Source organism: Capricornis sumatraensis, chromosome 21, assembly GCF_032405125.1.
Source record: "Capricornis sumatraensis isolate serow.1 chromosome 21, serow.2, whole genome shotgun sequence".
NCBI lineage: Eukaryota > Metazoa > Chordata > Mammalia > Artiodactyla > Bovidae > Capricornis > Capricornis sumatraensis.
Genome location: NC_091089.1, coordinates 9,789,137 through 9,933,315, shown reverse-complemented (window position 1 = coordinate 9,933,315; position 144,179 = coordinate 9,789,137). Strand labels below are relative to the sequence as shown.

Below are 144,179 nucleotides of genomic sequence, written 5' to 3'. Positions count from 1 at the left end.
AAAATCTATGGATAAGAAGACCAGAGAACTCTCCAAGTTATGTACGTGTCACGATTCTCTACTGTCTGTGCGTGTCCTGCTGAGACTGTCTGTAACCTTGGTTGTGTGATCGCTGTCGTGTCAGCCTGAGCAAACTGCAGTTACGGAGACAAAGAGCAAGTGTTAACAACTGGATGTTTCCTCAATGTATTGCATGGAATGTGGAGGAAACCTTAATTCCTCTGGAATGGGTGGCTGTGTGTGTGTGTGTGTGTGTGTGTGAGTTGCTCAGTCATGTCCAACTTTTTGCGACCCCTGTAGCCCTCCAGGCTTCTCTGTCCATGGAATTTCCAAGGAAGAATACTGGAGTGGGTTGCCATGTCATTCCCCAGGGGGACAGGTGGCTACTTAGATCTAAAAGGATCTAAGAAATCAGGCCAATGTGGAGGCACGTGGACAGCGAGAAGAATGGTACGAATGAGCCAAGGGTTTACAAGCAGAGCAGGGTCTTCCCAGTAGAGGCAATAACTGGTCAGAGTGGGTGGTGACATGACGTCTTGGGGAAAGTACAGAGAGAGAGCTGAAGAATGTTTAAAGTAATACTAAACCAAAAATAACACCAACCAAACCATAAACCATATGTTTCTAAAGGGTCCTTAAAAGATCAGAAGACAGATCTTAGGGTGGGTTCAAATTCTCAGAAATGAGAACCAGCTCATAGCTGAGCAGAAATAAAAGTGAAACATAAGCACTTGCCACAGTGTTTCCAATTTAGTGATCATCCTATAGCTAACAATAAATAATAGCATCTGTCTTCCATAGAGTACCAACAGGTATGCTAAATAGGGACAAAGTAATAAAAAATTTAGCCATCCTAAAATGCTAGAAGAAGAATATTATGGGCCCACAAGGCGCACACACACATATTGAATTCAGATGTATGAAATGTCTTGCCTAACGATCAAGCAGAGGGAAGGAAATCAGTGGCTGTTGCCCGAGAACTTGGGATATATGATTCTCTGAGTACAGAATAGAAACAGACCAGTAGTTGTTTTCTTTTCAGTTTAATAACTGTATTAACTTGATCTGTGCTCTTATCAGCTCTAAGCAGAGAGGAAACAGAGCTTTAACTTCACTGGGCTGTAGAACAATAACCCATAATTCAGATGTTTCCGGAAGTGAGGTTGGTGATTACTGTCTGGCATCCAAACGTAAATTGAGGTTGAGCATCACTGTATGGTCAGCAATACCTTACTTGTGGGAGCCAGTGGACGTTCAAGTTGGAGGCGGGAGGACCTCCACTCAGTGCAAGGTGACCGGACCCAAGTAACGGCATCAGCAGATACGGGCAGCCCCGCCTGTGACCTTGGAGACTGAGCCGCTCAGGGCGGGGGTGGGGGGTGGGGTTTGCACAGGAGCATGGCCCACCCAGCTCCAAGCAATGCTGGAGCCCAAACAGGGCATTAAGTAATCAATATGAAGATGTTTACGCTGCTTGGTGTCTATGTCAGAAGCTTTCTCTATCTCTTTTATACTTTAATAAAACTATATTACACAAAAGCTCTGAGCAATCAAGCTTCGTCACTGGCCCCAGATTGAATTCTTCTCCTCTGGAGGCAAGAATCCCAGTATCTTCCGTGGTTCAGCAACAAACTTTCATCTTGGGGGCTCGTCTGGGATTCTTCAGGACAAGGTTAGGATGCTTGGAGCTCTAGTTCTTTGTTCTCCTAACAAACATGTTTTCTGCTGTACTTGACTAACTCTCCAGTGTGCTTGTGTGTATGACACACCCTGTGTGAAGCAAGTGAGGAGCCCTACTCTGCAGTTCCATGGTGACCTCATATGGCTTATGGCAGAAACCCTGTCAGGGATTTATACTGACCTGCCATTAGACTTCCCTGGTGGCTCAGATGGTAAAGCATCTGCCTACAATGCAGGAGACATGGGTTCAACCCCTGGGTCAGGAAGATCTCTTGGAAAAGGAAATGGCAACCCACTCCAGTATTCTTGCCTGGAAAATTCCATGGATGGAGGAACCTGGTAGTCTACAGTCCATGGGGTTGCAAAGAGTTGAACACAACCAAGTGATTTCACTTTCACTTGCACTGCTTGGTATCAATCTCTTCCTGTCTCTAAGTACCTTCTCCAGACTCTAATATATGCCCATGATATGTGTGTGTGTGCTGCACAAGTTGTGTGTTTCTCCTGCCCTGGAGGATAGTGGGGTCGAATCCACATATTTTCAAGTCCATCAAGAGCAAACCTCTTTCTTATCCATTCCTCTTCTTTGAGATTAAAATATGTTTCGGTCTTTCCACTGTTCTTGCTTGGAAAATCCCATGGACAGAGGAGCCTGGTTGGCTAAAGTCCATGAGGTCACAAAGAGTCAGACACGACTGAAGCAATGTGGAGGAGCTGGAAGGCTTTGAGCAAATACTGAAAATGTATTTGCTCCATTCATGACGAAGATTGGAAGCTGGAAGGAGCATAACAAAGGGTTATGAGCTTTCACCGAGTGCCTGAGGCTGGGAACGGATAACGAACGGTTATATGCCTGGCCTCGAGGCGTTCGAAGGCTTCCTTCTGACCACCTGTTTCTGAGAGCAAGGACTGTTGTTTCATGATAAGGCTCCCTTTAGAGTTTTGCCAAAGCTACTTTATGGCTTGGGTGGTGGGAACTGTATTTTATGCTTAAATGCTTTGATGTTTATCTGAAATGGCTACGTGCAAGTCTGTCTTATGCTCTATTCCCTGAAAACTATAAAACTACACAATTTGATAATAAACTTTGTCAGACCACTAGAGGCCCCTGAGTGTCCTTTTCAGAGTGCGGTTCTCCGAGCCTTACGAAGCAACTTAGCATCATGCATTCAGGTCATTTGTGGGTTGTGTCTAGAATTTCATTTGGGTTTTTCTATACCAGTTTATGGAAATACCCAAACTTTCTGGCCAACCCAATAATACTCTTTTCATTTCAGATGTAACCTAACAGCGACATGAGCTGAACTAGTTTTAAGATGCCCCACAAAGTTAGCATTAACTATAAATCAGTGCCATCTTCAGCTCTAGCAGTCTGAGGCAGGCACAGTTAGCTGCCTCATCCACTGGACTCTAGGAGCTCACTGATCTTATTTGGGTCATGTCAGCCAGCAGTCGATGTGTGTATGTGTTTGTCTCTGCCCTGAGGGCTAGGAGCTGCTTAACCAGGGGCTCTGTGTTTCATACCATGGTGTCAAGGCCTGGAACATAGTGTTCAATGTGTGCTGACTTAATACAAGTCTACGGCAAGCGAAATGCACAGCAGACTCGTACATAGTATTGTTATTGAGATTTTAGACAATGATGCTCAAACTCTAGGTATGCTTTCATAATGATGAAATCCGAGAGGTTCTTTCTAAATTACAATAGGTTAAAGGCATCTTTTAAGCTTTTCAGTTTAAAAATGTTTGCCATTAGACCCCCTTTTAAGAAACATACAATTTCCATTTTTCTTGTTCTACCAATTTATTTCTCAGTTTGTTTCTGCATCAAATAATGCTTTTCTCCTGTGTTACTCATACGTAACTGGAATAAGAGAGAGGGCAGTCTTAAGCTGAAGTCTGCCAAACAGACTTGCAAACCATATGAATATGTATTATCAGGTTTCATTCTGTGCATTTGTGACATGAACTTTTAAAAACCCATCACACATCTATAGCTTGGAATGTAAACTGAAGGAATCGATTCTACAAAATCAATGAAATAAAAAGCTCCAAGTGACTACTTTTACAGTTGACAGTTTGAAAGAAGAAAAATTTCCACTGTCCGTGCACACATCAAATCTCACTCGAAAGCCCTGGGCAGCCCATGTGGAAAAGAGGAAGGGGAACATACTCACCAAGGTTTGTGTCACGGACCTCATAGCCACCAGAATCAGTATCCTTTTAACAAAGGAGGCTGGGAAAACTGGATATCTATAGGCAATCTATGCTCCCTCCGTAGCAGCTTCATTGAGTTTCTATCATGAATGGACACTGGATTTTGCTGAAAGTTTCTTCAGTGTCTGTTAAGGTGATCATGTGATTTTCTTTATCCTTTACTTTGTTACTATGTTGTAGCATGTTGATTAACTTAAAACTAAATCATCACTGCATCCCTGGGGAAAAAATCTCCCTTGATCATGATGTATGATCCTTTTGATGTATTGCTGGATTTGATTGGCTAATATTTTGTCAAGGATTTTCACATTGATGTTCATCTGGGATATTACCTGCAATTTTCTTCTTTGGTAGGGTCTTTGTCCTGTTTTGGTTTCAAGGTTATGATGGCCTTATAGAATGACTGTGGAAATGTTCCCCCCTTTTCAATTTATAGAATAGTTTGAGAAGGCTAGGTATTAACTCTTCTTTAAGTGTTTGGTAGAGTTCCCCTATGAAACCATCTGATCCTGTTCTTTCATTTATGGAAACTGTTTTGAATAATGATTCAATTTCATTTCTAGTAATTGGTCTGTTTAGATTTCCTATTCCTTCCTGAGTCAGCCTTGGAAAATTATATGCTTCTAGGAATTTAGTTATTTCTTTTAGGTCATTCAATTTATTGGCATATAACTGTTCATAGTATTCTCTTAGGATTGTATTTCTATGATATTGGTTGTAACTTCTCTTTCTAGTTTTATTTATTTGGGCCCCTCTCTTTTTCTTGATGAGTTTGGGTTAAGGTTTATCAATTTTATCTTTGGAGAAGATAATTTCATTGATCTTTTCTATTATTGGTGGTGGTTTCTCATCCTACTTTATTTCCTTTCTTCTGCTAACTTTGGGCTCTGTTTGCTCTTCTTTTTCTAATTCCCTTAGGTGGAAATTTACGTGGACTATTTGGGATTTTTCTTATTTCTTGAGTAGGCTTGTATTGTTACTAACCATCCTCTTAGAATTGCTTTTGTTGTGTCATATAGATTTAAGAAAGTTACATTTCTATTTTCATCTGTCTCAAGGTATTTTTAGTTTTCTTTTTGATGATCATAGGATTTCTAGTAGCATGTTGGTTAGTCTCCACATGTTTTTGTTTTATTCCAGTTTTCCTCCTGTAATTAATTTCTAGTTTCATACCTTGAGTCAGAAAATGAAACAATATAATTTCAATTTTCTCAAATTTATTAAGGCTTCTTTAGTGGCCTAGCAGGTGACTTGGAGAAAGTTCCATGTGCACTTCAAAAGACTGTCTATTGTGTTGGGGGATGGAATGTTCTGTAACTGTAAATTCCAAGTGGCCTAACATGTCATTTAAGGCCACTCTCCTTACTGATTTTCTGTCTAATCTATCCACATTCATTAATGCAAGTGGCGTAATAATGTCCTCTACTATTAATGCAATACTACCAATCTCTCCCTTTATGTCTGTTAATAAGTGCTTTATACATTTAGAAGCTGTTAGGTACACATATATTTATGAACATTTTATATCTTCTTGGATTAACTCCTTTTTCATTATGTAATGCGTTTCTTTGTCTTTTGTCATAGACTTTGTTTTATATGAGCATTGCTACCCCGCTTCCTTTTTGTATCCATTTGTATGGAATGTTTCTCTCCATCCTTTCACATTCCTCTGTGTGTGTCTCCAGCTCTAAAGCAAGTCTCTTGTGTTGTTATGTTTAGTAGCTAAGTTGTGTCCAACTCTTTAGCGACCCTATGGACTGTATGCAGCCTGACAGACTCCTCTATCCATGGGATTTCCCAGGCAAGAATACTGGAGTGAGTTGCCATTTACTTCTCCAGGGATCTTTCCAAGAGATGGAATCTGCATCTCCTGCTTGGCAAGTGGATTCTCTACCATTTAACCACCAGGGAAGCCCAATTCTCTTGTAGGCAGCTTATTAACAGGTCTTGCTTGTTTGCTTTTATTCATTCACTCTATGTCTTTTAATTGTGGCATTTAGTCCATTTATTTTTAAAATGATTATTATTAGGTACGTACTTATTGCCATTTTGTCACTTATTTTCTGGTTGTTTCGTAGTTCTTTTAGTCTCTTCTTTGTGGTTCAATGATTTTATTTAGTGTTTTGTTTGGGTCCCTTTCTCATTTTTTGAGTGTTATCTATTGTAGATTTTGGTTTGTGGTTACCATGAGGTTCATATATATTGATATGTTATTGATATATATTATAAATGGATACATAATATTGATTATATTTTTATTTTAAACTGATAGTGATTTAAGATCCAGCACCTTCTAAAAGCCTTTGACTGTGTGGATCACAATAAACTGAAAAATTATGAGAGAGATGGGAATACCAGACCACCTGACCTGCCTCTTGAGAAACCTGTATGCAGGTCAGGAAGCAACAGTTAGAACTGGACACGGAACAGACTGGTTCCAAATAGGAAAAGGAGTACGTCAAGGCTGTATATTGTCACCCTGCTTATTTAACTTATATGCAGAGTACATCATGAGAAACGCTGGGCTGGAAGAAGCACAAGCTGGAATCAGGATTGCCGGGAGAAATATCAGTAACCTCAGATATGCTGATGACACCACCCTTATGGCAGAAAGTGAAGAGGAACTAAAAAGCCTCTTGATGAAAGTGAGAGAGGAGAGTGAAAAAGTTGGCTTAAAACAAAGCCAAAAGCTGGTTCTTTGAAAGGATAAATAAAATTGACAAACCATTACCCAGACTCATCAAGAAACAAAGAGAGAAAAATCAAATCAATAAAATTAGAAATGAAAATGGAGAGATCACAACAGACAACACAGAAATACAAAGGATCATAAGAGACTACTATCAGTAATTATATGCCAATAAAATGGACAACGTGGAAGAAATGGACAAATTCTTAGAAAAGTACAACTTTCCAAAACTGAACCAGGAAGAAATAGAAAATCTTAACAGACCCATCACAAGCACGGAAATTGAAACTGTAATCAGAAATCTTCCAGCAAACAAAAGCCCAGGTCCAGATGGCTTCACAGCTGAATTCTACCAAAACTTTAGAGAAGAGCTAACATCTATCCTACTCAAACTCCTCCAGAAAATTGCAGAGGAAGGTAAACTTCCAAACTCATTCTATGAGGCCACCATCACCCTAATCCCAAAACCTGACAAAGATGCTACAAAAAAAGAAAACTACAGGCCAATATCACTGATGAACATAGATGCAAAAATCCTCAACAAAATTCTAGCAATCAGAATCCAACAACACATTAAAAAGATCATACACCATGACCAAGTGGGCTTTATCCCAGGGATGCAAGGATTCTTCAATATCTGCAAATCAATCAATGTAATTCACCACATTAACAAACTGAAAAATAAAAGCCATATGATTATCTCAATAGATGCAGAGAAAGCCCTTGACAAAATTCAACATCCATTTATGATAAAAACTCTCCAGAAAGCAGGAATAGAAGGAACATACCTCAACATAATAAAAGCTATATATGACAAACCCACAGCAAACATCCTCAATGGTGAAAAATTGAAAGCATTTCCCCTAAAGTCAGGAACAAGACAAGATTGCCCACTTTCACCGCTACTATTCAACATAGTTCTGGAAGTTTTGGCCACAGCAATCAGAGCAGAAAAAGAAATAAAAGGAATGCAAATTGGAAAAGAAGAAGTAAAACTCTCACTGTTTGCAGATGACATGATTCTCTACATAGAAAACCCTAAAGACTCCACCAGAAAATTATTAGAGCTAATCAATGAATATAGTAAAGTTATAGGATATAAAATCAACATACAGAAATCCCTTGCATTCCTATATGCTAATAATGAGAAAGTAGAAAAACAAATTAAGGAGACAATTCCATTCACCATTGTAACAAAAAGAATAAAATACTTAGGAATATATCTACCTAAACAAACTAAAGACCTATATATAGAAAACTATAAAACACTGATGAAAGAAATCAAAGAGGACACTAATAGATGGAGAAATATACCATGTTCATGGATCAGAAGAATCAATGTAGTGAAAATGAGTATACTACCCAAACCAATCTACAAATTCAATGCAATCCCTATCAAGCTACCAGCCATATTTTTCACAGAACTAGAACAAATAATTTCAAGATTTGTATGGAAATACAAAAAACCTCGCATAGCCAAAGCAATCCTGAGAAAGAAGAATGGAACTGGAGGAATCAACTTGCCTGACTTCAGGCTCTACTACAAAGCCACAGTCATCAAGACAGTATGGTACTGGCACAAAGACAGAAATATAGATTAATGGAACAAAATAGAAAGCCCAGAGATAAATCCACACACATATGGACACCTTGTCTTTGACAAAGGAGGCAAGAATATACAATGCAATAAAGACAATCTCTTTAACAAGTGGTCATGCTGGGAAAACTGGTCAACCACTTGTAAAAGAATGAAACTAGAACACTTTCTAACACCACACACAAAAATACACTCAAAATGGATTAAAGATCTAAATGTAAGACCAGAAACTATAAAGCTCCTAGAGGAGAACATAGGCAAAACACTCTCCGACATAAATCACAGCAGGATCCTCCATGATCCACCCCCCAGAATACTGGAAATAAAAGCAAAAATAAACAAATGGGATCTAATTAAAATTAAAAGCTTCTGCACAACAAAGGAAAATATATGCAAGGTGAAAAGACAGCCTTCTGAATGGGAGAAAACAATAGCAAATGAAGCAACTGACAACTAATCTCAAAAATATACAAGCAACTTATGCAGCTCAATTCCAGAGAAATAAATGACCCAATCAAAAAATGGGCCAAAGAACTAAATAGACATTTCTCCAAAGCAGACATACGGATGGCTAACAAACACATGAAAAGATGCTCAACATCACTCATTATTAGAGAAATGCAAATCAAAACTACAATGAGGTACCACTTCACACCAGTCAGAATGGCTGCGATCCAAAAGTCTACAAGCAATAAATGCTGGAGAGGGTGTGGAGAAAAGGGAACCCTCTTACACTGTTGGTGGGAATGCAAACTAGTACAGCCACTATGGAAAACAGTGTGGAGATTCCTTAAAAAATTGCAAATAGAACTGCCTTATGACCCAGCAATCCCACTGCTGGGAATACATACCGAGGAAACCAGAATTGAAAGAGACACATGTATCCCAATGTTCATCGCAGCACTGTTTATAATAGCCAGGACATGGAAACAACCTAGATGTCCATCAGCAGATAAATGGATAAGAAAGCTGTGGTACATGTACACAATGGAGTATTACTCAGCCATTAAAAAGAATACATTTGAATCAGTTCTAATGAGATGGATGAAACTGGAGCCGATTATACAGAGTGAAGTAAGCCAGAAAGGAAAAACACCAATACAGTATACTAACACATATATATGGAATTTAGAAAGATGGCAATGATGACCCTGTATGCAAGAAAGCAAAAGAGACACAGATGTGTAGAGTGGACTTTTGGACTCAGAGGGAGAGGGAGAGGGTGGGATGATTTGGGAGAATGGCATTGAAACGTATACTATCATGTAAGAAACAAATCGCCAGTCTATGTCCGATGCAGGATATAGGATGCTTGGGGCTGGTGCACAGGGATGACCCAGAGAGATGTTATGGGGAGGGAGGTGGGAGGGGGGTTCATGTTTGGGAATGCATGTACACCCGTGGTGGATTCATGTCAATGTATGGCAAAACCAATACAGTATTGTAAAGTAAAATAAAGTAAAAATAAAAAAATTTTTTTTAATTTAAAAAAATAAAATAAATTAAAAAATGAAAAAAAATTAAAAATAAATTAAAAGAAAAAAAAGTTGGCTTAAAGCTCAACATTCAGAAAACGAAGATCATGGCATCTGGTCTCATCACTTCATGGGAAATAGATGGGGAAACACTGGAAACAGTGTCAAATTTTATCTTTTTGGGCTCCAAAATCACTGCAGATGGTGATTGCAGCCATGAAATTAAAAGACGCTTACTCCTTGGAAGAAAAGTTATGACCAACCTAGACAGCATATTGAAAAGCACAGACATTACTTTGCCAACAAAGGTCCATCTAGGCAAGGCTATGGTTTTTCCAGTGGTCATGTATGGATGCGACAGTTGGACTGTGAAGAAAGCTGAATGCCGAAGAATTGATGCTTTTGAACTGTGGTGTTGAAGAAGACTCTTGAGAGTCCCTTGGACTGCAAGGAGATCCAACCAGTCTATTCTGAAGGAGATCAGCCCTGGGATTTCTTTGGAAGGAATGATGCAAAAGCTGAAACTCCAGTACTTTGGCCACCTCTTGCGAAGAGTTGACTCATTGGAAAAGACTTTGATGTTGGGAGGGATTGGGGGCAGGAGGAGAAGGGGATGACAGAGAATGAGATGGCTGGATGGCATCACCGACTCGATGGACGTGAGTTTGAGTGAACTCCGGGAGTTGGTGATGGACAGGGAGGCCTGGCGTGCCGCGATTCATGGGGTCGCAAAGAGTCGGACATGACTGAGCAACTGAACTGACTGACCTTCTAAAAACTGCATTTTTTACTCCCCTCTCCAAAGTTTTGTTTTTGATGACATTGTGTATTCTCTATTTATTGTAATTATAGTTGATTTTACAATTTTTTGTTCTTTATTCTTCTTTTGGTCATGCTGCATACCATGTGGAATCTTAGTTCTCATGTAAACATGTTACCTGTGTTCCCTGCAGTGGAAGTGCAGAGTCTCAGCCACTTGACCACCAGGGATGTCCCTCCTGTATTTTTTTTTTTTTTTTACTTTACAATACTGTATTGGTTTTGCCATACATCAGCATGAATCTGCCATGGGTGTACACGTGTTCCCGATCCTGAACTCCCCTCCCACCTCCCTCTCCATACCATCTCCCTGGGTCATCCCAGTGCACCAGCTCCAAGCATAGTTTTTAAGTGTTTGATCCTCTGCCTTTACTAGATATTTGCCATTACCATTGAGGTTTTCTTCACTCATATATTTTATTATTTCTTCTTATGACCTTTTTTTTTTTCCTTTATTTTAATTTACAATACTGTATTGGTTTTACTTAAATAATACTCTAACATATTTTTGTAAGGCTGATATAGTGGTGATAAATTCTTTTAGCTTTGGCTTGTCTGGGAAACTATATCTCTTTCAATTTTGAATGATAATCTTGCTGAGTAGCGTCTCCTTATTGTAGATTTTTTTTTCCTTTCAGAATTTTAAATGTATCATGCCACTCCCTTCTGGTTTGCAGCTTTTGCTAGACCTCAATACCTGTTTCCTTCTTCAGTTAGGAAAGTTTTCAGCCATTATTTCATCAAAAATATTATCTGCTCCTTTCTCTCCCTCTTATCCTTATTGGATCCCTAAATGTAAATGTTAGTATGCTTGAGGTTATCCCAAGAGGTCCCAAAAAGATTGGTGTTTTGTTTTGTTTTTGCTGTTTTGACTGGGTGATTTCCACTATTCTGTCACCCAGTTGCTTATGCATTTTTGTCACCTAATCTGCCATTAATTTCATCTCAGTTCAGTTCAGTTACTCAGTAGTGTCCAACTCTTTGGGTCTCGAAGGACTGCAGCACTCCAGGCTCCCCTGCCCATCACCAACTGCCAGAGCTTTCTCAAACTCAAGTCAAGTTGCCATCATGATGATGAAACTCATCATCGAGTCAGTGATGCCATCCAACCATCTCATGCTCTGTCATCTCCTTCTCCTCCTACCTTCAATCCTTCCCAGCATCAGGGTCTTTTCAAATGATTCAGTTCTTCGCATCAGGTGGCCAAAGTATTGGAGTTTCAGCTTCAGCCTCAGTCCTTCCAATGAACATTCAGGACTGATTTCCTTTAGGATGGACTGGTTGGATCTCCTTGCAGCCCAAGGGACTCTCAAGAGTCTTCAACACCACAGTTCAAAAGCATCAATTCTTCGGTGCTTAGCTTTCTTTATAGCCCAACTCTCATATCCATACATGACTACCAGAAAAACCATACCTTTGACTAGACGGGCCTTTGTTGGCAATTCCGTCCAGTGTATTTTAAATTTCAATTATTGTAGTCTTCAGTTTTAATTTTTCTTAAATTTTCTAATTCTTGATGAAGTTTTCACTGTATTCCTCTATTCTTTCTCCATGTTCAGTAAGCAATGCTTTGAACTCTTTTTCAGGTCAATCAATTATCTCCATCTCATTAGGGCTTTTTTCCTGGGGTTTTATTTAGGCCAAGGCCTTTTCCAGGATGTGCTGGGGTTGTCACTTTCGTGACAGAGGGTTGGAGTGGGGTGTGGTGGCCACAGTCAGTATCAGGTATGAGCCATGGCTTCTAGGGGTGCTAAAGGTCTATGAAGGTGGGGGGCAGGGCTGAAGCTCGAGGAGTTGGGGCCACAGTCCAGTGTGAGCTGCATCTTCTCTCCTAGGGTACGCTGGCAGCTAGAGCCCCATGTGGGCTGGGGGGTATGCTATGGTGGTCTCAGTACACTGGTCCAGAGCACCAGCCACTTTTCAGACTGATGCCTCTGTGCTAGAACCAGTAGCAAGCAAATCTGGGTGCACACTGTAAGAGTAGAGTCTTGGTTTCCTACAGCCCTCTGGTAAGCCCATCTGGTTTCTAAAACCAGCCAAGGAGGCTCCACTTCCTGGTGCTGGACCCCTGGGCTAAGGTGTCCAATGTGGGGCTGAAACCCCTGCTCCTTAGGGAGGCTCCACAAGTTTGTAACTTTGCCCTCCTCTTCTGGGTCACCCACGGGGCTATGGGTCCTAACCAGATGGCTTCTCTTCCCCCGTCTGTGTTTTTTCTTTATAGCCTTCATTGTAGAACAGCCATTCTGCTAGTCTTCAGGTTGTTCTCAGAAAGAGTTGTTCTACATGCAGCTGTGTGTTCATGGGAGCAGGTGAGCTCAAGGTCTACTCTGCTGACTTGATCCTGCTTCCCCAAATGCCAAATTGTTTTTGTTGTGTGGTTGTACTTACTTATACTTCCCCTAACAATGTATAAAAAACTCCTGTGGATTTATATCCTTGCCAATATTCATTTGTCAGAGTTCTTTACTTTTGGTCAGTCTGAGTGTGGTCTTAATTTCTACTTCTCTAAATGAAAATGATATTGAAGATCTTTTCATATGTGTATTGGGCATATGAACTTTTCTTTGAAATGCCTGCTCATGATTTGTGCCTACTTTTCCACTGGACTGTTTGGGTTCTACTCACTGATTTGTAGAAGTTACTTATGTATCATTGATATTAGTCCACTGTCAATAGCATTTGTTGTTGTTTAATCACTAAGTATATCCAACTCTTTTGTGGTCCCATTGTCTGTGGCCCACCAAGCTCCTCTGTCCATGGGATTTCCCAGTCAAGAATACTGGAGTGGGTTGCCATTTCCTTCTCCAGTCAGTAGCATATGGTGAAAATATTTCCTTCTAGTTTATAAACATTTTCAATTTCTTTTTGGTGCTTTTTAATTAATAAAGCTAATTTTTATTTATTAAAATTTAACAATCTTCTTATATTCAATGCTTTCTAAAAACTAGTAGGAAAAAATTCTTTCCTAGCCCCAGGTCTAAAGGGTGTTCATGTTTTGTCTTTGACATATCAGTCCTTAATTATTTGTAGTTTTTACATATGTTACGAAGAAGGAATCCAACTTCATCTTTTCCCATATGGATAACACTTTATCTTCTCCTGTTAATCAAACTGTCCCTCCTTTCTCCATTATCTGTCATGCCACTTTGGACATATACCAAAATTCCATAAATATGTTTTGCTTATCTTTGCACCATGTCAAACAGTTTTAATTACCGTTATTTCATATGAAATTCTGCTGCTTGGTAATAAGGTAAATTCCCTCCTCTTGCTATTGATCTTTAAAAATGTACTGGCTATCTCATTATTCTTTCTTGTAGACTTCAGAATAAACTCATCAAATTCTACCAGGAATACTCTGTTGAAATTCTGGGTGCAATTAAACCTATCCATCAATTTGAGAGGGCTTCCCTGGTAGCTCAGAAGGTAATGGATCTCCCTGCAATGTGGGAGGACCTGAGTTCAATCCCTGCATCAGGAGGAAGATCCCCTGGAGAAGGGAATGACTATCATTCCAGTATTCTTGCCTGGAGAATACGACACACAGAGCAACCTGGCAGGCTACAATCCATGGGGCCCCAAAGAGCCGGACACAACTAAGTGACTAATGCTTTCACTTTCATCAGTTTGAGAAGAACTTATATTTAATGATATGAAGCAGGCATCATTTTGGTGGTCAGGAATCCAAGGATTGGTACTCAGAGGAAGCAAAGCACTGACAGTCACTGACAGTTTTTCAGCTACTGTGACATCTGGGGCCTTGGGTGGGACGATGGAAAGGCTGAAGGGGGAATGCAGCGGCTAGGTGCAGGACTCGTGTGAAGGTTCCTTATTCACATGACTAATTGGCTGTTGAAGCCAGCCATCTGCAGGAAACTCAGTTGCTATCATTCAGAACACCCATTTGTGGGAATAATTGCAAGGGAATATCACTCCTCGATAACCACAAGGTATTGGCTCTAAGACCCACACAAATACCAAAATCTGCTGATACACATATCTCTAAGATGGGGCAGTATTTCCATATAACCTATGGACATCCCCCCTCACTTTAAACCATCTCTAGATTGCGCAGGACACCTAATGCAAAGTGAAAGTGAAGGCTCTCAGTCATGTCCGACTCTTTGCGACCCCATGGACTGTAGCCCACCAGGCTCCTCCGTCCATGGTATTTTCCAGGCAAGATTACTGGAGTGGGCTGCCATTTCCTTCTCCAGGAGATCTTCCCAACCCAGGGATCGAACCTGGGTCTCCCCCATGCAGACGGGTGCTTTACCATCTGAGCCACCAAGGAAGTCTGTAAGTACAATGTAAATCGTTGCTGCTGCTGCTGCTGCTAAGTCACTTCAGTCGTGTCCAGCTGTGTGTGACCCCAGAGATGGCAGCCCACCAGGCTCCCCTGTCCCTGGGATTCTCCAGGCAAGAACACTGGAGTGGGTTGCCATTTCCTTCTCGTGTGACAAATCCAGGTCTGCTTTGGGGATTTTCTGGAATTTTTTCCCTAGTATTTTTACTCTGCAGTTGGTTGAATCCAAGAGTGCAGAACTGTGGATATGGCAGGCCAACTGTATATCTGCTGTTCCTCCATTTAGAATGATGGCGCTCTATGTTTTTTAAACATACTCCTTATTGTTTAACGTATTGCCTTCTACTTCTGATTCACTAAGAGAGTCTGCCATTAAGTAGAATATTATCAAGTACTTTTTCTACACCTTATCAGTGAAGAGAAGCATATAGATGTCTTTATATATATATATATATGTATAGTCTACTTGTGCTAGTAATATTGTTTAGGATTTTTGTCTCTATTCATAAGTGGGCCTATACTTTTCCATTCTCATATTTTCCTGGTTTGGTTTAGGTATCTGTTATACTGGCTTCATAGAATGACGCATTCTTCCCTCTTTGGGCATTCTCCCCTCTTTTCCTATCACTCTTGCAAACAGCTTGACTAAAATTGGGATTGCCCTTGGAATGTTTGTTAAAATTTGCCTGAGACCATTAGTCTTGTGTTTTCTTTATGGGACAATTATAATCACTACTTCAATTTCTTTATTAGCTACAAGACTATTGAAGTCTATCCTTTTTTAGGTCAATTCTAGTAAATGATATCTTTCCAAGAATTTGTCAGTTTACGCTTTTAAATTTGCTCGTACAGAATTGCTGATATTTTGTAGTAACTCTTCGTGCTACTTTATCTGTGTTATGTCCCCCTTTATATTCATTACACCATTTGTTCCTTTTGCTTTTTCAGTTGATCATTTATGGCAGAAATTCGTCTACTATTTTCTTCAAAGAACCAGTTTTTGCTTTGTCTTCTGTTTTGTAATATCTTTGATTCTATCTCACTACCTTCTGCTCATTTCTTTATTATCTCTTCAACTTAATTTAGGTTTATTCTGTCATTAGTTTTCTAATTCTTAAGACAGGCACACGGCTTATCATTTTGAGGCTGCCTTCTTCTAGACAGATCTAAAGCAAGAATTTTCTAAAGGATTAAAAAATGTGAGAGACTTTCACTTTTGCTGCATCCCATTGTTCTTTCCGTGTAGAGTTTTCATTATCATTCAGTAACTTTCCATTGTGGTTTTCTTTCATTGTCAGTTACGTAGAAGTTTTTAATTTCCAAGTATACATTCTTATTGTTTTATTAAAATTTAACTCAATTACAAAGTGGTAAGAGCTCATGCAATATGAACTTATTCTCTGAAATTTATTGAGGGCTTTGTTGCCTGATACTTGAATAACTAAATGCTTTACATGGATTGAGGGGAAAATGTGTCTAATTCTTGGCTGCAGAAATCTGTAAATATCCACTAGATCAAGTTTATCAATTGTATTATTCAGATCTTCTGTATCTTTTTTGAGTTACTGCCTACTAAAATTTATCAGAAATCAATAGCATGGATATACAGCTATTCTTGCAATAACAGATTCATCATTTCATCCTTATTGTTCTGTCACTTTGGGATTCAAATATTTTGAGGTTATTTTGTTAGATATATGTATGTTAAAATTGCCACATCTTCTTAAAGCATAGAATCTTTTATCATTATAGTGACCTTTTTCATATCTATATGTTTTATCTTAAGGTCAATTTCACTTCACATTAATATCAGTTTTATTTTTGCTACATTTGCTTTTTTATCCTTACTTCAACCTTATAGATAGCATATACTTAGATTTCATCATACAATCTTTCAAGTTTGTCTTTCACTTGAGTTTAACCCATTTACTTTTACTGATATATTGATATAAGGTTCTGTCATCTTATTCCTTCAATTTGTCACTGCTTTTGTTTTTCATCCTCACTAAAAACAAAAATTGATACCTGCATTCCTCTCATAATAGCAATACAGCATTCTTTTACTTGCTTTGTTCTTCTCCTCACTAATGTCCATGCTGTTGATATTATCTAAATATAATTTCCCTTCTTTCAGGTGTCTTATTGTATGTATAATATACATACAATAACATGCACATTTTTAAGACTTTTTTTTACATATGCATGTTAACACAACCTGAATCAAGGGATAATATGCTGTAGATCAGACACAGAGCCAGGATGATTGCTTTGTGTCTTTTAAATTAACACAAGACAAAAGATTATTGTTACTATAAACTCCTGCCACCAGAGGTTGGGTTTACCTGTCATTTGATTTCATGTAAGTGGAATCATCCAGTACATTCTCTGTCAGGCTTTTTTTGCCCAATTTAATGTTTTGACATTTATTGATGATGTTTTGGTTATTGGTATTGTTATTTTTTATTGCTGGGCAGTATTTTGTTCCATATAGTACAATAGTTTTTAACTTATTCTTATTGATGGGCATTTAGGTTGTTTCCAGTTTGGGGTTATTATCCTTTCTATTGGGTTGTTTAGGGGCTTTTTGTCTTTGACATTCTTAGATTTTCAGAATGAGTGTATAATATATATATTTTTTTTCTTCCGTCTTCTTCAGTTTTCTATGGGCTGTTTAAGTACAAACTTTATTGTCTCTTTTTAGTATTAGGAAAGTTATGTCCACATTTCAAGGACTTATTTTCAAATTTTTTTTTCCATTTTTGAGACTTCTGCCATCCAGATGTGAGCACTTCTTTTAGCCTCCACATCTCCTAGTGTTTATATTTTTCCTATTTCCAAGTCACTGTTGTTTTCTTCTTTCTCAAAAATTTCCTCAGTCATGTTTTCTGATTAATTCATCCTCAGTTGGATCCATGTTACCACTTATCCTACCCATTGTCATCTTTCAAATTTTCATATCCATTGTACATATTTTTGTACCTTTTTCATGTTTCCTCATGTAGGTCTTTTATTTTTAATTTCTTATCTCTTTCAATGTATTTATTTGGCTAATTTAAAATTCCTGGCTCATCTGTTTTGACATTGCTGCCGCTTTCAAAAATTCTAAAGTGGTCGTAGTTCTCAAATGTCTTGTTATTCAGTATTTGGTAAGTGAGCTAATTTTCCCAAAGGAATAGCAGGAGACTACTCACAGTGAAAGGCCAGGCCTTGGTCTGTAGAGGCCCAGTCGGCTCAAGGGCTGGAGAATGGAGTCTCTGGGGCACCCATCATTCAGTCATCCCCAAACCAAAACCCACTGCTGGTCAGTGAGAAGCAGCATGAGGGAGGAACACTCCCATGACTGCATGTCCAGGCCTGGGGATCTGAAGTGTCAGGGCACAGGAGGGCCTGATGGGCATCAGAGAGACCAACTCCCTGGCAGCACAGGGGCTCTGTGTTGCAGCTTCGAGTTTGCTTGGAAGCACCCCCAGCCTAGAGATCTGAACAGAAAGGCAGGTACTGCTTCGCTCAAGGTGATGGCTGGTGGAGGCGAGCACAGGCTGTCTTCTGCCCCTGAGTCAAGACACCACCACCTGCTGCACACAGTGGTTCCAACAGCTGCCCCGTGACACCAGGGTTCGCTCACCTCGCTCCCTCTCCAACTGGAAATGAACTGGGGAAGGTGGACCTGCAGTCCTGAGAGCTCAGCACTGTGGTGAATACCAGCCCCCATCTCCTTAACAACTTCAAATCTTTAATTCAGAGTAAATGTCATATGCATTGGATCTGTCAGTTTTCAGTTAGTCTCTGCATACTTAAAACTTCCCCATTTGGGTAAAAATGTGCAGGCACTGTAGTATTATCCTCACCTTGCAGACAGACCTGTATATTTTCAGCTGGGGATAGAAAATATACATGAAAAACATAAAGTGAAGCAATCCCAGACTTCATTCCCTATTGCAGTGGTATCAACCAAAAAAGCATTTCCCCCCATTTTAAGTCAAACTATTAAAAGTTTCCTTTCAGCCATTACCACTGCCCCCTCCTTCCTTTCTGTGCAAAGCAGTGTCACGTTTATTTTAGTCAAAGGTTCTCACAGTGCCTGCCTGCTGCTGCCAAAATGTGGGCACGAAGAAGCAAACTGAAAGGAAGCCAACAGGTTATCTGTTGGTTTGTGCCTTGTACACAGCATGGGCGATGCAAACTGGCTTCTTCTGTTCTTTCCACACTGCTGGAGCTACAGCTTATATAACTTTCAGAACTGAAGGTTCCGTTTGCAAAAAGTTGGTACCTACATCCTGCCTCCCAGAAAGAATAGCCTAAATAAGATTCCTAACAAGTAATGGGCCTTAACAGTTTAGATCAGAATCTCTGTTCCATGTTGGTGCTGGTTATATTTTCAAATCAGATCTAAAATATTGGGGTTTTATTGTTTCTCTACGAAACTAAAAAAAAAAAAATTCTACAGATTTTAAAGTGTTTTTAAGCAGTACTTTTTGCTTTCATTCTTTAAACACCTAACAAAAATCCACTCTCATAAAAGCTTAAAATAATGCCTATTTTGACAAAGTGAACAGAATTTGAGCCTAACTTTCATGATGAAATTCAACAGCTTTTACTAATAAAGTATTTTCCATATCCATCCATCCATTCAATTCAAGTAAATCAATATAAACTGAACACTTGCTTTGTGAGGCATTGTCGGAGGCAGAGTCTCAAGCTGTCAGAAGTCATGTTTTGAAGCAGATGGTGGGGAAAATGACTTTATGCAAATGAGTATAATACAAAGGGAAAAGGGCTAAGTGATATAAAAGTTAAAAAAAAAAATTCGACTAAAATCGATGCGGAAACTCAAAGAGTAAAGACGTTCTTGCCAGTCGGGGAATCTGCCACAGCTTCATGGGAGAGATGACCTTTGATCTTGGCCTTTGAAAGCAGGCAGAAGTGGAAACGAAAGGTGGGTGGAGGCACGCTGGTGGAGGAAAGTTGAAGAATTAAACCAAGTGGCAGGAAGAGAAAGGGCACGGAGGAGCAAGCCAGAGAACATGAAGAGGATAAAAGGGGAGTTGACAAGGCTGCTGAAAGGGGAACAGACAGCCGGGGGAGGTCTTTCCTTCCCGATGTCCACAGGATAACTTGCTGGAGGAAAAATGTACCAAAGAATGGGCACTTGAGACTGGAGATACTGGCACCCAAGGACTGCCTTCCAGTGGGAGGAGGGGGGTGAGGGGGGCTTCCTAGGTGTGGGAACAAAAAAAACAAAAAGAACAAGAAAATAAAACTCTTCTCTTACTGAAGCCATTATCATTTTGGGCTTTCTACTCTGCATAAAGCAATCATGGCTTTTCCTAACACATAGAAGAGGTAAGCTTTTACAAGAGGTACCATATCCATAAACTGATTCTCTGCAACTCAAGCTTTACAAATATCATCAGAAAATGATTAAAAATAGTTTTCCACTTTATAATCTGTTTCTTTCCAGAGTAAGCCAAGGGAAGAATGTTCACAGAGGATCTGAGGAAATCATATTTCCAGAATGTGCCCAGAATGCAGGCAATCTGCTACCAGATCACCGAGCACTGCTGCCTACATGAACGAATGGAATGAGACGCAGACGCTCCTCCAAAGGCACAGTCACGGGCAAGCCACATCGCAAGCCACAGGAAAGTGACATTGTTGGAAATGGAGAAATGCATAGAAGAATTTTCCTTGCAGTCTGCATTCACATACATAAATTTCTCTTGGATTAAAGAGAAATTTATGGAACATCACCATATGGAGCACTTTAAAAGAGCAAATTTCTTTTCTCAGGCAGACCTCCCAAAGGCAGGAGTGAATGAAACACAAAAATGGACGTTGTTGAGAACATCTGAAACGGGATCACGCTGAGCCCTTTGCATCTCACTACCAAGCCTCAGGACCCAGGTCTTGGCTTGGTCTTCCATATATTCTGAGCCTCAGTCTACCTACTCAGCTCAGCAAACCCATTTCACTTGGAACCAGGTGACTTGTTACTTGAGTTTTAAAAGGAACATCTTGGGATGAATAACTTCTGACTTAAGAATAAACTGAAACTAAGTCTCCTAACTCCCCAAAACAATGGTCTTCTGTCGTCCATTTCCCTAACTGCTTGGATCATGAGGTCAACAACAAGTGGCCAGAGGAAAAATCAGCTCCCAAACTGATGGGTTCTTTAGGCTAAGATTTTCTTTTGGCTGCTAAGGTTATAATTTCTTGTGTTTTTCATTTTCACAATTCAAATGGAGAAAGAGCAATATTTCACCAACTGACATTCAATCAAGACAACCTGATGGGCCAAAGAACAAGAAGCCTCAAGTCACCCAGGTGTATAAAGTGCCTCTACGCAATGCTTTACAAGACTTAGTTCTCCCTGATGACCTGCTCAGTGTCTGACATTAGTGACCACAGGACTGTGGACATGAGCCTCCACCAGAAACGGATGATCTTTGGGGAATGTAGTTCTGAGTAAAACTCACTTTCCAGCATCTGGAAAGGGACAGAAGTATTCAAGGACACAAAAATGTTAATGTTTTAATGAAAGATAGTAGAGATCATAATAATCAATCACTGATAATGTCCAAGAGACAATCACGTACGTACAGGGAGGACCAGGCGCTCAGTCTTCTCCCTCACTTTACAAGGCGGGTGTCCGTATCCCCAAGGACAGCAGAAGCAGCAGGCTGTCCCTGGTCCCACAGCCATGTGGGGTGAGGCCAGGCTGGCCCCGGGTCCCTACACTCGAGAGCCCTAGGCCCTGAACCACTGCGCCATGCTCTCTCGTTTGCTGAAAGAACTGTGGATAGACCTCACATGACAAGAGCAACTGTTATTCTTATCCATCAATCTGCCAGATATGAGAAACATGAGGGGTCAGGCAGATCTCAAGAGGCAGGAGCAGACAGGTGCGGCCACCAAGACTGACAATGGAAAATTACTACGGATAATGAGTGCATTCAGCACTCCAAAGGGAAACTGGTGACCTGCAGTTAAACCCGCAAATTCCATCTTTCATTCCCCTATTTACAGAATACCAAAGAAAAGAACATCCAGTTATTCACTTCTGAAAGCAATTTTTGGAAGAGTGTGGAAGGGCTTCAACTAGGTCAGCTAAATATTCTACGTGTTTCCTCTGTTTTCAAAACCGGGGGCCACCTTCTCCCCCAGAGGGCTCAAGGTCTAGAACACAGACACCTCAGGATCAGTGTCGGCCTGTTGTGGCTAACATGGCACAGTCTTTGAGCTCATTCTTAGCAGTTACACATACTAACCCCCCTCCAACAAAATGGCCAGGAAATGGGAACTCTGGAGACAGGGAGGCATGAGCTAGTACCCCACCCCCCAACCCTGTCGTGCACTGGACCGCTGCCTAAATGAGGGATGTGTGATGGGAGGGACATCTGGCTCGCAGGCAAGAGACCCAAACTCAAGCCCTGACTTCCTCACTAAGTGACTGAGTGATGTTAAGGAATCTGTAAAGCTGAGGTATTAATCAGTGGTTCTCAAGCTGTGATTAGGATCAAGATCATCTGGCCAGTTTGCTAACCGTTCCAGACACAGGCCTAAGACTATGGTTCAGGTGGCCCAGGCATCTGCATTTCAAGGCATCCTGGGGGATTCTGATGCTGCTGGGTCCTCAAGGTAGAGCCACGGTGGCTGCTGAAACAGCAGGCCAGTGACCTCAGGGACCGTCTGCTCAACAGCTTCCCCACTGGTTGGCTGGACACAAGCTGAAGAGACAAGGACAGGCGGGCAAGCCACCAAGGCCCTGATACACCACATGCCCCCGAGGTTCACACCTTGGATGCGTTCTCCTAAAGCCAGGACCTCCCTCCCACTTTCCAGGGTGGCGGCCCTTCGGTAACGTCCCTGCGGGGTCATACATCCCCCCATGGCACTGTACTACCCTGAACTGCTAAGAGAATACAATCAATTACAGTTCTCTTAGCTTCCAAGGACATGAGGCAAAGCAAACCCTGAGATGCGACTCAACCAACCAATGAACCATAAAGGAAGTGATGACTTCCCTGAAGAAACCCAACTTTTGTAGAAAAAATGGAAGTTATCTATAAGATCCAAACACAAAGACAGGGATATCAATGAGGGGGGAAAAGAAGCAGGGGGAATAGAGCACAGTGGTTGGAACCCCCAGGCTAGTCAACAGTTATCCTGGACTCCAACCTCGCCTGCACTCTTTGTCAGCCACAGATGAGCCACCAAGCCGACTCCATTCACTCACCTCCAACCTAGCAACAATGGCAGTATTTTAGAGGAAGACAGATTAAATAATAAACATTCTGAGAATAGTGCCTGACACACTGAAAGAAGTTCTTTAAATGAAGTTACAAAGAAATCCATTTTATCATTCATCAGTGAAGACTTAAAAGGTAATACCCCCCAAATGACATAAATATAAGAAACCAAGCAAAAGGAAGAAATAATTCCTAAAGTTTCTGCTCTTAGAATTTTTCAGAATACTGCCATGTCCATTGCTTCAAATTAATTTGGGCTGCCTGGAAACTTCTGAACTTCCGAGATCTACTTCTCAGATCTCTAATCAATAATTTTCAGACACTAAAAATTAATCTGCTTCTATCTCAGTATTTAATATATATTTTGTCCCCATGCTTCCAGCTTAAACAATACATGGTTTATTTTATTAATGATAGCAATTTGCTAACAGCACTTAGTAAAAAAAAAAAAAATGCTTTTTTTCTTGTTAATCACAATTTATTTAGAAAACAGTTTCCTAAATAATGAGTGTGTATGTACATGTGATGAAGAAGGAAATGGCAACCCACTTCAGTATTCTTGCCTGGAGAATTCCCATGAACAGGAGCCTGGCAGGCTATATAGTCCATGGGGTCACAAGAGTCAGACACGACTTAGTGGCTAAATCATCATCATCAAATCACGTACATGTGAGGTATATGTGTGTATACAAACAGAGATGTGTATATACATACATACATCTATGTATTTCTGCTTTTATTTTTCTTTTCTCAGACAAAATTTTCTCTTAATTTCAAAAATGTCGGGAAAACTGCTGAAAGTGATTACATCTGAAGTTCTCTTTTTTTTCCCCTGCATGTAGCTTGCAGGATCTTAGTTCCCCAATCAGGGACTGAACCCAGGCCACAGCAGTTGGATGTGCCAAGTCCTAACGGGTGGACCACCAGGGAACTCCTGACCTTAAGTTCTGAGTTTAGAACTACATGCTGGCTACGAGTTATGTCCAGAGACCTCAACAGAGTTGGTCCTATTAAATTCTTCACATTCTTTTTCTTCATGATGTTCTGAGCTGAGACAGAATTTGAATCCACGTGTAAATGACCATACATTCCACTTCTTCCTTTTTTTTTTTTTTTTACTACACAGCATTTCAGAAGTTGAAAGGTGAAAATAATAAGATATAACACATTTATAAATCATATGGAAAGGAGTTAATATTACTAAAAATTGCAAAAATAAGCTACTCACCAAACTAAACACATTTACTACAAATATCCATTCACTGATGTGTATGTTTTGAAAAATAAGAATTTGTATTGACAAGAGCCAAATTTTACATACAACGTTTTTTTAAAAAAAACATCAGAACACAATATCTTCTTTCCATTCCTAAAATTTATACTCATGAGACTGATAAAAGCCTACAAGCAGAAATCGTTAGTCAATTTTCAGTTACTAAAAATATTTTATTAAATTATTGATAAATAAGATTTTTACAAAACACATTGCATAGAAAAAGGTAAAACTGCTTGTGTTCCCAGGACTCTCTACATCTTTTGTTGCGGAGGCTTAGCATGTCTTCGGGAATGGGTCTACATACAACTTGCTTCAAGGTTGGCTCACCTGTGCAGCGGCCGCCTACTTCGGAGCAGAGCACCTCAGGGCGTTCATGAAGAGTTAAGCTGCTGCACAAGATTTTCAAGACATTTCAAATAATAGGCACTTAGAGAGGTTTCTTCTGAGTCTGAGAAAGCTGAGACAGAAAGATCAGAGCACAGAAGAGTAAGTTTATTTAACGTCAGCATTGCACTGAGCAGCAGACACACACACTAACCTATGTGAACAGAACTGTGTATAGCTTCCAGTTCTATTTCAATTCTCGATGTGCTAGCACTGTAAGGATATTTTTAAATTTAATATTTAAAATACATTTTAAATATTAAGACACTGTAAAATTTCTCTTTAGTTAATGGTTTAGCCAAAGAATAGAAACAAAAAATAACACAGCCCCATAATGGACACTTAACGACCTATAAGCCCGAATGAATGTCTTGCTTTTTTATGTACCATCCCTAATACATAACTCAGTTATTCACTACTGACAGAAACCCATGGTCACAGCTAGGAAAAAAACCCCAAATCCCACAACTGAACCACTTACCAAAAAAAAAAAATCACACTTTATAAAAACACAAATTAATAACCAATAGACACAGAGTAGTACAGGAAAGACACAGTTCAGTGTCTTAACAGAAAAAAGGTTTAGAGAATAAAGCTTGTTGAAAACTGGTGTCACTTAAAATGAAAAATGCCCTTTGAGAGGAAAACCCTGCCTCATACCATGATCACATCACAGGGCTGAGTGGGTGCAGGGATAATGGGATCTATTCTTAGACGACTGTAATTCAGCTTCCTGACGTTGGGTCAAAGTTTTCTGTTCAAGGTCAATTTTAATTGGGCCCAATTCTTATCACCCGAGAACACACCGTAGCAGTGGTAGCCATTGGCAGAAACAGATTTGGTACAAGAAAAAAAATGACCGAGAGAAAGACCACTGACATGTCTTAAGAAACTACTACGTCTCAAATATTCTCACCTATTACAGCATTTTATTACTGAAAAAAAATATTTACAGTGAAAAGCATAGATCAAATACTGGTCCACTTTACAATGCCTTCACAAAGAAGTTTGCTTCCTCACGATACTTTCACAAAAAAGCTCCTCAGACGTCAGTGTAAAAATCATTGTAGGAAACTGCCATTCTGCTGTGAACTGTCCAAATATTTCATTAATCAGGGAAGTCTGTATAGATTTCAACTATAATCTCTTTAATAATAAAACTTACTTTTCTTTGCTAAGGAATATGCTTCTTCCACTCTTCTTTTTATTGATGGATTTTTCAAAGTTGTTTTTGCCTAGAGATAATACAGAGCCATCCATCAATCACGTTTAGTCCCATGTGCTTAAGAATCAGGACGGCAGAGCACTAACTCTGTGCTTGTGGATTACAGTATTCAACAAGACACTGCAGAAGAGAAGGAAGCAGCCAGAGAAGCCGGTCCGTCCCGCTGTGCCCCCCACTCCCCTCCCCGTGTAACCAGGTTCTTCCTCTGCTGTCCCATGCTCACTCCCCCCGCCTCCATGTAACTAGGTTCTTCCCCCCGCCTCCATGTAACCAGGTTCTACCTCCGCTGTCCCGTGCTCTTCCTTTCCTCCCCTTCCCCCCCTCCCCCAATCTCAATTTGCTGCTTTCAACTATGCAATCTTAGTTTCAGCGTTTCATTATTCCCTCAAACCTCAGATTTCAGATCAACAATATGGAATATGAGCAGTTGGTCAGTTGCTCACGTATTTACTGAGGGACTCCAAAACGCCAGAGCGTGTGCTGGGCCCTGGGGGTCAGGGGTGCCGGGGACAAGAGTGGCCTCTGTCCCCCTGTGCGCTGACCCAGCCAGCAGGGAGGGCAGCCCACTGACCAGGGCCGGCTGGCTGCCTGAGCACCACTCAGGGACCCACCTGCTGGTCACCACCTAGCCGCCAGGGACACGCAGCTATCTCTCTGAGGAGTGAGATGTCTGCCATCCAGAGAGCTGAGGCCAGAGAACCTGCCTGCCATTCTCACAGGGCTGGCCCTGTGAGAAGTGAGCTGACTTCAAAGCTCAGCGATGACATGTCTGGGAGAAAAGTGAATCCCACAATTGGATAAAAATTCACTGTCTGGCTGGATGTCAAGATGAATTTCTCCCGGACACATCTTTTAGGAAAAATGATTCATAGTAACACTGCAGGAATATGGCAAATCTAGTTCTATTAACAAGGGAGAATTCACCCAAGAGAGACACTTGGGACTGAGGCGCCTCCTATGGAAATGATAACATGAGAGATTCCAACCAATGGTTTACTAATGGTTTGAATGCACAAAGGCAACACTGTCTTTGACTTTTTTTTTTCCTTGCTGACACTCCTCTGACATCCCGAGAAGCTTGGCGTTCGCCCCCCAGGGACAATGATTTTAACAACTGACCTTCTGGTAATTGTGAATGAGAGCCCACAGTGCGGCTGCTCCAATCCTCTGGGCATTTTGATTCTCACTTTCCAGACAAGCAGCGAGCACACTAATCACTTTCTCTAATAATAAACACACACACAAAAAGAAAGGGTCAGGTCCAGACAGTAGTATTCAAATCTCAGACTAGTCAAAGATACCCACTTTTCACCCATCCAATACATACAAAGTTGGCAAAAACAATCTTTTACATCATGTGATATGTGGGAGGACAACCCTAAAACAATTTTTAGAACAGGTGCAGAACCATAGAAGCCGTGGATGCTTATCTTTTTCGTCCCTAATTCAACAAAGCCACACTCCTTTAAAGACAACGACAGGGCAGAAATAAGCAATTACACAATGAGTTTACTAATGAACTCTTTGATCATAGCTGACATTTTCACATGCAGGAAAACAGAACTTACTCTTACGATAAATTATAAAGACATTATAGGAACATATCAATAGCAAGGGCTGCTATAAAGAAAAAAAATCAAGAAATACCATAGTAGCTAAGCCTTTTAAGAAAGGACTAAACATTTCAAAGGTATTTTTGTGTGTAGGTATGTGAGGTTATTTAAAGATATAACAACATATAAGATACACCCTCTTTGAGCAAAGCTAGCCAGAATATGGAATCAAGACTTACAGATTATCTGCAGCAGCCTCCAGCTTTTAAAGTAGAGACATCTAGCCCCAAGGAGACTGTCCAAGTGTTTCAGAGCAATACATGAACCCATTTTATTACTTAACTCTATCAAATTATTTTCCCTCTTAAGAGAGTGATTTTTAAGACATAATACATTCTTAGGGTTGAAACACTTGTTATTGGGAACTCTCTCCCTGTGCATGACTGAGGGCAGAGTCTGTGTAGAATCTGCTCACTGGCGAATATCCACAGTGCAAGTCTACTGTAGGGGCATAATAAACTCTAGCTGGATGAAAGATACCATAATGAAAGCAAACAAGAATGCTGTTTAAGTGATCCTATCTAGAATTTTTAAAGAAATTTTAAGAAATTTAAAATCCTCTATAGGAAAAAGTAAATAAAAAGCTGCTCCATAAAGTGAACTCTGTGCAGTAAAGGGACAGACAGAGAGGAAAGGAGGTGTGGGCGCTGCAACCTTCCCGCCACCCACCACTCCTGCTTGACCACCTGCTCTGCGCTCTCTGCTTCTCCTGCACCATAACCTACAGGAGCCAGCCTACGTAAATAGCTATCTGCGAAATTCATCATGCGAGGTCATTTCAGACGATGAAATTCATCATGGGAGGTGATGCGTGGCAGACTCTTAGGGAACAGCATCAAATGAGAGGGCGAGTTCTGTGTTCTCCATCTGAGTACCAGCCAGGGACATTTTCACACTTTGCAGCAAGCCCTCAGAACATATAACCCATGGTCTATGTAAGCTGATACAACTCCTCTGTCCAGTTACTATCTCTTACATTTTTAAAAGAAAGTACATATACAGGACAATTCATGTAGTGACCCCTCTGATAATGCAAGTAGATCAATTTTTAAAAAAAATTTTACTGTGAAATACAACATGTACACACACAAAAAGCATATAAAACATTTTTAAGTTTAACCAAGAAGTATGATGTGAGCTCTCAAAGAAACATATAGATAATCTCTTATTTTTACTTATCTGCTTGGAATTATCTGAGTCTCCTGAATCTGTGGATTAGTGTCTGATGAAAACAGTTCTTGAAATGTTTAGTGATCGCTGCCTCAAACACTTTCTCTCACTTCCCCTTTTCTGTGAGGACTTCAATGCACGTGCAATCAGACTGCTCCAGTATGTCCACTCTGTCACTTAGCCTTTTTTTTTTCCCCTTAACCCTTTATTCTTCTCTGTGCTACATTCAGGAAATTGCTTCCTGATCTATCTTTGAATGCTTAAATTTTCTCCTCCACTATACCCAACTTGCTGCCAGACATGTATACTGAATTTTAAATTTTGGCTCCTGTCCATCAGAACTTCCCACAAAGATGGAAATATTTATATGCCTGCAGTCTAATAACATAGCCAATAGCCACCTGCAGCTAAGTGTGATAAACAAATTGAGTATCTTAATTAATTTGCACTTAAACACCTGTAAGGGACTGACATTATCGTACTCAACAGTGAAGTTCTGTTTGGTTCTTTTTTCACATCTTTCAATTTTTCAGTTTCTCATTCCCTGCAAATACTTTCAAGCTTGTTGTTTACTTATCTAAATGCAGCATCACTAAAGTTGTCTGCAAGTCTGTGTTTCACAATTCAGGCAGGTAAGCTGGTATTTTGCCCCTGCTGTTGCTGTTGCTCTTTCATGCTGCCATTTCCCTGACATGCCTGGTCATCTTTAACTGTGAATTGGCTGATGCTTTTGAAAAACTGTTTGTGGAGGTTCCCTGAGGCCTAGGATGAACCTGTCCTCTGCCCGTTAGAGGGCAGTTCAACTGAGGAGCAGCTCCCACCAAGGTCATGGGCCACTTGTCTGTGTGTCTCTGGGCTGAAAAGCTGTGAGGGGCGGTCTGTGTGGCACCTGTTTTTCTTTATCATTGCCTGGATGAGGCTCAGGGCACCAATTTAATTCTGATTCACCTTCTTCTTTTGTGGCTCAGCTGGTAAAGAATCTGCCTGCAATGAAGGAGACGTGGGTTCGATCTCTGGGTTAGCAAGATTCTCCTGGAAAAGGGAAAGGCTATCCACTTCCATATTCTGGCCTGAAGAATTCCATGGGCTGTATAGTCCATGAGGTCAAAAAAAGTCAGACTCGACTGAATGACTTTCACTTTTACCTTTTTCTAAGAGGTTAGTTCTTTGAGATTCCAGCTTAGTATCTGCAGGATGGCCCATAGGACTTGAGACAGTCTGTCCTCGAGGACCCTTCCCATTTGGCACTCATGGCCCAAAGCCCGAGCACACCGGCTGGCCAACGTCCTTGGAGCGGAAGAGACTTCTCCAGACTTCTTACCATCCTGGGCACAGACTGCCAATCAAAATTGGCCTGGAAGTTTCCCACTATCTTCAGTTATTTGATTTTTTTAAGGTGAATTTTAATATATTTTACCTGGCACGTTTTTGTTTTGCTCAGAGACCTGGTCCGACATGACCGGAAACAAGACACCCTCTGGATCTGTTCACACAGCAGTCAAGCCCCACTGCCCACTCCACTCCAGACCACCTAAACCTAAACTGGATGTTGGCTGCTGCTGATCAGAGTCACGTGGCCTTGCCGGGAAGATCTTTCAGCCGCATGACTCAGCCAAGCTCCTTCCTTCCTCTGGATCCCCAGGTGGAAATGGAGGCCGCGCCTGGGACACATCCACGGAGAAACTGCACAGTCACTGCCTCCCAGCCACCTTGGAGGCCCCTCATCTCACATCTGTGGGGCTAGGGAGCCCCCTTCTTCAAGCTCATGGAGGAGAGAGAACACTGCTGATGCAAGGAAATGCTTAAAAATAAATCCTGAGTGATCCAGAAATGGAAGATGCAGGCTTCTCTCCTTCAGCTCTTCCTGACCCTCTCAATAATAAAAATACAAAGAAGAAACGTCTTTGGTCCCCAAAGAAGAAACTTATCCTGAGAAAGGTGATGCTAACAGGCGACCATGGAACGGGGACAGGCACCTCCCAGAGGCTCTCGTGTCCCATGAGGCAGGGTCCTATTGTCACCCTCATTTCAGCAATGTGAGGACAGAGGGGGACACAGTGAAGGAGGGCAGAAACCTGGAAACAAAGCCACCAACACTCCCATCGATCCCTCTCCGGGAAAGGAGATGACAGTTAATTCAGGTAAGTTAAAGGCTGGCTGAGCTTCTAAAATCTTTCGCTGAATTTCTAACAATTCAACAATTATCATCAGAAAAATAGAATCATGACCATACACAATAATGTAATCAGTTTTCCATTTGGGAAATTCCATGTTTTGTAGAAAAACACTTCTAAGAAAAGATTAAGTGGAAGACATGAAAAGAAAAGAGAATTAATACATCTGGAGCACCTACCACATTCCATAGACAGGGCTGGCAGTTTATGTGTTAAAACTGATTTCTACCAAAGTCAGGAAAGGAGGGGTTCTTTTGCAGATGAAGAAACTGGACCCAGAGAACCAGCACCCAAGGCCCCAGCGTCCAGCATTGGATACATGGGGTCTAGAGTCCACCTCTCCTTTTTTTTCTCATGATAACACGTCCCCTTATAAAACCTGAAATTCACACACTCCTCACAGAACAGCACATGGCTGCAGAAACAGAGCGCTCCATTTCTCCTGTTTCAGAATTTCTGATTCCTCACCAACCCTCGCCTCCATCTGTCCCGAGGGCAGAGAGTGAGGTCGCTGTGGGGCTCCTGTCACCATGTGCTCGCGGGTCCTCAACTCCGCGGCCTGCTCACTCTCTCCATCTCACGTGCCCCCCGGGAGCCCGCTCGTGACGGGCACGATCATAGCTGCCCCGGGTACACACAGCAAAAGAAGCAGAAACCTCCTGACCCGTGAGACCTTCTGCTCTAGTGCGGACAGAGGAGGAATGCATGGATGTACACTGAACACGCAGCGTATCAGCTGGTGGTGACTCTCCAGAGGAAAATGAAACGGGGAAAGGAGGCAGAGAGAGAGAGGGTGGGGGAGGCAGGAGACGGGCGCGGGGAGCACCAACCACGCAGACAGGCCGTCTGGAAAGGCTCCAAGGGCGGGGCCGTGCCTGCCCAAAGGCGCAAGAGTCAGAGGACCAGGAGGAGGGACAGGGGGAAGGAGGGGCCCAAACTCTCCCAGGAGCTGCCTCCTGAGCCCAGTGTGGCACTCGTGCGGTGATCCGTGAACGCCAGGCGGGAGTCACGCCCGATCCGTTCCCACAGCCTCCGCCTCCAGCAGAGTCTTAAACATGGCTGGTGCTGAATGACCACCAGGCGGACTGTTTATAAAACTACTCTGTTTTAACCTGAACATAACGCTGTGTGGATAAGCACGTGTATCAGTGGATTCATCTGGTGTAAAAGGAGAAGACTCACCGTTAGCCAGGATCTTGGGCTTGTTGGCAGGACTGAAGCAGATGTTATGGAAAATAAGAAGGGGGATGGAGAGGCTGCTCTTGTGCTTGAATCTGCTCATCTCTGTGAGCAGGTCTAGACAGCCGTCCAGCCGCAGAATCACCTGCTGCCCGTCTTCTTCGAAGGACATGTTCAGCAGCAGCTTCAGCCAGAGCACGCTCAGGTTACTCAGATGTTTGTTTCCCCCTTTCGGCAAGGTCAGAGACAGAAAGTTCTGCAGGAAGTTACTCTGTGGATAAATGGAGACAACGTTACTTTACTTTCTCCCTGAGTCTTTTAGAATTACTTCCGAGTCCCACAGAGATCAATTAACCAGCATTCTGCTCCTGTTTTCCTTTAAATTAAAGAAACTTTAATTTCTCCTTCCTCCCAATACCTTCCCAATACTCTATCGACACTGTTTCCAAGTAGAAGTGAAAAAGTAAAGGAGAACAAAATAGTGCTCAAATTTTAATTCCTACTAATCAATCCCTGACGATGGATAAAGCAACTAGTCAACTCAGTTATTTAGGATTGATCATTCAGTTTGGGGACTGTTTCAGGCATCTTGGGTTTTTCTCTTCCTGTCTGCCTTCTGGCAATTTTGCTACTTATTGAGAGCTATCCTACAGGGAGGAGAAAGAAACAAAATCCCAGTCAGTCTTGGACACCAGTTAATAACTGTGGTATTACTAAGGATATTTGAATCTTTACAGCTACAAGTGTTTTGTTTTTTGTTTTTATCTGTGGGTATATCTTATACCTACTTTACCCAACCGCTTATCATCACTGAAGATTTCTCATGGCTACGTGTCATTCTTGTAAACTTAGAGCAAAGAAAGCTCCAGTACTTAAATGTAAGAGTCATTTCAACCTCCAAATAAAACCCCTTCCAAAAACCACACCAAACCCTGGACTATGTGAAAGAGAGTGGCTTACTGCCTAGAATAATCTATATGCAACAGGAAATAAAGCATAAAGGTATCATCAAGAAGCAGCCTGGGCTAGCATGGGAACCAGTCAAACGAGCATTCTGATCAGGGTACAGAAATAGGAACATTAACTTTCACAACTCTCCAGGATACCCATGTCTCTTCCTGTTTAACAATCTACTCGGGCTTATTTCTTGGGTTCCTCTAAACCTACATCAAGATTTTGGCTTGAATCTATAAAATAAATTTAGCACTTTTATGTAAAAGGACTCTGAGTGCGAGAACAAAACGAGCTATAGGAGCCTTAGCCACCCCACCCAAAATAGTCAAACTACACCCTGTTCTGTCCTGTAGCCATCACTCACGTCTGCTCCCCTCTCACCCAAACAAGGGCTGGTTAGATTCACCCCTTGCCTTTCCCATTCAGCCAGGTTCTGCCGTGACCTTGGAGACCTGGAGCTGACAACGGTGATAAAATACAGAGCAGAGTCTTAAATCGTAAATAGGCTCTGGGCATTCCCTCTTTCTGCTGGGCCTAAAGACTTGCAAAGAACGTGCCAGCCAATGCAGGAGACACTAGAGATGCAGGTTCAATCCCTAGGTCAGGAAGATTCTCTGGAGTTGGAAATGGCAACCCACGCTAGTATTCTTGCCTAGAGAATCCCATGGACAGAGGAGCCTGGAGCTACAGTCCACGGAGTGGCAAAGAGTTAGACACGACTGAGAGACTGGGCATGCACACACACACAAAGACCTTTTCAAACTTCCCACACTGGTTAGGATGCAAAGAAATATGCCCTGGTAGACAGATATTTTAGAATCTTAACTGTATAACAGCATTCATGACATTTTCTGGTAACTAAACAAGAGTTAGGGGAGGTGTAACTCCAAGTGTCTAGGGCTCGTCATGACAGAGCAGCAGAGGGAAAACAACCTGACTGGCCTCTACCTGGAGGGGAGCCTGATCGCACTGATATCAGAATATGCTGAAGTTCAGCAGCCAGATCAGAGATTGGGAGTTGAAATACTTTAGAAAGCATTTTGTTTAACCTAAACATTTTTTGAGTGAAGAAACTGAAGCTTTTTAAAGGGAATAAGCACCAGTCAGTCACACGTCAGATCCGAGAGTAGCGCTTATGTCCCACCTGGAAATTCCTACTTTGCTTCCTACCAACATGTTCTCTGTAAGGAAGTGGCAGAAAGCACTGTCCCCCCACCCCCAGGCTGTGCTTTCACACATGTGGAAGGATGGCAACCACAAAAATTCAGTCCAGGATAGTCATACACACATACACACAGACCAGCTATCCAGCCACATGCTAGTAAATAAACAGCTGAGGCTGAAGCAGTAGGTCCTCAATTTGCGTGGAGTGAACGTTCCCACCATGGCTGATTTCAAGATACCATGATGATGCCAGCTGGACTGCAAAATTCTTGAAAATGATCAACAAGACTCATGAACCAATGCTGAGTTAGCACAACATATCACTGAGAAAAGATCTTTCTTTAGTAAGACTTTTTATTTAGAGACTGTACTCAAAGTGTATTTTTTTGGGGGGGAGGGATTGCAGTGATGATACAATAGAGGAAAAGGGGACTCAATTCTTATGAAAGCTGTCAACTTTTTCAGTTTATCTTGGCCTTCATGTAAATGATACAGAAATACTCAAATGCCTGTGGACTATTAAGTAACAATAACCAGTTCATAATCAGATTTTAAGGGATCTTCCAAACTAGGGATTCTGTTTATATATCACTAAATACAGTCTAACTGAACATGTGTAGTAGATTTTGTTTAAACCAGCAAGCCTCCTTTAAAGTGCCCTAAGTTAAAACCAGTGATAAGAATTCAAGTTTTGGCACAAGGGTCCCAGAGAACTGAAAAATCACCTGTGACATAAAGAAGTTAGGTCTAACTTGGGGGAAAAGGGCTGCAATTTCAAAAATCATTTGACAATGTCAATTGACTTGTAATTGTTACTTCTCAATTTGGTCTGTTTAAAGACCAATATATTACTTTTGGGCTTCCCTTGTGGCTCAGACAGTAACGAATCCGCCTAAAATGCGGGAGACCCAGGTCCGATCCCTGGGTTGGGAAGATCCCCTGGAGGAGGGCATGGCAACCCACTCCAGTATTCCTGCCTAGAGAATCCCCATTGACAGAGGAGCCTGGTGGGCCACAATCCAAGGGATCACAAAGAGTCAAGACACGACAGACCGACTAAGCATAGCACATACTACTCTTATGATCTCAGACAGATGAAAGACAGCTGTCTTTCTGAAACTATCATTTTTGAGAGAGAGAAAATACAATCCAAAAGCTAAGAAGATAAATTAAAAGGAAACAATATAGTCATATTCTAGTTTCCATCACTTTTCCTGTGTCAATAGGCTGTAAACAAAGTGAACCCTTCTAATCTCTTTACAATCCTTTAAAATAAAATGCTTGAAATCATAATAAGTTTCCCTAAAAACCGAATTCTAGACTTTTCACACATGTCCTGGGTTGGAAAGGTATTTTACAAAGTCTCTTTTTTATGAAAGGAAGGCGAGTGTAATACTCACTTTCTGAATTACCCCTTTACAGTCGTGAGATAAGGCCAGGTTTGAAAGAATCATGAACACTGTCTGCTGAACAGCCGTGTTCTCTGGAGGCACCTGGGAGGCCATCTTCAGGATACACAGCATCAGGGAGCTGCCGGGGGCCCCTCGGTGTGCGGCTTGAACAGGATGCTGTCCGTAACTTGACCAACAGAGGGAACTGCAACCTTCAAAAACAGCAGCCGTCACAAGGTGGCTCAGCTTCACGCTTTGGTTCAACCACCTGAGTGGTGAGCTCGTCCGTCTGTGGAACGACTCGGTCATTAACCCGTCAGCTGCAAGCACCCCGAAGGCCGGTGCTGGTGACCTAATGGACCGAGGGGCTGGCGATCTCAATAAAGTACTGAAAGCACTATGACTCCTGTCTCCATTTTACAGAAGGGAAAAATCGAGGAACACAATAAACTGGGGCCGCGGGGAAGCACAAATGCCACCAGGATGGGCGGCTGCAGAGTGGAGGCCGAGGTCAGACTCTGAGGAGTAAGCCACCCTCAGCACAGCAGTGATGAGATGGGCTGCGTATGGTCCCCAGTTCTGGTCCCTTCTGTCTTTTAATATTTGGAAAAGCCAACTGCTGAGCTGCTGAATTTGCTAGAAAAAGCAGGCGAACCCCAGACTTGCTGGCTTAAACCTCACTCTGTGCCCCTGAGTTTACATGAGAAATGCATACTGCCTGCAGGGCCCCACTTTCTTTCACTCAGAGAGTGTTTTTCAGTTTCTCCTCCCTTCCCAAGTCGTCGCCTGCCTGCCTTTCTCACTCTCAGCTGTCGGCCACTAACAACAGGGCCTATGGGAGGCGCTCAACAAAACGCCTGACAGAGGCAGGAGAGAAAGAGGCACCCCAGTGACATCAACTGTCACCAAGCCACCCGACCCCAGGACCACCTGTCATCATACCAGCCTCCTGTTCTAGAATCTATAAAAGCTTAACCTTTACCTGGTTTTTAAGGTCTTCTATCACACTTTTCCCTCTCCCAATTCTCCTATTAAATCCAGTGTTCTCCTGTGGTATCATCAGGACAGTTTCTCCCTCTACGCCCTGAGCTGTCTGATGACTCTTCTGTCTCATCAAACCATTCACTCTTATAAATCCCTACAGGAAAGCATACCTCTAACCAACACACCCTCAAAATAAGTGGAAGAAACACTTCAAAAAGTATATTCATTTTTGCACTTTAACAACACTAGTACTTTAGTACATTACTGAAAGGCAGCATCGGGCTCAGTTTACCATTTGGGAAATTTGCGGTGTAGACACAAAGCAGCTGCAGTGCAACCTGCATCAGTGAGTCATCCATCAAGAGCCAAGGCCAGAGAGCATGCAGGACGGGGACCAGGTGAGCGTCCAGAGCCGCCTCCTGTGGCGGGAAAAGAGGCAAGGCGGCATTAGTCTGAATAATGAAAATATAAACGAAAATCACAGCCAAAACATCTTCAACACAGGAGACAAAAACAGAATTCATTTTGTTCTGATTGGAGAACAGAATCCTGTGGACAGGTTCAGAACCCTGAAACCAGGACCACCCTGACCATGAGACCCAGTCTCAGGAACTCCCTCCAACACTGGGTGACCAGGATATGCAACTTAGGTAAGAAATGAAGAAAAACAGCTTCTGAACACGTACATTAAGCAAGACAGTGGTACCTTACAGCACTGAATGAGCCCTTGCAAATGCTGTGATACAGTTAAGAAATGGGATTCTCTGCTCAAGGAAACATGCTGATCAACTCTGAGTCCTCCCTACCTGCTCTTCTCCTGTGTGCATATGCACACCTAATGTGTGTGGCCAGATAGGTCAGAAGATCACTGCTTTTATTTATTTATTTATTTATGTTTACTTTATTTTACTTTACAATACTGTATTGGTTTTGCCATACATTGACATGAATCCACCACGGGTGTACATGCATTCCCAAACATGAACCCACCTCCTACCTCCCTCCCCATAACATCCCTCTGGGTCATCCCCGTGCACCAGCCCCAAGCATGCTGTATCCTGCATCGGACATAGACTGGCGATTCGATTCTTACATGATAGTATACATGTTTCAATGACATTCTCCCAAATCATCCCACCCTCTCCCTCTCCCTCTGAGTCCAAAAGTCCGCTATACACATCTGTGTCTTTTTTGCTGTCTTACATACAGGGTCATCATTGCCAAGATCACTGCTTTTAAATGAGTTGAATATGGCAAAATCCAGTCAAAATATTATGCTATCTCAATAATTCTTAAGGAATTCAGTTTTCATTATGAAGATCACTGGGACAGTATTATGGATAAAATATAACTATTGGCAGCAAATGCAGCAATTTCTTCATGAACAGACTGACGAGGCAGTTTGTAGGCCCACACATGCACACACACGTGGGTGTTTGTTCAATGCCCTCACAACGTCACAAAGAGAGAGGCGAATTGTTCCCAATGCTGTTCCCCTTGCTCCCCACTTTCCACGAGCCTGGAGGGCAGCCCCACGACCACAGAGGACAACCACGTTTGCTGTTTCGTGGAGAAGACAGAGCCAGGCAGGGATGAGCTCCTCCTCGACTCCACATGGCTCATCTGGGTCTCCTCCCATCCCTCCTTCCTGCCTGGCAGGGAGGACCCCAAGTCCCTCTTCTGGCAGCACTGATCCATCCGTGTCCTGGACAGAGCCCACTGCCTCCTCAGGGCTCTGAGTCCATCTAGGAGGTCGTTTCTTCCTCTGCTTAATAACTAGTCCTCGATTTGCTTACTTCTGTCTATACTTAAGCACTACCTGTTAGAAGAAGTCAACATATAGGCTAGCTTCCTTACAACTACATATTCTCAATTATAAATGATGCTTTTCATAAGCGAGCTTCTTGCTGTCATTTCCCAACCATTATTTCATCTTCAATTTCTTTTCTGAACCGATGATGCTGGTAAAATTGTTCCTACCTTTGTAGCTGTGAAACCCTCGGGCACTGTGGCATCTATTAAAGGCTCTTTTTTCTTCATTTCCATGCAGCCCTTCTATCCTTTATTACCTCCAAACTCTCCAGCATTCCCTACACAGTCTCATTTTTAAATAGTTGAATTTTCCGAGGATATGACCTAGGCTTTCACTACGTACTCTACTGGGAAATTTCAACAACAGTCACGGCTACAAACACCTCTATCCAGCGCTAACTCCTAAGACCCCCCAGTCTGTGCTGCTCCTCAGAGCCCCAGGCCCACGTGAACCACTGACTGCCAGCCGTTCTCCACCCCAATGTCCCACAGATGGGCAGACCCCAGTGAGCATCACTCACAGCAACATTCTGCTCTGTGACTCAAGCCTACATTACACTTGAGCCTGGAAGTTGCTCCACATCTCTTCATCCCTCGGATCCTCAAGTCTGCCCCTCCCTCCCCATTCTCCTCATCACCTCCTGCCTGACCAGCATCGTCCCCCACCTCTAACCCTCAGTCCATCGACCTCACCAGCCCTGGGCTCGTCCCAGTGTGAAAGCTCCTCATTGTCACACATTTACGGACATCAGGGTGGCGTGGGCATGGAGGACTTGCTGAGTCACCACAAGAGTGACCAACACTTAGTACTGGGAGTGTGTGACACCCCTCAGGTAAGTTGGAACAGGAAAAGAAATTAAGGCTGTCTGTCCCACAGAACTATGTTTATCCTCAAGAGTCATCTGAATATTCTTCTTTGGATTTATTCGTTATTAAGCAACTTGGAAATGCACACATGCTTTGACCTGTTGAGAGATTACACTTTCATAGCTGGCTAACATGTTACAAATGTGAGCACTACATTTACACCCAGTGCCCAGGCCAGCATCTCGTGAATCTACAGGCAGATGCTACCTGGGAAGTGTGCCAGAGTACTGCCTGAGTGAGGTGTCATAGATGAACACTAACTGCATCCAGTTGCAAGGACACCAGCAAATTGAGTGACATTACTAATGAAACATATCAATACTTAATTCCCATGAAATTGTTTTGAAATGTAAATTGTTAGGCATGTGTCTTGAGTAAATTATTTTATATAGTTTAAGGAATATGTGCTCCAAATGTTCATTTTCTAAGATATACTTTTTCCAATTTTATCACAAGTAAAATAATGAAAAAGGTAATACTGTATAGCACATGGAACTCTGCTCAATGTGATACGGCAGCCTGGATGGGAGGGGAGTTTGGGGGAGAATTGGATACATGTATACGTATGGCTGAGTCCCTTCGCTGTTCATCTGAAATTATCACAACACTGTTAATCAGCTATGCCCAAATATAAAATAAAAAGTTTAAAAAGAGGTAGGAAATTTTTTTTTTTAAAGAAAGCTTCCTTAAGTTCTCTCTGACTTACTCATTTTCCACAGTGATTCTGTGTGGAGGTTAGTGCTTCAGAAGTGTCCCATCACTGACAAAGCAAATCAAAGTGTTCCAGACACTGTGTTCTGCGTAAGAGCCCCGATGGCTGTGTGAAATGACAGCACCAATGCTCACAGACAGAGCAGAACATCTCAAGGGTCCCGACAGAGGGGCTGCATCAGGGGCCCTGCGAGCGGCAGAGCTGGAACTGAAGAACCTGCCTGACATCAACACAGCGATACGTTCTCTCCTCTGCAGCAGGAGACATCCTCATCTTCTTCCCTGCGCATGCAGACACCTCCCCATGGAGAGGTGTCTGACAACTGCCTAGGCAGAAAAAAAATCCTGCCTAAAAGACACACACAGCCATTCACACCATCTTAGTTAAAATTAAATTAAAAAAAAAAAAAAAAAGAAATGGCTAACAGTAGGAAAAAAGAGACTCAAGTTTGCTTTAGCTGCCTCAAGTCAAAGTTTCAGGGATAAAGTTAAAATGCTGATATGAACAAGAAATGTCATCCGGGCTGATGAACAACGGTAAGATTAGGTGCGTTATTTTCTGAAATCAACACTGAGCTTATGAACCAATCAACCGTGCATCTAAGGAAGCTTCAAAGAGCTTTCCAGTTTCCCTTATTATCTCATATGAAATTTAAATTGTTTCATAACAGCGCTGCTTTCAAAACTGAGAAGGAGCTCTACTTACTTTACATTCTTCATTCTGATAAAGACAGTTTCTTAGGAGCTGCATGGCAATGCTTAATTCTTTAATAAAACCATCCTCCTGTTTAAACAAAAAGCAGTTGAAAGATGTGAACAACGATGGCATATTCCACTTTTGCATACAATAGTTCCTTCTCCCTTGGATCATGTGACACCACAGCTATGCTCTTTCTGTGGCCCGACCACCATGGTTTGGAGGGGACTAACAGGCTAACGATCTCTGAAAGATGACCACGTCTCGAGAAGCACACTCACCACAAAAAAGCTATTTCTGTTCTATCAGCCCCAGAGGGACTGAGATACATGATAACCTCCATATTTCATCTCAATAAAGTAAAGCACATACTGGCTGGTTTTCAATCATATCAGGTGTTGGCTGATTTTCTCAATGATGAGGAAAAGGGCCTTTGCATGAAAGGAAAAAGGAAAAGAGGCAAGAAAAGAAACTGACAAACATATAAGCACCTAGACCAATAAAATGATTAAATAAGGCTTTTTCTTGGTTTCTTACTAGATGCAGTAGAAACAAGTCATTACACAGACCGCTGTAATAATGGTCTTAGATATGTAGATATGTTTATAAATACACACACATCTTCATTTCCTCAATAAGCTTCTGTGGCAGATATTTTTAACCATATTTATTATTATTAACCACTGCTCTTATATAAAAACTGTTATTTTCAACAGTTGAGATATGAAAATAATCTAAAGGACTATTGACAGATGATGGATTAAAAAAATGTGGTGTATATATACAATGGAATATTAGTCAGCCACAAAAAAATCTTGCAATCTGCAACAAAAGGGATGAATTTTGAAGGTATTACGCTAAGTTAAATAAGTCAGACAGAGAAAGACAAGTGCTACATGATTATACTCATATGTGGAATATTTAAAAAAACAAACAAAAAAACAAAATAAATGAACAAACCAAACCAGACCCAAAAAAAAAAACACCACACAGACTCAGAGACCAGCAGAGTGGTGACCAGGAAGGAAGGGGTGAGGGGAGGGCAAAGGAAATAGAGGGAGTCAGCTGTTTGGTGATGGATGGAAACTCAAGTTTTAGTGACGAGCAGGTATAGTATACACAGAAACAGATACCATGTAGTACAGGTAAAACTGATATAATGTTATAAACAAGTTATTGTGATATAAAATAGTTTTCTTAAAAACCTATGTTACATCAAGTTGACAGTGAACATGCAGCCTGTCATGAGTCCAGCAGACTCAGTGCTAAAAAGAGACACTGAGAGTCACCAAAGGATATGAACTGATACTAGGAATACCAGTTCTGCAACTGCACAGACACGGGGCAAACAGTGGCTTTACCCGTTACTGGTTCTATGATTACTGTCATGAGTGAACAGTGGATAATAAACATGAAGTGTTCAGAACAGTGCCTGCCATATAGAAAACACTTCGTAAGTTATTCTATTTCTAGTGAACCTATGATATTCTTTCTGTAGAATAAAAATGTATTTTACATATCCCAAAAGGCTTAAAACAACAACATATCATATAAATCTCACTTAAAGATCTTCAAGTGAGAAATAAGGACACACACACACACACACACAAATAAATCCCAACGCAAACCTGCTAATGTAGAAATCCCATTAATTTATGTGGCTGTACCTTTCCTCTAAAACACTGACTTCAACCAAACATGGGTGTCATTAATGAGCACAAGGACTCGAGAAATGGTCACCCCTGCCTCCCAGAGTTTGAAAACTCAGTGACCTTTTTCTTCAGCGCTGCCCTCCCCGGCTTCAGAGAGCCCAGGTTCAGCTGTGCATGAATGTGCCTCATCTGCTCCACGCAGCTGTCTACGAGATGAGCTGCAAGACAATGTCCAAGATAGCCAGAAAGATACTTTATTTCCAAATAAGTTAAAACTATATACAACAACCAAAGTTCTCAAAAAATGATATTTTCTGTTTCTGACCAATTCTATTTTCACATTTTCAGTGAGACATTAATGAACCAGAGGATAAAAACACAAGAGAACTACAATGCTAAAACCCACTTGTTTTTAACTTATTACTCCTCTTCACACATCTCATCTATGCTGGAGGCATGCAGAGTTTCAGTAGCAAAGTTACAACTGAAATTAGTGGTCTTGATATTCTCTTTCATCTCAAACACCTGTGTTCCCTGAATCTGGATGAGAAATTACAACACTCCAGAGGGAAATTGATATGAAAATATAGGATCATCTAATGCAGTTGTTATTCCTATCGAAACTACATGTTTTCTTTGTATGTGCAATATGTGCGTGTAGTTAACATGTGATTATTATGAAACTGAGTGACATGTTACGTTAAAAAACTTCTCTAAGATTTAATAGATTCTCTAGAGAAAGACTCATTACACAAACAGTAATCCACATGTGTAATCTTCTTACTTTAAAAGAAATGCGTGTCTGGACTTCCTCCCCATTTAGGCCACCACGGAGGGCGGAGGGGCGCTCCCTGTGCCGTGCAGCCGTCCTCCCTAACTGTCTGTCTGTACACAGTGGTGTACGTGTGTCAGTCCGGTCTCCCAGTTCTTCCCACCCTCCGCCCTCCCTTGGTATCCACACGTTTGTTCTCTACATCAGTGTCCCTATTTCTGCTTTGCAAATAAAACTATGGAATGCGTCACAGAAAATTTTTTTAAAAAGCAAAGCGTGTTTACTATGTTTCTGTATGGGGGGAAAAAAACTATTCTTGTTAGTGACACTAAGATTTTAAGTTCTTTACACCTAAAATAAGCAGGCAGTAAAATATACAAGTTAAAAACAGCTGAGGCGTCAGGTGGCTCACCCTTCAGCGCGTGTCTCTGTGCTCTTCTGCTGACGGCCAGAAGTGACATCAGTGCGTTCGCAGCGACCCTCTTCAGGACATCTTTGGAGGTTTTTCCTTCATAGCACTGCAAAGAATGCAAATCAAACTGCCTTCGAGAAAAACTTAAGCTGGAGCAAAACACTTGTGAATGAAAAGATGCGTCCTACTTAAGAGCTATCGTTAGTTTTCAACTACTTCCTGAAATCCACTAGAATGCGATAAATCATTAAGATTTGAGAATGTTCTGTGTGGATGAGACTGAATAAGAAATTTATAATATAGAGAAGACCGAAAATCATTCTCAAAGACTCACCTCTAAAGAAAAAAGCTATGTTGAATATTAACATACAGCAAGTTTAAGCACTTTATCAAATTCACAGGGGAATATATATACATATACGTAATTTATTTAAAAGGCCCCTTAGAAAACAGAAGAATTGAAGAACAATTATCAAATTCCTTTCTTCTATTATTTAAATGGTCGTAACAAGCATTGTTTTTTAATCCAAATGATTAAATAAAATTCTTACAAGATCAAAACTGAAAGTCAATTATTTAAAAACTAAACCAAATTTTAAAAAATCAAGAAACCACTAACCTGAAGAATTACTTCAGTAAGTCGTTCTAGAGAGTTCTGACTTTCCTGGGTTTTGTCAAGAAGTGAAGCCACTGTTGGATTGTGGCATAAGCTTGTTTTATCCTTATCCTGGAGATGCCTTTTTGCTTCTTCAGTCAAGAGAATAGAAAGGAACTGCAGGCTGGCGGTATACAGAGTGGGGCTTGTGGTAGACAAACGCGCACACCTGCAGAATGTGTCTGAAAGACAGTTTCATGTGTAAATGACTGGAAACATCTTCAAAATTAAAGAAGTCAGTCAAATTTATTTGAGTAACAAAGTTTATAGGTTTTTTAATCCTAATGAAGTTTATTAGCACAACAATAACTGCAGTGTTTAAAGATAAATTGAATAGTACCAAGACAACCTACTGATCAAGAAATTTATTTCATTTTCATTTTGTTCTTTTCATATAGGTTCCTGTTTATAAGAATGTGTGAGTGTGTGTAAACAATGGATTATCTTAATTTTATAAGCAAAAACACCCTGAGCCCAGCAAGACCATCTCCTTACCGATCACCGCTGCCCAGGACCGGGCCAGACCCATGGTAACAGATGGGAAAGAGGCAGGGCCAGCTCGCCTCAGCAGTGCAGCCAGAAGGTGGAACAGGTGAGTCCACGTCTGATAAAAAGCTGACGTTAACTCTACATCTGTAAAAAACATCAATCAAAATGTTTCAACTTATTAACACAAAGAAGAAAAAGAGCCTTTTGAAAACTAAACCTCACCAAGACACTTCATTACACTTAACGTAAAAATCACCTCTTGCTCCCTGGGGTGGATCTCATCCTATTCTCTATAGAGAACACATGGTGTAACCTCGCTAGCTCATCCGGACATCACTGCCACTTGTCAAACTTGCACGTTAAGGAACTACTGCTCCCCCAGCACTGGGTGTCGCAGTGCTGATGAGACTCTGCAGACTGCCTTTGCTGGGCATTGTAAACCACTTCACCTACCAGACCCAAAACCTGCAAAGCCATAAGTGCAAAGGACTAAACTAGAATGAGCTAATGGTCAAAGAGAATTACCAAACGAATGACTACTTCATTATAAACTCTTTCCTATATTTTAATTTTGATTAAAATACGATAGTTGCTTCAGTTTTCCCCACTGCTGCTGCTGCTGCTAAGTCACTTCAGTCATGTCCGACTCTGTGTGACCCCATAGGTGGCAGCCCACCAGGCTCCCCCGTCTCTGGGATTCTCCAGGCAAGAACACTGGAGTGGGTTGCCATTTCTTTCTCCAAAGCATGAAAGTGAAAAGTGAAAGTGAAGTCGCTCAGTCGTATCCGACTCTTATCGACCCCATGGACTGCAGCCTACCAGGCTCCTCCGTCCATGGGATTTTCCAGGCAAGAGTACTGGAGTGGGTTGCCATTGCCTTCTCCGAGTTTTCCCCACTACTAAGCTCTATATTCAACGTTTCAATAGAGCATATTTTTTAAGAATTTTTTGGAAATTTCTGATATTATATTCTGGACTTGCTTATACTTGTTATTTAGCCATAGCTTATAAGAATAATTAACACCTAACACTCACTGTACTTTCTAACATTACATAAAGAACTTTACCCTCATTTAAAATGACAGAACAGGGTAACGGTCCTTCACTATACTGCGTACTTGCCTCAAACGGTCTCCTGGAGCCACTTAAAATATCCAACCTGTAAGACACTTTATGGAAAGTCTTCCAAAAACACCAGCAAAGAACAACCCAAAATGTGACCTTGATCTGAATACTTGGTGCAAAGTTAAGATTTTTTCCTCAGTATTATTTACTTTCCTTCTAAACTTAAAAAAAAAAAAAAAAATTAAATAAAAATAAACCTTACTGTGGAGGGAGGTGGGAGAGGGGTTCAGGATGGGGAACACATGTACACCCATGGTTGAGTCATGTCAGTGTATAGCAAAAACCACTACAATATTGTAAAGTAATTAGCCTCCAATTAAAATAAATTAATTTAAAAATAAATATGTACAGCTTACCTAATATATCTTTGGTGCATAGGGTGAGAACTTGGATGATGTTTGGGATAAGAGGTTTCAGAAGCTCATCCTGAATCACAAGGTCAGGATCCACCAATAAACATGACTGCAGAAGCCGGGATAAGGAGGACAGGTATTCTAGGAGAAAGGACACCTGCCCGACAGAGGAGAAAAACAAAGCACATCATACGAAAAGCCAATCTCGGTGATGAAGTGTCACTTCTTTATAATACAAGTTAATAAAAAAGTCATAAAATATCCATCTTAATTTTGAAAGACCTAAAATGAACGCACAGCAGACAAAGCACGTCACTAACGGTCATTAACAGTGTCAACTATAATTATACCAAACAAAACATCGTTTTCACAGCCAAATTCTGAATTCTATTTAGAGAGTTTAGAAAGTCTTTATGGTTTTCAAGTAGCTAAACTGTGGAGTCAAAACTCGGGAAGAAGCAAAAGAAGCAGTCCAAAGCTCTACAATTCTGTAAAGAAAGATTATAACATATTCTTCAAGGTGTACAATTGAGGCGTAGGAGAAGTCAGCCTAACAGCCTAGTGATTGCTACAAATAAAATGAAAACATGTCCACTGTTTGCCCTCAACTATCCTTCAGCATAAAAATACTATTCTTAAGTTTTAAAAGAACAATTAAATCCTCCCTAAAATTACCAATAAAACCACCTTTGGAATGTTGCTTGTTACTAATACTGTAAGAAGTTTTCATGGGCAAAAATACTGAAAAAAAAAACAAAACAATTCTCTGGATATGTAATAATAAAGAACAAACTGTGATGACTTATCTCTCCACCATGCCCAAGCAATGCAACAATCCACAGAAATGAACTTCACAGATACATTCTGGTGCCTCTCTTTTTGTACATGTGTGCACACACACACACACACACACACTCAGTTTTTCCTTCCAGATTACTGTAAGAGTCAGGGACTGCCAGGCATTTGTTGAGACGTAAGTACCTACAGGGCTTCCCTCGTGACTCAGCAGTAAAGAATCCACCTGCCAATGCAGGGGACACAGGTTTGCTCCCTGGGTCAGGAAGATCCCCTGGAGGAGGAAATGGCAACCCACTCCAGTATTCTTGCCTGGAGAATCCCATGGACAGAGAAGCCTGGCAGGTGATAGTCCACAGCATTGCAATAGATGCAGATACAACTTAGCAACTAAACAACAACATAAAGTGCCTCTCTGGTGAATGGCGTCAGACTACTTCCAAAGAGTTCTTCTGAACTACTTCTCTGGATGCAAGGTACTCCCTTTCTCTAATCTGTGGACACATTTTACATAAAAGTACAGGTGGCTCTACTTTTTTCCTATCAGGTGAAATGCAAGCAGTTTGTGAAATTTAATTTCCTTATCGCTGTGAAGTACTTCCTGACCCCTTGCTAGGCCACACCACTGCAGTTACAGTGAGTCTGCCCTCTGCGTGTGTGGTGTGACCGAGAACAGACAACCCATGGGAGGGGAGAGCCTGCAGGAAGCCTGAGCGAGAACGCCTGAGCTGTCAGATTCTCCTGTGAACTACAATATTGAAGATGCAGTCAGCTACCGGTAGGATAGCTCATAAAGTAACTTTTTTTCTTACGTTTGAAACTCTTTCTTAAAAAAAAAAAGCCCACCCAAGCAACCCCCAGCACCAGCACCTCATGTCTCTGTCCCCCGCAGAGCTCCGCCGCACGCTCTGCCTCGCCACCACAGCCTGTCTCCTCAGCTCTGCTCACATCTCACCTTGCTGAGGCTTGTCCTGAGGTCTCACCCATCCTCACTGATTCTCCATATTCATCACCACCTGATAAAACCTGTAACTGTTGTTTACTGTTTAGTGTCTCCTGTTCCGAGGACCCAGACTCTGGGGCACGGGCGTGCTGCTCTGTTCAGAGGCATCACTGGTGCCTACAGCACGATATAGTGGGGCGTATGCTCCAGAGTTTCCTGGAATGAATGAACCATCTTACTAAGGACAAACAGGCAAGAAGCAGTCAGTCTACACAGGCCACACAGTACAAGAGTAAGACTGTGGATTCCAGAAGCAGCCTGCACGGGCTGGGATCCTGGCCCTGTCTCTCACTGTGGGAGCCATCCTGGGCAAGCTCTCCATCTCTGGGCTTGTCGCTTCCTTTATAAAACAGGCCCTAATGGCACTTCCACCTTCACGGAGCCCTGGATGCTCTGGCCTCATCTCTACCTCGCAGACTCTGCTCCAGCCACTCCGTGCAGTTTCTTGGATAGGGCAACTCTCAGGGGCCCCATGAGGCCCCATGGACTGGCTTCCTCACTCACTTCAGGCCACACGTCACTGTCTGAAAGGCCCTCTCTGAGCACTGGACACAGAAAAGCCCTGCCCTGCCAACTCTGACGCTACTTCTTGCTCCTCCTTTAGCTTCTCTTCTTAGACGTCTATCTAAGACACCATCAGGCATATACGTATTTGATCACCGTCTACACTCCCAACTTGAGGGGAAGATTCCTATTTTATTCATTCAGGGAAGATCCTGCTACTCAGTAGGCCCCCAATAAAGATTTGCTGGATGGACAGGCAGAAAAATGGAGGCGATGGCCAATAAGCAAACAAGCACACTCACAAGTGGAAACGCCGCACTGGGCCAGTGTTTGGAAGATGATGTACAGTGTTACCCAGCCTGTAGGACACGGTCTGCCTTAAGCAGAAAGCTCGAAGAAGACATCACAGAGCAAGAGATACTGGTCTGGTCTACCTTTATTATCTCTCACCCAAATAAATCTTTTGGCCCTTTTTAAAAATCTGATCTTAAGGTACCATTTCTATTAGCAACAACTTCACTAAATATCTGTGAAGGAACAAATATAAATTTATCCTTATTAAACTGAGCTTTGAAAATACACAGAATTTACTTACTAAGTATTTCTACAACTTTAATTTAGGTAGAAATAACAGAGATATCCTAAAATCACAGAGGGGGAAGGTGGGCTATGCAATGAACATTCCCTTTGTCTAAAACAGTACTCAAAGGTATCCAGATCCTTGATGAAACATGTCTAGCTGGTTAATGATGGAACCAGGCATAGAATCTAGGACTTCAAACCTCTCACTGCTCTTTACTACCATTCAGAGATGTCTCCGGTTTAAATATTAAGTAACCTATTTCAAATAACCTCATCAAACCATGTATACCCTAAGAGACTTTCACTCCTCTCCTGTGGTATGTCCTCCATAATTTCTGTTTTTGGCACCAAAGGCTACAGAAACGCACACACAGACGAGGTGAGAGGGAGACGTGGGCGCTCACCTGAGCTTGAGTGTGTTCAGCAGGAAGAGACGTGGGCAGCAGGGCCCGGAGCTCCTGGACGCTTGTCTCTAAGAGGGTGGCATCTGCGATGCTGTGAAGGAAGAGAAGAAGCACCCTTCAGACTATCGGGATGCTTGTTACTGAAGATGAACAAATCAGAATTTACAGTTTGGATATGACCATGAACAGAACTCAAGAAAAGGGGTTTTTATGAAATGAAGGAAATAAATGTTCATAAAAAGTTTCCCTAAAATATTTCAGAACATGGGAAAAGATATCATCAGCTAAATGTCAGAAACCAAGAATTCTAAGGAAAATATATAATGAAACCTATTACAAGCAGAATATAATAAAGTTCTTTCAGAAGGAAAAGACAAACAAGAGAAAGACCTTGGTGCTTATGTCCCTATTTAAAACAGGAAAAACACTTTCGAGTAAGTAAGTTCTGATTTAGAAAGTAAAAACCAAAAAAAAAGAAAAAAAAAAAACAGCAAAAAAATTTAAGTCAGAAATAACATGGATGGAAATATAAGCCTTTCCTGTAAGATTCTTTAATACCTCCGTGCCCTCAACGTCACGACAGACTCTTAACAGACTCTGCTGAAGCAAAAATATTCCTAACACTCCATTTTGACCATTTTTGAGACAGGAAACATTCAAGAAGGAAAGACAATCACCTAGCAGTTTTGTTTTCCAACTCTAGTAGGACAAGAAATGTAAACAGACCAAAGTCTCATCTTGCTGACTACTATAAAGGGTAAAGAAACGGACACCATTGAGTAAGTGAAGCACAGCAGACTTCTTTCTCTTGAAGACTGCTCTTATCCCAAAAAGAAAAAGAAAGCATTGTGCTTTGGCTAAGACAAGGAAAACAATTCAGAGAGTGGATGTTCAAAGGGCAGAAACAGAGAGAGAGAAATGCAAATGAGCATATGGGGAACAGGAGGTGAGTATATGTGTCTGGAATAAGCAGGATGTCAGGAGGGAAGGAACACTTTACTCAAGAGAATATCATAGACAACACCTCTTTTTAATCCTAACAGTCATCCCATTAACTAGTGTTATTAATGACGCATCAGAGATTAAAGTGCCTTTCCCAAGGCCGCAACGCTAGTGAGAGAATGAACCATAATCAGGACCTAAGCTGGACTGAATCCAATCTCCTTGGCCTTTTAATGATACCATACAGCCAATCACAAAATCAGAAAAAGTCCGTTCAGATGCCAATTAATATTAGATACATCAAAGAACCAAATCATGATTTCCTTAACTTTTATCAGACTACTTTCTATTAAAACTTTCAGCCTCCCATAACTAAACAATTCCAAATGGATTTTAAAAATGACTTTTCAACCCAATGACGTTATTCTGATATGACGACTAGGGAGATGAAACCCAGAACTCCTTCACTTCCATTCTGAACAATCAAAGAGGCTTGTATCATATTTCTTTAGTGTGGCAGAGGACAAATTTCTGAGTTTTAAAATATCAGGATGGGGTACAGGAAGTTTAACAGTTAGTGAAACAAAGCAATGCAAATGCTTTAACAGACTGAAAATTAAAAACTGTCCAGACAAACCTGGCAAAAGCGAAAACCTCGGTCTCCCTGCTTCCCTGGGAGTGTTTCTCTCTTACCTACAGAGAAGCTCAATGAGACGGGTTCGTCGGAAAGCGCTGGCAGTGTCGCCTGGAGTGGCCACCAAGAGGCTGTCTAGGAGGCTGCACATCGCGGAGAGGAGGGGCGGGGTGACAAACACACACTGCCTGGGCAGAGGAGCAGAGAGGGGTGAATCAGGAGGAAGCCGTGGAGACGCAGCTTCAGGCTGACCTATTATTGAGATAGGTGTGAAAATTATCACCATTTTGTTTAGCTTGTGGTTACATACAAAATTCACAAGTTCTGATAATCAGATGAAAGTTCCTAAAAGTGCTAAAGAGAGACAGCTGGGGAATTCCCCTAACTGCTCGGCACACCTCAACCGTGAGGCCAGCGAGTCAGACATTCAGCTCCTCCAGAGAGAGAGAGAGAGAGAGAGAGAGTGAGTGAGTGTGTGTGTGTGTGTGTGTGTGTGTGTGTGTACATGTACATGCATGTATCTGAGGGATATCTTGGGTGCCAATGTACCGCCCAAGACGAGAAGGGCAGGGCATGGTTTTGTGTCTCATGCACTCAGACACTGGGTAACAAACAGATGCACCACACAAGGGTTCAATCTCTGGGTCAGGAATATCCCTTGGAGAAGGAAATGGCAACCCACTCCAGTACTCTTGCCTGGGAAATTCCATGGGCAGAGGAGCCTGGTGGGCTATAGTTCATAGGGTCTCAAAAGAGTCAGACACAACATAACAACTAAACAACCACCACCACTCTACACTAATTAACACCCCCAGTGGAATCTTGGGCAATGCCCCACAAGGAAACAAATCTTTCTGCAGTGCAGCAGACACATAATCAAAACAAGCAGGACAAACATATAAGCAAGTACAACTTCCAACTAGAACTGGTCAGATTTTGTACTCAAATGTATTCAGGCACAGCTAAGGCTTACTGCCACCTGAGTTCTGAGAAAATTTTTCACTTTCAGAAATTCTGGATTTTAGAACTGAAGATACAAGAGTACAGAACTTTCCTAGAAGACTCGGCAAGGGACTGTTAACAAGACAGTTTAATCTGCCTCAAGCCTCCCTCATGACCTTTACTTCTTATTGCTATTTTAAGGAAACATTCTATTTTGAATAAACCAGACTTACACAAAAGTACAAAAAAAATTCCGGAGATACCCTCACCCTGACCCCTAAATAAGATTCCATTTATATGAAACATCCCAAACTGGCAAATCTATAAAGAGGGAAAGCAGGCTAGTGATTGCAGCAGGCTGGGGAGCGCAGGGGAATCAGGAGTGACTGCTAGCAGGAACGAGGCTTGTTCTGGATGATAAAAGTGTTCTACAACTGACTGCGGCAATGTTTGCACAACTGTGTGAATATATTTAAACCCAAGGAATTGTACACTTACAACGAGTGAACTGTATGAATGTGAATTATATCTCAATAAAGCTGTTTAAAAAACAGTAACGCAACATACTCTTAGAAATAAATGTTTGTGAGATTCGTTATCAAATTTCATTTCATGCTCTGTGTTCTAAGCTACTTAAAACAACCTGAGTTTGCTTCTTTTGTTCTTAAGAGGATCAAATAAGTACTTTCTAAAATTAAACATTTTTATATGTTAACATGAATTACTAAAAACCAAACTGGGACACTGTTCAGGCAGTTCTGGAACAAACACTGTAATGAAAATTCAGAGTAAAGTCTTACTTAGACAAATATTTCTTAAGTTTTAGAAAGCATTTTCCCTGCAGATGCTCATATTTAAGTGTTTAAAATTACATTCTTTTTAGGTAGTATATTCATTACAGATTAGGGATTTAAAGCTACTGAATAAAGGCCTATCTACTGCCTTAGAAGAAACAAAAGCTAGCTATAATCTATACAAATATATAAAGTGTGAAGCAAACAGAGCTGGCAACAATCCCTAAAACAAAGAATAAAATTTACACATTGTCATTAATAAAAATAAATCCTAGGCTACTCATCATGACCTTCTTATAAAATAAGGACTCGAAATATTTTGTGTGCTTTAAACCGAAAGCATAGGCTCTGAAAAACCCTTATGATCCCACTTCTCATCACTTTCAAGTGGATTCATTTTTCAAGTGGCAAACTGAGGTATGTTCCCAAAAGAAGGGGAAAAAATGAAGCTAATTAACATCTATCAGTTCCTTGATTCAAATACCACATATCCATTATTATCTAATAAGGAACCATATGGCAATCAGACTACTTGATGGCCAAATTCCCATTTATTAGTTAAGAGTATTTGTTTGTTAATTTCTGATGTACTTATTCCATTATGTTCTGTGACATTTCATTTTGTTCTTATCTGGACGGCTTGTTCTGTGACTTAATTTGGTTCTTTTATCTAGACATTTACATTCAAAATTTCTGTCTGGACCAACTTGTCAATCTTCTTCCTGAAAGTAGAATGCCCTCCTAAAAGGATACCTTGGGCCACCAGCTGGTCGTGTATGACTTCAGGGTGAGGCACCATGGAGAGCATGAGAGACAGAAATTCAGCACTGCCCGACGAAGCTGCCACCTAGGGATCAGCAAAGACAATTACTTTATATTTGGAGCACTCACTGGTTAACATCACCAACTGGGAAATGAAACACCAGCAACATACACACAAGATATCCTCACACAAAATGGTTTATCACAAAAGCACACTAGTTAGTATAACTGAAAAACACTCCATGTCTTGAGAGTCATAACAGATTTTGGAATGGCATTTTCTGCTTCTTAGACCTGTTACAGTTTATGTAAATCAGTTAACTTAAAGGAGCAAAGTTTTGGTATGAACCTCATCGAAGATTTTAAGGTCCTGAGAAAGCCCATTGCCCAGGCTTCCCCAGTGGCGCAGCAGTAAAGAATCTGCCTGCAATACAGGAGTTGCAGGAGACATGGGTTCAACCCTGGGTCAAGGATTCCTGGAATAGGCATGGCAACCCACTCCAGTACTCTTGCCTGGATAATCCCATGGACAGAGGAGCCTGGTGGGCTATAGTATACGGGGTTGCAAAGAGTTGGACACACAACTGAAGTCACTGAACATCCACGTAAAGCCCATTCCAACTTAACTCTCAAATGTTGAGAGGCTAAGATGCATACTACTTTAACTATAAATTGTTGTGTCTTTAAGGTATTTTGTACTTCTTAATTCATAATAAGAGTCTTTTTAGTTTCAAATGGCACACACAAATTTTAATAGTGCATATAAAAGAATTAGAAGTATGAAAAGATTTTTCTCTATCTCTTCCCCATCACAAATGAACTGTTTTTAAAAATTAAGAACTATATTGACACTGTACTTCAGAAAACATTTTACAGAGTGTTAGATAGAAATTTTCTACAGAATTTCTATCATGCTTTTTGGAAACACTAAACAGGATAGAAATTCTGTAGAAAACAAACAGAATTTCACATGTAGATTTACAGATTATAAAAATTATAAAGCTGAAAAAGCCCAAACTGTCAAGTACCTTCTGTGTAAAAATTACTGAGTTCTCCCATCAGTTTCTTTTCTCTGAGACAGCATAAACTTCCCATACCTGGGTCAGCTCCAGGTCCATGCATGCACGCAAATAAGTTGTCAACAGAACTTACGAATCGACCTACCACGAACCCAGACACCGTACAGCTCACAGTATCTGCACACTGATTCCGTATGTGTCCTAATCCTTAAAGTAGGGCACCTTAGACTTGATTTGACAGGATGAAAGCAAAACCCAAGCTGATTTTCATTTGAAGTTTCTGATAGCAAAAAAACATAAGAATTTGAAGAAAATGGCACATGAAATTAATAGTTTTTAAAATCCCTCTTTCAACTTCTGACCTCAATCACCTCTCACCACTTGAAGTATGATGTTACAGCAGCAGCAACTAAGTGACAGAAAGCTGCAGCCAAAAGCTGTAAGCTGAGTGGATAAAGTCATCTACAGATGGAGGCTAGATAAACCTCAGTCTAGATAAATCATTCATAAATAAGCATGTATTAAATGTCTTATTTTATATAACATTAGATCCACACAGGAGGAGGGGAAAACCTAAAGACATTTTAAAATTATATCTGCCTATAACTGGCTATAAGAGATGTGTTTAAAAAAAAAAAAGAAAAGAAATGTCCCTGTCAGTGGACATCCAGATAACTTTCAGTCTGTGAAGAAACAATCACACACTGAGACTGACATCGCAACCACACAGGAGCCATCAAACAAGCCTGGCTCCAGCTCCCTCGGCTATAGGGGAAAAAATTAAGAGGACGAGGAGTTGAAATCCTCCATCTTTTCACTGAACATCGCTTCAACTGACAAACACTCAAGCAGTCCTCTCTACTGATGAAAATGAAGATTACACTCACTGCAGGAAAAGCCAGCCTCTGAGGACCCACTAAATACCTGGCTCATTAGAAGAACGCAACAAACATCAGGCCTTAATAAACACTGGGCCCTTCCTCAGTATCAGCCAAGGAAGGGACAAACAAAGTTTGAAAAATATGATTTTAAAAAGTATCTAATGGTTGCATTCTAACTTACTCCACCCCATATGATTGATAAAACATAATAACTTCTTTCTAGACCAATATACTGTGTTTTAAAAACTGACTGGGGTGATTTGTATTTCTACTAAACAATCTAAATTTTTAAAATGTGCTGTATCAGCATGAAAGTATTAGTTGTTGAATCATGTCTGACTCTCCGCAACCCCATGGACTATAACCAGCCAGGCTCTTCGGTCCATGGAATGCCCCAGGCAAGAAGACTCTAGTGGGCTGCCATTCCCTTCTCCAGGGCATCTTCCCAACCCAGGGACCGAACCCAGGTCTTGTGCAATGCAGGCATATTCTTTACCATCTGAGTCACCAAAGATTACTATTTTAATAGATAAAAGTAAAAATGTATTAAGCTGACTTGCTCTATACTGTCCTCAAATCTTGCTTGCTTGAAAATAATCTCCAAAGGACATTCATTTGATCATATTTAATAATACACATCAATATGTGAATGTGTTATTTGTCATCCTGGTCTATAAAATAACTTTTAACTACCATCGAACAAATGTCAATTCATATTTCTCTAATATCAATTATGTTTCATGACATCACTCTGCTGGAGTATCTTTACATCTTTATAGCTATTACAGATTCTCTCTTCAAAACCATAAACCCAGACTCAGGTCTCCTGGTTAATCCCATCTGGTCACACCAGTAATCAAACTTAAGCCTTTCTCCCACACTCTAAACAACTCTATGCATTTTCTGAATATCTAATGCTTCCACCACCTCAAAGCTTGGTATTCTGTTATTTTCTAATTATGCTTTATGTCTCAACTAGACTTTCAAATCTCATATGTGGGCATTGAATTCCAAGACATATTTGAGTATCGTTTTCAGTTCAGTTCAGTTCAGTCGCTCAGTCGTGTCTGACTCTTTGCAACCCCATGAATCACAGCACCCTAGGCCTCCCTGTCCATCACCAACTCCCGGAGTTCACTCAGACTCACATCCATCGAGTCAGTGATGCCATCCAAACATCTCATCTTCTGTCGTTCCCTTCCCCTCCTGCCCCCAATTCCTCCCAGCATCAGAGTCTTTTCCAATGAGTCAACTCTTCGCATGAGGTGGCCAAAGAACTGGAGTTTCAGCCTTAGCATCACTCCCTCCAAAGAAATCCCAGGGCTGATCTCCTTCGGAATGGACTGGTTGGATCTCCTTGCAGTCCAAGGGACTCTCAGGAGTCTTCTCCAACACCACAGTTCAAAAGCATCAATTCTTTGGTGCTCAGCCTTCTTCACAGTCCAACTCTCACATCCATACATGACCACAGAAAAAACCATAGCCTTGACTAGACGGACCTTAGTCGGCAAAGTAAAGTCTCTGCTTTTGAATATGCTATCTAGGATGGTCGTAACTTTTCTTCCAAGGAGTAAGCATCTTTTAATTTCATGGCTACAATCACCATCTGAGTATCTTTTCAGCTCCTTGTAAATGTGTACATAATATAAAAAAGAAGGTTTTGATCCTTTAAAGCCCACTTCAATTGCCACTTCTCACACAAAATCACTCCCATTTCATTATTCCTTTTCACCTAAGCTCACTGCACCCTCACTGTCACATCTATTTTGGCACTAGTCACATTTGCTTTGTGGTGAAGGGGCATGACATTATGGCCAGCTTCTCTGGATTCAAATAATGCTTAACCAGTCAGCAATGCTGGAACCCTGCCCAAGACACTTACTCATTCCATGCATTCATCCCTTCATTTGTAAAATACCAACAGTAAAAATGATTTTCAGTTTTTTAAAGGGTATGAGGACCCATGAGTAAAATTTCTCCATAAATGTTTAAATAAAACCAGTGCTCCTTAAATTAGTGCTCCAGAAAGTTTGAAAGAATCACATATTTCACAAAGAAAAGCTCAAAAGGAAATGACCCACATGTCCTTTACTTTGAAAATTGATAAAACAGACATAATTCTGCTCAAGATCACAGAAAAGACCAAACTTTGGTGTTAAAGCTGTTGATACACACCGGTATGTCTAAGGAATAAACACTCATCTAGTTCGAATATCTCTGAGAAGTAGAAATGTGATTCCAAGAGGAAAGACAACTGATGCCTGACCTCCCAACTGCCACCCCTGCCCTGGGGAAGGGGACAGTGAGTTGAGGAAGCCATCTCTAAAAAGGCTTTATTTATAGGGCAATACCCCCCAAGGTAACAATGACAGTCCTTACTCTATCTGTAATTCACAAAGCATACAAGCTGCAGTCGCCTACATCAATATGCATCAGATAACGCCACTCAGGCACCTTGTGTGGCACCAATACCAGACAATGGTGCGGCCATAGTGCACTGAATGGCATGGCCCACAGCAAAAGACAATGCCCTCCTTGGAAAGACACAGTGGAAAAACAAACTGATCAACAAGCTGTATCTTTTCTCAATTCTGGAAGACATACAAAACTATGATTTAAATAACCAGAGAAGCTTATTAGCAAGATTTACAGCCATTTCACTGATACCTCAACATTTTCTTATACCTGAGGAAGCATTAGTTGGTCTGGGTACGGAATGCTTAGGTTTAAAGTAACACTAACATAATGAATAAAAACTCTCCACATCTGTCTCCTGCTGGAAAAAAAAAAAAAGATATAGTACCCCTCATATGATAAGGAAAACAAGACAATTCGTAGAACTGGAGTAATGAGACTACTTTTTGTGAATAAAAGTCAGCAATTTGGTGAGTAAGTTACCAACACTAAAACTCTTCCATTTGGAAACCATGAAAGAAAGAAAGAGCTGACTGTAAAAATTCTAACACGTAGTATTAGTCTTTTGAGAAGTAAGTTTTACATAGGACTATACACAAGAATTCTTAACAACAGATTTCACTGGTATATACTTCTCAAAGTCTATGTGATATCCTCACATAAACAAGTTAAAGACTTGCATTAATAGTTCAGTTCAGCTGCTCAGTCATGTCCGATTCTTTGTGACCCCATGGACTGCAGCATGCCAGGCTTCCCTGTCCTGGATTAATAGAGGTGTTTCTAATTTAATTATTATAAAAAGTGATATATTTACAAAGTGTTTCTCAGAAAAACTAGTATCTTAATCTATAAGATTTACATATTATTATAAAATAGAGAAATATAAATGCTTGATTTGCTTTTGGGTTTTTTAAGTCTCCTTGTATAGAAAAAATACAATTTGGTTATCTACCAAGCAGCTAAGATAACTCAAAGTTACTTAGAGTAATTACTATTTACTACATACCTTCTATAAACAAAGAACTGAAGTATGTACAGATTGCAAAGTTAGCCTATAGCCCTTAAAACAAAAAGGGTAAACCTAAGAATTACTATTTTTAAGCACATAATTAACACTGTCCTTCTATGAACTATTTAAATAGCCAATTACTGCAGTTCCCTTTAGCACTGAGTCATATCATTATTTCTCTTACTGAAACCAAGATACTATTTCTAGCTTGCAAAAGAGAGCATCATTCCTACTAGAACTGGGGTAATTATTCTATTTTTCTAAATAAAGGTTCAATTTAGCACTGAACATAAACTCTTCTGAGTCTGGAGACAGGGGAGAGAGGGAGACTTAAAACTTAGCAAAAAGTACCACTTTCTTGAGAAACTCCTGTATAATTATTTAATTCTCATATTATTTTTGCTCCTGGAAGCAGCGGAGTCAAACCTTTGCCTTCCTAATTGGTTCTACTACACAGTGATTGTTCCAAAAATACACTGCAATGTTTTCCAGTTGAGAATGACTTTGTATGCTTCCAAAACAAATGAAACCTAGCATGTCATTATTTAAAAATACTTAGTGTCTCAAACTTTTTAGAACAAAGCAACTTATAAATAAAAAGGAAGAAAGACAGGCAGATATACATAAATTTCAAGCATTTCAGATAATTAAGACAAGCTCCTCTCTGATGCAAGTATTTAGAAATGTGTTTAAAGTCATCAGTACCACACTGGAATTGCCTGAATGGGTCAACATTCTTCAAACTGTTTGGTCCTTCAGCAAAATTTCAGGGTAATCAAGCACTGCTAATCACATGGGGTCTGTTCTCTTCTTCAGCTACTGTGTGCTCAGGCATGTCTGACTCTGTGCGACCCCATGGACTATAGCCCACCACGCTCCTCTGTCCATGGGATTCTCCAGGCAAGAATACTGTGGGTTCCCATGTCCTTCTCCAAGGGATCTTTCCACCTCAGGATCAAACCCACATCTCTTACAAATCTCCTATAATACTGGCAGGCAGGTTCTTTATCACTGAGCTACCCGGGAAGCCCTTTCTTCTGCTACTACTGATAAATATTTTAAAACTTTTGAACTTCTGTAAAAAAAAAAAAAAAAAAAAAGGTAGAAAATAGGTTGAAAATTCATCTATAAAATTATATTTAGTACACTTATTTGAGCCAGGTAGAACCTAGTTCTAAACAGACAGCAAGTCAACTAAATCCCAGTTGCCATGGTGGTCATAACCTGATTCTTCACATCCATCCTTATCCCTCCACTATGTAAATGCAAATTTTTGCAGAAATTCAAAATGCAGCACTTATGTGTTCTTTGGAAGTACCATTGTTTCCGAGGTAGAGAGAGAACTTGGATCTCGATCTTGACTGGACATTCGAGATGGAGCCCTCCAGAACTTGAACGAGTCATCTAAACCTGTGACAACAGGAAAACTGTCAACACGAACGGTCTTCTGGGCATCTTAACAATTAACAGGAAAAGTAGTCCTTACATGAAACCAATCCAGAACTAAAGAAAAAAGTATGCCTAATTTTTATCATCTGTAATTAATTAATATATACAGCATGTTTCACACAAAAAAAATTAACAATTAGTTAACTATGCTTTATAGCTTAATCTAACATGATTTATGGAGAGCACCAGTTCCCAAACTTCAAAGTGTAGAATCAAAGGGAGCTTATTAGAGAGGTTTCCTGAGTCCTATTCCCAGAGATTCCATTCCCCCAATCAAGGTGGGGTATGAGGAATGCATAAATTAGCATATCTAACAAGATGGGAGCAGATGTCAATGCTGCTGGTTCCAGGGTCATGCATCTAGTGACACCAGTACAGAAAATCCAAACAATTAAACGGGTTGCTTTCCATAGGGACATTTGTTTAGAATGTTCAGAAACTTCATCAAATGTCATTCTCTTCTTAATTCCTCCAGGAAGTGAGCAGAAAAGTGAGTTAGAAACTTACACTTAAGTATTTCAGGGTAAAGAAATTTCATGTTTACAATTTACTCTTAAATGGCTCAGGAAAAAAAATGTATATATATATGCATATAAATAAATTTTTCTTATATGTACATACATACACATGGGAGGGCAAATACAGTAAAATGTTAATATTTAAGAATTTTTAGTTCTATTCTTAAACCTTTTCTGTGGGAAATTATGTCAAGTTTTTAAATTTAAAATTTTTATTATTTATATTTTAAAAATATTTTTTCATTATTATTATTATTAAATTGCTATTTCTTTTTATGAGACACAATTATTATTTATAGGCACTAAGATCTTATACTTCAGAAATCCAAGAGAATCTACAAACAAGTAGAAATTGAAAGATTTCAGCAAATATTTTGATAAATAAGTAATATGCCAAAACAGGTTTTCACTATATTAGCAAAACAAATTAGAAAATTTAGTAGGAAAAATCTCATTCTTGATTGCCTGAGAAAAGCCTTCCAAAAAAAAAATTTAAGACATAAATAGAGGAAAAAACTATAAAATTTTACTCAAGGGCATGAAATAACTTATGAAACATTAATAAGATGTCAAAAATGGTTTTCATGAAGAATTTATAACAAGAAAAATTCTTAGGCAATGTTCAGTGAAAGGAAGAAATACAAAAATGTACGGAAGATTGGAAGGAAATATACACCCTAAATGCGACAGCGGCAACCTCTGGGTAGTAGAACTAGATATGAATGTTTTCCTGGTATTTTTCATTGTTTTCAAATACTTTGTAACCAACACAAAGGTTTTAAACAATTTACGAAATATATTTTATTAAAAATATAAACATAATACACTTACTATTTAAATCATTGCCTTCAGGAGCTCCATTAAGAGCTGAAAAACTGAAATCAAATGCATACCGTCCCAGGTAACAATGTTTTACCATCTGATTCAAATGTTCATAAAAATGGCAGTGGTATAAAAGAGCCTGGAGGGCAGGTTTTCCTATGAGAGACAGGCCAGAGTCCTCATCATGGACACAGGGGCCCTGTAGGAAAAGAGGGAGAGAGAGAGACAGGAATTTACTACATTTCTTCCAAAAGACCCTCTGTCTCCCCACAGCCCCCTTAAGGAAACAAATGCCACTACACTCCTTCACTTCTCTCTGTCCTTCCACACATACACCAGCCTGACCCTGACCTAGAAAGTTAATCCAGCTCTCTGCTGTCAAAAAATCCACTAAAGGCAGAAAGCTGATCTAGTCTCTCTTGAGGGGTCACTTAGTTTAAAATGTTTCTACAAAATGGTACAGCTCTAGTCAAGTAATTACTTACTTCAGCCACAAATACAGTAAAAGTAGTGTGTTGCAACCCACACAAAACAATGAAATGATTTGTATTAAAATATCTGAAACAATGTAATCCAAGTTATTTTATTCAAAATTATTTTTTGTGCCTATCAGTAAGCTAGATAAAGTGAAAATGCTCATTAATATCCACAGCAAAATCTGCTTGTCACTTTATTTTCCATTGAGTGAACCCTTCTTCCAAGGGCATTTCACATGTGTGCATGCTAACACAATCATAAACACATGTGTGCACAAACACACACACACACACACACATTTTCCAGCAGAAGGCTGAGAAGAATCTACCATTGCATACTTTTAATGTCTTTGCACTTTTTTTTTCAAATAATTTTTTGAGGTGCCACTCATGACTTTTCCTAGAATATCGAAATGGCTAAAACCAAGCAATCAGTTAAAAGTATGCCAAGGATCAGTTTAAAGTATGCTAATTATCACATCACTAGATGGATAGGGAGGCCTGGTGTGCTGCAGTCCATGAGATCGCAGAGTCAGACACGACTAAGTGACTGAACTGAACTGAGTTCATAACTATTTCTATTTTTCTGAAAATGACAATATAGTTCAGACTTTTAAAACAGAACATAAGAGAGAGAAAAATAAAAACAAAAAATAAAAAGCTAAGTGCCAACAGGAAAGGTCTGCATATATAGCATTAACTATGAAATTTGCATATGTGCCCCACTTCTCATGGCCCCTGATCACCAAGGAAAGATGAATCTTTAAAATGTACTATCCAGGAAGATGAAGTAATAGTTAAAGGTAGAATTACATTAAGATGAGTTTCTCCATTAACTCTCTTCTTTAATATATGATTAAAATTAAACCTCTTACCTTCAATATGTCATGGTACTAACATATCCACTAGCTATGATTCAAAAGAAACTAAAGCAAAACAAAATTACATATGAGAAGAATGTTTTCAAGAAGAAAAAGGAATTATTTTGCTGCATACAAACTTGTAAAATGCTATAATTAATATATAAATTGAAAAAATGACCTTAATTACCTAAGAAATTCCTTATGTAATTGCTTAACTACATGTTAAGAATTCAGTTAAAATGAAATTGTTTCTCTGACATGAAGCATTCACTGTTTTGTGAAATCAATACCCATAATGATTTATGATGAACACAACAGAAAGTGAAAATATGCACTGATAATTCTCCCATTAAATATGAAAACAGTACATACTACAACCATAAATGAGTCGGCCATCCCTATACAACAGACATGAACACATCTGCAGACAGTCTACCTACATCCACTGAGTGCACAGAAGCAGTGACCCCTTCTTAGAAACATCAGCATCTAGATATTAGTGCTACTTCCTGCTACAACCCCCAGAACACTTCGAAATGTACATCAAGACAAGTAAATGAAACATCTTGTTGGATAAGATTATTATTCCTCATTCTACCAAAAACAGTTGTAATTTTAAAGCACTGAAAAAGGAGCATCTTCTTTCTTAGCTGTAGTGAAATGGTGGAGGTCACACTTCTTGGAGATTATAAAATTCCATTGTCTACATGTGAAGATCATCTTTCTCCCTTACTAGAGCAGTTGTTTCCATACTGAGATTTAAAGTACCAGTAAACTTTTTAAAAATTGGCGGACAAATACCCCTGGAGGAGGCCATGGCAACCCACTTCAGTATTCTTGTCTGGAGAATCAATCCCAAGGACAGAGGACCCTGGAGGGCTACAGTCCATGGGGTCACAAAGAGTCAGATCCAACTGAAGCGACTTAGCACAGCACAGACTTTTTAAAACTAGGGGACAAATACTAGATTACCAACTACTTATATTGCCAACTGAGGACACATAAAAACAAAAACTAATAACCAAAACAGATTAAAAAAAAAAGACAGGAAGAAAATGAGCGCACATTAAAAATGCCCCCTGAAAATTAGACTTAAATTTTGCTTAAGACTAGCGACTGAACTGAACTGAGCAGAAGTTTCATCACCAAGTACTGTATTTCAGAGCAGCTCCCAAAATATCTTTGATTCTAGCCAACACAGGCAAAGCAGAAGACTCTGTGAAATCATACTTAAACCACTGTTTTCAACTTTTTAATAGAAAACTAATTCTGTGATGAAGAACTGGAGAATAACAAAACCAAAAAGCTGCACATCACCAGCATCAAAAAGGAACTGCAGACTATTTAACTAATTAGAAAAAAAAAAATGTGAACTTCTACACATGGTTCTGTATTATAATACAGAACACGGTTCTGTTCTATTTAACAAAACCAAGAAAACTTATTATGCTTGCCTTTGCATCATATTTATTTCAATTATTTTTTAAAAAATTCACTGGCAGAACATCAAGATTATAGTATAAAAGTGTCACTAGGTTAACAATGAGAGTACAGATTATATACATCTGAGCCAAAAACAACACATTTTTAAATCTGGTTACTGGATAATAGGCATTAAAATCACTATGCTGTTAATATAAATATTAATCCTGTACATTCTTTTCTAGTTTTTTTCCTACGGGTTTACTACAACACAGACTGTGAATAACAACCATTATCAGAAGGCCGGTTAAACAAACAAGAGGAGTCAGGGCAAAACCTGCCTGGGATATTCAATAATTGGCAGCGTTACGAGGTTTGTAAAGTCTGGAAAAATAAACTTTCCAAGAGTTAAAGGAGATCCAGGCCTTAACAACCACCTGAGTGCCCATAAAGCTGCCCTCAATACAGCTCAACTAGATTCAGTGACTCCCCTGAAGATGTATTCTAATGAAAAGTGAACAAGCAATCTTAGACCTAAGTAAGATCCTGGGGTGTGAGATGCCACAGTGTGACGCATACACACATACATGGGATGAGGACATGTGGATGAGGAACAGGGCAGAAGAGCATGTCCCGTCTCCCCACAGACAGCACTTTTCTATCTTCCAAAACATCTAAAAAGCAGCAGGCTATAAAAAAGTCGGCTAAAACTATTTACTGACTTGACATTTAGAACATGAAACAGAAAATTAATCCAATAGAATCCAAAGAAAGGTTAAGTTATGACACTGTGTACTAACCCAGAAAAGTAGATGTTAAGATCAATGTATATTTAACTACAAACAAATTTGCTTATTATTAGAGAAACAATATAGTCAGTGGGAAAGAGAAACTGGCTGGACTGAAAGCAAAAGGGTGCGATGTAGGGCAAACTACTTAAACTCTTTGTGCTAAATTTTCTTCTACAAAATAAGGAGAATAATGGTTCACAACTCAAGCCATTATACAGGTCGATATTTGTAATGCTTCTAGAAGAGTGCCTAGAACATAGTTAACACCATGCTAATGATTATTATTTCTGCTTAAAATTATTTTTAACACCATAGAGAACTGGTAAATATGATCAAGCATAGAAAGATCTCTATATTCTCTTTTAAGGGATCCTGCTGGCTTGTACGAAGTTTCATCACTAAGGAAATATATACCAATATAAAAATATATATGCTGAAACTCTATCATCAATTAATCTCAAAGATCTACAAGGCTGATAACTGTTTAAAGGCACCTACCTGCCAAGTATAATCCTTTAGAATTACTGAAGGCATTGGAATTACAAGGAGATTCTGAAAAATAAATGCAGCCTGAAATTAAAGGGGAAAAAAAAATGTCAATACTGCCATCTTGTTGTCATGTCTGAAATAACCAATACACTGTAATTTAATAACAAAAAAAAGCATATCCCTGGGCAGCTGAACATGCTAAGAGGTCATTGTGAGAACTCCCCAACTGCTGTAATAAGGGGAGAAACTACTTCATCAGGATTTCCTATTTCAGAATGTTGTCTTTCTAAAAAATGATATGTAAAACAGAAACTATCCTGGCGGCGTTTAAGAAATATATTTCCTGTTTCTATTACTCTCTTACAGATCACACTCACACCTCTCTCCTCCTCTCTTTCTACCTAAGTTCCTCTCAATAAAAAATGGCAAATTAGAAACACAAACTACAAAAATCCAACTTGACCTAGGTCCTGAAGACAGCCAAGTTAAATAATCACACTAATATGAACACTGATTACCTATTCAGTGAAAGATTACATTATAACAGGAGAACCACCAGAGTAACAGCGGATCAGAGGGAGGGAAATTTTCAGCCTCTTCACTGGAGGCCAACAGGTAATCTGAACAGCTTCAAGAAGAAGCTATCCATTTAAGCATTACTATCAAGAAACAGGTTAACAAGAAAACTACAGCTTCTGGATTTTGGAACTGGAAACTGGCTAATGGTGGTCCTGGGAGCAGATGTTTTCTTTACAAATCTCTAAGCACTATTGGATTACTGTTTCTAAAATGGTCTACGTCAATCATCTCTGATAAAAGCAGCAGTAAAGAAAATCACAAACTGTCTAGAGAGAATTAAAATAGCATTGACTTTTCCCCTTTACATGTTATGAGTATTTTGACAGCTCCTTATCTTGAGTAAAGCTTTATAAAATTGAACACTGAGATAATATAATTTTTTCCCTGTGAACTACTTTTCAACGTATAATAAAGTAGAAGAGTCCATATTAAAACAGACTCCATTCTGCTTTGATCTTTCAGAGCAAAGGACTCCAGGTTTTACTGTGAATCAATACCATTCTGTTCTCTGCAACCATTTAATTGGGTTTTTCGCAGGCAGAAGAGACAAGGGTGAGCAGTCAGTCCACTGTGGTGAACAGGGAGTATGGTTTATAAGAACATTCACAACAGATTTCCAAGGGAAACAGGAAGGAAGAACTACACGGACAGGCCTACCTCCCGGCGCACCATGCTGCATTCCGACTGGTCCAGAAGAATGTTCACCACTGTTCCCCAGAGCCCACCAGAAATGTTTTGACAACTGTTTGCCAAGGCCACACAGCCAGTTTCAAGGGTGGTTAGTGCTGATCCTAATCCCAGTGAAGTGAACCTCACCTGGTCAAATTAGAGAAAACGTTGTAAAATTTAAAAAAACCTGATTCCATAACATGAATTGTTAATCTTTCTGGTACATATTCTGACATTGTCTTGGCAATCCTAAATTATAAGACACAAAGAATACTGTACTATAAATCTATAAAGGAATAAAAATTCTATACCTAATATAAATAATAAAAGCAAATATCACAAAAAGTCAAAACCAGGTATAAATAAGACTAAAAAAGCACAGTTCAAAAGCCTTTTTCGAGGGAAAGCATACAGTGCTTACATATCTTTTATGAACATGATTCTTGTTTATTTCTCATTTTTAAGAGGATACTATTATTTTGTTCCATCTTCCTTAATTTTTCAGTGTTTCTTTCAAATGAACAGTTTAAACTTCTTAGAAATTTCTTTTCAAAAATAAATAACTGAATTATCTTTTTATAAGGCACTTAGTATTTCTCCCAAAATTATTTTAAAAGAAAAATGTTTCAAGTAAGATGGATATGATATAATATGTTTGCCACGGTACTCCTGCTGCTCAAGCTATGTATTTTGGTGAACTTCCAAATTCTAATTACAAAATAGAGCTTCCCTGTGAAAACCACAGGGTAACAAAAAGCAATGCAGTCATAACACGGTGAAGCAACAAGTCCAAGTTCAACGTGGCTAAAGAATGTACCTCTAGCTGCTAACCCTACATATTTTTAATATATATGGGCTTCCCTAATGGTTCATATGGTAAAGAATCTCCCTGCAACGTGGGAGACCTGGGTTTGATCCCTGGGTTGGAAAGATCCCCTGGAGGAGGGCATGGCAATCCACTCTAGTATCCTTGCCTGGAGAATCCGCATGGACAGAGGAGCCGGTGCACTACAGTCCATGGGGTCACAAACAGTTGGGCACAAATGAGCAACTTAGCACAGGACATTATTAATATATACTTTAAAACTTGCTAAGAGGGTAGATCTTACGGTAAGTGTTCTAATCACAAAAACAAACAGTAAAGAAGACAAAATGAAACTTTTGGAGGTGAAGGACTGGTTTATGGCATTGATTCTGGAGAGGTATATTTCACGGGTGTATATTTATCTCCAAATTCATGAAATTGCACACATTAAATATGTACAGAATTTTGTATGGCAACCATACCTCAATAAAGTGGTTTAAAAAAATAAGATCAAATGGCAAAACAGGAAAACTCATTAATATAAAACACTGCAGTGTAGTGTGTTACAATTCTATTAAATGACACTCAAATGTCACTTGGCCACTATTCCTCTAAACTGTTCAAAAATGGCTGGACTTCTCCAATAATTTTTTCACTGTTCTTTATAAATCTCATTGACAGATTTTATAATACTTCCTCTTTCTATTTTTAATCTGCACTCTGAATTTGGCTGAATATGGGGGTGCCATCAACTGTACTATGTACCCCCAAATTTTGTATGTGGAAGCCCTAACCCCCAGTGTATCTGAGGATAGGGTTTTTCAGGGGATGATTAAGGTTAAATGAGGCCATGAGGATCGGGTCCTAATCTCACAGTACTGGTGGCCTTATAAGAAGAGGAAGAGAGAAAAGGTGCTATGAGCATGAAGTGAAAAGGGAGCCACATGAAAGCCAGAAAGAGTCCTTGCCAGACCTGACCACATGGGTAGACAACCTCATCAACTTCCCGCCTCCAGACGTGTGAGAAAATAAGTATCTTTGTTCAAACTAACCAGTCTATGGTGTTTTATTATGCAGCCCAACCTGCTCAAGATAAGGGGTAAATACAGCTTAAGGTTTAGTCACTAAAATAATCTCATTTTGGAAAATATGAACATGTGTATACATGTGTGTTTTGCTTCATCTGTTCTCTAATCCACACATAATAGACTCGATTCTCCTTCACACTGACCTCTGGGTCTCGGTCAACCCACAATGGAATCAACCAAGCCAATCCCTGCTGAGTGGGAGCATGGTCTTCACTCTGACTCCCCAAAGGCAAGAACCAAAGTGACATCCACTCCTAGAATGGAAAAAGGGAAGAGAAACACACTAGGTAAGTTTCTAAGGAAAAAAACAGAGTTTAAAATATCCGAATTTTAAAAAGCAAAACAAAGTAAAAATCTTGACTTAAGACTTGGCTTTAATTCATTATTTAGCCAACATACAACAAACAAAAATCTCAGCTCCTTCTTAAGAAGTCACACGTCTCTTTTTTCTTCAGAATTGCTATTTTCCACATAATTTAGACAAAAATCCAGTTCTCCAGTGCATGTAGATTTCAAGCAAAATAAAAAAGTAAAATTCAGATTTGTATAATATACAGCTTCTAAGAAACTGCTTAGTTAAAAATCATTTTTGTCTCCTAAAAAGGAGATATCAAAAGACATTTTCTTGAGTAATCAGACAGGCCTGAAACCCATCAAGCACAGCACACCCCTTTCCTGGCAACCGTGGGAAGACAAGACGGCTGCAAGTGCACTCACCGAGCTCTGGGCCTGGGCCATCATCTCGTGCGACAAGTGGAGCAGGCAGAGAACGGTGCTCTTTGTGACACCTTTTCCCATGAAGGACATAGCATTTCCTCCTCGCTCCACGTAGAAGGATGTGATGACCTGAAGAGCAAACACACACAATTCAGGGGCAGCTTTACTCTTAGAGGCTAAATATAGACCTTTCTACTGACTCATCTGAGCTGAACCCTAACCACATAAAGTATTCATATATTATCATATTCTCAGTTTATACATTTAAAAATGGTTCAGAAGGTAAAATTTCATTATGTGTATTGCATCACAAGTAAACATTCTTCATATAAACCTTTTTTCCTTTGGAATTTGTACAAAGCATATGTAGTATACTCCTAGGAGACTGTGAGATTTAAAATATGCTCATAACATATTTCAAGTATTATAATATCCTTTTGAAGTAAGAGTTCAGTTTACAAATACCTTGTTGAAAAGTATACTGAGACATTTGGTAGCTATATAGAACTCTTACTAACCACCAGAGTTAGGCTAGGTTTCTAGAATTATGGTTCAAATGTAAACAGTTTCTCCACTGATAAGCCATCTTAGATTTCTATTCTATATCTAAATATATATTAATTATTTAAATCACTGGCTGTCAGCTTTTTATCTCCCACATATCTGAAGGATTTAACACACTTCCATCAATAACAACAAAATAAATGTTTCTTATTTGAAGCTATCTCCCCTTTTCTGGGCAAAGGTCTGTATAGTCAAAGCTGTGGTTTTTCTAGTAGTTATGTACTGATGTGAGAACTGGATCATAAAGAAGACTGAGTGCCGAAGAATTGATGCTTTTGAACTGTGGTGTTGGAGAAGACTCTTGAGAGTCCCTTGGACTGCAAGGAGATCAACCCAGTCAAGCCTACAGGAAATCAATCCTGAATATTCATTGGAAGGACTGATGTTGAAGCTCCAACACTTTGGCCACCTGAGTTGAAGAGCCGACTCACTGGAAAAGACCCTGATGCTGGGAAAGACTGAAGCAAAAGGAGAAGGGGATGACAGAGGATGAGATGGTTGGATGGCATCACCGACTCAATGGACATGAGTCTGAACAAACTCCGGGAGATAGTGGAAGACAGAGGAGCCTGGCAGACTGCAGTCCATGGAGTCACAAAGAGTCGAACATGACTTAATGACTGAACAACAAACCCTTATCTGAGAAGCTGAACCAGAATGAACATAGGGAGTTAAGAGACAGCCGTTTGAGGAAAAAGTCCTTCCATCTGATTTAGAAAATCCTTTAAAATATGCTATAGACTCTTTTGAAATATGTCTGTGTAAATCATATAATGTCTCCCACGTAGGGGTTCAATAAATATTTGCTGACACTGAATAACAGTCCTCACAGCTTTCAATTCAAGCAAACAACAATAACAAAAAAAATTCAAAGTGACAAAAGATCACTTCACAATTCACAAAATTTTAATTTAAAAAAGGCTGCTGGAACGAAAAAATTTCACAATTCATATGGAAACACAAAAGACCCCAAATAGCAGTCGTGAGAAAGAAGAATGGATCTGGAGGAATCAACCTTCCTGACTTCAGATTATATTACAAAGCTACAGTCATCAAGACTATAATACTGGCACAAAACAGAAACATAGACCAATGGAACAAGAGCGAAAGCCCAGAGATAAACCCATGCACTTATGGGCCCTTATTTTTAACAAAGGAGGCAAGAATATACAATGGGGCAAAGACAGCCTCTTCAATAAATGGTGCTGGGAAAACTGGACAGCCATATGTAAAGGAATGAAACTAGAACACTTCCTAATACCATACACAAAGATAAACTCAAACTGGATTAAAGACCTAAATCTAAGACCAGAAACTATAAAACCCTTAGAGGAAAACACAGGCAGAACACTCAATGACATAAATCAAAGCAAGATCATGTATGATCCACCTCCTAGAGTAACGGAAATAAAAACAAAAGTAAACAAGTGGGACCTGATTCAACTTAAAAGCTTTTGCACAGCAAAGGAAACTATAAGAAAGGTGAAAAGACAACCCTCAGAATGGGAGAAAATAATAGCAAATGAAACAACTGGACAAAGGGTTTATTTCCAAAATACACAAGCAGCTCATACAATTCAATACCAGAAAAACAAACACCACAATCAAAAAATGGGAAAAAGACCTAAACAGACATTTCTCCATAGAAAACATACAGATGGCTAACAAACACATGAAAAGATGCTCAACATTGCTCATTATTAGAGAAATGCAAATCAAAACTACAATGAGATAACACCTCACACCAATCAGAATGGTCATCATCAAAAAGTCTACAAACGATAAATGCTGGAGAGGGAGTGGAGAAAAGGGAACTCTCTTGCACTGTTGGTGGGAATGTAAACTGATACAGCCACTATGGAAGACAGTATGGAGATTCCTTAAAAAAAAACTAGGAATAAAATCACCATATGACCAAGTAATCCTACTCCTAGGCAGAAAACCTGAGGAAACCAAAACTGAAAAAGACACATGTATCCCATTTCACTGCAGCACTATCTACAATAGCTAGAACATGGAAACAACCTAGATGTCCATCAACAGATGAATGGATAAAGAAGTTGTGGTACATATACACAATGGAATATTATTCAGACATAAAAAATGAACGCATTTGAGTCAGTTCTAATGAGGTGGATGAACCCAAAGTCTATTATACTGACTGAAGTAAGTCAGAAAGAGAAAGATAAGTATTGTATTCTAACCCATATACACGGAATCCAGAAAAATGGTATTGAAGAATTTATTTATAGGGCAGCAATGGAGAAACAAACAGAGAGAACAGACTTATAGACATGGGGAGAGGGGAGAAGAGGGTGAGATGCATGGAAAGAGGAACATGGAAACTCACATTACCATACCAAAAAAAAAAAAGAATGCTAACTATTTTTAGGTGCCAATATATTACAAAGGAAACACTTGTGAGTCAAAGCAGTCAAAACCAATTGCTATCTAATACAACAGAAAGTATTTCAATTCCTCTACCCAAGAACTCAACGCTTTTACTCAGCACAGTAAGCCATTTTGTCTTAGAGACTACTTTTTAGTTTGGATTCTTTTTAGCTCATGCAACAAAGAAGGTTAGTTTAAAAAAAAAAAAGCATAAATATAAATCATGTTAGGTACAGCTTATTTAACAAAAGCAATTTATTTGTAAGATAACTTGGGGATTCTGACTTAAATTAGAACTTTCATAAACCAAATAATTATACACTGTCTGAAAATGACATAAGTCTGGCCAGGGGATAAAAAGCTCCAGGTGACTGTTACACGACTATTCTTTCTGCATATGTGTATGTTTAAGGTTTTCCACAATTAAAAGCTTAATATTTTAAGGGGCTATTTTTAGAAGTAAGAAATGTGAATGATTCACTGGAGAGAGCTATATTATCATGGTTTTAGTTTTGGCTTATGATAGACAAGAACTTTGATAGTATCTCCTTTCAACTTGACTTATTGTCAGATACCTGGAATTGCACTTCATATATAATTTTTAAGGATTTAATTACCATATTTATTTACCTATCATAATGAACCATGCTTAGTCTAAAAGCCTAATTTCTCAACCACAAAAGGTAAATACTTGCATTCAAATTTCACTGCACAGAAACAAAATATCTAATAATGAATTGTAGTTCCCATCTGAAAAGGAATCAGCCTTAATTAGTGAAAAATTATGAAGCAAATCATTTGGATCAACAATGACTTTGCTTCAATGTCCATTCACATAAGTATTATTTTACTTTTTAAAAGATCAATTTAGTCAGTAGTAAAATAAAGAAACCTGTTTAGCTAGTTAAGTAAGCAGAAGAACCCAAATAAGATTAAATATGTATTACTGTCCTGTCATTAATGTAAAGATAAAGATTTTCTTCCCAAGATGTTATATTGACATGAAGATAAAACACATTCCTCTGTTTATTTCAAAGCTTTGTTAATAAGGTTTTCATAAAACAAGGATCATACTTTTAATCTATTCCTTAGCTGTGCTGATTTTCACTACCCCAAATACAACTGAGCTTAGAATGAAATTATTTTCTTTTTGCTTTGACTTCTTACCTAGAACTAAACCTTTTTGTTCTTCAACAACATAGAAAGCTCATTTTAATTTCAGGTGTTTGAAACACAAGTGTGATCTGAAGTCTCTCCTCTTACACAGCTTTTACAAACAAAAGGCACTTCTGACGGTTTCTAAATATAAACACCAAAATATTTCTTCCGTTACTGCTGTAGCAGGTCCTCACCTATCTCTATTTGAAACTGACAGAATCACCTCATAGAGGCAACGCATTCCAAAAGGTTGATACATGGAGTATTTATACAATGCATTATAAATAAAGCTATAAATTAGATACTTATAAGTCAGTTCAGTTCAGTCACTCAGTCATGCCCGACTCCTTGCGACCCCATGGACTACAGCACGGCAGGCCTCCCTGTCCATCACCAACTCCCAGAGTTTACTCAAACTCATGTCCATTGAGTCAGTGATGCCATCCAACCGTCTCATCCTCTGTTGTCCCCTTCTCCTCCTGCCTTCAAACTTTCTCAGCATCAGGTTTTCAAAAGAGTCAGTTCTTTGTATCAGGTGGCCAAAGTATTGGAGTTTCAGCTTCAGCATCAGTTCTTCCAATGAATACTTGTAGACTGAATTATATTAAAAGCATTGGAAGAGTTGACTTTTTAAAAAACATTATGGTAAGTATTTACTTAACGTATCTGTTCTAAAATTCCATATATTTCTGACCACAGACACCTTTAAATATAAGGTGGGTGGGTGGGTGGGTGGGTGTGTGTGTGTGTGTGTATGCTTAGTCATGTCCAACTCTCTGTGACCCCATGACTATAGCCCACCAGGCTCCTCTGTCCATGGAATTTTTCAGGCTAGAATACTGGAATGGGTTGCTGTTTACCACTCGATAAATATGAAATAATTAATATAGTAACACTTTGCTCCTTTTCAGTATTTATAATTACTCAAAAAATATTTCATTTAAGTGACTATAACAAATTTTACATTATAGTCACATTAAATTTTAGAGGACAGCTGGGAGTATTTAAAATTTTTTTTAAAAAGTAAGATGTACTTTTGGAAACAAATCCTAGATAATATCATCTGAAGTATGATTTACAAAAGGATTAATAAACACAAATAAACAAGTTACCCAAATAAATTGACTTAATTAAGTGTAAGCTTTTACTTTTCTTAAAAATGAGTTTATTCATAAAAGTAACCTTACTTACACATTTGCTAATAAAAATCATTAAAACATTTAATCATGATGAGCCATAAACAATACTCCAGGACATAGTGAAGGTCAGCGAAGCTTGGCATACTACAATTCATGGGGTCACAGAGAGTCAGACACAACTGAGCGACTGACCAACAACAACGTAAACAGTAATAATTTACATTAAATACAGTAGCACCCACAATGCACTTCATATTGTGCCTGGCACACACTGAGTGATCAACAGTGAATAGCTATAGGAAAAGGAGTACGTCAAGGCTGTATATTGTCACCCTGCTTATTTAACTTATATGCAGAGTACATCATGAGAAATGCTGGGCTGGAAGAAGCACAAGCTAGAATCAAGATTTCCAGGAGAAATATCAATAACCTCAGATATGCAGATGACACCACCCTTATGGCAGAAAGTGAAGAGGAATTAAAAAGCCTCTTGATGAAAGCGAAAGAGGAGAGTGAAAGAGTTGGCTTAAACCTCAACATTCAGAAAATGAAGATCATGGCATCTGGTCCCATCATTTCATGGGAAATAGATGGGGAAACAGTGGAAACAGTGTCAGACTTTATTTTTTGGGGCTTCCAAAATCACTGCAGATGGTGATTGCAGCCATGAAATTAAAAGACGCTTACTCCTTGGAAGGAAAGTTATGACCAACCTAGATAGCATATTCAAAAGCAGAGACATTACTTTGCCAACAAAGGTCTGTCTAGTCAAGGCTATGGTTTTGCCAGTGGTCATGTATGGATGTGAGAGTTGGACTGTGAAGAAAGCTGAGCGCCGAAGAATTGATGCTTTTGAACTGTGGTGTTGGAGAAGACTCTTGCGAGTCCCTTGGACTGCAAGAATATCCAACCAGTCCATCCTAAAGGAGATCAGTCCTGGGTGTTCATTGGAAGGACTGATGCTGAGGCTGAAACTCCAATACTTTGGCCACCTCATGCGAAGAGTTGACTCACTGGAAAAGACCCTGATGCTGGGAGGGATTGGGGGCAGGAGGAGAAAGGGATGACAGAGGATGAGATGGCTGGATGGCATCACCAACTCGATGGACATGAGTTTGGGTGAACTCCGGGAGTTGGTGATGGGCAGGGAGGCCTGGCGTGCTGCGATTCATGGGGTGGCAAAGAGTTAGACACAACTGAGCAACTGAACTGATGATCTAGGGTTGTATTATTGCTATTTATTGTCAGTGACTATTTTTACTTACTTCAAGGAGACCTGACAAGTACTTCCCACAAATATCGAGTGGCTTTGTGAGAGGAGAGTGTGCGCTCCACCCCGGACACGCCGTGAGGTGGGCCATCCCCCGCAAGGTCCTCTCGAGGGACGGCAGGCCATAGAAGTGAGGAGCGTCCGTGACTCTCAGACACTGGAGTAGTTTCAGGGCCAGCTGTGTTTGGAAAACGTAAAAAAGCTCCAAGCATTTCCTGTGTACGTAAAGGAGGGAAAGAAATCAACCACTGAACAAATGTAATGGGTTTAATGGGCTTTCTTACTGGTGGTAGAGGGTTACTAACAATTCACTGTATCAGAAAAGAAGGAACTAGTGGAAGTGGCAGAAAATACTCCCTCTTAAGTCTTTCCAAGGAAAACATAGTGAATATACCATCCAGAATATATAATGTAAAATACAAGTAACAATTACACTGAAAAATGCATAAATGGGTATCATATTGACAACTGATAATGAAATTAAAAGTTAACACAGAATTACCTCATGAACCCACAATTCTAGTCCTAGGTACATACTCAAGAACTGAAAACATACATTCACACAGAAATTTGCAGATGAATGTTCATAACACCACAATTCACCACAGTGAAAGGAGGACTCAGTGTCTACCAGCAGGTGAACAGATAAGCAGAACATGGCATATCCGTCCAGGGACTATCATTTAGTCATTGACATCTGCTATAACGTGGACAGACCTTGGAAACATGATGCTAAATGAAAAGAGCCAGACATAAAATGGTCACGTATTGTTTGACTCTAGTTATATGAAATGTCCAGAATACACAAATTCATCAAGATTGATTAATGGTTACCAGGGGTCTGGATAAGGGTGAATGGGGACAGACTGCTCTGGGGTAATGAAAATGTTCTAGAATTAACCAGTGATAGTTGCACACTGTATATATATCAAAACCCACTCAACTGTATACTTTAAAATTAAAATTATGAATTTAAAATTATGGGTTAAAATTATTAATTTAAAATTTTTAAGTCAGAGCTACGGACATACATTTGAAAATCATCAATGCAAAAATTTGTAAAGTCATAGAAATGGGTATGACTGCTCAGTCAGATGTATAGAAACGTAAGAGAACCAAGAACTAAGTGAAAGTGAAAGTGTTAAGCCCTTAATCCTGTGTGTGTGTGTGTGTGTGTGTGTGTGTGTGTGTCTCTCCAACTCTTTGGAGCCCCGTGGACTATAGCCCGCCAGGCTCCTCTGTCCACAGAATTCTCCAGGCAAGAAGACTAGAGTGGGTTGTCATTCCCTTCTCCAGATCTTCCTGGGTCTCCTGCACTGCAGATGGATTCTTTACCATCTCAGCCACCAGGGAAGCCCCAAGAACTAAGCCTAGAGACAACAAAATAGTGTGCGCACATGTATGTAAAATTATAATCAGGACTGAAATAAAACAGACCACAACAACTGATTTTTACTGAAATCCTTCCTCCTCTTAACTTGAAATAAGTGAAACGACTCTTTGGAAATCAAAAGAAAACTAGGTTCTACATAAATGTCCCCTAACTTCCAATTATCCCAATGGTACCTGTCAGTAACGGCCTCAAAACTGAGCAGCAAGGTACTAAAGAGAGCAATCAGCTCTTTCTGAAGCTGCTGCCTGACCGCAGTGCGGACATCATCCGTTTCCTCTTGCGTCTGGGACTCCGTCAGAACCAGCAGGTCCAACAGTGGATTTGGACTCTAAAAAATGAAGTTTGTAAAACATGTATTTACTCTCTCATTGAGCTATATGCTGTTCCTCCAAAATGTTGATTTTTTTGGTTGTTAATCATGTTCTGGAGAAACTAAGACTCAATAATTTAACATAATACTTAATAATTTAATCCTTGTAGCATGATATTAGAGAGTAAATTCTCCTTAAGTTACTTTGCTCATGTTTAAAAGTATTATTATTATTTATAACACTAGTGATGATAATATATGAGAAGACAAGATAAAAGTCTTCTAAAACAGCTTTAATACCATACAAAGTCAAATACCAAAATTCCTTTTCTAAAACTGCATTAACATTACAGTATCATCATCTACAACTCTGAAATTTCATTTAAACTATGAATAAATTATGGAATATATATCAGCACTCATGACATACTATAAAATTCATAATCATTGAAATATAAAGTTTTAATTGACTATACTCACACAATTTAGGTAAATATATTTTAATTTTTCTATTGTTATATATTATTATATTATATATCTAATAATATATATATTATTTACAGCCTTATTTACCAACATTCAACTACTGTACAGATTTTCAAGAAAAGATTCTAAAACTGAAGACTGGTATATACCTGCTATTTTCACAAACCAAAGCCACCACAACTCCCAGTGTACAAAAACTCTAACCAAAGAGGGAGATTGTTTTAAAGGTTATTCTTTTCTTAAAATGAGCAAGAATATTACGAAGTTATAAAAAAGTATATAGATCAAAAATCAAGTAATCAAAAAACTCATTCAGAGGAAAAGTTCTATAGAAATTATTTTAATATCTTAATATCTAACATCTAAAATATTTAAGCAGGCTTAAAAGTTAAAAGAACTATGACATTAGGTTTTCCTGTTTGCTTTATTAAAGATATTCAGGAAAAAACTGCCTCTAAATGCTTCCTTAACTTTTTAGTAATTAAAGGATAAGAGAAAATAAAAGCAAATTCAGTAGTTCAAAATCATCCTTGGGAAAGTAACAGAAGAGTAAACTTTGAACAATAAGTCTATGTACACTGGAAGGACAACTATCTTATTAAAAACTCAAAAATTATAATTCAGGGAAATTAGCATGTTGTCTCTCATTGAGTTCAGTTCAGTTGCTCAGTTATGTCTGACTCTGCGACCCCATGGACTGCAGCACGCCAGGCCTCCCTGTTCATTGTTATCTCCCGGAGTTTACTCAAACTTGTGTCCATTCAGTCAGTGATGCCATCAAGCCATCTCATCCTCTGTCGTCCCCTTCTCCTCCTGCGTTCAACAATTCCCAGCATCTGGGTCTTTTCCAACGGGTCTTTTCACATCTGGGTCTTTTCCATCTGGGTCTTCTTCACATCAGGTAGCCAAAGTATTGGAGTTTCAGCTTCAACATCAGCGCTTCCAATGAACATTCAGGACTGATCTCCTTTAGAATGGACTGGTTGGATCTCCTTGCAGTCCAAGGGACTCGCAAGAGTCTTCTCCAACACCACAGTTCAAAAGCATCAATTCTTTGGCACTCAGCTTTCTTTATAGTCCAACTCTCACATCCATACATGACTACTGGAAAAACCACAGCTTGGACTAGACGGACCTTTGTTGGCAAAGTAATGTCTCCACTTTTTAATATGCTGTCTAGGTTGGTCATAACTTTTCTTCCAAGGAGCAAGCGTCTTTTAATTTCATGGCTGCAGTCACCATCTGCAGTGATTTTGGAGCCCCCAAAAATAAAGTCTGACACTGTTTCCACATATATTTGCCACGAAGGGATGGGACCAGATACCATGATCTTAGATTTCTGAATGTTGAGCTTTAAGCCAACATTTTCACTCTCCTCTTTTCACTTTTATCAAGAGGCTCTTTAGTTCTTCTTCACTTTCTGCCATAAGGGTGGTGTCATCTGCATATCTGAGGTTATTGATATTTCTCCCAGAAATCTTGATTCCAGCTTGTGCTTCATCCAGCCCAGCATTTCTCATGACATATAAGTTAAATAAGCAGGGTGACAATATACAGCCTTGACGTACTCCTTTCCCAATTTGGAACCAGTCTGTTGTTCCATGTCCAGTTCTATCTGTTGCCTCCTGACCTGCATACAGATTTCTCAGGAGACAGGTCAGGTGGTCTGGTATTCCCATCTCTTCAAGAATTTTGTTGTGGTCCACACAGTCAAAGGATTTGGCATAGTCAATAAAGCAGAAACAGATATTTTTCTGGAACTCTCTTGCTTTTTCAATGATCCAATGGATGTTGGCAATTTGATCTCTGGTTCCTCTGCCTTTTCTAAATCCAGCTTGAACATCGGGAATTTCACAGTTCATGTACTGTGTCTCTCATTTATATTATAAGTATTTTTCTCAGTTTACCATGTCTTTATACTATATGGCTCGGCCTGGGGGTAGTAATGGTCAAGGGGTGAGAGGTCAGATTTTTCTCTCTCACTCTCTCACATACATATATATACACACACCACACACACCCCTGTAGACTACACCTAAATGTAGAAATTATGATCATGGAGCACAGTTTAAGTACAATAAAAGATGAAAAGTAGAAACAACTAACAAAAGCTAGGAGATAAAAGGGGTGGGTAAAATAGGAAAATAACTCCAAAATACAGTAAGGTCAGAAGACTAATGGAAAAAAAAAAAAGTTTGTAACCCATATCACAGATAAAGGGCTAATCTAATTTATGAAGGGCTCTTCTGTTACCAAAAATGAAAGAGAAAGGGGGAGAGTGTGTGTATATGAGCACATATGTGCTAGAGGAGACCAAAAACCCAACTGTGGGGCAAAACTTAACAAAGGCATCAAGGGACAATTCACAGAAAAGGAAACAAAAGAGCTCCAATCTTTTGGAGCTTTGTAAATATCTTCATATCATTCAAAATAAGGGTTATCTATTTAAAACAAACTCAACAGAAACACATATACATATGTCTCTGCAATTTGTAACTGTCTCCAGCAATTATAGTTCTAAGAGTTATTATTCCACGAATATACTTACATATGTAATACGGCCCGCAGTTTCCAGTTATGTTCTACTCTAACATCTTATGAAATGAGGATTATGTGTGTTTCTTGTAATTAACTACACAGGTTCCTTAATATCATGTTTACTAGTGAGTTAATAAATGTTTACTGAAAGCTCACTTGACTTCACATTCCAGGACGTCTGGCTCTAGGTGAGTGATCACATCATTGTGGTTATCTGGGTAATGAAGATCTTTTTGCATAATTCTTCTGTGTATTCTTGCCACCTCTTCCTATCTCTCATCTTCTTCTCATCTTCTTCTTCTCATCTTCTGCTTCTGTTAGGTCCATACCATTTCTGTCCTTTATTGAGTCCCTCTTTGAATGAAAATTTTCTTGAAGAGATCTCTAGTCTTTCCCATTCTATTGTTTTCCTCTACTTCTTTGCATTGATGACTGAGGAAAGCTTTCTTATCTCTCCTTGCTATTCTTTGGAACTCTGCATTCAAATGAGTATATCTTTCCTTTTCTCCTTTGCCTTTCATGTCTCTTCTTTTCACAGCTATTTGTAAGGCCTCCTCATTCTGAATATTAAAAAGCAGAGACATTACTTTGCCACCAAAGGTCCGTCTAGTCAAAGCTATGGTTTTTCCAGTGGTCATGTATGGATGTCAGAGTTGGACCATAAAGAAAACTGAGTGCCAAAGAATTGATGCTTTTGAACTGTGGTGTTGGAGAAGACTCTTGAGAGTCCCTTGGACTGCAAGGAGATCCAACCAGTTCATTCTAAAGGAAATCAGTCCTGAATATTCACTGGAAAGACTGATGCTGAAGCTGAAACTCCAATACTTTGGCCACGTGATCTGGAAAGACCCTGAGATGCTGGGAAAGATTGAACGCGGGAGGAGAAGGGGATGACAGAGGATGAGATGGTTGGATGGCATCACCGACTAAATGGACATGAGTTTGAATAAGCTCCAGGAGTTGGTGATGGACAGGGAGACCTGGCGTGCTGCAGTCCATAGTATCGCAAAGAGTCGGACACAACTGAGCGACTGAACTGAACTGAGAGCTCACGATGTGCAAGGCACTATGACAAATGCTGGGTATGCAGCTGTGAACAGAACAGTCCTCCTTTACAACAATCACAATAACGTGGAAAACAGTAAAACATTAACAGTTAGAACTGGACATGGAACAACAGACTGGTTCCAAATAGGAAAAGGAGTACGTCAAGGCTGTATATTGTCACCCTGCTTATTTAACTTATATGCAGAGTACATCATGAGAAATGCTGGACTGGAAGAAACACAAGCTGGAATCAAGACTGCCGGGAGAAACATCAATAATCTCAGATACGCAGATGACACCATCCTTATGGCAGACAGTGAAGAGGAACTAAAAAGCCTCTTGATGAAAGTGAAAGTAGAGAGTGAAAAAGTTGGCTTAAAGCTCAACATAGATCATGGCACCCGGTCCCATCACTTCATGGGAAATAGATGGGGAAACAGTGGAAACAGTATCAGACTTTATTTTGGGGGGCTCCAAAATCACTGCAGATGGTGACTGCAGCCATGAAATTAAAAGACGCTTACTCCTTGGAAGAAAAGTTATGACCAACCTAGATAGCATATTCAAAAGCAGAGACATTACTTTGCCGACTAAGGTCCGTCTAGTCAAGGCTATGGTTTTCCAAGTGGTCATGTATGGATGTGAGAGTTGGACTGTGAAGAAGGCTGAGCACCAAAGAATTGATGCTTTTGAACTGTGGTGTTGGAGAAGACTCTTCAGAGTCCCTTGGACTGCAAGGAAATCCAACCAGTCCATTCTGAAAATCAGCCCTGGGATTTCTTTAGAAGGAATGATGCTAAAGCTGAAACTCCAGTACTTTGGCCACCTCATGCGAAGACTTGACTCACTGGAAAAGACTCTGATGCTGGGAGGGACTGGGGGCAGGAGGAGAAGGGGACGACACAGGATGTGATGGCTAGATGGCATCACGGACTCGATGGATGTGAGTCTGAGTGAACTCCGGGAGTTGGTGATGGACAGGGAGGCCTGGCGTGCTGCGGTTCATGGGGTCGCAAAGAGTCAGACACGACTGAGCGACTGAACTGAACTGAGCTGAAACAAGTTTTACGTACAGAAACATTCATAGACATATCTTTTCAAATCTATAAGTACTTTTAAAAGCATTCTCAATTAGAATTTCTAACTTACATTATATGAGCACCTTGCATTTTTATAGAGAATCGAGTCTTTAATTGAGCTTTGCAATGCATTAACATATAATGGAACATTTTTGTTTTATAAGGTCTACTATATTCTGTTTCAGTCTAGGCCCTTTTTCCTAATTTAACTGTGTTTTTTTCATGATTGTGCAAAGGTTTGTCTTTAGTAGGTTAAGTAAGTCTCTACAGTATCTGTAAAAATAAAACACAAGCTAGCTTCCTGGGTTCTTGGCAGGTTCTTAAAACACATTCATCTACAAAAAGTAGAGAATAGTCAGGGCTGGAAGGGTAAATACTACAGTAAACTTACATTAAAGCCTGAACAGTCTGACTCATTCTTTCCAACCTCACCACCATTGTCCCTCTGCCTCCAGGCTTGGCTCCCTGCCTCTTCACAGGCCTATCTGAACTTCCCCGCTCTAAGAACCTCACTGAAAAATACAGTTGCAAGCTGAAAGTTCACGCAGAGATCAGGTTTTGTTAAACACCAGGACTGAAGGTCCCATTTAGTCCATAGACTTTTAACTTAAACTCAGTCATGTTAGGAAGGCATTCTGCTAAAAGCTATTGATTACAACAGAACGACTACTTTGCTAAACATGAGCTATGTAAAAATTATACTTTTCCATATTTCCATACACAGTATTAATAATCTTTATAAATACATCATCTGTCCAACCTAAAACTCAAATTCCTTAACAGCACTTACTTGTCTAAGAAGTAATTCTAGAAGCCAGTTTAGAAGTTCTACAGGTACATTTTTCCTTTGTTCCTTCAATAACTTACTGAGAAAATGTATGATATCTATTAACAGCTTCTCATCTTCAGTGCAAGCAGGAAGAACTTGTAAAAACCTACAATAAAAGAAAACCATAACCATGGTTTCTAGTTCTTTAAAATAAGTGGCACCCAGATAAGTATTTAACAACTGGCTGAGCAGTGAGGGGTAGGCTGACTTGCTGTGCTTGCCAATTTCTACAGTGTAAATACCCTGCCGTGTCTTCCTGCCATGCACCGAAGGACCACACAGCTGTGGGGGGGAGGCCTGCAGCTCACCATTACACACCTTTCCCATCACACAGGCAGATCCATATAAACAGCTTCGAGAACACAGATAACACTGAAATGTTGTAAAATAATTAGGAAGCGATGACTCTGCATAATTGTTACCTTTATCTTTCATATAATTTGACTAGAAATTTACAAAATATAATTTTTAAGAGTGGTTGTGTTTAACAACTAACTTGCAAAAATTCAGATAATTTAACCAACAGCTCTCAAAAAAGGTGGTCCTAGCTGGCTCCAGCACACCACTGAAAAAGGCAAATTAGATATCCAAATTGTGAGAGCTACGCTAAACGAGCGTCCACATTTTACAAACTCATATAAACCTCGCATTTTGAAAACTGCACACTTTCTGTTTAACAGAAAGTTATACATTTTATACTAAAGTCATATGAAGACTGAAATGTAAAATTGCTGGCAGCAGCTATTTATCAGTCTTGTTTCAAATGCAGCCATCTGCTACCAGTTAAACATGTTAAATTTACAGGCCAGGGTTTTTCAGTAACTACCAAAGGACCTCCACATGGTTATCAACTTCATGAAATTCAGAGTAAAAATATCAATGAGATAATTTACTTAAGAACAAAACAAAGGCAAAAGCAAATAAAACAGCCAGGGTTACCAAGGCTTTAATCAATTCCCTGATATCTCAGCTCATTTATAATATGAACAGGATAAGCATTCAGTTTGTTTACCCCATCTTATCCTAATCACTTACTTTTGTAAGATAAACTAAGATTTTCTATGATAGGACCGAAAAATAGAATAACGTTAATATCTATAAAAAATTATAACAATTTATTTATAACTCCAAACTGCAGTAATTACGTTCAAATTTTCTCTTTTGCTGTTATAAGATATGCATTACAGATAATTAAAAATCCTTAAGTTTTTCTTTCTAAAATCACATTTCTCTCTCACAATACCGACAATAAGAACACATGCTCTTATCTTAAATGTATGGAGGGGAACCCAAATATGATCCAGTCTAGGTCTCTGAGCTGACACTGACCTGCTTAGTGTGGTGTGCCAAGACAAGGACTTCAGGGTAACCCCACAGGGGCCAGTGCCGCCCTTGAAAGACAATCTGTCATTTAGAAGATAAAAACTCATCCTTGTGAGGGCAGCCCTCACTTCCCTGTGGCCTGCAGCCTGAACGATGGAGCGGAGACAGTCCTTGAGTCCACTAGGTGTGTGGGTCATCTTCAGAGTAAGGGTGTCCTCGGTGGATAACTTCAGTGTATCTAAAAATCTTAACAAAGAGCAACAGAAGCTATTTAAATAAAAGCTCACAATTATTTTTAAACTAGCTCCCCCAAATTCTGTTTTATCTTTGTTTCCTTTTAATTAAAGGGTGACTCATGACCAAAAGAAAATCTGACGTGTATCTATCAATATTAGGGTTTTACAGTAGCTTAAGGGTGTTTATACTGACATTTTACTGCTTAGAGAGATACAAAGTAATTTTCATTCAAAAGAAAACATTAATTTCCAATATATTTAAAAGTCATCACCATCACAGTAATGATGACAAATGCACATAGACTTATTAAACTTTTACACTAACCCAGAGCACTTTTCCTAGTGAATTAATCAATCAACTAACCCAACTTTATACAACCTCTAAAACAGCAGAGAACAATGTGTTGAAATTCCTTTGTGTGATAGTTTTTTTAAAGGCATGAATACACACAACCTATAAAACAAAGTAAAAATTATTATCTTCAGTGAAAAAGCAGATGACCATAAGCAAAAAAACTACTTGATCTAAAGGAAAAATAAGGACTAATTAAATTAATTAAATGTGAATGCTTTTCTACATGTGTCACACTTACTCCTGGATTTCAGCTTCGGAGTTCACTTGCTTCAACACACTGTCACTCCCATGATACCACGACAGGTTCCAAGCCATCCTCAGCATATCTGATACCGGCTTCATGGCCAAAGAGTCAGCAGATAATGGCAGCACCATGGAGTAAGGACTCACGGCATGGTGGCCAAGTACATGCACTGGTAGATGATACCTGAAGAAAAGGAATAAAAATAATCACGAACTTTTAAATTCTTAAATGCTACTCAAAAGGGTGAGCCACAAAGGAGAGTTAGTTCTATGCCTCCCACTTTACAATAACACGATTGTAATCTCTCTCATGATCCCGATTTTGAGCAGTTGTCATGCTTTATCCTTCTGCCCTACTCCAAACTTCCCAAAACACTTGATTAAACAATTTCCTGAGCATTTACCACAGTAGGACTTCCCTGGTGGCTCAGACAGTAAAGCGTCTGTCTACAATGCAGGAGACCTGGGTTCCATCCCTGGGTCGGGAAGATCCACTGGAGAAGAAAATGGCAATCCACTCCAGTACTATTGCCTGGAAAATCCCATGGACAGAGGAGCCTGGTCCATGGGGTCGCAAAGAGTCGGACACAACTGAGCGACTTCACTTTGTTGCATTAGAGTTGTTTGCAGAGGGAACTGACACCCCCCGAAATCAAGGCCCATGGCTACAGTGAACAACACATACATGGTGTTCAACTGAAACACAAATGTCTACTGTATGCTAACAATGTACGTTACCTTTTATTCAGTTACATGGCATGGCAGCATGATATCCATTTTACACATTATCAAAATGAGACTTACAGAGGCTAAATGAATCGCCTGTGTTCACAGCAGTCAATAACGGACAGAATCACAACTTAACTATTTTCGCTTGAGAACACAGTGGCATCATCAATAAATTCAATCACTCTGTGTTACCAAGAGAACCTAGAAATATTTTTAGACCTAAGAAATATTCAATAGCAGCCTCTCTTAAAGTTAATTTCACAGTGTTTAACAGTACAGCAATGTCTAGCATCTCACATGTTAAAGAAGAATTTTGCTAATAAAATAAATCCCAAATTCCTAATTCACATATTTGTAACTGTCAGGTAAACACCCTTGAGTAGGATTTCTAAGAGGAACTTTAGCATGCTTCTTCACTTCAAGCATCTCAATGAAAGAGGCTAAGGTAGGACTCTGTATACAAATGAGACTGCACAATTTAAGAAAAGATAAATTTCAAAAATTGGAATTTTCCTTAGGAGTAACCAGGGCTCCTCAGAGAAATGGCTAACGCGAGGTCTGAGATAGGGAAATCAAAGGTGAATGATGGACGTGCCTGGTGGGGATCCAGAAGTTGTTTTCATATACGTGGTATGGAGCGGCAGGGATTGCCACATTGGAGCTGGGAGGGTGAATCACTTTGGTGGTTCCAGTGCACCACTCTGCAATACTGTTTAGGAGCCCAAGAGTCGGACACGACTTAGTGACTAAACCACCACCACCACTAAAGTTAAACGTGCAAATACTCTCTGAACCATATATGTTCAAGAATATTCTTAGCAGTTATTTATTCATAGTAGCCCCAAACAGAAAACAACCCAGTGTCCATCAGTGGTAGAATGTAAACCTCACAGCTGTGTACTCTCACACAGAATACTACAGAGCAATGAAACAAAACCCAACAGTGCTTCCTGACATGACACACACACATCTCCCCAAGTTGAACAAAAGAAGCAAAAGACAAGAATATACTTTATAAAGTGCAAGAACAATGCATAATAACAGAAATTAAAGTAGAATTACCTTTGTGGGCACAGGAAGGTAAGGAAGAAGCATGAAAGTGGTTTCCGGCATGCTAATGATATTTTGTACCTTAATCTGTGTGTTAGATACGTGCATGTATTTATCAGGAAAAATTTATGATTTGTAAACTTTGTGTACACTTCCATAAAAACAACTTACTTTTTAAAAAGTCTAAAGAAAGATGAATACCAAATATAATTCATGACCTGATTGGATCTTGCTTTAAAAAAAAAAAAACCCATGAAGGATATTTTGGATATAATTAGAGAAACTGGATCAAATTACAGAATTACTTTTGATTTTCTTAAATGTGACCATTCACGGTACAGTGGTTATATAAGATAATGTCTTTATTTAAGGAGGTATACGTTGGAGTAATTGGGAGGGAAGTAAGATTATGTCTGAAACTTATCTTTAAACTGGTTGGGGAAAAAGATTACATAAAAATAAATAAATGTATTGAAAGAGCTGGAGAGAGGGAGGGAGGGAGGAAGGAAGACCTACATCTTAACAGTTGCTGAATGTAGACTGCAGGGTATGCGAGTGTTCACTGCGCGGTTCTCTCAAGCTTTCCGTAGACATGAACAGCATCAAACCAAACGTCTGGTGATGGGGGATGCACACCTACTGAGCCCTCAGAAGCCCCCCTACGAAGGAGACGTGAAAGTGCTACAAGACGTGATGAAAAGCTAGATGAAACTTTAACAAACCACAGAGTCTTGTTTCCCTTTCAGTACCAGTATTTTACCTTCGAGAAAATCAAAGGAAGAAATTCTTTACCTTCTAGAAACTGAAACAGGCAGACTGAAGACTGATGGTGAAGACGGTGTGCAGGAAGGACTCTCAGACCTATTTCACAGCAGAAACAGAAAAGCAAAGAGACAACTGAGTGGACCGTCGTCATGTCAAACAAACACAACCCGCTTCCCTCCTCGACCAACGCTCAGATCAAGAGCTGCTCCTGACTCTGTCATTGACTCCAGTTACAGCACGGCGCCACTGCCCAACCTACTTATAAGGAGCAAACAGTGCTTTTCTTTAAGAAGTCCATATAAGAAATGACTCAGACGATGCAAGTGCTATCTGGCAGGTGGCCTCCGTGTCTCCCTCCCAGTAATCCTGCTGAAGGTCAATGTTAATCATATGCTACCATCCTAAACATCTTCCCCAGGGTTTTTTTAATTAGTCAAGGAAAAAAAAAAAAAAACCACAAAATTGAGAGTATATACTAAAAAATGCATTTATGATAGAATTTACTATAGTAATTATTAAATTTTGTACTTAGTAATGTTCAAAAGTAAAGTTCAGGGTGACTTTTTGAGCCAATGTGCTTTTTAATACTGCTACTCAAACCAAAAATCATACCACATACCATGGAAAGCATAAGCTTCCTAAGTCAGAAAGTTCCATGTATTGCTACAAGACTGCATCAGAAACCTTAGACAGATATTTCAGAGCAAAATTCGTTTAATAGCTCACCACATATCCATTCTTGATACTTCATCAAATAACAGAAGACAAAACAATGCTCCAACTTCAGTCACAATGGTACAATCTTCGTGAAATATCAAGGAAACTGAGAAATAAAAAGAAGCATAACTTTTATATTTTCATCTCAAAAAAGAACAAACCTCAAATTTAAAATATCTTAACTCAAAAAGAAGAGATGCCATTCTCAGAGAAATGCAATGTTAACCCAGACAAACTAACATTACTAGAACAGTGGCTCTCAACCTTTCAAATCGATGCAAATCTCTGCAGGGCTTGTTAATAGAGGTTAATAGAGTACACTTGGAGGATACAGACACTACTGGTCTAGCACACAGCATGCAGTCAACGAATGTCTGCTGAGTAACGAATTTTCCTTGTTGAGTACCTAGGTAAAAAACTAACTTTGCCCTGAAACTAAATTCATTAATGAGAGATATTATCATTTATTCTCAGACTCAATTAAGTAATGATTGGAAATATCAATGAGACAGAAAAAGTATTAAAAAGGGTACAGATTATGTTAGCTTAGAAATCGCCTTTGAATCTAATAGGCACTCATAATTAGTTGACTGCTTGAATAATTTAAATCAAAATCATAAAGAAATGGTAAACTGGAATTAAGTTCTGCTGAATGACATTAATAGGAAGATAACAATTAATGCGATGAAAGATAACTACAGATCTATAACTGCTACTCTTCCACATCAATCTATAAAAAAATTATAAACTTTTACACACTACTCAAAATATATGAGGCCGAACACTCTGAGTCTCTACAACTTTACCTGGTTAGCAGCTTTATCAATATTATTTAAACTGTGTCCTATTAACTTGACAAGCAGGAATTATTAGAAAACAAGAAAATGCTAAAATAAAATGACTATATTCTAAGGATATTTTGAACATAAGTGTCATTTATCTCTTAATATGTTTAATAACTGACAAAGTTGAGCATATTGAGACATCCAATCAAGACATTTCTCGTAGAATATTTAAAAGCAGTAGCCTACACTTCTAGGAAAGAAAACAGCATATAATGTTACCAAGCTCTCTACTGAGAACAGTCAGAAAAGGCAAGAAAAATTTAAAAAGAGAACAAAACTACATGGAGTTTTCCCATCTAAATACACTACTCAATTACAACCAAACTGAAAGGGGTTAAAAAAAAAAAACACACTTTATAAAATGTAATATAATACACTGATGCTCAGAGCCATTGAGGATGGTCTAGCTCCCACTCTGCACAGACTGGGTGTATATAACTCAGGCCAGTTTAAGGATGTAAGCGGTTATCTCAGCAAAGCATCAGATCTAAAGGCAAAAAATAAAACAAAAGAGAGGAAACAGATGCTGGAAAGAAGGCAGTGGTGACATGAGCTTTAGCCCATCGCTTTGTGGGTGAGAGCAGACCACTCCTGATGGCTACCTCACCGTGCAGGGAGCCGCCAGAGGCTTCAGCCCTCCCAGCTGTGAGGCCTACTCTGAAACAGGATTTTAAGAAAATTTCCACAAAAGTGTTAAACATTTTCCACTGCGATGGATTCTTTTACCGGCATACCCACTTTGGTATTCTGTTAGTAAAGTAGAAAGTAAATGTCACCTACAGTTAAAGAATAAACACTTAAAGCTTAAGACTGAGCTCCTTACTATCAGAATTTATGTACCTCTGAAGAGCAGGGTCAGGACAGAAGTCTGCTGGGACAGAGAAACTCGCAGGACCGGGTCGGCGCAGAGGACCTTCCTCAGGAGCGTGAGGCTCGGCTGAGCCAGGCACTCCACCACCTGGCCGGCAGGGGAAACACAGTTGTCTATGGTCATCAGTTTTAAGATGAGATAAAATATACTTTGCATATGTGTGTGCGTGCGTGTGTGCTCAGTCACGTTCCGCTCTGTGACCCCACAGACTGCAGCCCGCCAGGCTCCTCTGTCCATGGGATTCTCCAGGCAAGAATACTGGAGTGGGTTGCCATTTCCTCCTCCAGGGGAATCTTCCCGACCCAGGGATCAAACCTGCATTACAGGCAGATTCTTTCCAGCTGTGCCACCTGGGAAGCTCCAATATAACACTATCTTATTCTAAATTCATGCTTTTTCACCAAAATTATGTGAAACTAAAATGCAAACAGTAAGAATTGTTTTCCACTAAAAATAAGTTTTGTATATACTTATGCTTATACATCTAATATAAATTTTAAGGTTACTTTTCCTTTAGAGACCTCACTTCTAAGAAATTAAAAAAAAAAAAGAACAGGTTGTGGGTGTTATTCGAGACTGACATTCCAAGAACTCATCCAAATCCAGGTGAATTCATTTCAAATTTAATTAATAAAAACAGCAGTCTGTAAAAATATGTCTTACCTCACCATCCTGACCCACACATTCACTTAAATACTCAATTATCTTGTCAACTAGGTGCAATTTTTTCACCACAGCATGCATTTTGATATCTGTAGACCAAAAAAAAAAAAAAGTTACTAAAAATTAAAGAACATCTTCTATAGTCTTAAAAATACAGAACAGACATCTACACAACTTTCAAACTGTTAAAAATAGCTGAAAATTAGAGGATGACAGCTTCAACTTTTTACTTTATACACATCTCAACAATTTGAAAACTTTTAAGTAACAAGCACATCTTCTATAATGTAAAGAAACTATTTAAAAAGAATCATTAAATGAACTAGCCAGATTCTGAAAAGTACTAGAATTTTAAGCATACAAATGACTCCTTTAATTTGTACATGGAAAATTATTTTTGGTTCTTTCATTGGTATTTCTTCTCTTTTCCAAATCCATCATCTCAAAACGTTTAGATTCTCCACAAGCGAATGTGTAAATATCACTTGCAACATGATTTTTCTATTAACACAAGTTCTTTAATCTCAAACTCTTAATAGCAAACACAAAAGAAAGGGTCTGTAATATATTCTACATATTTCTAAAGAACTTAAACATATTCATGCGGATATGTGTGCACACACTGCATGGTCTGAGTGTCTGTGTCCTCTCAGAGCCCATCTGTGTGAAAGCCAGTCTCCAAGGTGGAGGTTCCAGGAAGTGGGGCTTCTGGGAGGTCACCAATCATGAGGGTGGAGGCTTCGTGAATGAGATTGGTGTCCTGATAAACAGAGGAGAGCTTTGTTGCCCCTTCTCCATGTAAGGACACAGGAGGAAGACAGCCAACTATGAACCAAGAAACGGGCCCTCACCAGACACTGAACGTAAGCACCGTAACCTTGGACTTTCAGCCTCCAGAGCTGTGAGAATAAGTTTCTGTTGTTTATAAATCACCCAGTCTGTGGTATTCTATTAAAAAGCCGCCCTAAAACATTAAGACGTATACACACACAGGTACTAGAGACATCATTAGGACCAAAAACTCTCATTGCTTCTAAGTTAGATATAAGTATTTCATAACTTGCAGACAAATTTTCTTAATTTGTCCTCCTATATTCTCATTAAGGAAAAACATACAAACATAAAGTTGATATTGAATTAGTAGCTATCACTGTAACTGTCTTCCACTGCCACTTTAAAAGGCAGCTCCACTACCCTCCAATACAGTGCATACCAAATTATGAGCTTTCTTTTTGAAATATTAGACGATACCAAAAGAATACTCTCTAAAAGCTTTTTTTAATCTTCTTAGCATAGGCTTTCCACATTTGCTTGAGCCTGATTTTCTGTAGTTTCAACTACTGTTATTAAAACCACAAATATGTTGAATATGCCTTTCCATGTTACTCTCTCATCCCAATCAGGATGGTAACATTCACCATATCCCACCTTCCAAGTTGAAAAAAAATACTTTTATGTAAATGCAAAGGTACTTCTTTCAAACATTAACAATAAATTACAGACATCACATATAGGAAAAAACTAAAAACTAAGAATTACAACACTACAAACAAGGTAAGAGTACATTCTGCTACTTCTTTTTAAAAATAATTCTTTAAAGAAAATACATAGTTACAGTACATTATTTTTCTTACCTACCCAAAAAGTACAATTTATTTCTTTAAGCAAGATGGAACAAACAGAACACAACGTACTAGGTAAAGTGAGAAAGGAAGATGCAATTTACTGTTTGAATTTATATCAACATTTTAAAAGGAAGATAATCTTATCAAATGACATTCCACAGGGCAAATAATGATAATCTAAACAGGAGGTCAGCAAACTTTTATCTGTAAAGAAATAGATAGTAAATATATCAGGCTTTGTGGGCCACATATGGCCTTTGTTGCACATGTGTTAAAAACATAAACATCACCCTTAACTTGAAGGCTGTTAAGAAAAACAGGCCACAGGTCAGAATGGCCTACAAACCACAGTTTGCCAATCCCCGGCACTACTGTATGCAGCAACCTGAAAGTCCATTCTCAGCAGCATGTTCCTTAGACAGTACCTTGCATAATCACCACTAACTGCTCTGCGGCTGACTTTCTCAAAACAAGATCAATATCATCTGAGACAAAGATTTCATACACCTTTTCAACAGTCTCCAACTGAAAACCAAAAAGAAAAAAGAAAATTATTTTTTCATCTACTTCCAATTCTCCAGTAAAATTCTACAGAATTCAATAGTTCATACCATAAAACGAAAAGCTCAAAAGCCAACTTATTTAAGTAATCGATATATTTATATTTGGAAGAAAGATGTGCTAGGTCAGAGAGGGAGTTAGGATCTAAAACAAAGAGTCATCATGTCAAATAAGCCTCTCCTCTTGATGTACATTTTTGCCAGGAAGTCATTCACAACCCATTAGCAGCCACTTCTAACTATTTCAAAGAAAATATTCAAGTTATACAACATCACTCCAGGTGGTAGCCTGCTAGCCTGAGAACAGTGACCCAAGATATGTGAGTCAACCCCAGTGTGACTCGGGGTTTCTCTGCTGCTCCCAGAGGCCACCAGCTGGAGTTCCCCTGGCCCGCTCCCGTTCCCCTCTAAAGCACCCTGGAGCAGCTCTCCGACCAGCCCCTGCCCCGTACCAGTCCCCAAACGTCGCTTCCTGCCAGGAGAGAGTCTAAGGACGCAAAACATAACAGGAGCAGGGGAGAGAAAAGGACACAGATCACACTCTTCCTTCCTCCCACCCACTGCCATCTGCAGCCCTAATGTGGACTCGGGAAAGAGAGTTCTAGGAGCCACTCCTTCCCCCACACCACACACAGGGCCAGGAGTGACACGAGGGGCTCAGTACACAGGATGACCCCAACAGGACCTGGTATACGGTCCATGGAAGGTTCTCCAACCACCTGTCAGGACCATGACATGGCCCCAAACACTCAGGGTAGGAGAACGCTGAGCGTGTTTCCCCATTTAAAAATCCACTGTATTATGTGTGGCTCTACAGCACTGACACAGGCCTCAAGGGCTGGTCTAGACTTAAATAAAACCGCTGGACTGCACACTTGGAGTCACAGGAGAAGCTATGAAACCTGGGAATGAACCAATGAAGATAACCGACAGCAAGCTGTTACTGATCCCACAAGTCTGCCATGATTCGGGTGTAGCCCTGGGCAGACAGGAGATGAAGGCTAAACCTCTGAAGAGAGGGGAAAAGCCAAAGATTCAGAAAAAGAGATTAACAAAAATATCTCAGAACCACTGTAATATTTAAGAGAAACTGCCTTTGACTTCTATATTATTTTCCTGTGATGAAAAGGCTGAAAAATTTTATCACAGGAATATTTTCTTTTTTGAATATTTCCAAGAGAAGAGAAAAAATAATTTTTATGTCAGTGACGTTTGTTTTTAAGAGTCATCACAGAATTTCTTTCCTCGAGATTAGCCTTATGCTGTGTTTAAGATTCTATTCAAATGAATTTGCCTTTCCAGCATATATTCTCAATGAAAAGGGACATGATGCCTGGCATACAGTGGGCAGTGAAGAAATATCTGTTCAATAAACAAATGTATCCAGAAGCCAGAAAAAGCCAGGATACAACTTCAACTTCACACGTGAAGCTACCCCTTCTCTCCCTATCTGATGTATAATGGAATAAAGAATGTAACACAAAATAAATCACACAGTTATAAACAAATGAATAAACTTGAAAGTTAGAGTCACCTTAATCATCAGTTCTCTTCGGTCATCCAATTTGAGTTCAATAGGTTTTTTCACAATAAATAAATTAGTAACTCTGGAGAGAACTCTGGCGTCTATTGAAGGGCGCTTGGTATCAGCCCCCTCTTCCCTTGTAAGGTAAGATGCTAAGAGCTTTAATGCCAGCACCCGGACCCTGCAGAAACAAAGTCTTTAAGTCAATATTTTGTAACATAAACTGAATATAAATGGCTGAAAAAAAATAAGTATAGAAATTAGAAAGGCCCATAATCACAAAGAATCATCACAAATCAACACAATTATCAGCTATGTTTATGCTTCCCTTGTGGCTTAGAAGGTAAAGAATGTGCTTGCAATGCTGGAGACACAGGTTTGATCCCTGGGTTGGGACGATGCCCTGGAGAAGGAAATGGATACTCACTCTAGTACTCTTGCCTTGAGAATTCCATTGACAAAGGAGCCTGGCAGGCTACAGTCCATGGGGTCACAAAGAGCAGACATGACTGAGTGACTTTCACTTTTTCATTTTCTACTATACTGAAATTATATATGACGTTTTACTTTTCCTATTAAAATATTTACTGTATATCTACAATTATTCTTGCATTTTATATTTATAAATAGGCAGCAGAAATAAAGAATAATTGATAATTACAAGAGAAGATGCAGACTCACTGTGACTGCAAACTTCAGTCAATATCGCCTCAACTCCAAATTAAAAATCCTGACTCCAGCCTCCATGTCAAGTGATTTACCTCAATCAATCATGAAAACTATCACAGGCGCAGGAACACAGTCCAGACAACAGGCCAAACCTTCAGGAGAGTAATCACATTAATAGCTAAAGTGAGATATTTGGAGTGAAATGGATCCCCTCAAATATGAAAATGCAAATACTTCTAGCTCCCATCAAAACTCTATTTTATCTGGACTTGATTAGCTTTAAAGCCAGTTGAGCGGGAAGGTAGAAGATTTCAAGAAAAGGCTGACTGCTGCACACTATTAGTTCAATTCAGTTGCTCAAGTCGTATCCGACTCTTTGCGACCCCATGAACCGCAGCACGCCAGGCCTCCCTGTCCATCACCAACTGAAATGGAAAACTAGAACCATCAAGTGAACAAGCAGCAATGAGTTGGAGAATACTGAGACAGGTTCTTCAACTACATGGACACTGGGACATTCTAAGCGGTAATCCAAGTTCCAGGTTTCAGGTTCCACTTGGGAGACTACAGTTAATACCTGCACACCCACGCAGGCCTCCCTCCCACAGCAAGCCTGTGTTTCGCCACCCTGAAGTCCCCGTCACTGATCTCGCTTTGTTACAATTAGTGATGAAGTATGACTGACACGATCTCTCCTCTCAGTTACATGCCCAGTTCTAGAAGGGCCGTGTCATGCCTGTGTAGTGTGCTGCCAGGTTACAGCCAACCACAGTCCTCAAATGCTCCCCAAATCAACAGAAAGCAGGAATTTACTGTATTACGAGCAGGTACCATCTTTGAAGGGCAAATATTTGCTCAAGATGGTGTGGGAAGGCAGGCAAAGCTCCCTCTCCCCTCTGCTGTGTCACCCACATAACGCTCTTCCTTTGGGCCCATGCTCTGCATTAGTGTCTGGGGTCACTGGTGCAGGGGCAGCCACCACCCTCAGGGAAAAGGCTAAAGGGGAACACGGCAAGCATGGATTTATGCATCTCTTCCTCTGGGAGACAAACTTCGCATTTTCTGGTTTAGCAAGAGCACCAGAATCCGATTATTGCCCCACACTTATTTCTTTCAATGAATGTATTTTGAGCATATTTATGCCCAAGGTGGTCAATGAAGGTCTGAGGATGTAAAGATTAGCCAGGAGACAGCGTTCCTGCCTAATAGAGTTTATGGTCTGGTGAGATGAGAGAGGATTAGTCAAATAATGAAAACAATTACACACTGATTTACACTGCTTTGAGCTCTGTGTAACTGAGAATTACCTTACCCGAGCCCTTGGCTCCTGGGAGGGGATCTCTAAGCCACTATAATGTCCTGCCTGAGAACAGCGTTTCTGTTTACCTGGAGAGTTTGGGCTGGGAAAGGCGATCCAGAAATAAACATCTGTTTTGCTAAATCACCAAATTTGAGGAAGGGAGTACTAAATGAGCACAGTAGTAAGAAAGACACTGCCTAGGGAGCACCTGCAGAAGCCCGATCCCAAGGAGCACACGCACACTGACCCCGTCTGCCCCACCCGCTCCAGCAGCACCCACAGCTTCCTCTCTGCACGATGCACATGCTCTTACAATCTCCCTAATTTCCTCCTTCCATTCTCTTATTGTTTTACTTTATTTCATCTACTTCCTTATTTTGTCATCTGACTGCCTGTTGACAAAGAAGCCACTGTATCATCCTGACTAGGTTAAGGGGAAAACAAAATTACCCATCGTCAAGAGAACGTCTTGTCTATGTCCCCCAGCCTTTCCAGCCTTTCCTTTCTCGTCATCACTGCTGATCCATCTGGACATTTAAGTGTTTTTTCTCTTCTTGGTGAGGGAAAATCTAACCCCTGCTATACCAAGAGAGTAACAGAAGATTCATGCTGCACTGACCGAGAAGGAAGAAAGACAATCCTTCTCTCCTCTTCTCCTTTTAGTTAAAATGACACATAAATAGTGGAGGAGAGGGCACTTCTTCAGTTTGCCTAGTAAGAGGACAAGCTAAACAAGATGAAAATATACCCACACGCTCGTAAGCTCCAGGAACTGGTGATGGACAGGGAAGCCTGGCATGACACAGTCCATGGGGTTGCAGAGTCAGACACGTCTGAGTGGCTGAACAGCAACAACAGACCCTGGTATGTGAGGCAACTGGTCCACCACACTTTCATGAAAAACTTTAATTTTCAGAAAAAATATTTCATTGGAGAAGTTTCACTCCATGAGGCTAACAATTTCTAAAGAGAAAAGACAGTGCGAACACTCTACAGTTCCTGCATCTGCTTCTCTTCCCGGCTCCACCCCGCCTGCAGCAGCGCTGTGACCAGCAGTGAGCGTGGCGTGGCCACAACACAGGCGGACCAGGCGCCGAGGCTGGAGGAGGATGGGGCACCGAGGAAAGCATCCATAAGACCGCCCATGGGGCCCTCTGATAAGAGAAGCGCTCTCCCTGACCTTCTCTGGTTCCACACAGGTTCACTCATTTCCCAGAATGCTCCCGTGGCGCCGCACACTCAGAGGACCTGCTCTACTTACGAGGGCTTCTTCACCAGCAGGAGCCGCAGCATGGACTTCAGCCGGGCGGCAGAGGGGAGCACCCCTTCGTCGGTCTCTGGACTCTCTCTGCTGAGGTGGAGGATGCATTTCCCCAGAGGGTCTTCAGTGTCGGCGTAGCCCTAACAGATTTCATCAAGAGGCAAGTTATGATTTGACTGTATACATAACATGCTGCTTGATTGTTTACCTTGAAATTAAGAAACTGTGTTGACCTGTCAGGCAACTCACAAATTTCTTTCAATTCAGTTGAATAAGGACTTTTCAAAATAACCGACATGAAGTAAGAAGCCTACATCCAACTGTATTTAAAAAATAATACTGGAGAACTTCAGCAAAATGTGCCAACCCTCCTGACATGTGCTAATTTTTCTCCAGGAGTCGATCTGTGGGGCTGCCCTGGATGGGGCCCGTGCAGATCTTCAGAGCTGCCCCCTGCACCTCCCACCCCGCACACACAGCAGGAGCGCCTGCAGGAAGACGGGAGCAGTCTTGTGGTGGCCGGAGGCCCCGGCTCTCTCTTCTGAAGGATGGCTCCTGTGAGGGTGAGCCTTTCCCATCTTCCACACCTTCTCATCCAAGGGAGGAGGCCCCTGCATGCCCCTCACTCCTTTACTTGAGCCCAGAAGGGCTGCTAACAAAGCTGGCTCTCTGAGAGCTCAGTAATCAACCTATCACGCTAATCCATACATAAACAAGAAGAATCCATGAAGCCAGTTTCATTCTATCAAGCCTGCTTGAAAAGCTTGGTCAACTTTGCCTATAAGCCTTTACATGAGGCTGAGCTCTATTTTTCACAGTTGGTGCTGAAGGCCAGTGCCTCACTTCTTAACCTCACACCCAGACACACAGCGCCCCAGCGTCTCGTCTCCCCCACGGCGTGAGTTTCAATCAGTCACGCTCACCGACCAGAAACGGTGGCCTAGGCAGGTGAGCACAGAGTACCTGCAGCACGGGGATGACGGGGCACAGGGACTCGATGAACTTATTCCAGGTCGTCGCTGTCACCCTCAGTCGGCCCTGCAGCAGGTGCACCAGGATGGCCTTGGCTGCGGCGCTCACCTGCCCAACAACACGGACAGCAGTCCAGTGAGGTGGCTGCCAAGTCATCTTACGTACCTGGGACACTCCATACAAAGTCTGGAAAGCTGCTCCAGTCAGTACCTCTTCCTTCAGACTTCCTATGTCCACAGCACCATCTTACACTCTTGTCTTCAACCAGACTTTCCCCCTTTTAATGGTTTCCATTTTTATCTTTAAAGTACACTTTCCCACTGAATAAAAATGTTTCTTATGGGAATACTCTTACTACAAGCCTCATCCCTATACCTTACGTGAAAACTTACAGTTTGATCTGAGTTGTCTGAGAAGAAGGATGTCCTATATTTTGAGCCTTATTTTTTTTAAACATTTTTTTAACAACAATTTAACTGAACCCACACATCAAAGACAAGTTTCTTTTTACTTTCTCATCCTACTATCTTGTTACATTAGAATATTACCTTGATTTAGCTGAATATCTACAGAATTACTCTTTTGTATTGACACTTCCTCTTAACATGCCATACCTCATTTTTGGGTTCTTGAATGCCAAATGCAGAGATTTCATACAGAACTTTTGGGTGAAGTAGAAAATGAATTCCATTACAAAGGGAAGACACAGGTTTACTGATATTATGGATGCCTAAACACTCCTGCAAAATAATACAAAAAGTTTTTAAAAATCAGTGACACTGATTTTTCCAAAGGATTCCTCTTTCTTCTCTTTATAATTCAAATCCAATTTTAGTACTTAAGTCACTAAAACTTTTCTTTTAACTGGTAGGAGATAAAGATTCTCTTGACAAGTTTTGAGTCTTCATGACATACCTATTACAAAGTCATACTGCAATGAAACTGAAGAACAGCAGAGATAAGGAAAAGATCTTAAAAGCAGGTAGAGGGGAAAAAAATACAAAGAAATTATAATTTAACTGACAGCAGACTTCTCAACAGTGACAGAAGCCTATCAAGAGCAAAGGAGTATTGGAAAAGTGCTAAGAAAAAACAGCAGTCCATCTATAATTCTATATTTAGCTAATCAATCATTCAGGAGTAAGATGAAATCAAGACATTTTCAAACATGCACTATCATTTACAGACTGTTATTGAAAATACTGAAAAACTTAATTTCAGTAAAAAGTAGACCAAACCTAAATACTTAACTATAAACAGAAGAAAATACATTCAAAGTAAAGAACAGCTAAGATGAACGAACTAGGTAGATTGAATGAAAAGAACAGGCCATAAAAACATGTGTACAGCATGAAATTATTTACTTTAAAAAGGCAGAAACAATAATATATATGATTTATAGAGACATGTATGTAAAACACATGGATGGGAAGGATAAACACCAACTTTTAAGAATAGTTATATTGGTGGCGAAAGGAAAGAAGCCTCAGTTGTAACTAATATTTTTACTTCCCTGCAAAAAAAAATGATAAGTAAAAATGGCAAAATGTACACATTATACCTAGATGGTATTTATAAAAGTATTGAGTGCAAGAGGACATTTTCAAGAGTACATGGGAACATATATATTTTTCTATATTGTCCTTTGTACAGTGTTCTTTTCAATATCAAAATAGTTAATATTTATGTACTACTCTATCCTAAAATATTTTATACTTTAAAATATAGGAAATATTTGTTTCAAAAGAAAGAAAAGAAAAATATTACTAAGAAAACAGATCTGAAACTGCAAAATTTAAGCTGTAATAACCTAAAACTTTTCCTCTGCATAGAAATCACTTTGAATACTTGATAGAAGTCAACTTTCCCTTACAATTTTTCCATCATTAAATAATACAACATAAATGTAATTCTTTTTTTTTTTTTAAATCTTTAATTCTTACACGTGTTCCCAAACATGAACCCCCCTCCCACCTCCCTCCCCATAACATCTCTCTGGGTCATCCCCATGCACCAGCCCCAAGCATGCTGTATCCTGCGTCAGACATAGACTGGCGATTCAATTCTTACATGATAGTATACATGATAGAATGCCATTCTCCCAAATCATCCCACTCTCTCCCTCTCCCTCTGAGTCCAAAAGTCCATTATACACCGCTGTGTCTTTTTTCCTGTCTTGCATACAGGGTCGTCATTGCCATCTTTCTAAATTCCATATATACGTGTTAGTATACTGTATTGGTGTTTTTCTTTCTGGCTTACTTCACTCTGTATAATCGGCTCCAGTTTCATCCATCTCATCAGAACTGATTCAAATGAATTCTTTTTAACGGCTGAGTAATACTCCATTGTGTACATGTACCAAAGCTTTCTTATCCATTCATCTGCTGATGGACATCTAGGTTGTTTCCATGTCCTGGCTATTATAAACAGTGCTGCAATGAACATTGGGGTACATGTGTCTATTTCAATTCTGGTTTCCTCGGTGTGTATGCCCAGCAGTGGGATTGCTGGGTCATAAGGCAGTTCTATTTGCAATTTTTTAAGGAATCTCCACACTGTTCTCCATAGTGGCTGTACTAGTTTGCATTCCCACCAACAGTGTAGGAGGGTTCCCTTTTCTCCACACCCTCTCCAGCATTTATTGCTTGCAGATTTTTGGATCGCAGCCATTCTGACTGGTGTGAAGTGGTACCTCATTGTGGTTTTGATTTGCATTTCTCTGATAATGAGTGATGTTGAGCATCTTTTCATGTGTTTGCTAGCCATCCGTATGTCTTCTTTGGAGAAATGTCTATTTAGTTCTTTGGCCCATTTTTTGATTGGGTCGTTTATTTTTCTGGAATTGAGCTGCATAAGTTGCTTGTATATTTTTGAGATTAATTGTTTGTCAGTTGCTTCATTTGCTATTATTTTCTCCCATTCAGAAGGCTGTCTTTTCACCTTGCGTATATTTTCCTTTGTTGTGCAGAAGCTTTTAATTTTAATTAGATCCCATTTGTTTATTTTTGCTTTTATTTCCAGAATTCTGGGAGGTGGATCATAGAGGATCCTGCTGTGATTTATGTCGGAGAGTGTTTTGCCTATGTTCTCCTCTAGGAGTTTTATAGTTTCTGGTCTTACATTTAGATCTTTAATCCATTTTGAGTTTATTTTTGTGTGCGGTGTTAGAAAGTGATCTAGTTTCATTCTAGGAATAGAAGGAACATACCTCAACATAATAAAAGCTATATATGACAAACCCACAGCAAACATTATCCTCAATGGTGAAAAATTGAAAGCATTTCCCCTAAAGTCAGGAACAAGAAAAGGGTGTCCACTTTCACCGCTACTATTCAACATAGTTCTGGAAGTTTTGGCCACAGCAATCAGAGCAGAAAAAGAAATAAAAGGAATCCAAATTGGAAAAGAAGAAGTAAAACTCTCACTGTTTGCAGATGACATGATCCTCTACATGGAAAACCCTAAAGACTCCACCAGAAAATTACTAGAGCTCATCAATGAATATAGTAAAGTTGCAGGATATAAAATCAACACACAGAAATCCCTTGCATTCCTATACACTAATAATGAGAAAGTAGAAAAAGAAATTAAGGAAACAATTCCATTCACCATTGCAACGAAAAGAATAAAATACTTAGGAGTATATCTACCTAAAGAAACTAAAGACCTATATATAGAAAACTATAAAACACTGATGAAAGAAATCAAAGAGGACACTAATAGATGGAGAAATATACCATGTTCATGGGTCGGAAGAATCAATATAGTGAAAATGAGTATACTACCCAAAGCAATTTACAAATTCAATGCAATCCCTATCAAGCTACCAGCCATATTTTTCACAGAACTAGAACAAATAATTTCAAGATTTGTATGGAAATACAAAAAACCTCAAATTGCCAAAGCAATCTTGAGAAAGAAGAATGGAACTGGAGGAAGCAACTTGCCTGACTTCAGGCTCTACTACAAAGCCACAGTCATCAAAACAGTATGGTACTGGCACAAAGACAGACATATAGATCAATGGAACAAAATAGAAAGCCCAGAGATAAATCCACACACATATAGACACCTTATCTTTGACAAAGGAGGCAAGAATATACAATGGAGTAAAGACAATCTCTTTAACAAGTGGTGCTGGGAAAACTGGTCAACCACTTGTAAAAAAATAAATGTAATTCTTAATAAAACTTCTAATAAAGCAATTCAGATGCTAGACTTACCAAGTTTGCAGTTACAGAATTTAATAGTATAAAGTTTTCAGAGTTGACTAACAATTTTGGGGGGCTTCCCAGAAGGCGCTAGCGGTAAAGAATCTGCCTGCCAATGCAGGAGACTTAAGAGACACGGGTTCAATCCTTGGGTCGGGAAGATCTCCTGAAGGAGGGTACAGTAATCCACTCCAGTATTCTTGCCTGGAGAATCCCAAGGACAGAGGAGCCTAGCAGGCTATGGTCCATAGGGTCACAAAGAGTCAGACATGACTGAAGTGACTTAGTGCGCACGCACACACACACACAGCACACATGCAATAATATAAATTTTTTAGAGTTGACTAATAATTACCATCTATTTTTATGGCAATAATTCTTAGTTTTAGTGTTTTAATAATAAGAGAATCCAGTGTTAATGCTTCCCCCCCAAAAGAAAACCCACAAAAACCAAAACAACCTACCTTAACAATTTCCAGACAGCAGTGGTAAGTTTCAACTTTCACTTGCGGCAAAGGGTGAGACAACATCCGTAGAAACACCTTCTGACTTTCTCCCTGTAGTAAAGGACTGGCCTGCACGGACTTCCAGCTGGTAGGAAGGTAAACATCCAAGAAATCTAAGGCAAGTAAGTTACTAAACATGACATTGAAAAGCACAGTGAACGGGATTTCTTCCCACTCCAATTCCTCCACCTGGGGTCTTCTTTAACCAACCTGGAATTAATATTTAGCCAAGTTTACTTGTTTTAAGTAGACTTAAAACAAGGTGGGCTTCCCAGGTGGCTCAGTGGTAAAAGAACATGGAAGATGAGAGTTCGATCCCTGGGTTGGGAAGATTCCCTGGAGAAGGAAATGGCAACCCACTCCAATATTCTTGCCTGGGAAATCCCATGCTTAGAGGAGCCTGGTGGGCTACAGTGCATGCGGGGAGCAAAGAGTCAGACACGACTGAAGTAACAGCACATGACTTGCTTTAAGAAAGAGAATATTCTCTCTTAAAGAGTACAAAAAAAAAGTCTTTAGAAAATTATATTTAGAATGTAAAATGGTATAGCCATTATGGAAAACAGTATGGAAGTTCCTCTAAGAACTAAAAATAGAACTACCGTATGAGCCAGCAGTCCCACTGTTAAGTATGTAACCAAAGGGAATGACATTGGTTTCTCAAAGAGATATCTGCAGTCCCATGCTCACTCTAGAATTATTCACAATAGCCAATACATGAAAATAATCAGTGTTTAAATATGTACAATGGAATACTGCTGTTGTTTAGTCCCTAAGTCACGTCCAGCTCTTTGCAACCCCATGGACTGTAGCCCGCCCGGCTCTTCTGTCCATGGGGTCTCTAGGCAAGGATACTGGAGTGGGTTGCCATTTCCTTCTCTACGCAGTCTTCCTGACCCAGGGATTGAACCTGTGTCTCCAGGACTGGCAAGCAGATTCTTTACCACTGAGCCACCAGGGAAGCCCCATAATGGAATACCATTCAGCCTGAAAACAGAAGGAAATCCTATTATTCATGACAATACAGACAAAGCTGAACAACATGCTAAGTGGCATGGGCCAAGAAACAGAAAAACAAATACTGTATGATCTGACCTATATGTGGAATCTACAAAAGTCAATTCATAGGAGCAGAATGTAGAACTGGTGACTGCCAGGGACCAGATGAAATGCAGAGATGTGGGTCAAAGACACAAGGTTTCAGTTACACGGGGCAGGTAAGTTTTGGGGACCATGGTTAATAATGCTGTCTTGTACACTTGATATGTATTAAGAGTAAATCTTCAATGTAGTTCTCACCAGGTAATTATGTGAGGTGACTAACTTGACAGAGCAGGAGAGAGATAGAAAAATAAATTCCATATTTAATGGATATTTATCACCATGGAATTTACTCTATCCAAAAGCAATGAAAATACTAGGTTTTAAAGCAAACTCTGCTCCAATGTCCCCAAAATAAGTTAATCAATGCATTCTGCTTTCCAAAAATCTATATAAAAGATAGGATAATGAAACTTACATTTAAAAAATCCTCAATTCAAGTTATTAATTACAATGTTAAAGATAAATTAACAAATTTGGACACTTATTTGGAAAGACATCAGAAAGTGTAAAAATCTAAGGATAATTAATGTTGATTACAAGCACATTTCTAATTTACTCCTGAAGAAAACATTTAACTGTCTAATGCAGCTATACACCCACAGTTTAAAAATCAGAACATATAAAAGCAATTTAAATGAAAAAATAATAAGACTGAAAGCCAGTTTCATTTTCATTGTCCCTAAACTTACACACACACACACACCCCATATAATAATATAACCATAATAAGAAAAAAATTACATTTTTGAACAAATGGAGATGATTTCCTTTATTAGGGGGAAATGCTGATGGTAGGAAAAGCTACGTAAGGCTTGATCTGCCAGCTCCACTAACTCTAAGAGATTCTTTTCTCCCTAAAAAAGAAGCAGAATGCAACAGTAAATGTCAAGGTCATATACAGTAAGATTCTCAACAGCTAACAAAGCAGCTTCAAGAAATTGGATCATCCAGAGGCCCTGAGCCTGTTCACATTTGCTTAAGTCAACCGTCTCCACAAGCAGACCGAAAAGGTCAGCCTCAGAGGAAAAACGAGGAGAAAATGCCCAACTCAACAGCACCTGAGGCTTTATTCTATTCACCTCTGAGTGGCATGTTCTTTGACGGTGAGCCTGTGCCCTTGTCTCCCTATTAACTGCAGCTCAAGGCAGGACCCGTGTATTTTAAGATCTACCTCCCCCTTCTAACATCCTGACAGGTTCTAGGAAAACAGGGTACGATCAATACATGTGTGATTAACTGGCCATGCAAAATGCCACAGGAATAATTCAACTAAACAGCAATTCAAAATTCTCTCATGGAGGAAGCAAGATACAGTGGCATCAAGGTGAAGGGAAAAGAAAATAACAATAAATAATAATTGGTAAATAAGGAAAATTTAAAATATGAGGTTCCCAAAAAGTCCACTGTAGGGGCCAAAAGGAGTAAGAATTTTGCTCCTAATTTTTCAAAATCTTCAGGACCCATTTTGGTATATCAGACAGTAAACAACTACTGAAGCAATGCCTATTTTAAAACTCATTAACACTTTCATTTAGAAAGTGCTACTTATTTATATTATTTAGATAACATACTAAGTAATATCCTAAAAGGGATAAATAACAAATACATAATTACTACTGTAACAGGGTACCGAAAGTAGACCTTCTACCTTACAATGCTGTTCATAATTTTATTTAACAAAAGAACAAGCTCTTTATATAAATAAATAAAGATCTATAAAATATTAAGGGGAAAATATGCCTACAAAGAAGCACTAAATTTGCCCTTATAATTCTGTGTATGTCACTTGTCACACTGTTCACACATTAAACCACTTCAAAGAGGAACTCAATCTAATAAAAATACTGATAATAATTGTTCTAAAAAAATACCACTGGTCTCGTGAAAATACACCATTCATTAAGCCAAATCTTCATTTTTTTTAATATAAATCATATCCTTAATCTTATAATTGGGCCATTAAGTAATAATGAATCCTATCCCAAAGAATTCAATTGTTAAATGTCCATCAGTTTGAAAACTATAGGTTATATTTTCTAAACATTTTATTAAAGGAATTTTAAGGAGACGTTAACAAAACTTTTTACCTCCTTCCCAACATCAGACAGGAAGTTACAGGTACACTCAATTGAATAAGCAGCCTCTGCAGTTTGTTTATAAATACTGTAGTTTTCAGAATTCAGCTGTTCCAAATAGGCCACAACAGCTTCGTGAATGTCTGGATATTCCAAAGAAACTGGCATATCCAAAGAAATAAAAAATAATGCTGCTGACATAGGTTCCGGTAAAAAGCGGCTTGCCTTGATAAATTAAGAAAAAAAAAAAATTAACCATTGTCAGATAAATACAGTAAACTATAATCTTAATGCACTTCAACTCTCTTTTAGTCATTTTCTCTCACAAAATCTGTGCTTTTCCAAAGAAAATTCTATCCCCCAAGACTTCATTTACCTCTACACTCTTGTTCAATGCAATTTTTTCTAAGCCTAAAATACCCCAAGTCCAAATTTCAACTCCTTTCCAAAGCCTGGGGTCCGGGATACCTCCCCTCCCCCATAGCAACCCTTAGCATTCCTCTCCCCGGAGCCCACACCTTATGCTTAACAGGAGAGAGCAGAAGAGAAGGCACTAGGCCTCTCTCTCTCTCTAAGTGTCCCGCGCAGGCGCACACAGATGGCCAGGAAAAAATGCAGCAAACCCCTGAGGAGACAGCCCAGGGCTTACTAACTACACACTGAATTGAACAGCACTACATCAAGTATAACTATACACTGATTTGAACAGAAATTAATTTCTATTTGGTTTTGTGTTTTAGAAGGGAAAGGAGAAATTCAACATAATATTTAAAACAGTTTTAGAACACTCACAAAAAATTGACCTTTAATTAGTATAAAATCAAGGGGCCCGTTTTATAACTTAATTGATTCAAAACTAAGAAAACCCTGTTAGATTTTTTCTTTTAATGATTCTAGCTTTGTGATAGGATTCTATGCATCAACTAAGAAAATGAAAAGGACTGAAAACTCAACACTCAGAGAAAACCATTTGAGAAGAGCTCCGTACTATGCTGCCTTTATTTTAGTAGGTTTGGTCATAATATTTTCATGGATAACCTATTTTAAGGATAATCACTGTCTGAAGGCCTAAGAGCTAAATCAGCTAAACAATGCTTTTACATGAAATAAAGTTGCCAAATGAAAGTCAAAAACTAAAGGAATCAAAATTGTATGTTACTAAGCATGGGAAAAAAAAAAAAAAACTATTAAGACAGCAGCCATTATAAAGTCAAGAGAAATTTCTCTTATTCTGTGAAGAACACTCCTAATGGAAAAAAGAGAGACACTAAATCACCTCTTGACTCATTATTCGCTCCCTTGGCAAACACTCCCTGAGCCCCCACTGTGCGCGGGTACCATTTCAGCTCCTAGGGACACAGCGGGAAGAGACAGAACCTCTGCCCTCACAAAGCTAACATTCCAGCGGAGAAAGCAAAGAGTAAGCCACTTGTCAGGTGCGGCTGGGGGTGCTGAGAAAATTCTAAAAACAGGAGACAGGAAGGATGGACAGGGACCGAGAAGTGACAGGAGGGGGCGCAGAGGAAGGACTCTGACAAGGCAACATGTAAGTGGAGACCTGGGAGTCAGGAGCCACGTGGACATCTGAGGGAAAAGCAGCCACAGCGCAGGGAACAGCGAGTACAAAGGCTCAGACATGGAGCATCTTTGGCAGCAAGGAGGCCAGCAGACCTAGCGCGGGGCGATGGCCTCCAGGGGCAGTGGTGCCAGATCAGGGAAGGCTTTAGGTCATCAAAAGGACTTGTCCTCCAAGGGGGCACTGGAAGGTTTCGGGCAAACATCATGATCAGTCCAAACGAACAGGTGGAAAAGGGCAATGGTGGAAGCTGAGAAACCAAGGAGGAGGTCAGTGCAACAACACAGGCAAGACGGGATAGCAGCTTCAACTCAGGCCGTAGCAGTGGGAGTGGTGAGAAGCACTCAGGTTCTGGACCGATGATCAAAGGAAAAAGACACTTTGTCCAGGGATTGGACCTAAGTGTATGAAAGACAGGAATCAAGGATGCCTGTAAGGTTTTCTCATGATCAACTACCAACCAGAATGAAAGTGTCATTTACTGAGATGGGAAGACCACAGGAAGAACACACTTGGGAGAGCAGTGAAGAACTAGGCTTGGGACCTGTTAAGCTGGAGATATGAACGGTCAAGGGAAGATGTAAGAAGGATATAGTATATACATAGGACTTTGGGGTTTAGACGACATATGTGGTCTGGAAATATAAGTTTGGGAGGTGTCCCCAAATAAATGGCATTTAAAGACTCAAAATGGGATGGCATTTCATGAGAGGCATGGCCTGTCTTGGGGTTCTGCCGCTTTAAGAGGTTAAGACGACAAAGAGGAATTAGCTAAAAAGAATGAGTGAGGTGGGCACTGCACTGAGATAGTAAATCCTAGTGGATCAACTCCAAAGACGCTGTGTTCTAGTTTAAAAGAGCTTTCTCTGACTTTAGGCAGAAAAATATAAATAGCTGACATGAGGATTAAACAAGTAAGAGTATGTGGTATATCCCACTCAATAAATATTAATTTCCTCTCTTTCCTCTTCTCACCCATCACTCAGGAATTTCTACATTCCTACATCTGAAACTCATCTCAGGAACTCAGAGCACCAAGGGAAGGGTGTACATTTAATCCTCGCAAGGGCCAGAGGACCCGTCACAGTTTACACCCCAGACTGAAGACGGTAGTCCTCCAAGCATTAGTCACATGTCAGTGAGGTGGGACTAAAAGTGAAGATATTTCAGTGGAATGCCATTACCACCATTAGGTAAAAAAGAGTCAACATCATTTGTTTCACCAATTTGATTTACCCAAGCAGAGCACTTTTCATAAGATTACCAATGCCTCCTTTTAACCTGTATGTGGATATTCTCCAAATTCATCTAACAACCAGCAATTATCAATTTCAAAAAAGGTCTTCCAGGGCATTCTGTCAAAATGTTAAAATTCAGGAAATCCTTACATACAGTCATACTATCATTTTCCAACTTCCAATTACATATTTGGTAAGTGGCAACTCAAATATTTAAAAGCTCCTTTCAGTGTAGAAAGTTTCAGAGTTCAGATTCAAGTTCAGTTTCTGGTGGGCTAGCAACAGGCAGAGGGCAGCAAAACCTTGTATTTTTATCGATTAAAGGACAAATTTAACAGCAACGGAAGAAGAGCACTTTTGTTTAAATTTCACTTTAAAGTTCTCAATCAAAGCAATTATAACCATCTATAAGCTGATACTTTCATTAAAATCTCTTCATTGACCCATTTACTGCTCTAATGAAGTTCCAAGCTATATATTTAAGAGAGCTACCAAAAATTGCAGATATTGATTTGCCTTCAAAAACAAGAAAAGTAAGTATCTTAAGAAAGCAAAAAAGTCATTGAGAGTTGGCTTTACATTATTCTATACAAATAAATTACTGATTTCTATTTTAATTGATTCTTGCCCAAATAAGCATATAGATGAAAAACATCTATAATCAAAAAAGCAAAAATTAAGCTCTATGGTACAATTAACAAGTAACTTTTCCAACAACTTTCAACATATAGAATGTTGAGTCTGGTAACACTTAATAAGTTATTATAGCACTATTAAGTTTTCATTTATATGATAGTATCTAAAGTGAGACACCTATATTTCAAATGTAATTCCAGTCTTTTATGACTAAAATCCTTCAAATTCTGTTTATGCTTTGGGACTTATTAAATTAAAAGATGCTTGCTCCTTGGAAGAAAAGTTATAACAAACCTAGACACCGTATTAAAAAGCAGAGACATCACTTTACCGACAAAGGTACATACAATCAAAGCTAAGACTTTTCCAGTAGTCATGTACAGATGTGAATGTTGACCATAAAGAAGGCTGAGTGCTGAAGACCTGATGCTTACGAACTATGGTGCTGGAGAAGACTCTTGAGAGTCCCTTGGACTCCAAGGAGAACAAACCAGTCAATCCTAAAGGAAATCAACCCTGAATATTCACTGGAAGGACTGATGCTGAAGCTGAAGCTCCAATACTTTGGCCACCTGATGCAAAGAACCAACTCACTGGAAAAGACCATGATCCTGGGAAAGATTAAGGACAGGAGGAGAAGGGAGTAACAGAGGATGAGATGGCTGAAAGGCAACACTGACTCAATGGACATGAGTTTGAGCAAACTCCAGAAAATAGCAAAGGACAGGGAAGCCTGGCGTGTTGCAGTCCATGGGATCACAAAGAGTCAGATATGACTGAGTGACCAAACAACAACAAATGCCTTGGAAAATTATCACTGTTTAACAGAATGTTATGCTTCTCAGAAATATAACGACTAGGGAATAAAAGTTAAAAATAAAATCAACAGAAATGATGTTACTTTTCCCTAAAGCAAAATACTATATTTAAAGTTTAATGTTTTAGTCTGATTTTCTCAGATGGCCTGGTAATATATTACATATATTGCATATGTGTTATTAAATGGAATTTAGACTACGTGCTCTGCAGATTCTAGGAACCAAAAGGGAAAGTACCTATAACAAAGAACAAGAAGACACAGGAAATAGTTCTTTAGCTACATTAATTTCTCCCATACCTTCAGCTAAGCATGATGCCACACCCTTTTTTTGCAGTAAGTCCACTGCACAACACTTGCATATGAGTCATTTGAGATATTTTTACTACTAACATTCAAATGCAGAGATATATCCTCCAATTAAAAGTACAGTCAGTAAGAGGATTTAAAAGAAACAGTCACGCTGATTAAAATCACATTTAACATACAGTCACATAATGGAGTAATATTTTGTGATAAAAATTAACAACCTGCTACAAGCAACAAGGATGAATCTCAAAAAAAAATCTTGAGTGAGTAAACACTTTGTAAGTCTATTTATATAAAGTTCAAAAACAGACAAATTCTTCTATGGTGACAGATGTCAGAAAGGAGTTTAGCTGGGGGTGGGGGTGAGGGCATGAGAGATAAAGGACAGGAGGGGGCGGTGAAATGCTGGCCATGTTCCACCTCATGTTTTGGGGTGGTGGTTATTTTTTAAATAGAGATATAGTCACTTAGAATGAAGACAAAAGGAGAAGGGGGCAGAAAAGGATGAGATGGATAGACAGCACCACTGACTCAGTGGACATGAATCTGAGCAAACTCTGGGAGACGGTGAAGGACAGGGGAGCCTGGCGTGCTGCAGTCCACGTGGCTCCAAACAGTCAGACACAAGTTAGTGACTGAACAACAACACAGTCACTTAGTAAGAATGTACTTTTCTAAATATGCTTCACAAGAATTTTTAAAAATCACCTTAAAAAAAAAAAAACTTTACAAAATGAGTGCTTTTTTCTATCAACTGATTTGTCAAAACTAGTCAAATATGCTAAAATTAGCCGTTTCTCAACTTCTACATTTCCAGTATAATCTCTGTACACTGTGAAATGATCAGAAGGAATTACAACAGGGACCGTAACACCCGGTAAACTACAACTAAGCCACACTACCCACCTTACCTTTTCCACAGGGAGCAGCGTCTGCAGGAGCCGGACGGCAAACAGCGAGATGCTGACAAAGGCCATCCTGTGGTGCACGACCAGCGCCTCCGGCTGCTCCAGACTGACGCTGCTTTTATGGTAGCACATGGTATCTCCAAGGGACGCCAACACCACGAGCAGCTTCTCTTTCTGCAAACGTTTAAACACCAATCAGGGACCACAGTCAACTGCAGGGGCCAGTATGCGAATGTCATGGAGAATGACATAAAATGCTATCATTAAATAACACAAATGTACTCCTCTCGGTAAGAATAAACAATACATGCTGAGATTCTTTTAATGGCAGGAGAGAATAAGCAACACACCTAAATTTTTTAAAAGCTACAAGTTTTAAGAAATTAACATGATGAACTCTAATAATAAACAAAATATAAAACCTTAAGGGACCATAAATTCCTCCTAGTTTCTCATGCTTAATTGTTCCAACTTTGAACATTACATGTAAACCTCCCATCCAGTAACTTACTGGACTTATTGTCTCCTGAACACAGTGGTAAGTATGTGGGGGAAAAGGCACTAGTTTAGGAGACATGGTCTCTGCCCTCAAAGGGATCCCAAATTTACTTAAGACATGAAACAGGCACAGCCAAATAATTTAAAAAACAATGAAATGTTAAATTATATAATCTCTCTTCAGGAAACAAGGCCGATTTAGAGCAAATGTTCCACCATCATAAATTTCTAGATAGCTTACGACTCCAACAGTAGTTGTATCTTTTAAACTGAAAAGTACGCGTAAAGTATGAAGAGACAAGACTGGCAAATCATAACAACATGTATCTATAAACGTCCTGCTAAAAGGACAGCATTAGGAGACGGCAGAAGAAAAAAAAACACTGTGGTTCTCATCTCAACTTTCCACAGAAAAGATATGAAAACTAAAATGAAAAATTATTTATACACAGTAAACCTGTCACATGGATCATTCGATAAATCTAAAATATGGCACCAAAAAAACCCACCTACAAAACAGAAACAGACTCACAGACAAGAGAACAGACTTGTGGTTGTCACGGGGGAAGCAAGGAAGAAAAGGGATGAAATGAGAGTCTGGGGTTGGCAGGTGCCAACTATTCCATTTAGAATGCGTAAACAACAAGGTTTTGGTGTACAGCACAGCGAACTATATTAAATATCCTGGGATAAGCCATAATGGAAAAGATTATTGAAAAAAAGAAAGTATATATGTGTATAACCAAATTAGTCTGCTGTGTAGCAAAGATTCAAACAGTATCATATATCAACTACACTTCAATTAAAAAAATTAGTGTAGTGAAATATGAAAGAAATCTCTAAGGTATAAATAATGAATAATTCAGAACAAAAGAATTCGATAAAGTGGTAACTGTCTATTGATGAAATGTGTAATAGACAGTAAAGACACAACACAAATGAGTCTTTGTGGTCTGAATAATACAAATATCAAGCAAAACCTGAAGTTGGATTTTAGGTTTTAACTCAATCTTTTTAAACTTAATAAATTAAACAGATATAAACTTCGGTTCAATTACCCTTCTTGAGCCCTTACTGGATACCAAGCCCCTCTCTCTACAATCTTTCACAATCCTCGCAATTTCACTTGAGCTTCAACCAGCAACTCTTCTAACAAACCGGGAAATCTAAGTTACCAGCTCACAGCAGGTCAGGCAGGAATTTAGAAGGAATGAGTAAGAAAGAAGGAGCAAAGACTGCTTTTCGTGACAGTGAGTGACAGCAGTGACAGAGAGGAAAAGGGCAAAAGTTGAAGAGAAGCAGCCCCAGGAGTCTGGAGTCAGCTGGCAAGGGGAAGAGAGCCTCACTCCATGAGCCTAACTTACCAGGCCAATAAGGAAAAATAAACACAACTTCCTAGCGAGGCAGAGGAGAGATGACATCCTTCAAGTCTTCTAACGTTTACAAACACTTATCAATAAATTTTAAATTTTAACAAAATATAACAATTTCAGTGAAAATATTTTATTTGCTTCAAGTGAAATAAAAATATTCAATTTATAGAGAAAAAAATTTCTTTGACTATGCTTACACAAACTGAGTTATGGGATTTCATGAGTGTTATTAGCAATATTTGGAAAGCTCTAGAGAGTTTATTACACATCTTCAGGTATTAAATTACTGAACTGCTCAACTTTTATTATATTGTTCCTTTAACGACATAACAAAAATATACCTCTGTTTTCTTTTTAAACTTTGAAAGAGTAAGGACATTAAGAAATTCTACATAATTGTCTGCTTCTATTAATATATAGCCTAAAGGAATGACACTTTTTTTCCTAGGGAGCATTTTTTTCCTTTTAAATAAGTGGATCAAATATAATTTCAAGCAGTACTGTTTTATTTAACATTTCTAACATACCAATTGGCTCTTGTACAACAGATTTAACCTTTAAAGTAAAAATAATTCATTGAATCATAAAAGATCAGCAGCCAAAAGTTAAAAGTGAATGACTAACTTTTACAGATAAATGCTCTGGCCAAGAAATTTAAGCTATTTTAAGAAGCAACTGATAAAACATTCTTCACACTTCTCAGGAAAAACTCACTTGTTGAAAATCTTCAATATGTGAAAATCTTCTAAAAGTACTACAAAATAGTGGGATAACCTTAAGAACTATCAGAAAACTAAGATTAAGAACTATAATCCCTATTTTATAAACAAGGAAATTGAAGGGCACAAAACAATTTATTAAACCTATTGTAAAAGATTTAAATCCTTTTTCTTCTCAAGAGATTTGTGTATATAAAAAAATTGGGGGATTTCTTCACACATAGATACTGGTATAAAGTAAACCAGGATTTTATTTAGTTTTTCTGTTTTAACGTCTATACACAAGGCTTTCAAGCAGCCTATAGCAAAGATCAATAAAATGTAGACAGATCTAGGTAGGTCAAAATAACATAAAGAGGAAAAAATGGTAACTCTAGGAAGCAATATATATATTTTTATGACTAATAAATTTTACTTCCAATTCTCTGATGAAGGAAAAAAAAAGGAAAAGTGAGGCATAAGTTACAAATTTACATTAATAGAAAAACAGAACACCAGTTCTACCCAGAAAAGCAAGCTCATTAGATGATAATTTGAAATTAAAAGATATAAAAAAGCAAATGATTTATGATATGCAGGAAATGTAAAAAATGATATGGTTTCCATTACATGGAAGCCTGCATTAAGTGTAACTGAAGTGACTTAGCAGCAGCAGAATCTCTTGAGAAATAGTCGATTCTAGACACTGTGCATAAAAGCCTGGGATCTATTGCATCTAAAACAAAGATTTCAAAGGCTAATGAGACAATGAAGCCAGCTTGAAAGGACCAAGATAAAACAAAAGACTGATACTGTTACCCACGCTGCAAGGAAAACCTTGAGTCTCACCATATCTATTGCAAAAAGACTGCTGTCATCCCACAGATGTGCTGAAATCGCTTCACCAATAAGCACCACAACTTCTGCGAGCAACTCCAGAACTCTTATTATCATCTGTCTACTACCTGGGAAACAAACAGGAGAAAGAAGGGGAAAAAGTTAACTTCCGGGTAAAGCTGAATAGCATACTGTACAATCCTCTGGTTAGCTAATGCCCCCAAATTCCTATTTCTCTTCTTATTTTTTGGTGTCTTTAAAACTGTTAAGAGAGATGACTAGGGAAACCACAGTATACAGTCACTATTAGGCTTCTGTTTCAATCGTAACACTATTCAGCTACAAAAAAATCAAATGTGCTCATAAGTAGGAAAGATAGCCAGGAAGAGAATAACAATATAACTAAAAGCACTGTGAGACAGAGTAAAGTAAGTTTTCAAATTCAGAGACCATCCATGTTACCTGTAATATGTCGACAAGGCACAGGTCAGTTGAGAAGATATGGTCTAATAAATTCCCCACTTAGGACTAGGAGGTTTAAGCCTTGTCATGAATTAGTAGTTTCCCACACAAGAGTTTGGGAAACCTACACTCACCTTAAACTCTAAAAACGTTCCAGAAAAAAACGGTGCTGTTAACGCACCTGAGCAGCCTCCTTCTCCACAGAGAAAGAACAACAAAGGAATTCCACCACCCATAATCCTAAGCGAGGTGAGTATTCAATCAGGACTTTCCTGCCCCACATACCAAAGGTCAATTTCTAATGAATGAGAGTAAAACAAACTACCGGATCATGAGGGCCCAGATTAATTGCTTCATTGGAACAGCTGGAGCAAATTCTCTTAGAAATCTCTTATGACATTGAACAATTACAAATTAAGCAATAATGTGCCTTTACCAAAGGGCAAGAGAACATTTAGAAAATTTTATGTACCATGATACAGCTTTATAATTATCAATCTGACTTTCTACAGCAAATTAAGAAAAGGTTAAATGCAAAACCATTAAATCTAAAAGTGTTCTCCTCAGTACACCATGCAGACAAACATATACACTTGATGCTGAAGAAGTTCAGATATTCCTTCATGTCACTTTATTAGTAAATGAATTAATCTGTTCTCCTCCCTCCCGAAGCAGAGTTCTCCAATCAGTAAGAAGTTAAGGTATACTGTTCTCAGAATAAAAAATAAAAACTCTTAATGTTTCCAAATATACACTTACCTCCTGCCTCTTCCACATCACTTCCAAGCAAGCAAAAAATAGCCACAGGACTTACAGAACCATTAGCGTGGGATACACTTATCACTCAGCCAGTATTAAGCAAACAAAGCAAAATTTATCTTGTGTTTATATTTTGACAAGTTTATCAATTACTTAAAATGTATACACTTAGAGAATACAAATACAAAGGAGACTGCAAATGTTCCTTTACCTTGCAAAGTGTTAAGTGCATGGATTTTGGTCTCAGAACTGAAGTTCAAGTCTCTGGTTTTTGCTGTCTGACTTTGGATGAGTTTCTAAAGCACTCTAAACCTCAGCTTCCTTGTTGTAAAACAGGGAGAAGAGCAGTAACTACCACTGAGGGGTGAACTGAATAGGCTGGTGTGAGGAGCACGTGGAATAACATGCACCAGACCCTGTCCGGAGAGGGCAATGGCACCCCACTCCAGTACTCTTGCCTGGAAAATCCCATAGGCGGAGGAGCCTGGTAGGCTGCAGTCCATAGGGTTGCTAAGAGTCGAACACGACTGAGCGACTTCACTTTCACTTTTCACTTTCATGCATTGAAGGAAATGGCAACCCACTCCAGTGTTCTTGCCTGGAGAATCCCAGGGACGAGGGAACCTGGTGAGCTGCCGTCCATGGAGTCGCACAGAGTCGGACACAACTGAAGCGACGCAGCAGCAGCAGCAGCAGCAGACCCCATCCAGCAGCTGAGCACAGCTGGGCCTTGGTGCGTGGTAACCTGACTGACTGCGGGACTGCTCTGGACATTGGCCACTCTATTCTTTCTCCAGGAAGATCACAGCCACTTCCCAGAGTTCACTGCAGGACATCTGCGCAAACTTACCCAGCACAGTGGTGAGGAAATGTCATTCCAGAAGATCTGGGTTTTCTGAACTCTGGTTTGTTTTTTAAGAGGAAGATATTACTGCAAAGGTACAATCCAGTGTTGGGACTGTTTTGGTTTTTAACATGTCCCCATCACTCAGGCTTCCCTCATAACTCAGTTGATAAAGAATCCGCCTTTAATGCAGGAGACCCCAGTTTGATTCCTGAGTCAGGAAGATCCACTGGAGAAGGGATAGGCTACCCACTCCAGTATTCCGGCCTGGAGAATTTTATGGACTGTATAGCCTATGGAGTCACAAAAAGTCAGACACAGCTGAGCGACTTTCACTTTCACTTATCACTCAAGTCAAAACTGAGTGGGAAGAGTGAACAACTGGAAGCAACTCAAAAAATCTCTAAAGAGCAAAACCAAGAAGTTTTTCTTTTGGTTTATTCCTGCCAGTCCATCTTCTCTAACTCACTTCAGTTGTGTTGTTTTTTTCTCACTGCTTACCTTTAAAATAGCCACACACAAGTGGATGTCTGTGCCATAAAAGGCCAGAAGTGAAAGGGGACACTCTATCTGAACAGTGTTCCATAACATCCACGTTTAACTGAGAGACAATAAAGCCCTTACTAAGTCCTCAGTAATGTGAACTTACTAAGTAAATACAGATTTTTAAAGATTGTAAGACAGAAGGTGAAAAAGAGAAAAATGAGAGTCCTAGAAAACAGAAACAAACACAAAGTGTACAGACGAGCTCTGGCTCCAAGGCCCACCGACCTGTCCTCAGGAGGGGCGTGGCGGCCTCCAGGAGGGAGACGCAGAGCTGGGGCAGGCTCAGCTGCTGCAGCTGCAGCTCCAGCGCGTCCTCCGCCAGCTCCGGCAGGTCGACGGGCGCCAGGTCCAGAGGCGAGGGGGCAGAGACCCGCGAGCTGACGTGAGCGTGGCTGCTACTCCCACTGTAAAGCAAGCAAGGACAATCACGACCCTGGGGTGGGGAAACCGCCTGCAGACAGACTACTGCACGGCTGCTGTCTGGCTTATTAAGAAGCTTCAAACTGGGCTCAACTATACTGTTCCATGGAACAACTGTGGTCAGACTGCTAGAAACCTTGACAAGTTTATGACGTTAAATTCCATAAAGATGGCTCAAAATTGTAAGCGAAACCAAGAATGCATTTATATTTTGTTCTTCAAACTGATATTCTCCAAACATGTCAACATTCCTGTAGCAGTAGTAGACATAAGCACTGAAAACCCATCCATCTCTAAAGGAAAGCAAACAGATTCATAGCAAAGTTCTTCTGTAACTTATAAAGGCAAAAAACTAAATAGTTCATATGGCTCCCTAGACTTTCTGTGATTTTCACCAAATGTTCGAACTAAGCCAATGTTAGCAACTGAAGAATGCAGAAAATGCCAGAAAAACATGATGAGAAATGGATTACTTTATTTAGGACAGTCAACATCATATGATTTTCAAAATGTACCCGAAAGTAACATCCCATCTTTCTTAGCTTTCTTTATTAAAAAAAAAAAAAAAATTTTACCTTGGGTATACAGGGTGGGGTGGGGATCAAAGTGCCATAGAAAGGCTTGAAACATCATGTTTACAAAGCATCCCAAAATGTTGACTTTTGATGTTACCCACAGCTGAAGCTGAATCACAGAGACGGACTGACGCTACTGAACACGTACAATTTAATACACGTTGTCATTCCTTCAGCTCCCATATACCAAGCATCCAAAAACATGGAAATGAGCTGGGCTTCTCTCTAACTCTGAAAGGGGCTGGAAGTTAGTTCACTCAGGAGTGAAAATTTAAAGCACGCAGCACACTACTTACAGCTCAGAGAATGAGCTGAGGAGGAAAACCACGCTGATCAACAGCAGCCGCGCTTTCAGCAGAGGAGCCATCTCGGACGGCACTGCCCAGCCCCTGCACAGTGCAAACTGGGGTTGGCCCCCAGCCCTCCCAGCCTCAGGTTTGTCTATAAAATGATGATAATAATCATTCCAATCATAGCACAGGACTCCTATGAGGACACCACAGGAGACAAAGCAAGTGAAGCCCTTGAGGTAACACCAAGAACACAGCAAGCGTGAGTCGGTGTTAGCCTGGAGCGGCCACACTAGTCATGTCAGGAGAAAAGAATCAGGCCAACACACAAGTGCTGGTCTCAGGGAGCATTTAGTGTAACGAATCTAAGGAAAAGACTAAGAGGTTTTTAAGATGCTTGTAGCCTAAGGATGAGGTAACACACAAACACCGTGCCAGTTCCTTTAAGGAAACGATGTACAAAAATCTTCTTTGTACAAACAAATAAATAAAACACCATAAACACCATGAACTCTGCACCTTGAAGGGGACTTTGTTTTAATTCTCCAATCATTCCCTTAAACAGTAAACACCCCTACATTTAAATTACAATTAAATGAAACCCAGAAGTGGGTTTCATTAAAATGTTATCAAGATGTATCCAACATTTAAAAACTATGCTCTTAAACTAGATCACAGTCCATTTGTGGCTGCTACAAACAATTCAGTGGGTCAGAATCACCATTTTCTTGACAAAATAGAAATGAACAAATAATGCAGTTCACTCTGTAATATGCAAAATCAGAGAACAGTTCTGTGAACATTTTGTTTTGGTGTACGGACACAGGGACACACACACACACACACACACACACACACACACGCTCAGGGTATATGTCTGTGCTCTGAGTGCTGGGTTGCAGTATAATACTTATTTCTTACTGGAGGTCATGGTCAAAAAAGTATGAAAGCCACTGGTTAACACAAGGCCAACATCTGATAATGCTTCAAAAGATAAGACAGAAGAGAAAGGCGATCTCCCTCTAGCACTGACACGCGCTCGAGCTCCCTCGGCCCCGGTCACCTGGAGGACACGGCGTCCCAGTCCTGGCCGTCCCCCCGCGGCCGCTGACCCGTGCGCCCCACCACGGAGGGCCGCGGGCTGCTGCTTCCGGGAGACGGGTTCTGGGAATGCGGAGCCGCCCTGGCATCAGGACAGTAAGACAGGGAAGAGTTCTGGGACACGGCATCTGAGGGAGAAAAAATAAAATTACTCCCTGGTACAGACAAATGACTGATTATGAGCTTTTTGTCATTAACAGAAAATGAAAATAGTAGAAATGCTTCTCTGAGGTAAAAGTGAAGGTCAACCTTTTCGGCAGTGCTCCCTTAGCACATGAGGTTCATATGAAACTGACCTGATTACACAGAACCTTCTAGCCAGCACCGTTCACCTACAACATCAGAAACCAAACCATCTACTCTCCTGCTTAAAGCCCTCTTAGAGACCATACCTCAAACCATGTGCAAAAATGAGCTCAAAATGAATCAACAACCAAAATATGAGTTAAAACCATAAAGCTCTTTAGCAGAAAACATAGGGGTGAATCCTCATGACCTTGGATTTATAACGAATTTTTAGATAATACAGGAAAAATACAAACAAACAAAGAAAACAGAGATAAACTGGACTTTATCAAAACTTTAAACTTGTATGCATCAAAGGACACTATCAACAAAGTAACAACCTACAGAATGGGAGAAAATATTTGCAAGTCAAACACCTGCTAAGGATTTAATATCCAGGATATAACTCCCAAAACTCACAATAAAAAAAGTCAAATATCCCAACTTAAAAATGAGCAAAAAACTTTGATGGACATTTCTCTAAAAATCTATGGCCAATAAGCACATGAAAAGTCACTAGAGAACCCCTAGTCATTAATTAACAGCCATTAGGGAATCAAAACCACAATGAGATACCACCTCACTCCTACTAGGATGACTATGATTAAAAAGAAAAAACTGTCAGAGAGGCTGTGGAGAAACTGGAAGCCTCATACACTGCTGGTGGGAATGTAAAATTGTACAGCCACTGTGGAAAATATTTTGGTGGTTCTTCAGAAAGCTAAGGGCTTCCCAGGTGGCTCAGCAGTAAAGAATCTGCCTGCTAATGCAGGAGACAGATTTGATCCCTGAGTCAAAGATCCCCTGGAGAAGGGAATGGCTACCCACTCCAGTACACTTGCCTGGAAAATCCCATGAACAGAGGAGCCTGGCTGGCTACAGTCCATAGGGTCGCAAAGAATAGGACATGACTGAGCAGGCACACACACAGAGAGACAAACACAATTAGCACAAGACTCAGTATGTCTATTCTTGGGTATACACCCGAAAGAACTGAATGCAAGGACTTGAACAGATATGCCAATGTTCACGAGAGCATCACTCAATAGTCAGAAGCTGGGAACAACCCCCACATCCATCCACAGATGAATGAATAAGTAAAACGTGGTGTGTACATACAATAAAATATTATTCGGCCATAAAAGTGAATAAAGTTCTGACATCTGCTACAACATGGATGAACCTTGAAAACACTAAACTAAATGAAATCAGCCAGACAAATATTGTACGATCCCATTTAAGTGAAGAACCTAGCCAGAAAATAGATTAGAGATTAGCAGGGGCTGCAGACGGAAGGGGAAATGGGGGTTCTGCTATGCTTACGGAGTCTCCGTTCAGGATGAAGAGAAAGGTCTGGAAACACAGGATGGTGATGAGGGCACTGCAGCATGAATGCAGTGAACGCACCAAACTGCATGTTTATAATGGCATAGTTTATGCTATGTGTGTTTTACCGTAATTTTTTTTAAAGAATTAGGTAAAACAAAGACGTCTGCGGAGGGAGGAACAATAACAACTCTCCAAGAGCTTCTCACTGCACTTCAAAGAAAATACAAAGTCATACCAAGAGCTGCAAATCCCAATACCTGCTGCCCCAGGCCACCTCCCGCCTTCCCCTCCTGCACCCCCACCTGGTTAACCACCTCACTCACTCCAGCCTGACTTCTGCTCCTCAAGCAGGTCACCCTTGTGCCTGAGGCCTCTGCTGCTGCTGCTAAGTTGCTTCAGTCGTGTCTGACTATGTCTGACCCCATAGACAGCAGCCCACCAGGCTCCTCCGTTCCTGGGATTCTCCAGGCAAGAACACTGGAGTGGGTTGCCATTTCCTTCTCCAATGCGTGAAAGTGAAAAGTAAAAGTGAAGTCACTCAGTCATGTCCGACTCTTAGCGACCCCATGGACTGCAGCCTACCAGGCTCCTCCACCCGTGGGATTTTCCAGGGAAGAGTACTGGAGTGGGTTGCCGAGGCTTCTGGCCTCCCTGAATTCTCCTCCTGCAGCCCTTCAAATGGAGGTTCCTACTCACTGTCAGGCCACCTCCTCCCGGAGGCCCTCCCTGATCATCCTACCCAGGTGACCCATCTCCCGGGTCACGTTCTGTCACAGCACCCTTCCTATCCCCTTCAGGCACGACCTACCTGAACACTCCTGTGTTTGCGGCCTGTACCAGCCTTCCACAGCATAAGCTCCGACAGGTGGCACCACACTTGCCCTGTTCAGTGCTTTGCCCCTAGAGCTGTGGCCCCCAACCTTTCTGGCACCAGGAGCCGGTTTCGTAGGAGACAGTTTTTCCAGGGACGGGAGGCCACAGGTGGATGGATGGTTTCGGGATTACTCAAGCACAGTGCACGTACTGTGTGCTTCACTTCTAACATATTGCCACCGCTGATCTGACAAGAGGTGCTGCCACCCCTGATCTGACGAGAGGTACCCCTGCCCACAAGCACTGGTTGCCACAGAATCGGTGATAAACATTTATTTAATAGATGAGTAAGTCTTCTGATTTATCCACTACTTTAACCAACCAAATTGCATCTAACTCTTTCTCTGATGAAATATGGGGTACCCACAAGCTCTCAAGAATGTTACTGAGGAAACTCCAGGTCCCCTGAAGTCCATAATAAAGCTGATATAAAGCATAAGTATTCAAGTAGCACAGGATCAGTGATGCTCTCAACAAAATAGGTCTTAACTATGAGGCATGACAAGTCACTGTAATTAAACATTAGACTTTCAATGGATACTGCGTAAGAACACAGAAACCCTGAACTGAAGTGCGGGTGTGACAAGGCCAGCCCAGAGTACTCCTGGTGGCCATTAGGTGGTGCTCTTTCCCTGAGGAGTCTGGCACTGCTACCATATTAACCGCCTACACCACAAGTTGCATTAAAATAGTTTCCATAAAATACAGACAGGTATTTTTCAAACCAAACAATTTCTTAACACAACGTATAACTTGCTAAAATGCCCAAAGCCCCACGTGATCAGCTGGACTTACAATCCCAGTCCTTAGTTCCTATCGCCACTGCACGCATGGGAGAAAAACACCGTGCAGAAGTCTCGTATCAAAAAAGAGGATGCAGGGACTTCCCTGGCCACCCAGGAATCGCCTGGCAATGCAGGGACGCAGGTTCCCTCCCTAGAACAATTAAGATCCCACATGCCGAGGCGAAACTAAGCCAGTGTGCTCCAAGAACTGAGCCCGCAAGCCACAATGAGAGCGTCCACATGCTGCGACAAAAGATCCCAAGGTCCCACATGATGAGGAAGACCCTCGTGCTACAACTACAACCAGACACAGCCAAACAAACAGAAATACAGCTACGACCAGACACAGCCAAACAAACAGACAGAAATACAGCTACAACCAGACACAGCCAAACAACAAACACAAATACAGCTACAACCAGACACAGCCAAACAAATACAGCTACAACCAGACACAGCCAAACAAACAGAAATACAGCTACAACCAGACACAGCCAAACAAACAGAAATACAGCTACAACCAGACACAGCCAAACAAACAGAAATACAGCTACAACCAGACACAGCCAAACAAACAGAAATACAGCTACGACCAGACACAGCCAAACAAACAAATTTTTTTTAAAAAGTTAATGAGTTCATTCTGTTTAAAGAAAAAAAAGAGGATGGGCTCATGAGTTCTCCCGTCATTAACATGCTGTTTTCAAAGACTGATTTGATAAACACTCAGGATGGGGCATTTCCGCTGTGAAAATACACACACAGTAAGCCTGACAGTAAGTACAATGGGGAGTTCTTGGAAGAATCTACAAACACCACCAGTGCACAAGGAATAAACAAACAGAAATACCTTGTTTATTAGAGAAGAAACTTGGATCTCTGTGGAAATTGAGTCTGTTTCTTAAACACGTGCACAGCTGCTGCAGGCAGGACACTGACTGTAATGCCAGACGATGCTTCCCGTCTCCTCCAAAGGCCAGTTTCAACAGAGATAAAAGGCTCTGAAACGAAGAGTGAGGAAAACGACCATGGGAACAAAGTGCTCGACTGCAAAGACGGACGCAAAGCTTACTCAAGGTTAAATGGACAATCAAAGAAATCACAATAAGGTGCCAAATATTTATAAGAGAGAAGCAGCAGAAACGGGTAAAAATGACAGAGTACTGCTGGAAGACAGGTCGAAGAACTAATTTAAAGGGAACAGTCAGCGTTTCTCATATCTGAACTGTTAGCTGAGTACCTATCCCAAAGAACACAGGAAAACAGTCAACATTCGAGACATTGTTACAGAGTATTTTTTTTTTTAAGTACAGCAAGCCTTTTTCATATCAAACAGCCAAATCATTTGGCATGCTTTGATGATTAACAGCTGTTCCTCTGCTATCACTTGGAGCTGGGACAGCATGTATTCACAGCCGCCACTCACAGCACCCATCTCAGCCTGGTAACTGCAGAGCAAGGGTGCCGGGCCTGACCGGACGCTGTGGACAGGCTGCAGCCCAGCGCAGGCTCCAGCATCTCTGCTGCACATGCGTGCGGCAGGCTGCAGCCTGGCGCCTAGAAGGCAGCCACACTGCTCACCTCTGCCGTTCCCACAGCAGCCGGCACTGCGCGTTCGAACCCACATGCTCAGAGTGCTACGAGTCTCACTGATCAGACTGGTCACGGCCGCCCAACGTCAGTGCCCCACGTCTGCCCTCCCCATCAAGTGACCCATCAATGGTGAGGCCAAAGTGGCCAAACTGGACTGAGTGTGCCAAATGAGACCACCTCCCATCAGGAGGACAACCTCTGTCCAAGTAAGTTAGAGAATTATGGGTCTGAAAAGTCCAGTAGTTCATTATCTAAACATGAGAGTGTACATTTGCCTCCCGAGGACTCCTACTTTGCACAATGTGTTTCACTGCAAAAAGTCCCCTATTTCGAAATCTAAAATAATTACAGAGGAAACGCACCTGAACAATTTTTGGCCTTTGAAGGAATATCTCAGCAGGAAAATCTTGCATGATAACGTCTTTCAACAGTTCACAGGAGTTCCAGATTACAGTGTGGTTACTACTTCTTAAAGAGCTGCAAAATATACAAAATACAGTCTTTATTTTTAAAAAATGTTTATCCATGCCAGATTCTACGGAACCAGGCGGCATAATGACCCTATCAGAACCCTTCAGGTCTCGGCTGACACATCGTCCCCTGGGAAACCTTCCCAGCTCTCCTCACTAACCAATGAGCAAGCCTGGGCGAGGTGTTCTTTCACGTGCCCAGAATTTGTGCTGCAGTTACTGCCTGTTGACTTTGCAGGCCCCTGGGCCCTCCTCAAGAGCAGGGACATCACAGTGCCCACCACTGTGTGCCCAGGGACCATCACAATGCCATAAAATGAGGTCAATGAAATCTGCTAAATGAATTAGGAAATAAAACAGAGGAAATCATAGTAGATTCAGAATTAAATTCTAGGCATTAGATTCCTTACTTCTCTTCCCTACTTGGCGGGAATCAAGCTGGCACTCCTCTCTTGTCCCATGGAGACCACACCCCTCAACTTCTCTGACAGCACTTGCCTCCCCAGCAAGGCAGCAGTTGTTCACCTCTTACCCCAAGAAATCAAACCCACTCTCAGTCCAGCTCCAAGCCACCATTCACCACCCACACGTGCCCCCTGAGACCATATCCTTCCTTAGCAACCAATGCAGAACTGACAGATCAATGCCACCCAGGCCCAACCCCAGCTACATGCAACCTCTTCAGCATGTTTTTCCAAAAAAATTCACTGCAGGCCTGGAACGGCCATCATCAGAAGTCACTTAATAGCATCCCCCTATTTGGTCCGAACTCTGGAAGTTGATCTTTATTTTTCAGACTCTCACCAAAACAAGGCAGACAACGCATTTGGTGTGACATTCATTGAAATTAAGTTTTAGCAAAAAGTGAAACTAGACTTTAAAACACTCTCCAAACTTCTAGATATCATCTTTGAGGATTAATGACCAAATAAAATCCATTACATAAGATCAGATCAGAGGTCCCCAACCTTCCCCTAACAGAGTCCATGTTTTGAAATATATTATCTACTAAAAAGACTGCATTTATGTTTAATTGCTCCATTTTTATACACCAAGGGCCTAAGCAATGGCCAGCTAATCTGGTTGATAAGAGATGATTCATGTCACCAAAGCATGCACAGGATTCCAAGCACATAAAAGAAACTTGATGTGAAGCCTGATTAAAGGCAAAGGGGAATTTTCTGGCTTGCTTTTTGAAATACTGAAAATCATTCATATATTCCCATTACTACCAACCACAGCCACTTTTAGAATCTTTTTTTTTTTCCTGATGCAAATGTATAGTAATAACTCTCAGACTTCATGGCTACAAATACCAGAAGCCAAAACACCTGCCATACATCGGGCACACTACCTTTCGTTGGACGAGAGAACATGTCTGTCAGCTGCGGTCAGGGGGAGCCAGGGGAAAGTAGAAAACTTCAAACACTTCGCGGTCCGATTTGCTGCTAATGGAAGAGCAAAACATAAGGCAGCGAAGGAGGCAACGTGGACAGATTTGCAATGTTCCGAGGAACGTTTTGCCTTCAAAACAAGTCCCCAAATAGTTACAGCTCACAGTTCCCTGAAGTATGTCAAAAAGATCAGCTGCAAATTTGTCTCCTCAAAGAAAAAATAACAGATCTCTTTTCACAATTTAAACACAATTCCTATTATTTTTAGAAACCAATATTGAACGACATTTATAGCAGCAACTATTTATCACGTGGCTACCCAGAACAGAGACCTTAAACAAAAAAGAAACTGGTATTTGGCGATCTCTAACTGTAGAAATTAAAAATGATATAAATGTAATCATACACTGTATTTAGTAAGTCAAGTTCAAATATCATAAATAGGGTTCGATATTTTAACGGTTATTCTTTGAGGATGACTTGAAGACCATAAGGTTAAAGATCAAATATCAGTGCTCAAACAAAATTAAAAGAAATCCAAGAAACAGAATGCAATTTTATACTACCCTCCTTCAAATTATTTTTAAACAGATCTTCTAGTGTACAACTTAAGGTGGCAACACAGAAGCCCTTCCAAATGGCAAATAGTCTTTCTGCCACATGCTTTGAAAAGAGCATGGGATTGCTAAATTCAGGTAATGATATTATTAAATTCCCAAAAACAGCACAGTTGCTTCTTTCAAAACTGTTAACATAAAACCAGGGTTTACCGTCTAAGAGAAAAGCAAGAGTTGGGAAGGACATAAAGATGCGTCTAAAAGAGTCCACACCATCAAATCCACAAACTACAACTCACACAAAAATGCGTCACCATCTCAGTCTTCCTGGATGCTTTCAACAGCTTCACTCAAATACCCACCCTTCCCAGCCCTGGAGACACTCCCTTCAGATGTCTCCGGCTGTCATTACATTAAGCCTCTCAGCCACAAACACGAAGAATTACCATATCAAACCTAAGCTCCCAAGAAATCTAACACAACTTTTACAGAAAGGAAAGGCCAAGTATTTTAACAGCTGAGCAAGTCTTCTGTTCCTTCTTACGCTGTACTCAATCTGAGAATTTCTACAAAATCTTTTCTGTAACAGAGGGCTTCCAAACTGAGTTGCTCTGAATACTTGATGTCCATAGAAATATCACCGGAAACAGCCTTTTCATTTCAACTTCACAGGCAATAAAATATAAAGTTCGTGCTCACTTAACCGTGCCCTAACTGTGTCGTCTAGTACAAAGATTTTATCCTTTCCTAAGTCCAAAGGTCCTCACTAGTAAAATGGGGTTATTAAGAGTATCAATGTGGGACTCCATGAAGATTCACTCATTCATTCAAAAAATACATACTGAACACCTAGTGCATTTCTGGCATTGTTCCCCACACCCACACCGGACGAAGCAGTTCTAGTGGCTGCCATTAAGCTTACAACAAGGGAGACAAACAAGACGTAAATAAACACAGAGTTTAATAAACACATGTAAGAAGAAAACCAAAGACAGAGAAAAAGTGACCCTGGCTGGAGTCATCAGGAAGGCCTCTTGGAGGAGGTGGCACGTGAGCAGAGGTCAGACACAGGAAGCCCTGGATGAGGTTCCCGGGAGAGGCTCTAAACCAGAACTCGCAGGTCATCCGATGTGGGGATAACGACAGAGGGAAAAACAAACGTGATCCAGAGTCTTTGGCTTGTGTCAGTGGATGGACAGTCCTGCTGGGTGAGCTGGAGAATTCACGAGGTGACGTGAATTCTCATGAGGTGACAGGGCACAGCTCAGCTCCTGACAGAGACTCCCCGCTCAACAAGCTCCAAGGACCTCGGCACCATTACCACACCCACAAGGCAGCTCAAAGGCAGTAAGAACAATTAAGTTGGACCCTTTAGACTATCCTAATCTAATTAGAGGAAATAAACACTTTGGTGCTGAAACATTTAAGTCTGACCACAACATGTCTTCAGAACAATGAGGAAAAGTATATTATGTTCCAATTTCCGAGGTCAACAGTATCTGCTTCACCACAGACACTCACCCACAGGTCCTGAAGGTATTTCTGTCTGCTGCAAAGTACTTTTCTCTTGAGGAAAATATCCTGTTAAGATTTCAGGTTGATGCAGCAAATCTGAAAAGAAAATATATATATTATTAATGCATTACTTGCTGAAAGTGAAACTTGCTCTTTTCATATGTTAATGTTTTAAGTTTCTGGATCATTTTAAAAACTAAAAAAAATGCAGTTATGTTTCTCTGAATAATCTGTCCTCCTAAAGAGGGAAAAAATGTGACTGCTGAGTCAATTTCAAACTCAGGGAGTTTCTTCTTTTACTGTTAAGTAATTGCAATTATTTCTTAGAATGAAAACATGCACAATGTACATAAAGAATTCGCTGCAAGGATTAATTCAAGGACTGTTCACCTCTGCTTCTTAGTCCATCTCTCTCCTCTTTTACGCCACATAGTTCCCCATCACTTCAATTTTCCATTCACGTTTTTAAGAAAAAAGTTGCCAAGGCAAGATTCAGGCACTACCTTTCAGTAACTCTTGACCATCCCCTATCATACATGATTGCATATTCAGCACTTCAATTGTAATGAGACTGAGAATGAAGAAAAGGCTAAAACTCAATTTTGTAATTTTCCATTTGCAATTTTCATGCCAGTGGTCCTCAGACTGATACAGATAACTACAAATTAGCCCACGACCACTCCTCTAACATCACCTGCAGGAACTAGGTTGAAAATTCATGATATAAGATTATCCTTTCTTTGTTATGCCTTACAAAGAAATTCTAAAATACACTGTTAAAAATCACAATCACACAAGAATTCAGTAAATGGCAGCTGCTATTGTTATTTCCTGTTGTGAGCGGGCCCAAGGGTCACAGCAGGGACAGCAGAGCACTGCATAGAGAAACATCGACTCTAACAGATTAAATGAGCCAAAACACACTTGTTTATACTTCTACTTCAATTTCATACTCAAGAGTATGAAAATCTTATACTTTTCACAAATTTCAGGAGCATTTGCTTTTCTTCACATGAATTTAAATGCTTTCCATGAGCAAAGAACTACTGGACATCAAATAGGAGTCCTGGGCTTAATAGGCACTGGGCTCTATGCTAAGTACTGTCTCACTTAACCCTCACAAAAATCTTGTAAGATGTTCTCGTTTATTGTACCGATTTCTAGAAAACAAAGCCTAGAGGGACTGAGGCCCTTAGCCAAGACCACACAGCTAGTGGCAGACCTGGGACATAAATCTAGTCTCTTCGACTCTGATTTTAGCAGGTATACTAAATGTGTAGCTCATTTTGATTGTATCCCATAACAAAATCATGAGTATCACTATGAAGAACACAGTTCCAAAATGAAAGTATAAAACATTTAAAACAATGCCTGGCACTTAGTAATGAGTGCTCAATGAATATTTCTTATCGTTTAAAAAACAATCGGTCAAAGTAGTCTCACATAAGGAAAGTTACTTGCATCTTTTTATGCCCCTCAACCAAAAAGGCAAAATTACACAACTGTCCTCCTGTCTATAATGTTGGTGGTGTTAGTTGCTCAGTCGGGTCTGACTCTTTGCGACCCCATGGACTGTAGCCCGCCAGGCTCCTCTGTCCATGGGATTCTCCAGGCAAGAATACTGGAGTGGGCTGCCATTTCCTTCTCCAGAGGATCTTCCAACCCAGAGATTGAACCTGTGTCTCCTGCACTGCAGGCAGATTCTTTACCATATGACCTACACGCAAGTCCCTGTATAATGTTAGAGGAGGAGAGTTATGGCCAAATTCATATAAATTAACACAAGAAAAGTAAGTTGTGGGATGGGGGAGCAGGAAAGGGTTTAGAATCCCACAGAGGAGCCTGGTGTGCTATAGTCTGTGGGGTCACAAAGAGTCGGATATGACTGAGCAACTACCACCACCACCACCAAGATCCCTTTCCTTAGAATTAACTATTAGAAGCAATATATTAACAGAATGATTGATTAATTGACTTCATCAGTTTGATTTCAGAGAGTTACCAGTTTGACTGGTCTGGTAAGATGAAGAATACGTTTCAGGAACTTCTGAAGGAAGACTAAAAAGTCCATCCAGAATGCCATCAATTTCCGCCTGCAGATTCGGCTCCACATTAGGGCGAAGTTTAGATAAGAATTCGACTGCACCAAGATCAACCAAATGCTGCACTGCTGGAGGATACTGCAATCAGAAAAGGAGAATCTTGAGAAAAACTACGAATATCAAAACCTCTAGAGTTTATGCTACAGCAAGTAAAACATGAAACTATTTTTGGTATATCAGATGTTCCCTTTTTAAAACATAAAACTTGCAATGATGTACATGACACATAGATTCATACAGACATATATGAAATATTCGGTCAAACTGACGAGAGAAAAGCCCAGACAATGAATATTAGAAATGCACATTATCAAACCCTACTTTTATTTATTAAACTGATTACTTCTCTCCACTGACACTGGCCCTATCCTTTCCTACCTCCAACCACTCACAGGATGCCAAAGTAATAAGTATCCCCTACAACTGCACGTGATCTATAAAGTTTGGAAATCTGAAACTAGCACTGAGCTATTCGACCCTGACAACTAACTACTCTCAAGACAGAAAAATAATCTGAAAACCAGGTATGAGGAGAAACGAAACAAAACAACACGTGTGCTGTCTACCATCGGGATCTGTAACATCATCTTTCATGTGTTCTCTTTTATACAAAAGTACCTCTAATTTTTAACATGTAAACAACAGACCATAAGGGAAAACAGCATGACAAATATTAACCTCCCAAGATGATGCCAAAAAAAAGGGGGACATCCCTGAACTCAGAAACCGTGTTAACTTCAGAGCATATGAGACCCTGGGAGGGTCAACATCACACATAAGAGGAAAGGAGGAACATTATATACCCTGACGAATTAAAATTCATCATCTCCAGTTGTGATTTTTTTTAAAATTAATAATTTTCAACAGAAGCTCCAACTAAGCGACTACGGAACACTTGCTTATTTCGAAGGGATGCTAACCTTAACCAGTCTGCTCAGCAGACCCAGGACCTCGTCCTTCATTGGGACGGACGGGAAATTGAACCATTCCAGCAAGTGGAGAAACAGCAGCCTGTGCGAAGCCAGGTCCGCGCCGCCAACCAAGCCGTGCTCGAGCTTGCAGAAAATACTCCTGAGCGCGCGCTCCCGGATCTCGGCCAGCGGGTGACCTGTCAAAGCAGCACAGCACACGTCTGTTTCCCGACCCCGAGAGCCGCCCGCCGAGGATCCCCCCCAACGCTTTCCCTATCCAGGCCGGGGGCGGGAGCCGGCTGAAGAGGCAAAGGAACAAGCCGGTTCCGTCTACACGCGCAGGCCGTGACGCGAACGCCGGGGTATCTACACCGAGTCCGACGTGGGTCCCCGGGGGGCTGCCCGGCCGCCACGGGAAGTCGTCGCGGCGGTGGCCCGGCCTCCGTGAACGTGGCCCGGCCATCCTCGGCGAGCGGCCGCCTCAGCCGGGCGGCCCGGGCGCGGGGGGACGCGGACGGTTACCGAGTTTCCGGATGAGCCCGGTCAGGACCATCTCGTCTCTTCTCCACTCGCTCGGCCGCCGCCGGAGAATTAAACCGCCGCGCCACCGCGTCCGGCCACAATTACCGTCCCCCCGAGAAACCCTGCCGCTCCGAAGGCGGGTTCTGCACCGTGGGCACGAAAGACCCAACGAGTGAGAGGTATACTCCGTGAGCTGTCCCCGGCCCCCGCACTGCCAGGAGAGCGTATACGGTATCCACGGTTACGTATGCGGTTCTGAGACGGTGGTCTCCATCATAAGTACTGGACAGAGAGGGGGCAAGCGGGGAGAGACCGGGCTTCGTGCTGTGCATTTCGGGAGTTGTAGTCTTCACACTGTAGTGCCCCTTCCCGGAATTCCGGGCCCGCCCCCGCGCCCGCCTGTCCGAGGTTCCGGAATGCCCGCGGTTCCGGCCTGCCCGCGCGGGCTGCGGCGCGGGTTCTGCAGAAACTCAACCCCGCCCTGCGTCCTGCCTCCGCGAGGGCTGGCTCAGCACCCTGCCAGTCTGAATTATCACCTCCCAGAGAAGACCAGCTCCCTTACCGTTCAGAATGCAGGCTCGTGTTAGGATTACCCACCCCTACGTGCCTCCCTCCCGTGACTAAACGACCCAACGCCTTTAACTGTGGGATGTAACACATCCAGGTGGATGTAACCCGTCAAGTCGTGGTTCAGAGTAAACAAGTGGTAATAGGCGTGAGTGCGGCGGAGGGGAAGTGCATAGGAGAGAAGGGGGCTGTAGAAAGAAAAGGACTGAGGAGGGGGTTGAATTCTTTTTTGAATGCCACTGAGGTTGACTGCTGCGCTTCGATCTCAACAGGAAAGAAAAAAATATATATATATAGGCAATGGCAAAAGCGTTGACAACAAAACGAAATTTGTAAAGTGATTTGCATTTTAGAGAACACTTTACCTCGGGGACCTGTTCATCCTGGGAAAAGGGATGTCGAGGCACCAATTGCCGTTCTTATTTTGAAGGGAAAACAAAAGAGGCACTTAAAAATCTGAGAAGTTCCTGGCACACAGTCACATCAACTAGTAAGGGGCTGACTGAGGATTCGTTTCTTTGTCCCGTTTTTCGGAGTCGGCTACTTCTACAAGTGTATAGGTAAAACACACGCTTGTGACGTTTGAGCTGAATCTTGAGGGTTAAGTAGGAGTTTGGGCTTTGTTTGTTTGTTTTCCATGCAGTGAAAAGGGGTGAGAGAATTTCTGCCAGAGAAAACAGTATATCAGTTCAGTGCAGTGCAGTTGCTCAGGCATGTCTGACTCTTTGCAACCCCATGGACCGCAGCACACCAGGCCTCCCTGTCCATCACCAACTCCTGGAGCTTACTCAAACTCATGTCCATTGAGTCGGTGATGCCATCCAGCTATCTCATCCTCTGTCATCCCCTTCTCCTGCCTTCAATCTTTCCCAGCATCAGGGTCTTTTCAAATGAGTCAGTTCTTCATATCAGGTGGCCAAAGTATTGGAGTTTCAGCTTCAGCATCAGTCCTTCCAATGAATATTCAGACCTGATTTCCTTCAGAATGGACTGGTTGGATCTCTTTGCAGTCCAAGGGACTCTCAAGAGTCTTCTCCAACACCACAGTTCAAAAGCATCAATTCTTCAGTGCTCAGCTTTCTTTATAGTCCAACTCTCACATCCATACATGACTACTGGAAAAACCATAGCTTTGACTAGACGGACCTTTGTTGGCAAAGTAATGTCTCTGTTTTTTAATATGCTGTCTAGGTTGGTGATAGGTTTTCTTCCAAGGAGCAAGTGTTTGAATTTCACGGCTGCAGTGACCATCTGCAGTGATTTTTGGAAACAGTATATACAAAGGCCCAAAATCAGAGTGAGTCTGTCAAAGTCACTCTGAAAATGAGAAAGTCTTGGTGGCTGGATGAGGTCTGGGAGTAAGAGAAGGGGCAGCCGGCCTGCCAGTTCCTCTCCATGTGGCCCCTCAAGTGGCTCTGCTCCACTTGCCAGACCCTGCAGGTAACTGACTTGTCCACGTGAAAAGGCTGCACCATCCAGGCAGCGGGGCCTCCAGCCCTGAGTTGACCGTGGCCAGTGAGAGGCACCAGGAGGAAATCGAGGGAGTGGGGAGGGGGGGATATTTAACCAAGACCCCACCAGCTGGGACCTAGCTAGTCCCCACTGAAAAAATATGCACAACTTAAACACTGAGAGTTATGTTTTATTCGGTGGGAATTTTTAAAACTTCAAGCCCAAGAGGCAGAATCTCAGGAAAACCCTGAGAGAACTGCTCCAAGGAGGCGAAGGGGTAGCTGGGTTATATAGAAGTTTTGCAACAAGCAGGTAGTCTGAACGGAAAACCGGGTATCTCAAGTGAAGGAATTTAGTGCTTTTCTAGGTATATGAGAAAATGCAGGAGTCTGGGCTCCCTGACATCACTCCTGTGATATGCACCTCACCTATCTGGCGCCAGTATCCTGGGTTTTCACAACCCTCTGCCAGTGGCTGCAGTCTGATGGCTGCCAGGTGGCAGGGAGTCTTTCCTCCCTGAGTTCCTCATCAGGTGGTGGCTGCAACTACTGAAAACCATGATAGTCTTCATTTACTGATACAACAAGAAATATTCCATACCTGATCCTAGGTTACCTGTTCACTCTCTAAGCAGTAGTGAGTTACTCACTCAGTCATGTCTGACTCTTTTGGACCCCATGGACTGTAGCCTGCCCGGCTCCTCTGTCCATGGCATTCTCCAGGCAAGAATACTGGAGTGGATTGCCCTTTCCTTCTTCAGGGGATCTTGACTACCCGGGATCGAACCTATGGCTACCGCATTGCAGGCAGATTCTTTATCATCTGAGCCCACATCAAGGAAGCCCCATCTAAGAGCAAAAGAGGCTGCTGCTGCTGCTGCTGCTGCTAAGTCACTTCAGTCATGTCCAACTCTGTGCGACCCCATAGACGGCAGCCCACCAGGCTCCCCCATCCCTGGGATTCTCCAGGCAAGAACACTGGAGCTGGTTGCCATTTCCTTTTCCAGTGCATGAAAGTGAAAAGTGAAAGTGAAGTTGCTCAGTCATGTCCGACTCTTCGAGACCACATGGACTGCAACCTGCCAGGCCCCTCTGTCCACGGAATTCTCCAGGCAAGAGTACTGGAGTGGGTTGCCATCGCCTTCTCCACAGAAGAGGATAACTAGATGTTATAACAAGATACTATGCAAGGATCACAAGGAGATGGGAAGACTTCCACTAAGGAAAAGAAGGGATATTAACATAAAACAATGGGAAAGAATTGGGAGTAAGGGAGAAAAACTGATGCCTCTATAACCTCAACTTCTACAAGTAGAAATTGACATTAATAATTGTACCTTCTGATAGGACCAAAGCAGGTAACAGCACGCACCCCAGGACCTCCATAACCTGTAGTAACTACTAACAACAAATATTTTAGCAGCTGTGGCAATGGCACCCCACTCCAGTACTCTTGCCTGGAAAATCCCATGGACAGAGGAGCCTGGTAGGCTGCAGTCCATGAGGTCGCTAGGAGTTGGACACGACTCAGCGACTTCACTTTGACTTTTCACTTTCATGCATTGGAGAAGGAAATGGCAACCCACTCCAGTATTTTTGCCTGGAGAATCCCGGGGACGGGGGAGTCTGGTGGGCTGCCATCTATGGGGTCGCACAGAGTCGGACACAACTGAAGCGATTTAGTAGTAGTAGTAGTAAGTGAAGGGTGCTTCTTTGCCATGGACTGAATGTTTGTCCCGTTACCACCACACCAAAAAAAAAAATTTTCAAATTAAAATCTAATCTCCACTGTGATGGCATTAGGAAGTGGGACCTTCAGGAGCAGATTGCATCCTAAGGGTGGAGTTCTCATGAGTGGGATTTGTGCTTTTATATTATTATAAAAGAGGTTTCTGAGAGGAAAGGTTTCCTCCCTTTTGCCAAGTAAGGACACAGAAAAACAGCCATCTAAGAACCAGGAGGGCTTCCAAGGTGGCTCAGCATAAAAGAATCCACCTGCCGATCCAGAAGATGTGGGTTCCGTCCCTGGATCGGGAAGATCCCCTAGAGGAGGAAATGGCAACCCACTCCAGTATGCTTGCCTGGAAAATCCCATGGACAGAGGAGCCTGGCGAGCTACAGTCCACCGGGTCGCAAAAGTGTCAGACACGTCTAAGTGACTGAGCATGCGCACAGGAACCAGGAAGCTGGTCTTCACCAGATGCCCAATCTGCCAGGGCCTTGATCTTACCAGCCTCCAGAACCATGAGAAATACATTTGTTTACAAGCCATCCATTCTATTTTATTACAGTAGCCCAAAAGGCGCAGAAGGCAATAGCACCCCACTCCAGTTCTTTTGCCTGGAAAATCCCATGGACAGAGGAGCCTGGAAGGCTGCAGTCCATAGGGTCGCTGAGGGTTGGACACGACTGAGCGACTTCACTTTCACTTTTCACTTTCATGCTTTGGAGAAGGAGATGGCAACCCACTCCAGTGTTCTTGCCTGGAGAATCCCAGGGATGGGGGAGCCTGGTGGGCTGCCGTCTATGGGGGTTGCACAGAGTCGGACACAACTGAAGTGACTTAGCAGCAGCAGCCCAAAAGGACTGAAATAATCCTCTTTCAAAGAATCAAAGGCAATGTCAAGTCATATCCCAGTGCTACCTGCAAGTGTAACCACAAGGTAGATGCTCCATCAGAGGAACCCTGGGCCCCAGAAATGACTTTGCTGCTTGGTGAGGGAGGCTCTGTGGTTGGAGGTGACTGCAGCCTTACAGCCATTTGTAGAGCCATATCCAGGAGATATTTCCAGCAAAACAACAGCAACAACAAAAACCCCCGCAGTACTTTGATCCCTTTTCCTCATTTTTCAGAGGGAAGAAATTATTGATCCAAAGGGCAAATCCTTTTCAGGCTACTTTTACATTAATTGGGATACTAATTTATTTATGAAGACAATGCAAGCAGGATTCCTAAACAAAAGGAGCTCTACCCAATAGATGTGTGGAAGTTCTTCACAGGCCCCCAGGGGCAGCAAGCATTCTGTGTGCCTTCCAGGAAAGTCACCTGGACCCTGGCCTGCCTTATTTAAAAATGAAGATCATGATTTATTAATAATTCTGATCTCTAAGAAGGAAAAGTGGTTGAGGCCTGAGGTTTCATTCCCCACTCATGAATTTTCCTAATCATGCCCTGTAACTTTGTCCTATGAATTTACATAATGTTTAATTTTTAAGGGGATTGTCAAATTCTAATTTATTGTCCCCATACCAAAATAGAACCTTCATAAATATTTCATGCCCTTTTAAAGTGGAAGGATGGAAACAAGATATATTCATGTTCCATTTCAAATAGCAGAGCAACATAAATTTGAACCCTGCTTTTTTTAAATACAATTTAATAAGTAAGGGTCTTATTTATAGATGTAGAAAAGCAGACACAGATGTCTGCTATTGATATTTCTGTTCAGTTTTGTCCTGGAAGTTTTTATTTAGGGTGATTGGGCAAGAAAAAGAAAAGTTCTCCAGATTAGAAAGAAAAAGTACATCTATTTCTGTTTTTTCATTGACATGATCTTATTTAGAGAAAAATCCTAAAGAATCAAAACAGAAACTATTGGAGGTAAAAAAAAAAGACCTTAGCAAGGTTAAAGGTACAAAATCAATATATAAAATCAATTATATGTCTATATACTAGCAATAAACAATTCAAAAATTAAATTAAGAAAGTTATTCCATTTATAGTAACATCAAAAAGAATAAAACACTTAGAAATAAATTTAAGACAGTAAATGTAATACTTCTACACTGAAAACTATATGATTGAAGGAAATTAAAGAAGACCTAAATAAATGGGAAGACATCCTGTGTCCTTGATTAAAATATTTACTGCTTTTAAGATGGCGATACTCTCCAAATTAAGCTACAGATGCATAGCAATTTCTATCAAATACCCAACTGCCTTTTCAGTAGGGAAAATTGACAAGCTTATCTATCGGAAAATAATATTCACATGGAAATAAAGTCAAACTGACCAATCTCAAAAAAAGCAAAATTGAAGGATTTGTACTTCCCCATTTCAAAACTTACTGCAAAGCTAAGTGTTCATGAATGCTTGGTACTGACATAGGGACAGAGATATCGACTAATGAAATAGAATTGAAAGTCCAGAAATAATCATTCGCATGTATAATCAATTGGTTATCAATCAGTGTTCCCAGACAATTCAATGGGGGAAGGAATAGTGATTTTGTTTTGTTTTGTTTTTTACAACAAATAGAATTGGGTATCTACATGCAAAATAATGAATTTGGATCTATTCCTCATCGTCTATACAATTAACTCAAAATAGATCAAAATCCTAAGTGCAAGAGCTAAAACTATAAATTCTCAGACAAGAATATAAGCATAAATCTCAAGGAGTGTGAATTAGGCAATGGTTTCTTAGGCATGAAAGAAAAGCATAGGCAAAAAAATATACAGATAATTTAGACCATCACATTTAAAACTTTTTTGGTTCTAGGGACACTATCAAGAAAGTGAAAAGATAACCTGAGAGTGAAAGAAAATATGTACAAATCATATATGTAATAAAGATCTATTATCAGAAATATACACAGAACCTTCACAGCTCTACATTAAGAGGGCACATGACTGAATTTTAATGCATAAAGATTCTAAATAGATAGTTCTTCAAAAACAGATGTAGCTATGGCTAGGAAACACATTAAATGATCCTAAACATTATTAGTCATCAAAGAAATGAAAATCAAAAACCAGAATGAGATACTACTCACACCCTCTAGGATGGCTATAATAAAAAATGTTGAAGATAACATTGTTGGCAAGGATATGGAGAAACTGTGAACCTCATATACATTGCTGGTGGAAGTGGAAAATGGTGCAGCCACTGTGGAAAACAGCCTGGCAGTTTTTCAAAATGACAACACAGAATCAACATGTGTGTGTGTGTGCTTTCTGTTCAGTCATGTCTGATTTTTTGCAACTCCATGAACTGTAGCCCACCAGGCTCCTCGGTCCATGGGATTTTTCCAAGGAAAAATACTAGAGCAGGTTGACATTTCCTCCTCCAGGAGATCTTCCCAACCCAGGTATCCAACCCAAGTCTCTTGCATCTCCTGCACTGGCAGGCAGATTCTTTACTACTAGCACCACCTGGGAAGCCCCATGGAATCAAAATATGACTGAGCAATTCTGTTCCTAGATTTATGCATTCTAAGTCATTTCGGTTGTGTTCAACTCTTGGCAACCCTCTGGGCCATAGCCCACCAGGCTTCTCTGTCTATGGGATTCTCCAGGCAAGAATACTGGAGTGGGTTTCCACGCCCTCTTCCAGGCAATCCTCCCAACTCGAGGATCGAACCTGTGTCTTTGGCATCTTCTACCCCAAGATTATTGAAAACAGGAATTCAAGGAAGTACTTGCACATAAGTGTCCATAACAACACTATTTACAATAGCCAAAGGTGAACAGAACTCGCATGTCCATAAATGGAGGAATGGAAACAAAATACAGCAAAGCTGTACAATTGAATAGTACTCAGCCATGAAAAAGGAATGAAGGAGTGGTCCATACCACCACATGGATGACCTTTGAAAACATTATATTTGGTGAAAGATGCAAGTCACATAAGGCCACATATTTCATGGTTTCAACTATCTGTGTGTTAGTCTGCTCCAGATGGCAAAACAAAAATGTTACAGGCTGAGCGGCATAAACAAAAGAAACATATTTTCACACCGTTCCTAAGGCAAGAAGTCAAAATGCCTGAAAATATAGTTTCTGGGGAAGCCTGTCTTTCTGGCCTGAAGAAGGCTGCCTTCCAACTATGTTCCTTCCTCTGTGCGTATTGGTGGGGGGAGAGGGATGGAGGGGGAGGGGGCTTTCCGGTGACTCTGCTTCTTCTTTTAAGGATACCAGTCCTATTGGATTGAGGCCTCACCTTTTGACCTCATTAAACCTTAATTACTTCCTTTTTCTTTATTTGTTGCTCTAAGTCATGTCCAACTCTTTGCTATCCCATGGACTGTAGCCTGCCAAACTCCTCTGTCCATGGAATTTCCCAGGCAAGAATACTGGAGTAAGTTGCCACTTCTTCTCCAGGGGATCTTCCCAACTCAGGGATTGAGCCTGCATCTCCTGAATTGGCAAACTTTACCACTGAGCTACCAACAAAACCCTTTCTTTGGTATTCCTGCCAAATACTGGGTTGGCCAAAAAGTTCTCTAGGATCCAATCTTTTCCATAAGATAGGACAGAAAAACTTGAATGAACTTTTTGGTCAACCCAACGCAATCACATTGGGAGTCAGAACTTCAACATATGGATTTAGGGGGCAAACCATTCAGTTTATAACAGCATGAAATATCCAAAAACAGGCGAATTTATAGACCCATACAGCAGATTGCTGGTTGCTAGGGTTTGGTGGGAGGGGCAATGGGGAGAAACTGATAAGTGACTACAAATTATCCTTTGTGGGTATTGAAGATGTTCTGGACCCAGATAATGACGGTGGTCACCCAATATGGTGAAATGTACCAAATGCAGTTGAATGGTAAACTTTAAAATGTTAACTCTAGGTCATGTGAATTTTCCCTCAAGAAAAATTTAATTGAAACTTTAAAAGTAAAAAGTCAAAGAATAAATAATAAGAGAGAATCTGGAGAAATCACAACCCTGCTACACTGCTGGTGAACTGTAAAATAATGACAGCAACTTTGAAAAAGAGTCAAACAGTGCTAAACACAGAGTTAGCATATGACCCAGCAATTCTGCTTGTAAGTGTAGAACCCCCTCAAGTGAAAACATACATAGCTGCTAAACTTGACACAGGAATGTTTAGATCAGCATTGTTCATGAAAGCCCAAAGGTAGAAACAACCCAAGGTCCATCAAGTTACAAAGAGAGAAACAAAAAAAGTATGGAATGGATAAATCATAGCTATAGAATAAAATACTGTGTAGCTAGAAGAGGAATGAAATACTGATGCGGGCTACAGTATGGATGAACCTTGGAAACACTGAGTCAAGTGAAAGTAGCCAGATGCGGATGACCGCAAGTTATATGATCTTATTTATAGGAAATGTCCAGAATAGGCGAATCTGTAGAGAGAGAAAATGGTTTCCTGCTTCCTTAGATTTGGGGTTCATTGGAGGCACAAAGGGGTAAATGATAAAAATGTTCTAAAATTGCTTGTGGTTATGGTTGCACTTCTGTGAATATATTAAAAGCCATTGATATGTACTCTTTAAATGGGTGAGTTATATGCTACATGAATTATATCTCAGTAAAGTGTTACAAAATGAAAAGCAGTAAGGAGACATTCAGTTGAGAACAAGAATTTCTTTTATAAAAAGCTTATTTTTGTAAAGACACACAGCACCCTTTCCCACAAATCTGTGAGAGTGTTTTTCCCCTCTATCTGGTGACATTTATATGTGGCCCTTCTAAAGTGATAGATTAGATGGGTGGTTCTTACGTGAACCTTGAAGATTCGTTAAATTTATCATCTATGTTATTCAGTAAATGCAAGATGTACCTGCCCCATTCCTCTACTTCCTTTCCATTGGGATAACTGTCTACTCTATAGTTTAACTTCCCCAAACATTCTCTTTGTTAAAATGAGGTAAATGTATGCTTTGATTTCCAAACTGTGAAATTTAACCGGCTAATGATGGGGAAGTCCTTGGGTAAAGAGTGCAGGGCAAGTTCAAAGCAATCTTGTAACTATGTTCAGATACTTTTTCAACGTGTAAATTCACATAACCTCATTATGACCATCAGTTATATGATGCTGGTCAAGTGTTACTTCCAGGAAAATGTAATAAAAGCCAGTTCCAAAAAAAATAAAATAAAAACAGGCAGCTCCGTTGAGATCCAGCACACAGATATAGATTCCTGTGATTCTATATTCTTCAGGTGATTCCCATGTGGGTAACCTCTCTCAACTCAGCTTTAATAATAATGAACTCCATTTGTGCTCCAGCGAAAGTAATCTATTTAATCTATGTTCTGAAAATGACCCTGACTTTCAGTCCTGCTTTGGCTGATGAATACAGCTGTACTGAATATATCTTGGCTCTGTAAATAAAATACTGATTCCAATCACTGCCACAGAATGCATTTTGATACCGCAGATATTTTTCTGGCTCAGTTTTAAAATTAGGTATCTCTAAGGAAGAATGAGACATCAGTTAAGGCAAAAACGTAGTCCAAAGCCTAAAGTGGTAATTTTAAAATAATTTTGATCTTCTCTTTAATTGGGAAGGTAATTTTCTACAGATATTAGATGAAACCCTGTGTCATTCTGACTTCCAAATGAAGACAGAAGTCTTGGAATTCCAAAGAACATCTCTCATAGGGCTGGTGTCCAGTCAATAGACTTTATTTATAGTATCTCAGGACACCTCCTATGGCCCTGGACAGGCTGGGTATCAAGAAGGCCTATAGCAGATCCCTGGAAACTCTCCATCTTTGCATTTCTGTAGGAATCTCATCCACGATATCTGCTTAGTAAATACTCCGATAGAATAAATGGATGAATTTCCTGATGCTGCTTAGGTCATTGTGCTGGTAGTTTCGGAACTAAATTTTCTAAGTGTTAGTGTTCCTCCTTCTAGAAGTTTGCATATCCCCTGTCTTGTTCTGGTGTGTTCCTGGTGGG

At 40.3% G+C, this 144,179-nt stretch overlaps 1 protein-coding gene across 1 annotated transcript; it reads right to left on the bottom strand.

Moving 5' to 3' along the window:
* Positions 1-24,586: 24,586 nt before the first annotated feature.
* Positions 24,587-133,530, bottom strand: RTTN (rotatin). Its single transcript, XM_068993831.1, has 49 exons — positions 133,500-133,530; positions 132,987-133,174; positions 131,967-132,144; positions 129,971-130,060; positions 127,853-127,943; positions 126,391-126,505; positions 125,286-125,436; positions 121,126-121,291; positions 119,003-119,181; positions 116,179-116,294; positions 112,764-112,934; positions 107,289-107,501; positions 105,943-106,055; positions 104,056-104,182; positions 99,992-100,117; positions 99,369-99,485; positions 98,406-98,545; positions 95,185-95,356; positions 93,516-93,615; positions 91,466-91,554; positions 90,772-90,889; positions 89,096-89,192; positions 88,397-88,465; positions 85,821-86,009; positions 84,998-85,237; positions 83,630-83,774; positions 77,553-77,707; positions 75,982-76,201; positions 69,465-69,593; positions 68,891-69,001; positions 66,843-67,001; positions 65,616-65,687; positions 61,575-61,764; positions 60,095-60,186; positions 53,444-53,537; positions 51,014-51,206; positions 49,379-49,469; positions 46,094-46,247; positions 44,619-44,756; positions 44,088-44,305; positions 43,469-43,574; positions 42,405-42,502; positions 40,642-40,719; positions 36,838-36,964; positions 35,571-35,773; positions 32,056-32,323; positions 27,036-27,139; positions 25,857-25,926; positions 24,587-24,764 (listed from the first exon to the last, which is right to left on the bottom strand). The coding sequence occupies exons 1-49, from the start codon at positions 133,528-133,530 to the stop codon at positions 24,679-24,681; spliced, it is 6,687 nt and encodes a 2,228-aa protein (XP_068849932.1). The 3' UTR covers positions 24,587-24,678.
* Positions 133,531-144,179: the final 10,649 nt, after the last annotated feature.

Excerpts from the sequence above, each read along its gene's own strand:
- RTTN (XM_068993831.1), bottom strand. The coding sequence starts at position 133,530 with ATGGTCCTGACCGGGCTCATCCGGAAACTCG. Across the intron at positions 116,295-119,002 it reads CACGCCCCTCCTGAGGACAG|GTAGTAGACAGATGATAATA; the intron begins GTCGGTGGGCCT and ends TTTGTTTCCCAG. Across the intron at positions 53,538-60,094 it reads TCTCTACCTCGGAAACAATG|GTGGCAGCTTCGTCGGGCAG; the intron begins GTACTTCCAAAG and ends GCTGATCCCTAG.